This window comes from Dromiciops gliroides, chromosome 1 (assembly GCF_019393635.1).
Source record: "Dromiciops gliroides isolate mDroGli1 chromosome 1, mDroGli1.pri, whole genome shotgun sequence".
NCBI lineage: Eukaryota > Metazoa > Chordata > Mammalia > Microbiotheria > Microbiotheriidae > Dromiciops > Dromiciops gliroides.
Window position 1 is genome coordinate 241,177,323 of NC_057861.1, and position 144,179 is coordinate 241,321,501.

Here is a 144,179-nt window from a genome sequence, read left to right on the forward strand (position 1 = left end):
AGGAGGGAATAATGTACACACTCAAGGAGGGAATAATGTACACACCATGCAGGAAAATAGGAGGGGAAGGGGATAAAGAGAGAGGGGCAAAAGAAGGAAGGGCAGAGTGGGGGAGGGAAAGACAGAAGTAAATTCCTTTGGAAGAGTGATAGGATGAAAGAAGATGGATAATAGAATAAATATCATGGGGAAGGGAATAGGAAGGAAGGGAAACAGTTAACAATAGTAATCATGAAAAAGAGAAAAGAGGGAAAAATTGTACAAAAAATATTTATAGCAACTCTTGGTGGAGGCTAAGAATTGAGAATCAAGGGAATGTCCATCAATTGAGGAATGATGGAAAAAAGTAGTGGAATGGTCTTGTGCTACAGGAAATGACAAACAGGATGATCCCCCAAAAAACTGGAAAGACTAATGATCATCGATGTATAGTGAAGTGAGCAGAGCTGGGAGGACATTGTCTGTAGTGACAGCAGTATTGTTCAATGAGCAATTGTGAATGACTTAACTACTCTCAGCAGTGCAATGATCCAAGACAATCCCAAGGAACTAATGAGGAAGCTTACTATGCACCCCTATAGAAAGAACTGATAAAAAGAACACTTGTGGATTGTTATATATAACCTGATTGTGATCTTGTGGAGGGGGGAAGGAAAGGGAGAAAAATTTGGAACTCTAAACCTTATGAAAATGAATGTTGAAAACTACCCTTACATGTAAATGGAAAATAAAATAAATGTTTGTTGCTAAAACAAAACAAAAAAACCCAGAAACAACAAAAAATTACATAAATTGTTCTCTTCTGCTCTGTGTCAAGATAATGGAATGTGATAGATGAGATTTAGCAGATACTCAGGGGCCCACTTGGAGATTAATTTAACCTGATTGAATTAGATAAGGTGACTGACTGCTGAGTGGATTACTGGTTGACTTCTAGTTAACTAGATTATAAGCACATCTGGCTGGTACTTAAGGGTACTTAAGAAGGCATGGTTCTCAGAAATTGAAAAATTTTGAACTTTGAATTTGAATGACACTAGCCAATCAGCTTAAAGAACCTCCCATTTCTGGGAGGGGAAGCAGGAAGTGGACACTGGCCAGGCTCTTACTCCTCTTTGGCTTGGAGACATCAGCGTTGTGGCAGAGAACTTCACAGGAAAGTTTAGGAAGCCGAGGATTTCAGGCTATAAGAAATCTGTTCTCAATCTTTCTCTTTCTTTTACTATCTTTCAACAAACCCTTTAAAAACCTAAACTCATTTATCAGTGATTTTAGTCAGTTTACCTCCAGAACTGGGGGGACAGATTAGAACCCACATTTAGAATTTTAAATTACACAACTCACTTTATATTGCATAAGTTCACACAGGTCTTCTAAAGTTATTTTCTGAATCCATGCCTTCTGTAATTTCTTATAATGGAATAATCTTCTGTTATATTCCTAGGCTATAATTTGTTCAACCATTCCCCAGTTGATGGACATTTCCTTAGTTTCCAGTTCTTTGCTACAACAGAAAGGGCTACTATAAATAATTTTGTACATGAGTCCTTTCCATTTTTCTTTAAGCTCTTTGAAGTGTAGGCTTAGTAGGGTATCACTGGGTCAAAGGGTTTAATGATTTTAGGGAATAGTGCCATATTATTTTGGAACAATTCCTAGTTCCAACAATAGTGCCCTAGTGTACGTATAATTCTATAGCCCCTCCAACAATTGTTATTTTCCATTTTTGTCATCTTGGCCAATCTGAGAGGTGAGATGGAACCTCTACAATTGTTTTTATATTTCTTATTATTACTGATCTGAAGCATTTTTTATATGGTTGTTGATAGCTTAAATTTCTTCCCTGAGAAAAGCCTGTTCAGTCTTTTGACCATTTGTTTATTGGGGAATGGCTCTTGTTCTCATATATCTGAATCATTTATATCTATTGGATATCAAACTTTTTCTGAAAAATTTCCTGCAAAGATTTTCTCCCAAAACTGCCTCCCTTTTGCTATCTGCATGGATTTTAATTGAAAAGTTTTTAATTTCATGTAATCAAAATTTCCCAAAATTGATCCTGTGATTGTCTCTATAATTTCTTATTAAGAACTCCTCTCCTATCCATGGTTGTAAAAGGGTTCTCCTTCCTTTTATGTCCATTTGGATCTTATTGTGGTATACAGTGTGAGATGTAAGCCTAACTTTAATTTCTGCCAGACTGCTTTCCAATTTTCCCAGTAGTTCTTGTTAAAACAGCTGATGTCCTTGAGATTTATCAAATACTATGCATAATCTGTATCCTTGTCTTTTTTAAGTAATGCACCTAAAATGTTCAACTGATTGACTATATCACCACTCCACAATCTTGCTGAACACAATCTCCATGAATTTTGGTGTCTTCAAAACTTCAAAAAGTCATTGATAGAGAGGAAATATCAGGATTTCTACACTAACAATACTCTGGAGCTTCTGGCATTTTCCTAGAGAAAACTCAAGACTAGAAATAATCTCTTTGAATTGTTGTCCAACAACAATTAAATGGATGTTCCTATCAATTAAATATTGTAGCAATTTGTCCAAGATCATTTTCCATCCAAGGTGATGCTAAGCAAAGTTGGGTACTAGTCCAAAGTCCATTTAACCTCCAGCCTGGCATGCTTGCATCTAAAAAAGAAATTGGAATACAATTGTTGAGGTTGGAGCAATAGCATGTTTTACCCCAAGCAGGCTAGCAGTTTTTCCTTAAAAAGTGTCAACACACACACACACACACACACACACACAGTATCAAACATCAGGGGCAGCTAGGTGGCATAGTGGATAAAGCACCAGCCCTGGATTCAGGAGGGCCTGAGTTCAAATCTGGCCTCAGACACTTGACACTTACTAGCTATGTGACCCTGGGCAAGTCAATTAACCCTCATTGCCCCACCCCACCCCCCAAAAAGTACCAAACATCCTTGAGGCAATTAAGGCTTGAATCATTGAAGTTGCTCCTGGTGGTCTAAGTAGAAAAGCTAGAAGAGTTTAGAAGAGTCAGACCTCATTCCTCAGGTTTCTGACCCGATACCAGAATGACTGATACAGAGTCAGGGAATGAATATCCTTTCCATGCTGTGGCTAATTAAACACCCTTTTGTTAACTGTTAGAAGGTATAAGTACTTCATTTCATTCTAATCTCAAACTCAAACCAAAAAAATGGCCTAAAGTCAGGCCTAGTTTATAACAGTTATGAAAATTGATGTTTGTTTTTTTTTTTCTTCTTGAAAGGCCCTTTCATCCAAATATAGTCTCCCTAAAACATTTTTAGTATCAACTTTCCAGCGTTCACCTGGTCTTATAGATAAAAAACCTTTATGGATGTTCAGTCACTGAACTTGATGCACAATCAGCAGAGTAATCAACTAGCAAGCATTTGATAAGCACTTATGTCAAGCCAACTATAAACCTAGATTAGAACCTGTAAGGTTTAAAAAAAAAAACAACCCTTCTTTTGGTAAGAATTCACAGAGGGACAAATATTTGTAAGGCCCTGTGCTAGGTGCCATTAAGAACACAAAAAGATGGAGAAGACATAGCCCCGACCTTTGAGAAGTTTTTGAAATCTGAGGACACTTTCTACCCAAATCCTTCCCATTCCTCTTCCCTCCCCCCACAATCTAACCCTGTACTAACTAGACCTAGATGCTTAGGGTCAGAAATTTTCAGATGACCCAGAACTAAGACTGAAAGCCATCACAGAACCCTCCTGTTAAAAGTTAAGTTTAATAGTTAAAAGTAACTATTAAAAGTGTAACATTAGTATGTACAAAAGATATAGCAATAACTTGTCATCAAATCTATAAAGGCTGACCAACACTTGTCAAATAACTTCAAGTATCTGAAGGACTGTCGTGTAGAAGAGGTGCTTGACCTGTTCTACCTGGCCCAAAAGGGAGAACAGATGTAATGTTTGGAAGTAGCATGATAGGTAAATTTTCACTAAAAAGAATTAAACATTTTCTAAACAAGCTGTCCAAAAGCATGAGTTGCCTCAGGAGATACTCAGCTCCCTATTACTAGAGATCTTCAAGCAAAAGACCAAATGACCACTGCTGTAGAAAGGAGTCTCATTTAGGAACATGGAACCTGTGAGGTCCTGTTCAAATGTTCCTCTTAGCAAATTGGTGAATGATACAGCACAAAGGACACTGGAATTGAAGTCAAATGACCAAAACTTGGAGCTTAGTTATTTTATTTCACTATTAGCTGTAAGACTCAGTTTTATATTCCTCATCTGTAAAATCGAAGGTAATAATGATCTCTCACTGACAGAGCTGTTGTGAGGCTCAAATATGGCAATTATATAAAGTTTGTGACCTACATGAAACACTATGTAGATGTCAGTTACTTTTATATAGAAGTGAGTTAACATCTTATATCTGCACTCAGATAAAATTAGCCCAAATTAGTAAGTACTAGTACAATGCTTTATAATAGAAATTTAATGCTAGCCAGTTTCTTGGAGACTGGGTCAAATTAATCAACAAATATTCATTAATAAGCATATACTGTGTCCATCAGGCATAGTGCTAGACTTTGGCTATTTCAAGACAAATATGAAACTGTCCCTGCCCTCAAGGAGCTCACATTTTATTGAGGAAAACTACATATAACAAATATATCCAAAATAAAGGCAAGGTAATTGAGAAGAGGGCACTGTCAGCTGGGGAATGAAGAAATCAGTTCATGTAAGATGTAACATGACTTAAGCTTTGAAGCAAACTAGGGATCTACAAAATGGAGGTGAAGAGGTAATGCCAGGTATAATGGTCACCTTGACATATGAAGACAAGATGATATAATGCTATGTGGAATAACAAGACGACCAGTTTGGCTAGATGGAAGAGTGCATGAAGGAGAGTACAGTAACATATAATAAGCCTGGAAAGGCAGGTTGAATACAGGTTATAAAGGACTTTAAGTCCCAGACAAAAGAGTTTACATTTGATTCTAGAAAGCAATAGGGAAGGGGAAAGAGAGAACAAGCATTTATTAGGCACCTATTGTGCACAAAGCACTAAGTGCTTTATAAATATAAACTCATTGGATCCTTCCAGATCTTCTCTTATTGCTAATATTTCTAGTACAATATTGAATAATAGTGGTAATTGTTTCACCCGGATCTTATTGGGAACACTTCTAATTTATCCCCATTACATATAATGCTTGCTCATGGTTTTAAATACTGTTTATCATCTTAGGGAAAGCTCCATTTATTCTTATGCTCTCGTGTTTTATTTATAGGAATGGGTGCTGTATTGTCAAAAGCTTTCTCTGCATCTATTGAGATAATCACTATGATTTTGGTTAGTTTTGTTATTGGTGTGGTCGATTATGTTTTCTTAATGTCGAACCGGCCCTGCATTACTAGTATAAATCCCACCTGCTCATAGTGTATTATCTTGATGATAAATTGCTGTAATCTCTGCTAATATTCTATTTAGAATTTTTACATCAATATTTATTAGGGTGATTATTCTATAATTTTCTTTCTCCGTTTTTGCTCTTCCTGGTTTAGGTATCAGCACCATGTTTGTTTCATGAAAGGTATTTGGTAGGATTCCTTCTTCACCTATTTTTCCAAATAGTTTGTGTAGTATGGGAATTAATTGTTCTTTAAATGTTTGGTAGAATTCACTTGTAAACCCATCTGGCTCTGGAGATTTTTTCTTAGGGAGTTGATTGATGGCTTGTTCAAGTTCTTTCTTTTAGAGTCATCCTCACACAGATAATAATTAAACTTATGGGAACTGCTGAGGTTAACAAAGAAGAGAGCATGGACACAGAAGAAGGTCCAGGGATATATCCACAAACAAAGTGGGATATGGTTGATAATTCAGTATTCTGAGAGGGAACAGTCTGACAAGCAGGAGAACTAAGAAAGCAGTATCATAAAAACTCTAAATTCCAGGGACTTGAGAAATGTCTTGTGACAGGACATTTTTTTTTTCCAAATTTAGGAGAGATTTGGAGAGGAAATGGGGGTTGGGGTGCACCAAAACTATTTTCTCTTTGGGATTATGTAGACCTGAACATATTTCTAAGTATCAGTTCAGGAGCTAGTAAAGATAAAGTTCAAATGATGGGACAGAGACAAAGAGAAGGGATAATTGATGGGGGAAGCTCTTGACAAAGCAAGAGGAACAATCTAGAAGCCTGCCTCATCACAGAAAAGCCACCAGCTCCTTTTAAGAGAGAAAGGTTAAAGAGAATACAATTTTAAGGTATGGAAACACGCTGAAGAAGCTTTCATCAGACAGCTTTGATCTAAGGTAGATTCATCAGTAAATACCTTGGTCAGCTGCCATATGGATCTTTGTATAATGCTATATATATTTTTTAAAAAACTATTTTGCATATCCTAATTACAACCAACAACAAAAAAATATAATCTCCAGCCTTAAAGGAAATGATTGGAATTCTTATTCAATTTTTGTCCTCAAAAGAAACTGCATAAAGTTTAAAAATGAAATATAAATCCAGATTAACAAAATAAACATACAAAATTATCACCTTGAAAGGCTCATTTATTATTCCAAAGATATGAATGGTGGCTCAAAAGCATAGCATCATAAGAAAACACATGTAGATTTCAATATTCTAATAAAGGGTTAAATACCATTGATTGTCCTGCTTGAAAATCAATTCCTAAAGAAAAAAAGCATTTATAACTTATTAAAACTCAAAATGCTTTTTTGGAGGTGTGGAAAGCTAAAGTCTTTCAGAATAGCCTGAGAATCGTGAATAAAGAAAAACATTCCTATGTTTATTTAGAGAGTATAACCCCTTGGAGCCAGCGTTCCCACTAATGCATTTTACATTAGTGTGCCGCATCAGGAAATCCTGACTTTTGGTGCCAAGGGGGTAATTAATATCAGTTCATGTTTTCAAAATGGTTGTGTTTATGTGGGAATGAGGACTGAGCACTAACATGTAGAGCTTGAAGTATGAAAGCTTGCTGTGAAGCAAGATCTTGGGGAAGAGTGGAATACTGAAATTAATGAACAGGAAATAGGATTTCTATGGATAGAAGGATATTAGTACTGAGGAGGGGAAAGTCACAACACACACTTCTCTGCTCTTAAGCTACCAAGCAGTAACAGAAATGTTTCCCTGGAGTAGCTGTATTCACAGGGGAAGAAAAGATACACGCTTGAAAACTGTACACAGTATTTTGCTCCAATTGACCTCAGGAGTCCTGTGAAGTTACTAAATTTGTCCCTATTGGATATAATGGTTCATGAAGAGGGATAGCTACTATCCCAAAGCATCTTCTTTCAGTATTATGGTGCTGCTGACCATACCTGCTCAGCACCGAAATGCTCGGAGTAGGATTCTCTTCATCTGCTCAAACCTCACGGACAACTGTTTTGGCTATTTTTTTTTAAATGCTTTCAAATTTCATCACATTCTCTCTAATATTAAAGTATAAACATGAAGAAATCCAACTAATGTTAGTACTCTTCAATCTTAGGTCACAACAAAAACATACTCCTTCAAGGGCATTTTGTAATTCTTAGTCTTTTATATGATCATAGGATCATAGATTTAAACTGGAAAGGACCTTAAGAGCTATCTAGTCCAATGCCATCACTTTGCAGATAAGAAAACTAAGGCCCAGTTTCCATGTTCCAACTCACAGATGTGGCATGTGAGAGGCAGGATTAGACTCAGGTCCTCTGATTACAGATCTTTCCAGTATAGCATACTCCCTTCCCCACTTTAAAAGATTTGTTTATAAAGGCAGTTTCATATGAAATAGTTTAGACAACTGTGGTTTAAATAGTAAGAACCTGTGCACTAAAAAAATCAAGAAGCCGAGGTTAAACTCTTTGCTTTCTAATTCTTTTGACCTCAGTTAATTACCCTAAATCTGTGGCCTTAAACAAGTTTCCTTATCTCCCCAGGGTCTAGACTAGACTAGTTGAATGCTAAGGCGCCAATTCTAGGATTCTATTTCATTCTTGACTAGGACTTGACCTGGCTAACTTTGGAGCTCCCATACAAACAACACACACACACACACACACACACTTGCATTTTAAAACCAATCAGTGTTTGCCATTCTTGTGCACAGACAGTGGCCCAAGTGGTCTAGGTGTGTTGACCAATTTGCAGCCTACTGAAAACAGGCATTCTTTACTCTAACATATTTAAGTGAGGACAATGGTAGTAAGCTTAATTTTCCACAGTACAGGCTTCTCCATTGCAAATGACAAACCAAATTTCATGTTTCAAGTTTCAACAAGGATTGTGTCAGTAGCAACAAAAGGGAGAAGTTAATCACAACTTTCAAGTATTGTTAACATAAACAAAGGAAAACAGTATCAAACTGTAGTACTATAGAAAGGTATCCTAAAAACAATGATACACAACTACTCTGTAAGCAGAAAATGCTGGAATGATAACAAGATGTAAGGTAAGATAGGAAAAGATAGGAAAACTATACAATTAGAAAATAGTAACTGTTTAGAATTCACAATTGTAAATAAATTAGTAAATAAATTAAACTCAAGAAAATCTGAAGGCAAGATTTTTCCATGGAGTACTTGTCTGAATTTTCCTTCTAATGTTAGTCAATCAACAAGTTTGATTAAAAATTCCATTAAAATTTTTTTATAGCAAAAAAGCCTGGTAATGGTTTGATATCCTATATTTGTACACACACATATACCAATATACACATATTTGTATATGCACATACATTTTATATAAACATATTAAATACTTTTATATATGTACTAAATAATTTAATATGTAAAAAAATTCGACATACGCATACACACACAACTCCCCCCCCAAAGGCTTAACAGTCAAAGGATATTTACAAACAGTTCTCAAAAAAAAATTACAAACTTTAAGCAATGACCTGAATGTACCAAATCACTAATAAGAGAAATGCAAATAGAACAAACTCTGAGGTTTCACCTCACATCCAGAAAACTTGCAAAGATGGTAAGATGGGAATAATCAATGTTGAAGGAGCTGTGAAATAACAGGCACATTATTGATGGAAATATAAATTGGTAAAACATTCTGGAAAGCAATTTGGAAATATGCCAATAAAGTGACTAAAATGTCCACACCCTCTGACCCTGAGTTTCTACTGCTAAGCATATACAAGGAAGTAACTGATTAAAAGGTCCAACAAACACTTTTGTAGCAAAAATTGGAAACAAATTACATGTTCATCTTTTGCAGAGTAGCTAAACTATAATACATAAATGTAACAGTGTATTTGTGTTGTAAGAAATAACAAATATGATGAATACAGAGAAGCATGAGAAAGATTTACATAACCTAATATAAAAAGTGAAATAAGTTAAATCAAGATCATACATACAACTATAGCAATGTAAATGCAGGGGGAGGCTAAAAAAACTTGTAACTGAATGTTGAATTATACAGAACAGGCTTGGCTTCACACAAAACATGAAAAAGCAGCCCATCCTTCCACCCTACTCCCTTCTCCTTTGCAAAGGAGGGGGTCCGTGAGTGTAAAATATTGCCAATGACAGATTTCAGATTTTTTTCAATGTGCTGATTTGGTTTTACTGGGTTTTCTCTTCTTCCTCTGTCTTTTTCTTTAAGTTCTTGGTTATAAGGGATTGGCTCTAAGGAAAAGGAGGAAAGGGAAATATAGGCTATGTAAGAACAACAACCCCCCCCCCAAAAAAAAAACAACAATAAAAATCTATTTTTAAAATAGAGAAGATTACACATAATCCAATGCCCTCATTTGAAAAAGGAAGAAATTGAGGCCTGGAGAAGTTAATGTCCAAGCCATAAATAGAATCTAGATCTCCTGCTTGATTCCATGCCTCCACACCACACTGTGGATCAGGGTTGGGTTTTTTGTTTGTTCGGGTTTTTTTGGTGAGGCAATTGGGGTTAAGTGACTTGCTCTGGATTACACAGCTAGTGAATGTTAAGTGTCTGAGGCCGGATTTGAACTCAGGTACTCCTGACTCCAGGGCCTATCCACTGTGCCATCTAGCTGCCCTGGAGGGGTTTTTAATCTGGATCCATGAACTTATTTTTTAAACTCTTTAGACAACTGTATTTGGGAGAATTGTTTTAATTTTGTAATGCTGTATATTTTATTTTATGCATTTAAAAGACGTTATTCTAAGAAGGAGGACCATAGGTTTCACCAGACTGTGAAAGAGATAATATGCAAAAAAACCCACCCCCATTTCATAGGTCTTCTCAGCAAATGAGAAAGTGGTAGAGTAGATGCATTGTTTGCCATGGAGTCAGAAGACCTGCATTGAAATCCTGTTTCAGATACTTACTACCAGCTGTGTGACTCTGGGCAAGTCACTTAACTTCAATTCAGTTCCTTATCTGTAAAATGAGCATTAATAACAGCATCTACCTCATAAGGTTGTTGTGAGGAAATAACATATGTAAAGAGCTCTGCATTAAAACACTATCTAAATGCTAGCTCTTATTATTAATAAATTAATGTAGAACCAGTCAGGCAACTCTAGAGAAAAATGTATTCTTAATAAGCAGAACACAAAAAATGTTTAACATTCTCCAATAAACTCTCTATGGAAAAATTTCAACTATTTTCAAGTTGGAAAAAAAAAACTTCAAATTTTGCAGGCATTCATTAATCTTTTTTTTTTTTTTTTTGCGGGGCAATGGGGGTTAAGTGATTTGCCCAGGGTCACACAGCTAGTAAGTGTCAAGTGTCTGAGGCTGGATTTGAATCCAGGTACTCCTGAATCCAGGGCCAGTGCTTTATCCACTGAGCCACCTAGCCCCCTCCCCCACCTCCTCCGAATTCATTAATCTTAAGGAAAAGGACATCAATTACAGTAGTCACAACTTCCTCTCCCATTCAATCATTTCACTTATTATTTAAAATGGACCCAAGTAGATTTTAGAGCAGCATAAATTAAATGTATTTTAAGAATTAATTAGTACAAAAACAAATAACAATTTTATACCGATTATCACTATAGTTCTTACCTTTTATACAAGCATTAGACTCACAGTCTGAAGCTAGGGATCTCATTAAGTCCCACCCTCTTATTTTACAGATAAAGAAATCTGAATCTAATTTTCCTCAGTAAAATAGGTGTGATATGTCTCCTGATTCCTAATCTACTGTTTTCCATTATATCACTTGATTATACATGTTTATTTTCAGAAAGTTCACCATTTCCTCCAGTAGCAGATCTACATAGCAGAGTTCGTTTGCCAAAAGATTCAGTGGTTTCAATCTGCTTCCATAAATCTACATGATAAAATAAGCAACAATTTAATTCCCAGAGAATCTAGTATTTCATTTTCAAATTGGTGATCCACATTCACTTTTTATTTTTAGTAGTATGGTTTTGCCTATACTATTTATTTTACTTTGATAATCTTTATAGGATGGAAAATTCTGCCTGTTATTATCAACTTTTAAAAAATAAAACAATCATATTTTCAAAATACATAACCTAGATGGGAGTACCAAATTTGGTGGGAAGCTATAGCTTAAGTTATTCTTCTAACAAGGTATCAAAGGAATAAGGTAATTTTTGTCACCACCAATTAAAAACTTTTACGAAATAGGACCGTTATAAAACAATTAAACCTTGCAAATGCACTAGTCTCCAGGAAGGAAGTCCTAGAGGAAATTCTGCTTATTAAAATTGCAATTTTAGTTTCCATTAAAAGGAGAATAAGACAACAGAAGATGGGTTGGCAAGACAAATTATTTCTTAATGTCAGTTGAGCTTATTTCAAATGAGATAACATATCTATACCAGGTTGGGTTCAGCACATTTTTGTCTCCTCGACTCATTTATCTAATTCAGTCATCTTGATTATAGCCTCATGGACTTCATTTTCTGAGAAAGAATTTTGTAACAAACAGCCTACACAACAGGCTGATTACTGAACAGTTAATTCTAATTAACTTGGGCATGGCAAGAGAATTTTGATAAAGTCCTAGAATACAAATACAGTTTTGCTTTTACTGGACCAACTTACATAAAAAACCCACAGCAAAGTCTCTAGGCAAGACAATAGAGAGAGAGAGAGAGATCTAATTTAAAGAAACAAATGAGAAAATTAAAATCACAAATAATTTATTCTTCCGTTAGAGTTGATACAGTTTTAAATAGCAATGAAGTACACAGTGGTGGAAAATTGGCACAGAACCTACAAGCATTTCAATCACAATAATGCTGTTCATGCTTTATCTGTTCAAACCTTGATGTGCATTTCCTACTGACCAACTTAATAAAAGAAAAAAAAATTTCCTTTTCAAACAAATGAATTTGAATTCCTCCATTTCAGTACACTTTATGTTTTATCTCATTCAAATGCTATGGTATCACATACACTTAGTTCTTAGTTAGAAGTGGAAAAGACAAATTCAGTAAATAAGAATATCCCCTTCCAAGGCATAGGCAACTGACAAAAATTAAGTTTTATCTTTAGTCTAATTGTGCTTTCAAATTAGAAATGCACAATTGTTGTTGAAAACTCATGAATGCATGGATTCCTACACAATTCAATATTATCCTTGAAGTTAGCTGAAATTATTAGGGATAGGGAGTTCTCAAATTAGGTACCATGCTATTGAACAAGGTACTGTTGCTTATCTCTCACATGCAACATTTGTAGGGTTCAACGCATTTCACAACAAAACCTGATACATATATTTCACCATTAAATGTTTTCCTAAACATTTCTTGGTCTCATATTAACCAATATGAAAATGGGACAAACACAAAAATGTCCCTTTCTAAAGATATTACTCCCAATTAAGAAAGTTAGATAAGGGTAAAGTCTCCTATGCTAAATAATTATAAACCAATTATCCATCTAATGGTTAAAAAAAATTACTAAATCAAACTCTCCTTGACATCATTTATTGTATCCCCCTGCTTACTTCAAAGCAGGTAAAATTAATACTTTTGGTCTGTTTGTTTTGTTATTGCTCTTAGGAAGGGATTAACATTTAATTTACATGAAGCTATTACCAAAGATTTCTCAGATCCAACCCAAAGTAGTTCTGTTATTGCCTCACATTTTAAACTGTATTATAAATGATCTTTACAAAAAGATTTCTCTCCACAAAACAAGGCGGCTTTTAAAAAATGTATTCTTTTTACTCAAAACAGCATCACATTGCCCTTGATTATCTTACAGATAACAGGGATTCAAATTTCCTACACAAGATCTGAACAGTGGACATATGGCGTGCTTTGTCTTCTCCCTCACCTTTATCTTTATGTTACACCATTTTGAGACCAACCCAATCAAGCATTTACCATGCTCGGATCCACATTAACAGAGGGTTTCTGATCCTGCCCATAGCATAGTATACTGCCTTGCATATGAAATAAACATAATATACAAAATATTGCTGTTGTAAAAAGTGTGCATTTCCCTCTTCCCCTTACAAAGGAATCTGTGGAAAAGTATTAAATTCCCTTAACCTTCATAAACATACAAAGCTGTTCACACCTTTCAGTCTGTAACAGGCCATTTGAAACACAGTTCTAAAATCATTGCAAATTGGCTATGTTGTATTTTCTGTCCAATGTTGCCATCTAGAGTAGAGATGTGAAATCAGAAGGGTTTTTTGGATACTATAGCCTTTTTACAACTAGCCCATAAAGACTGCTTAATGAAAAACAGTCATTTATCCACAAGATTTTTTCAAAAACTAGACGGAATGAAATATTTTCTTCACAGGGAGGTGTCCACAGTGCTGAGGTGTCAATATGGCTGCTAATAGATACTGGCTACTGGAATGTAAGTACTTTTTTCACTGCTGGTAATTTCCATACTGACCCTAAAAAATAAAATTTTAAACATGATTAGATAATAGATTTTACCATTTCCTCTGTTGGAACAAAGAATGAAAAGTGACAGCTCATTTTAGAAAGATTTATCCTACTAAAAATTAACAACTGTACTTTAAAGAATCAAAAAATCTTATAATTGAAGGGGCAGAATCACCTTGGAATTTATTTTGAAAGTTCATTTAATTGCAAATTACTTTGATAACTGTGAATATGCAAGAAATTGTCAACTAAGCCAAACAGTCATTTTGAAGCTATATTGTTAATCTACGCTGTGATGTGCAGAATATATACTCATGTGTCATCTCCTAATACTACTTAGTTTAATCACTATGCATCACAATAATCCTACAAAATTTCCAATCTCTAGAAGGATAAAGAAAATACAGTAGTGATTGCCTTCTGCCTTATTGGTTTTAAAAAGTAAAATGGAAACCATATTGCAATAAGTAAACAATTTTACTATGCATTACATGAAAACATTTATGAAAATATAAGTTCTAGAATGTTTTACTCAGATAAAAATTTCTTATATTAAAGTTTATTTGCTTTAATAAATCACTAAAAAAAGCTTATTTACAGCCATGCCAGTATTTGGATATGAGTCACACAGTAAAAAGTCTACAATTTTTTTAAAAGGAAAATATTTAAAAACAATAAAAAAGTCCCTCAAAATTAACCAAAAAACCTTGTCACTCTTTCAATGCAAACATTTTTTATTTTTATTTTTTTGTGGGACAGTGAGGGTTAAGTAACTTTCCCAGGGTCACACAGCTAGTAAGTGTCAAGTGTCTGAGGCCGCATTTGAACTCAGGTCCTCCTGAATCCAGGGCTGGTGCTTTATCCATTGCAACACCTAGCTGCCCCTCGATGCAAATATTTGTAAACTCTATTTCACAACACATTCCCTAGTTAGGAGTACAAGTTAGGAATCATGAAAATGATAGAATTCCTCCCCCAAAAAAGGAAGACTAAATTTTCAAACTTTTTCATTTTTCTGGGTTAATCTACATCATCTATAAAAGATTTTAATGTTCAAATATAGCTTTTAACTGTTTTCATCTAATATGTCACTCATAACATTAATACACACAATCCTCAAGCTATAACAAGCTGTACTCCAAAAGTTTGTTTTTAATTTGGATGCTTGGAATTTGGAATAAATTTCTCCCAGAAACATTATAAATTACAGTTCAGTTATCAAATTACTGGTCCAAAATATAGGTTATATTTAATCCACAATGCAGGTAAGCATTTTGTATGCTCCTAATGAAAACAGAATTTTAGAACTGGAAGAAACACAGACTTATTATAAAACATAAATCCACAGGTTAAGTTGACTGAGAACATTTCTTAAAGAAACCGGTAAAGAATACTATGAATAATAATTTTTTTAAAAATTATCCTGCATGCTGATTCCTGACAAGGTGGTATAGAAGATAATGAGTTAGATGATAAAAGGGTCTTAATAACCAGCATGGGGAGTTATCCCAGAAGGTGGGAAGGTTTTAGGTCATAAAATTAGGGAATGAAGGACAATGGGGGACTAAAAGAGAACACAACCGGTGGGAGGCAGTGTGGATTCCTGGCCTAAAGCAAAAAACCTATGCTTAGGGTAAGCTACCAGGAAAAGCTTGGACAAAAATAAGGGCAGCACTGGCCTCAGGACAGCAAGAAAAAGTGGAAAAGCTGAAGGAAGAACATGAGAAGAAACAAGTCTGCCTGGCCCAGTGCGCCAATGCACAGACTGGCCACCCTGTTTTAATGGTAAATACAACAAAGAATAAAGAGCACAAAGGTAGAAGGGAATACAATCCAAGAAGAGGATACGGTTGGGATAATGCATGTGGCTATTGTGAGCACTGAGGGCAGAGGAGAGAAGGAAGAGTGAGAAGGAGAAATAGTTGGTTGTTGTAGGAACAGAAGAGAGGAGAATGAAGAAAAGAGGAAAGAAGTCTTTTCCCTCCACTTTGTGCAGGCTTCACCTGAGTCCCGAGGACACCATGAGCAACCAAGTTGTTCAAGAAGAGTATAACCAGCCCCGTCCTCAGAGGCTGAGACCCAAGACCCAAGAAAAGGGCCCTCTACAGTTCCTGGTCGAGGCTCGGCTTGTGGGGGCCCTCATAGAGATGAAAGGATGGAGGATTTGAGCAATGGAGACCCTTTCAGGAGCTCAGATTAAAATAGATCTATTCAATCAAGAGGAAAACGGTGAAAAAGCCCAAAAAAGCAGAGGTCCTAGTTTTTGGGAGTCATCATTGTAGAATAAGAGCAAAAGTACTGGTTGAATGTATCAGCAGCAGCCTCTCCTGATGCTGCAGAAGAAGCACAGAAAGCAGTTGCCCAGATGTCCATTCAGGAAAAGAAGTAATATGCAGCCCAGCTGGTTTTTGTTAATTTTATACAAATAAATTATGTTTCTGTTAAAAAAAAAAAAGAGGAAAGAAAATTCCTATGATCAAGGCAAAACACTTAGCACATTGCCTGGCACATAGCAGGTGCTTAATAAATGTTTATGGATTTATTAATTAAAAATAGAAGAGGGAGAAAAAAGATGAGAGAGGAGGCCTTCCCATAAACCACTGAACACTGTTTGCCATGTCAACATCTTCACATCACCCAAGTTCAAATCCTTAGTGAATGTTTGAATTTTCCCTTTCTTTCCCTGAGAGTAAATCAGTTGCCAAATCTTGTCAATTCTACATCCACAACATTTATTTACTCCTTTCCACTCTCACTGCACACGAGCTTTGGTCTTCATCTCTTCTTCTTTGGACTACTTTAAAAGCCTACTAACTAGACTTCCCAACGCCAATGAATACTACTTCTTGAATAATCTTCTGAACCTACTATTCTGGTGATGGTGTTCCTCTAAAAAACATTTAGAGCAGAGCTGTCAAACACAGGATACACTGAGGCCCACAATGCTCCTGATTGCAGCCTCGACCAGATTAAAATGTAGTTCTTACATGATTTTAATGTGTTGATGTATTTTTTAAAAAAGAAATGTAGAAACATGTGATTGTCTAACTCAATAAGTGACCAACTGGGATTCTTAAATATGGTTTGGAGGGCCCCTTTTTTTGGTTCTGATACCACTGATTAAGTCAGTTCATTCATGGTCAACTCTTCATGACCCCAAATGAGGTTTTCTTAGCAAAGATACTGGAGCAGTTTGCTATTTCTTGCTCCAGTTCATCTTATAGATGAGGAAACTGAGGTCAAAAGGGTAAGTGCCCAGGGTCACATAGCTAATAAGTGTCTGATACTGGATTTGAACTCAGGTCTTCCTGACTCCAGGCCTGGCAACTCTATCCATGGTACCACCTAAATACCATATCTATTATCTATCTCTATCTATCAATATGTACAGATAGATATCTGTCTATCTATCTTGTCCGTCTATCTATCTATCCATCTCTCTATCTAAAACATTATGATTTTGGCATTCATTGCCCTCCAAAATAACTCCAAGCTACATTTCCAAATTTCACTTACTAGTTCCTCTTCACTTATTCAACATTCCTGCTTCTTTATCCCCAAGTCTAGTTCTTTTTTCCCTTGACTTCTTATCATGCTCAAAACTTCCCCCACGACTAGAATGCACTCTCCTTCATCCTATATCCATTGTGTGAGATCTTTCCCTTTTCTTCAGAACACAACTCAAATGTCACTTTCTACCCTCCATTACTCCTTCATTCCCTCCTTAAGTTACTCTCATGTAAATATTGACCTCTTCTCTCCATACTTATCATTTCTTTCCATGAATCACAGTTGTCTGTACATGTCTCACTCACTTGCTCCTTCTTTCCTTCCTTTTCTCTGTCTCTTTCTCTGTGTCTCAAAGACTATAAGCTCCTTTAGAGTAGGGTTTATTTTTCATATACCTTCACACCCTCAATTCCTACTAGAATGCTATACCAATAATCACTAAATAAATAAGGGAGATAACATGGTAAATTAGAAGTAGTTGGCACCGGAGTTAGAAAACCTGGGTTCATATCCTGCCTCTGATGATTACTTAACTGTATGAGTAAATCATTTAACTTCCCTAAGCCTCAGTTTCCTCATCTAGTTACATTAGATGGCCTCTGAGGCCCTTCCAACTCTTATACTGGAGATACTAAGAAATTTTTTTTTCCTTATTGAAACCCATCAGATTTCCTTCTGAGGTATATAAAATCACTGAAGGTTCAAAAAAATATGTATCCTAGAATTGAAATACTAACCTGAAAACATCGATGTTCCTACAAAAAGAGATATATTCATTCTTAAAGAGTAGCATATAAAATAAAGGAATCCAAATTAATATCACTATCTAGGCATGCTACCAAAAGTTGCCTAGATGACATCCTTAATATACTGAAAAAGAGTGAGGTGAGGTAGGAGTTAAATAGCTTGGTAGTTTCAACTCCAACTCTTCTCACCTCCAAGTGAAATAGATAAGTCACTTAAACTTCTCAGTTTACTCATATATAAAATGATGGTAAAATTATATTTATTAACTTCTTCACAAGTATTTTGTAACAAAGCATAAACTTATTGTAGGATAAGTGTCAGATTTTTACTATTATTTATAATCAAGTCCTTCCTTAACAATGGGGATTCTTACTATAATTTTCTTAAGCTCATCCTTACTATCAACTCCCTTAGACAATTCCAAGAGATCAGAAAAGTTTAGGTGTTCACTTAGAATCTTTGGGGGTTTTTTCACTCAGGCTGTTAATATTACAGCAAGATGTAATATTTAAAATATAACACTTTATTCACTGACAAAAGGATTGCCTTTGTCAGTAGCAGTCTAGTGTACAAAGAGAAGGAGTTCAATTTAAATCAGTAAGTATCTATTAAGGACCTACTTTCTGCCAGGCATTGTGCTGAGGCATGAGTAATGCAAAAACAAAAATGGTTACATTTATGTCATCCAGAAGCTTACATTCATCTGCTGGCTTTTCTAAAACTAAGGGAAAGACTTTACCTCCACTTAATGCTCCTCTGTCCTCCCTCCCCCTCCATACCTTAAGGATATTTAAACTTTTAGCCCAGTATCCACAAGTACAAAGACACATTGCTTGTCCTATTTCTTTGGTATTTTGAAAGGAACACTTAGCAAAGTGTCTGGCACATAGTAGGTGCTTAATATATACTGACTGACTGAGTGTAGAGAAAGGGCAAAAGAATATTGGCACAAGAAATGCCAGACTCCAATTCTAATCAAATAATTTCTCCCTTTTACAACTTGTACGAGGGTTCAGAACTTTTGCACTTTTCAACTCCCACTCTGGGAGTTGGATTATTGTAGCTTCTCCCACTCTGAATTAAATACATTTTGAAAGGTGGGAACAATGGCTATGTGAAGGTAACACCTACTTGCAAAATCTTTCCTAAATAACCTTAGTTGTTAGTTTTTACCTCTATCTTCTATTTACTGATCTATAAAATCACTGTATCTTTTCCCAGGAGAATGTAAGCTCCCTGAGGCCAGGGTCATATCACTTGTATTTTTGGTTTTGTATCCATAATGTCTAGCTCAGTGCCTTGCATATTGCAGGCATTTAAGAAATACTTTTCAAATTAAACCAAACTTATCTAAGAATTGTCATCACTAGCTAGATCTTAAAAATCTAAACAAAAAAATTTTTTTAGGTTATGGGTTCCTTGGGAGGATGAGGTGAAATTTTTCTCCCCTTCAGCCAACCAACTTGCATGCACTCCATTCTATCTGACTTAAAATGACATCTTAGGAGCTGAAGGTGCATCTAGTTCAATCCCCTGTCCAAGCACCATTCGTTTAAATCTACTCTCACACTCTAACAGTCTCAGGTCTCAGCTTTTAGACTCTGAATTTAGCTCAAAACCACCCCATGTTTCTGGATGGTACTGGTAAGTAAAATGAGCTCAAGTTACACAGGAGGAAAATAAAAGAAGCTAGATAATCAACAGATTTAATGAGCTCCTTTATAAAGGAGAAAGAACATTGGATTGCTATTCAGAGGACCTGAGTTCAAATCATTCCTCTTCTACTTCCTATCTATGTGATTTTTAATAAGTTACCCTCTTTTGCCTTAGTTTACTCATCTGACATACATACTTTCCTGACACCAATGTTCTGCCTTTTGCAACACTAACATTTCAAGTCATTTTTACTCAGAGCTAATTTTAGGGTTAGTTATTTTTACTTATAGAGTCAGTGTAGTAAGGAAAGGTCTTGGTAATTAAGAGAATTTGATAGTCTGGAGTATCATACTGTTACAAAGATTTACTGTTAAGAAGCAATATAAAAGATAAAAGGGAAATGAATGACTGGAGAAATAGATGAATTGGTTATAGAGGCTCTTCAACAGGTATTTGTTTCATATTATGTGACTGATGATTAGAGAAAACAGGCCACAATGCTTGGTGGCCCTCCAGTAGAAGATTTAATAGAAAAACAAGGAAGAGTCTGCAAGATGAAGGCTGGATAGCAGCAATCCATTGCTTAGGAGAGAATATCCAACAGATCCAACTGCTACAGATATTACTCACCCAAACTCAATAGTTTCCATAGAAGCATAAATTTTGAGCTAGAAGAGCCAACAGAAATCATCAAGTCCTCATTTACAGATGAGTAAACTAAAGCAAAAGAGGGTAACTTATTAAAAATCACATAGGTAGGAAGTGGAAGAGGTATGATTTGAACTCAGGTCCTCTGAATGGCAATCCAATGTTCTTTCCCCTGAATAAAGGAGCTCATTATTAAATCTGTCGATTATCTAGCTTCTTGTTATTTTCCTCCTGTGTAACTTGAGCTCATTTTACTTCTTACCAGTACCATCCAGAAAGCATAAGAAAGGAAACAGAAGGATAAAATTCAAACTAATCAAGTTGTCTACTCAGAAAGCTTTGGTAGATTTGGGGGGAAACAGTTAACTACCAGTTAAAATGCTATTCTTTCTGCCTATTTCAATTATTCATGATCTCCTTGTCTCTATTAGTGTTCACAGGTGGGAGAAGGAATGAAAAATGCCAGTAACTGAACCTTGCAAAGAATGTATAATTCTGTATAGGATATACTATACAATGCATTTGTATTTAGTAAAGATAGTCATTTTAATTTAGTAAATTTAAAAGTATTAACTATGTACCAACTATGTAGTTTAAATTATTTATAGTAAGTACTATGGGGGAAAGATATGATTGATTATCTCTAAAGGGTGTACAATCTTGCTGAGAAGATAAGATTTATACATATAAAACAATTAGATAATAATGTAAGACAGAAATGCAGCTATTCAAGTTCAAAAAAGGACAAGATTAATATAATCTGCAATTATTTGGAAAGGCAACATGGAAGAAGTGGAACTTGGGTTAAGCCTCAAAACAATGAGTACATTTCAGATAAACTGGGAGAAGATGAGATAGTATTCATTCTATAGAGAAAGAAAAAAGAAGGGAGCAGGCTAAGTAGCAAAGTGGATAAAGCACCAGCCTTGGATTCAGGAGGGCCTAAGTTCAGACACTTGACACTTACGAGCTGTGTGACCCTGGGCAAAGTCACTTAACCCTCATTGCCCCTCAAAAAAAAAAAGAGCAAAGGATTAAGAATAGGGTGTGAAGGATTCAAGGGAGTGGTAGGTACTAGAAAGAAGAACTGAATTATTGTACATATGTACATAAAATAATATATAAAGAGTACTTTTTAAACCTTAAAGTTATATAATGTTTACTATTATTATTGTTGTTGTTGTTACATAGGACTTGTGATACATCGCTATGAGGAAGACATAGACAATTGAATTAGAGTTAAAATAAAGCCAGATGATGATGGAGAGTTTATACATCCCACTGAGCAGTTTGGATTATTATCCTGTAGGCCAGAGCCTTCCAACTAATTGACAGTGATCATTAATATCAAACAGGTAAACTTAGAACTAGTAGCTACCAACATGGCCCCCATTTCCATAACATAAGCATTTCCAATAGGCAGATGGTATATGTGGGAAATTGTTGGCCACTCTCCCTTTTCCCACTAAAATCAATTTGGAGGAGGAAAATACAAAGAGTGACAACTTATAAATAATATTGTGTCCTGTCAATTCTTCCCCTCTCAACAAATAACATTTCCCCAAAAAAGGCTGGGAACTCTGGTTATGCATAATTGGAAAGCCACTGCACATTCCTTACTAGGAAAGTAAGATGAAGAAAATATGTTTTAGGTAGATTAATTTTATGGCAGTGTACTAGATATACTGACTGGTTGGGAAGCTTTTTAGAAATTTTGGTGCCAGATAACAACCTTCTAAACTAGGGTAATAGCATTGGAAATTTAGACAAATGAATGCAATAGATATCATAAAGGAAGAACTGACAGGCTCTGGTGACTAAAGAGAATAGTTACATTACAGTGAGACTTTTATGTAATAGATTTTTCTTAATAAGACATTAATAAGAACATTGGACAAAAAAATGGAGTCCTCAAAACTAAAAGCCAGTATTAATAAAAAGGGAAACAAAACAAAGAACTGACATATAATCATAGCAACTTTACCTGGTCATATCCATAAGGCCTTTGTTGGGGTGGCTGTGGTGGTCCAGGCTGTGTAGGTCTGTATCCCCCATATTGCTGACCTTGTCCCTGTGGGTAGTTGGGATACTGAGGCCCTGGACCACTCTGTGAAGGTCCTGTAAGATTATTACCAAAAAATAAGGATTTATATCCCAAAACATAAAATATATCGTAGTAATAAAAGTCCCTTAGAACTAAGAAGTTTATTTAGTAATAAAGAGGTGGCAAAGCACAGTGGAAAGAACATTAGATTTGGGCTCAGGGGCTTAGGTCAAAATTCTGGTAGCTACTCATTTCCCACATGACTTTGGACAAGTTATCTAGCTGCTCCTGCCTCATGTGTAAAACGACTGACTACAAGGCCACAAATTTAGCAGTTAACTAGTAACTGACTCACTTGGACCCAGGCAACACCACGCAGGTTTGTTTCCAAACTAGTTTTTGGCTTTTCGACATCGTCTTAATTCTAAGTTATGACATAAAAGGGGGGCTGCATTTACATTTTTAAATGAAGTTTACCAATTTTGAATCTATAAGGAGGAGGAGGAGGAAGAAGAGGAGGAGGACAACAGCTTCTAACATTTATACTTACTATGTGCCAGGCACTGTACTAGGTATTTGATAATTCTCATTTGACCTTCACAATAATCCTAGGAGAGAGGCGCTCTTATTATCCCCATTTAATAAGATGAGGAAACTGAAGTAAACAGAGGTGAAATGACTTGCACAGGGTAACCATAAAGCTTACTTTGGGGATTATTAATCTTTGAAGAAATACTTTGCCTTCAGTCAATGAAATTTGAAAAGCTAAATTCTATCTCAACCAACATATACAGTTTTAAAAACTGTTAACTTGGGCAGCTAGGTGGCACAGTGGATAAAGCACTGGCCCTGGATTCAGGAGGATCTGAGTTCAAATCTGGCCTCAGACACTTGACACTTACTAGCTGTGTGACCCTGGGCAAGTCAATTAACCCTCATTGCCCCCACAAAAAACAAACCAAACCAAAACAAAACAAAACAAAAAAACCCCAACCCACCACTATTGCCTTTTCTAGTTTATTTTTTACAGGACTTCAACATATTCCTCCAGTTTTGTATAACAGGAAATAGCTCAACTCCGAAATAGCAATATTATTCATATAATTTCTAAAATACTCTGTTTCAGTGCAACTAGTATCTCTTACATCCCAAATTTTTATAATTGCCTTAACAAAATGAATAGCAGAAATAGATGGCTATAAAGTAATTAAGAACAATAATAATGGTCATACATTGTAGGAATTAAGTATTTTATCAAGAGGTGTAATAAGCAAGAAGCTGAAGATGGAAGAGGAAACATAGCACTACCAGTTTACAAAGTTGAAAATATCTCTGAACATATAAAATCATGGAACTTACAGTTATATGATTTTAGAGACATAACTGTAACACTATTAACCAAAAGAGCTAAATGACTACTTCATACTCTGTCAAATATTTTGCAATATAACATTCTAATCAAGAAAAAAAAGTCTCTAAGAGCAGTAAGCTGTGTTAGCCAGATGTGCCTTCAGAGCATTGTCGGGCATCACTATTTTAAATGTCTTATTTGACCATGAAAAAAGAATAATTTGGCATGAAAGAGATTGTAAGGGATTGATGTACTTTTTTCTGCCCAAGTCTAAATCTAGTTTTACAAACAGAAATATTAGCTCTACAAAAACTGCCACCTATCATAAATAATTCTTTATAAAGCTTAAGTTGGAAAGCTTCGACACTTGAATGTTTTCTACAACAGACTAACACAAGAAAGCTAGACATTGAAAACCTGCATTAGAAAAACAGATCTCAGAGGGAACTATCAGCAGGTAACAATAAATCAGCATTTTAGGATTAAAATGAGAAAAAAATAATTTTCTCAAGTAATCCTAACCTTAAATAACTTCCACTGGTCTGATCGTTAAAACTCTAATTTTTTCAATTAGAAGAATACTTGGATATTAAGTCCTGGGGGAAAAGACAAAATAGGAACTCTCCCTCAGGTTTTCCTGGTGTTTACATGGCAGCATTTAGCTATTTAATATAAATAGTATTTCATTTTATTTTACCTTGTCATCCCTCATGATCACAAATTTTTTCTTATTATAAATCAGTGCCGGGGCAGCTAGGTGGCGCAGTGGATAGAGCACCAGCCCTGGAGTCAGGAGTACCTGAGTTCAAATCTGGCCTCAGACACTTAACACTTACTAACTGTGTGACCCTGGGCAAGTCACTTAACCCCAATTGCCTCACTAAAAAAAAAAAAAAATCAGTGCAATTACTTCTTTCTTAAAATGTTATGGGGCTTTCAATTAATGAAGTTTTATATATTATTGCACTGTTTTTTCTCTCTTTTTTTTTTGGTGAGGCAATTGGGGTTAAGTGACTTGCCTAGGATCACACAGCTAGTAAGTGCCAAGTGTCTGAGGCCAGATTTGAACTCAGGTACTCCTGAATCCAGGGCCTGTACTCTATCTACTGCGCCACCTAGCTGCCCCTTATTGCACTATTTTCATTTGGTAGCACTGCAACTAAAAATGTGAGTGAGTGAGTGTGTGTGTGTGTGTGTGTGTGTGTGTGTGTGTGTGTGTGTGTATGTAAAAGTTTAACCTATCTGTGCCTCAGTTTTGTCATCTGTAAAATGAGAATGAAAATCACACCTACCTTGTTGTTAGGATCAAAGGAGAAAACATAGGAAAGGCACTTTGCAAACCTAAAAGCCCTATACAAATTCTATTATTAAATCTAGGGAACAAAAACTAAATAGTAATAAAATATTAAGTTTCTACTACTCAAATGGAAGAGGAAATAATGGGTTAAAAGGACCAGCCGTTCTTTGAAGGAAGAGTAAGCTCCATATAGGCAAAATATGATACAACATGAAAAATTTCTAAGGCTTTATCAAGAAATGGGAAAGGAATATTTTTTAATTTTCCCTAACAACTCTCTAGGGCTATACGGTGCAGTTCTACATTGGTAGAGGTAGCTTCCTCACCAAACATTACCTACACCAATGAAAAGAGAGGATTCAGAACCCCTACCCCGAAAAAAAATTAACATGAATTTCTTTAATGTTTCTAAAATTAATAAAGCTGATTATGATGTGTGGAGCCAAAGAACCATGTCAGAGCAAGGTAAGCTTTATTGTCTCTAGGACCCTAACTTTACAGTACACAGGGTTGCTACAGTAATACTCCAAAATACCCTGAGGCTGGTAAAACATGCCATTCACTCCTCAGCACCCAACAATTTGCATTGTACATATGTTGAGTTTGAGATGAGAGAATTTGAAATCAATGTCTGATAGTCACGATCAAAACAAAGAATAAGAAGACATACCTACACTTTGCTACAGATTCTGCAATAGATGCCCTAATACCTTTTCCCCTCCTAATAAGGAAGTAAATATGTGATTTAAGGACAGAATACTAAAGGAAAACTATTTCTATGAACGATAATTTGTTCTGTCCCAATCCTTTTCCCTTACCCATTAAAAAAAAACACCACAAAACGGTATTATTCATGGTATTTGAACACAACTTGCTATCTTGAACAACAAACTGGTACAATGGATTACCAAGGAGTATCTTTGTATTCCTTAAAAGACTGAAAGAAGATTTACAAAGCATATGGTAACTATCTCAAATATCTGAAGGCTTATCCTTTAAAACAAAGATTACTTTTCCCTTCTAGTTCCAAGACAGAATCAGCACTAATTCGATTCAACATTTATTAAGTACCTTCTATGTTCAAACCGCAGTGCTAAGCAATGGGAACACTTATTCTACCAAAAGGAGTACAGTTACAAAAGGTAGAACCTAGAAAAATAAAAGAACACATTTTATAATAACTAGCAGAGCTGTGTAACAGGGCTACTGTATGACACAGTTAGCTACCTATCACAGGACACATTTAACCAGAAACCAGATGATTAACTTGTTGGATATTATAGAGGTGAGTCTTCAGAATATTTATTAAGCATTTACTATGGATATGCAAAAAAAGGTAAAAGACAGTTCCTGCCCTTAACCTGCTCACAATCTGATGGGGAAGACAACATGCAAACATAGATATACAAAAAACAAGCTATATTCAATTTAACAGAGGGAAGGTGCTGGAATTAAAAGGGGTTGAGAAAGGCTTCCTGTAGAAGGTAAGATTTTAGTTGGGACTTATAGGAAGCCAAGGAGGACAGAGTGGAGAAGGGAATGCATTCCAGGCCTGGAGGACAACCAGAATAAGGAATATGCCCAAGTAAGAGTAAGCAGAGCCAGAGAGAATACTGGAAACCAAGAGATACTGGGACTTTTTGTATCCTCAGTGCCTAGCAGTACCTGACACACAATAGGTGCTTTATAAATGCTTGATGAATCGAATCAAAGCTAAAGGAGGAATGGATTTAGGGAAAATGGAGATGGACGGAAGGAAGCCAACTGTCCTTGACCAGCTTGGCCATTGGATTTGATAAGTGGGTCACAGGAACAGGGAGAGAAAAGCAAGATTTCAAGTGGCTAAGGAAAAATAAGATGATGATAAAGTAATCAGATGTAGGTACCTTTGAGCAGAAGTTTGGAATGAAAAAGGAAGGAAAGAAAAGGGAAGTTGGCTGAAAAGGATAAAGAAAAGGTTTTTTAAGGCTTGAAGAGTGATGAAATAATTGTTGGAGTAAAGTCCTAGAGGAGATAGTAAGGGACATGGTAAGACACAAAAGTAGATGGATTCATCAATTAAGAAAAAAAAAAAAGCAATGCCTCTTCCTCGGATTGAAGGATAGGAAAGACTGGGTGGTAATGCCAAAAATTCTAAGTACTGGAGGATTTGAGAAAGTTTTCTAGTAATAGCATTAATATTCTCAGCAAAAGAATTACTTTGGTTATTTTGGTATTTTGAGGGATCTTATGCCTTGCTTTCAGTAACTATGGTATCTCTTACAGTTTATAGTTCTTCCCCTCCCCCCCCATCTCCCTGCAGCCAGAACTTTGCACTCAGCCTCTAAGACACTTTATCTTGCCTGGAACCAGGCCTTTATACCACTCTCAGCCACCTCTATGCTACAGTGCCACAAACATTCTAACCCATACCCTTTTCCAGCTACCTTTTATGGGCTGTCTTCCTCCATTAGGAGGTCCATGAGTATGGAATGTTTAATATATTTATTTTCAGCTTTTTCAACGTATTGCTCAGTTTTGTTAATTATGTTGGGGGTTTTTTGTCTTTTTGAAAAAATATTATTTGTCATAAGACATGGGTCTCTGGGAAAATGAAAAGGAAGGACACAGGAAATTCAAATGATGCAAAAGATATCAATAAAAATGTATTTTTAAAAATTTAAGATGCTCCATTAAAAAAAACATCTAAGATTCTTGAAGACAGGAACTATCTTGCTTATATTTGTATTCCCCCATGCTTTAAACAGTAGCTGACCTTAATAAATGTATATTTTAAAACCCTAATCTTAATAAATGCTCTACTGTCTATCAATATAAGAGCAGTATTTAATAGCTTACTCAAGTAAATATTTTTTACCAAGGGGTGATTCATGGCAAAAAAAGAAATAATAACTATCTACTTCATTTCACACTATTAAGTGTGTCAGAACTGTGAGTCAAGAAGCTGACAGTATCCTCAGAGTTATGCTTCTATTTCCTAACAAAGTTCAATTCTAACAAATTTATCCGAATTTTACATTTCCAGGATGAAAAACAGGCAAAGTAATCTATTTACTCTTCAATAATCCATACCCCTCACCACCACCACCCCCACAAAATTCACAATAAGCTATGTACTTACCATAACCCTGCTGCTGTCCTGGGTAAGGCTGCTGACCTGGATACTGCTGCTGTTGTGGTGGATAACCCTGTTGTGGAGGTGGTCCTTGATACGCATCTTGCTGTTGACCATACTGTGAATTCCCTGCAGGATGATTGGAAGAGGGAAAAAAAGAGCCATTGAGAGGTTTGCTTAATTAATTTATTTTTCCTTCTAAGATGCACAGCCAACAACACAAGAACAAAAATGAAATGCAATCTTGATTTTTAAAAGTTAACAAAACAAAGAAAACTCAAACCAAACAGAAGGATTCGGCCAAACAAACTGCAGTTAAAGCCAATTTTGCAAGGTTGAACTGCAGCATTTTCAGCGTCTCTGCCATACGAGCATTACATTTACTGGAACATCACAGTCATAAGATCATGACTATGCTAAATAAAATAAAAAAGACAAAATTAAAGACAGCTACAAGAGCACACACTAGCTACACAAGATCAGCAAGCTGTTTCCTAAAGGTACTATATTTGTATATGAAATTATGTATGTATATATGTATAGATATGTAAACACACACAGGGGGGAAAAAAAAAACAACCAAACTGATGGATTTGTGTTTAAATAGAAAATTTCCACTGAATAAAAAAAAAGGTTTCTAAAGATCTTTTAGTCATTGTTAGAGAATGGCAAATTATGGTTACACATTTTAGGTGTTTGCAAGAAAATTATTTTGATTGCTGTGGGGTTTCCATAACTTTCAAGGTAGCCAGCAACTAGTACGCTACAAGAGTTTTTGTTTGGATATAGGTTGCCTTGTGCAAGATATTTCATTCCTGGGGGAGGAGATATATGTGCATATGTGTGTGAAGGTATATAGATACCTCCGTCGTAGTAATGTTGTGAGGAATCCTCATAAGGCCTATCGTAGCCTTGTTCAGGATACGACGGTTGCTGATAACCGTAATCATTATGACCTACATCAATTCGACAAGAGACAGGAAGAAACGTTAATGGCCAATGAGTGAAAACCCTAAAAAGACTTAAACTTTCAGATAAAATGAAAAAAATTTAACTGGAAATACATTTAAAAAAATTTCAATTGCATTAGCCAAATATTTACCAATATTGACTGAATTTCATATTGAGTCAACGTGCAGATTTTGTTTTTTTTAAGTAAAAAGCAGTAGTTTTAGAAACATCACAGAAAGGGACAGTCTTAACCCTCTGATAATCCTCATTGGGAGAAAAAAACTTTATCTTCCATTAAAAAAAGAGAATGAAAGCATTTAGGCCTTTCACATGTAAATAACCTGAATTAAATTAGAATGAACAAAGGAAGCAATTATCATATTTTGTCAAACACCTGTTCTGCTGATCTCCAATTCCACAGCATATGCTAAAGACAATACAAAATATAACAGAGCTTCATAAGGTTTTTTTTTCCCCTGAAAGAAACTGAGACAAAATTTTTATATTATATTTTCCTGTTTAAACCATTAGGAATTGAAAACATAAGCCTTTTCTAAAATTCTTTCAAGTATTTTTCACATACAACCTTTAGAAAACTATTATAGTTTTTACAGATTCAAAGTTACCTCTACCTTAATAACTGCAATCATACCCTACCTGTATGTTGTTTTAAGACACAATCTATTTCTCCTGCAAGATTACAAGAAACTAGTACCAATACTCCTCACTTCACAACTATGCTTAACAAGGAATGTGCAAATAAAGCAACCTCTCAGGTAGCTAAAATAAGTGCTAAAATTTTGAAGAATAACTAAATAAGAGCAGAGAGTTATGAGTATTATATTCATCACTCTGCTCTGTGTGTTCCAAAGTTCTGAGAAGCTACCTTAGAAATACCGATACTGTTTTCATAAATATTCAGAAATAATAGAACATGCCCAAAGCTGCTTAACATAATTATTGAACTTAAAAGAATAAATGGTCCATGTAAATGTCAGACACATATATAAAATGCAAATATACACTTTTAACCAACAATCCTTAATGAAGAACACTAAAATAAGTTATCTATGGTAATTTTAAAGATGTGACATTTGTACAATTAACCTTTTATCTTTTCTAAGCAAACAGATATAGAACTATATAATTTTCATATTTAAGAAAGTATGCTATTATTTTATTCATATAATATTAAAATAATAAATTGGATATATGCAAAAGCTTTTTGTACTGCTCAAATTAATAATTTGTTTTAAAATAACTTAAAAGTATATGATTAAAACTATTATTTTGGCTTAACTTTATCAAGTAGTCATGCGAATACATGTAATTTAATAAAATAGACTATATTTCTTGAAAGACCTATAGTATACTTCATAATAAAACTTTTATATTAAATTTTATAGATATATTTATATCCACACAGCAAATAAAAAGATGAGTCAATTAGCTTAATTGAAGTAAAAAAAACATCATAATGGAAAAATGGGATTTTTTTGACATGAACTATCCAATCATCAAATTAATCATTATGACTATAAGGATAATTATTAACACTAATAATAATATTTACTAAATGTCTACTATAAGATATTATATAATTCATTTGATAACTTTTGTGCACTTCCCTTTACCTATGTAGTTAGGGCCAAATTACTTATTATAGCACTAGAACAATATTAATTACTGGTGTACCTCGCTTTATGCAATAGGCTATGCTCCCAATAAATTTTTACACATTGAAACAAATGTTCCCATTTATTTACATTACAATTTCAGCAATGTTTTACCTTCAATTCTTAGAAGCTCCCAAATATTTTAGTTTTAAGTTTCTTTCCTCCTAAATCTCAAGTCAAATAATTCAGTGTAAATATAATTAAAGGAGCTTACTATTCAAAGGAACCCTATAGTAAGTAAATCCTATTAAAAGGCAATGAATCTCTTTGATTTGAATAACTATTTCTGAATTTATCTTAAACATTTGGATTGTGAATACATTGGGTATTCTTAAAGCGGGGCACACCTGTATTAACAATTGTCTCACAACCTACCTTTTTCCTTATAAAACTAAATTATAGCTAAATTCTGATTCCCACCTCTTTCTTCTTCAAAATACACAAAACTGTGCCATGAATTTCTATGAATCAGTATACTAAAACCGCAGAATGTCAGATGCCAACTATAATATCATAAAATATATCAATTTCTGAGCAATATGCAAAATTTGCTAAACTGATACAACTTGTAAATAACTTATTAAAAAACTGTATTCTCTATGTGTACATACAATGGAATACGACAAATCCATGTAACAAAATTGCTTTGGTTGAAATTAACAACTGAGAGTGTAGTAAAAGATCCTTTTTTATCTGCTGAGATTCCAATGATAAAACATGAAGTTCCATGGCACAAATGTGGAAGCACATATTACACAAAACCTAATTTAAATTAGTTGTAATAAATTATCCTTGGTGGCTTAGATTATTATAAACATTTCTGACTTTTATTTTAAAAAGGTATCTGTTACTGAAACAGATTACTAACTTTTTCACCCCATTAAAATGTTTTTTAATTGCTGTCTACGTTAATATTGGGCAGTTATAGAAAATGGGAAAGTTAACATTAGGAGAGATTACCATCAGGGTAATATTGCTGGTTCATGCCTTCTGGAGGACCTTGTCCACCATGACTGTATTGGTCCCCATAATAGTCTTCCTGGCCTGAGTACTGCTGTGGTGGGCCTGAAAAACCACAACCAGTCAAGATGTAAATAATGTGTTCTCTCTGTTACCAAAGGCTTTCTTTCTAATCTGACTTGAGATATATTTCTCAAATTTAGACTCCCCAACCCATTCTTTGGCATTTCAGACATTTTAATTGTTCTGTTATCTTATAGGTATACACAAACACATATAACACATTTTGTAGCTTTTTTCTTACACAATTAAGTTAACTGAAAGAACACATGTACAATATTAACAGTACAGAATCTTGTGGCAAGAAAAAGAAAAGGTAAAAGACAACAAAAAATAATTACAAAATGGTGGAACATAAAACTGTTTTATTTTGTTCTGGTATTTGAGGAATTTTAGAATAAAATACATTTTTAGAATTCTTTCCTATACATTAATGTGTTTGTGATGAAAATTTTTATCATGTTCCTTTTTTCTTTAAATAAAAACAAAGAAACGTAAACTACAAAGTTCAGGTCTACTTAATGACTCTTTTGTTACATTTTAGGGAAGAAAAAAATGCCCGGAGACAAGAAAGCCCAATTTTGACTTATTATGTTTTAAGTTATAAAGTTAATTAGAAATGAAAACAATTTAAACCCTTACAGTTATAACTATTTAAAATAATCAAGAAAACTTCTGTATTACCTTGCTGAGGTGGCCTGTAAGGAGGAATCTGTCTTTGACCCATCATATGATTCCCTTGGTTAACTTGACCCATCATTCCCATTGGGGGCTGCTGTCCTTGATAATGCTGACCACCTCCCTGTGGCATATTATACTGTTGTGAAGGAGGCTGCTGGTGCATCATTGGACCTGAAAAATATATATGACAATTACACATAAGATTTTAATCTTACCAAACAGAAATAAAATATCCATTTTTGTCATAAAATCTCAAAATTAGGCAATTATTCCCAATAACAATCTTAGCACTACTAATAATTCAACTACACTCAAAAGAAAGATCTGAGCAGCATGGAACCCTAAAAAAAAGATGATTATCTACAATTTCCCCTCTTTTCTAGCAGTCTTTGTTTACTTGGTTTTTTGTGTTTTGGGGGGGACGGGGCTACGGGGGTTAAGTAACTTGCTCAGGGTCACACAGCTAGTAAGCGTCAAGTGTCTGAGGTCACATTTGAACTCAGGTCCTCCTGAATTCAGGGCCAGTGCTCTATCCACTGTGCCACATAGCTGCCCCTCCCCCTTTACTCAGTTTTTTAAAGAATCAAATACATACAGTTAACATTCTCTTTCATACATCTTTCTAGTACTTTGTTATTTAATTTATCCAGATAATCTTTCTATCATCACCTCTCTCTCTCATTCTAATCTTCAATCACTCCCAATCTACTGGTTCCTTCTCTACTTGTTTTTATTCTCACTCTTCTTCATTATAAGTCTTATTCATCCTTAAAAATTCCTCCTAGATCTTATCACCATATCCACTAGCCACTATCCTTTTTTCTCCTCCCTTCTTAGCTAAACTCCTTTAAAAAGTTCTCTGTGCCTCCATTTTCTCTCCTCTCTTTCCTGGATTATCTATAATTTTGCTTCCAACTTCATCATTTAACTGAAATCAATCCAAATCTAATTACTTCTCAATCACAATCTTTCTTGACTTTTCTGAAATATGACACTGGCAACCATCCCCCTCCCTCCTTGATACTCTCTCCTATTTGGATTTTCATGACATTGCTCTCTGCTGATTTTCCAGGTACATGTCTCGACATTCCTTCTCAGTATCTTTTGCAGGATATTCAGCCCCATTGCATCAAGTAACCAAATGTATGCTCCAAAGTTCTCACCCAGACCTTTGTTTATTCCTATATTCTCACTTGGTGATCGCAATAGCTGCCATGAGTTCAAATACCAACTATATGCAGATGACTTCCAGATTTTATATACAGGCCTAGTTTTTCTCCTGAACTCCAGTCTCACATCACCAAATGTCTTCTGCACATCCTTCTGAAAAGGATGTGCCAAAGGCATCTTAACAAACCTCATAATCTTCAGTCCCAAACCCACCCCTCTACCAAGCCAAAATTCATATGCCAATTCTGCCATTTACTGTGAGTGTAACTTTGAGCAAGAAAAATTTCTCCTTTAGGCCTCAGTTTCCTTATCTACAACATGAAAAACTTCCCTATTAATTACTTTAAAGGCATAATATTCCTTCTAGTCACTCAAGTTCACAACCTCACTGTCATCCTCAATTACTCATTCTCCCTCAGTGCATAACCAATGAACAGCAAAATTTTGTCATATCTATTTCGAAAAAAAAGATTTTATATTCCCTTTCCTCTACCAACATATTCACCTTTCTAGTTTAGGTTCACCACTGACTTAAACTATTTTTTTTTAACTTTTTTTTTTCTTTTTAGGGCAATGAGGGTTAAGTGACTTGCCCAGGGTCACACAGCTAGTAAGTGTTAAGTGTCTGAGGCCGGATTTGAACTCAGGTACTCCTGAATCCAGGGCCAGTGCTTTATCCACTGCGCCACCTAGCTGCCCTAGACACTATTTATTAATAGTCTTCTAATTGGCCTTACTACCTCATCTCCCTTCACTCAAATCCATCATCCACGAAATAGCCAGTGATTTTCCTCAATTATAGGTCTTTCCTGGGGGTGACTAGATGGCACAGTGGATAGAGTACCAGGCTTGGAGGCAGGAAGACTAATTTTCCTGAGTTCAAATCTGGCCTCAGACATTCAATAGCTGTGTGACCCTGAGCAAGTCACTTGACATTGTTTGCTTCAATTTCCTCATCTCTATAATTAGGTAGAGGGAAAAAAAAAAAAAAGCAAACCACTGAAATACTTTGCCAAGAAAACCCCAAATGGGGGTCACCAAGAGCCGGACACAACTGAAAAACAACTGAAACAACATGAAAAGGTCTTTCCTTTGCCACACCACCTTTCCCTAACACTCAATCAATAAACTACTGTGGCTCCCTATTATCTCTAGGATCAAAGGGAAATTCCTGTGCTTGGCTTTCATAACTCATCAGAACCTGGTCTCAACAAATCCTGCTTTAATTATATAGCAATCCCCATTCCCTGCACTCTCTATGGTCCAGGAAAACTTACTTTCTTCCTGTATCTCATACATGGATGGCTCTCTTAACTACTATCTCCTTTGTCCCTCTACACTGAGCCCACGTCAATGAAATGCCGGTGATGGGAATAGATGGTGGCAACAAAAGCAGCAACAGCTTCAGAAGCTCCCTAAGAAAGTCTTAGTCAAATTCCTTTTATGACAAATATGGTTTTGATACCTAAACCAGGGAGAGCAAAAACAGAGAAGGAAAACTATCAATTTCCTTAATGGATATTGAAGCAAAAATTTTAAATAAAATACTAGCAAGGAGATTATGGCACTACAAAGATCATATGATACAACCAGGTGAGATCTGTACCAGGAATGCAGGACTGGTTCAATACTAGGGAAACTATCAACATAAGTGACCACACTGATAACAAAAACAAAAATCATATCAAGAGATAAAAAGTCTTTGACAAAATACAACAACCATTACTATAGGAATGTATGAAGCCTTTCCTAAAATAAGTGGCATTTATCCAAAAGAACAACTTTATCTGTAATGGGGATAAAACATGAAGCCCTCCCACTAAGATCATGAGTGAAACAAGGATATTCATTATCACCACTATTATTCAATATTGTACGAGAATTGCTAACTATAGCAATAAGAAAAAAATTGATGGAATAAAAATAGGCACTGAGGAACCAAAACTATCACTCTTTGCAGATGACGTGATGATAAACTTAGAGAACCCTAGAGAATCAACTAAAAAGCTAGATGAAACAATTAACCACTTCAGTAAATTGCAGGACATAAAGTAAATCCATATAAATCATCAGCATTTCTACATATTACCAATAAAACCCAGTAGCAAGAGATTAATTCCAATTAAAGTAATTGCAGATAATATAAAATACTTGGGAGTCCATCTGCAAAAACAAACCCAGGGATTATATGAACATCATTACAAAACATTTCTCACAAAGATAAAGACAGATCTAAATAATTGGAGAAGTATTAATAATTCATGGGTAGGCCAAACTAATATAATGAAAATGAAAATTCTATCTAAGTTAATTTACTTACTCGGTGCCATATCAAACTACCAAGAATTATTTTATAGAGCTAGAAAAAATAGTAACAAAATTCACATAGAAAAACAAAAGTTCAAGTCAAGAATATCAAGGGAATGAAGGAGGAAAAAAAAGGTTAAGGAAGGTAGTCTAGCAGTCCCAGATTTCAAACCATATTACAAAGTAATAATCATCAAAACTATCTGGTACTGGCTAAGAAATCATGGTAGATCAGAGGAAAAGATTACTATGTAAACAATACACAACAGTAAATGACCATAGTAATCTGGTGTTTGATAAACCCAAAGATCCAAGCTTTTGGGGTAAGAATTCAACATTTTACAAAAATTGCTGGAAAACTGGAAAGGAGTTTGGCAGAAACTAGGTAAAGACCAACACCTCATACTGCATACCAAGACACAATCAAAACTGATAAATGATTTAGACATAAAAGGTGGTATTATAAATAAATTAGGAGAGCATGGGAAAATGTACCTGTCATATCTATAGATAAGGGAAGACCAAACAAAAGACAGGGTTACAGAACGTAAAAGAGATAATTCTGATTACATGAAATTAAAAACCTTTTGCACAAACAAAATAAATGCAGCCAAAATCAGAAGGAAAATAGGACACTGGGGAAAAAACTTTAGAGGAATTCTCTCTGATAAAGACCTCATTTCTCAAATATATAGGGAACTGAGCCAAATTTATAATAGGGCTTTGTACTAGCTTCCACACTTGTTTCAGTTTTTTCTTCCCAAACTCCTAAGTTGTCTTGGGCTAGAACAGTGACTTTTGTTGTGTCTGCCATTCCAGAATTCAATTTGAGACATTAATTTAAAGTTGTTTGGAGAGGAATGTTGGGAGGGCACAGCTGAGCACTTTCTCTATTCTGTCATCCTGACTCTGTCTCTGGAAGTTGGCCACCAACAGTTTTGAGCATAAGGAAAGGCTTCATGTAAAAGGTAATACTTAAGGTGCTCTTACATGAAAAAGAGAAACTCTATGTGGCAGAGGTGAGGAAGGGAATGCATTCCACATGGCATAGCTTCATTCACTTGCTAACTCTATGACCCTAGGTAAGTCACTTACTATAAATGGTCAAAGGATATGAAAAGGCAGTTTTCAGAAGAAGAAATCAGAGCTATCAAGAATCACATTAAAAAATGCTCTTGGGGCAGCTAGGTGGATAGCCCTGGATTCAGGAGGACCTGAATTCAAATCTGGCATCAGACCCTTGACACTTACCAGCTGTGTGACTCTGGGCAAGTCACTTAACCCCAATTCCCTCACCAAAAAAAAAAAAAAAGCTCTAAATCAATACTTATTAGAAAAATGCAAATTAAAACAGCCCTGAGATACTACCTCACACCTATCAGATAGCTAACAAGACAGTATGACACAGAAGGAAAATTACAAATGCTAGAGAAGATTTGAAAAAATGGGGAAAGTAATTCACTGTTAGTAGAATTGTGAACTAGGTTCAACCATTCTGAAGAAAAATTTGGAATTATGCCCAATGAGACACAAAACTGTGCCTACCCTTTGAGGGCATACCCTCAAATACCACTATTAGGTCTGTATCTCAAAGAGATCAAAGAAAAGGGGAAAAGACCTATTTGTGCAAAGTTATTTATAGCTACTCTTTTTGTGGTGACAAAGAATTGGAAATTAAGGGAATGATTATCAATTGGGGAATGGCTGAACAATTTGTTGTATGTGATTGTGATGGAATATTATTGGGCTATAACAAATAACAAGCAGAACAATTTCAGAAAAACCTGATAAGACTTAAATGAACTCTTGCAAAGTAAAGTAAACAGAAGCAGGAGAACACTGTACACAGTAACATCAATATCATAAGGATGATGATCAACTGTGAAAGACTTGACTACTCTGATCAAGACAATTTCCAAAGGACCTATGATGAAAAATTCTATCCACCTTCAGAAAGAGAACTGATGAACTCTGCTGAATGCTGAGTGAAGCATACTTTTTTCCCCACTTTATTTTATTTCTTTATTTTGTGTTTTCTTTTACAACATGGCTAATAAGGAAATGATTTACATGACTTCACATATATAATCAATAACAAATTGTCCCTCTCACCTCTATACTATCTTCCTTTTCTCTTTCCTACCTTCCTTTCCCCTTAAAAATCTATTAGCATACTTTTATAATACTCTAACTACTAACTCAGATCAGCAAGCATCTGCCATAGAAATGAACCTTTGCATTCATTTAATGAAACAATTATAGGAATATTTTGTGACAAAAAGGGTCCTGATATCCAAAAAAGGAAGGCTGAAGCAAAGAAAGAGAACTATAGGGCATATAATATAATATATATAATGACAATCAATATTGATAAGAAATTTTAAGAGAGAAAATAGTAATCTTTTCAAAATTAATTCATAATGATCAACTTACACCAAATATACAAGAATGACTAAGCACAAGGAAAACAATTAGCATAAATTATCTTATGAGTGTTTTAGGTCCTGGATCTGTGACCTAACTGGGAAACTTCTTTTACAAATATAAACTATAATTATTCTACAACTTTTAATCTTATAAAGATGTATGGGGCTCTGAAAAGTTAAGGAATTTGCTCATTGTCACATGGCCGGGATATATCAAGGGCAAGATCTAACTTAAACTCAAGTCTTCCTGACTCTGAAGTCTATTCTCTAGCCAACAGGTCATACTGTCTCTCACTATAAATTATAAATTAATCAGATAACAAAAACCACATGATTTTATCAAAAGATGAAAAAGTGTTCAACAAGATACCATACTCATTTATGTTACCACAAAGAAGAGGACAGGCAAGGTGATATTATTCTTTAATGAGATGATATCTCTAAAACCATGTTGTATAGAAACTGGCACAAGTTAAAGAATGCATCTTCTCCCAAATATTATTTGACATACTAGAAATATTAGCTATAGAAATAAAGCTAGAAAGAAATTAAGTAAACATCAGCAAACAGGATGTAAAATTATTCCTTTTTTGCAAAAAGTATGATGGTTTATACCTATAAACACTATAAAAATCAGCAAAGAAACCAATAAAAATGATTGTTTCAGTAAAGTAACAGAAAAATAAATCCACAGAAATCATTAGCATTTCCGTAAAGTACTAAGAAAAACCACAAAGAAACAAGAGAAAAAGGAATTCCAGTCAAAATAACTACGATTCCCACAACTGTAGGGCTCATGTTTCAAATGGCCTCTTTACCATGTTGTCCTACAAGATTTTCAGGAGTAAGAGGCTCCTTTCAAGAAGCAGAACTAAAACTGTCTCACCCCTCAATGGAATCATATGAAAAATGGCAAAAAGATCTTGTAGGATAATTCACAGTCTGAAATGCTGGGTAAGGACAAAACTGGGCTTAAGAAAGATAGCAAGTTCTTTAGCTGCATATACCACCCATACAAAGTTCAAACAAAATGTTTTATATGGACCATCCAATGAAGCTGATGACATTATGCTCCCATTTTGAAAGCTGTCTGACAAAGACAAGACAAGAAGAAACTTACTAATGAAGAGACTATTCCCACCATTTGGTTTTTGTGCATTACATTATTTCATTAATAAATACATAATTTTTTAAACTACAAAAGCCATAGGACATTAGAGTCAATCTGTCAAGACATAGGCTAACAGATGGACGGACACACACACACACACACACACACACACACACAAGATTTAAATACAACAAAACACTTTATACAAAAATCAAGGAACATGAAATTTATCTGACATTAATACACATATATAGATATGATATTCTTTGTTCCTGTTTGGGCCATGCTAAAATAACAAAAATAATGATAGGATTATGTTATCTGAATTTAGGAGAGGGCTCTACCAAATTTATAGATTTTCTTTTCTAGCCAAATTACACACAAATCAAACTATAAAGAGGTTACTTTATATAACTAGACAAAATAACAAAATTCATTGGGTTGGGGAACTAAAGGGCAAAACTTTCAAAGAAATAACAAATAAAAAAGAATGAAGTGATAGAAGAGGATCTCCAAATCCAAGAAAAAAAAAGAAAGAAAGAACTGTGGAGTATAGATGCTGATTGAACCATATTATTTCTTTTGTTTTGGGTGCTGTTGTTTTTTTTTTCTATTTTGAGGTTTTGCATCACTGCTCTGATTCTTTCTCTTGTAACAGGATTAATGCAGAAATAGGATTAATGTTATTATGTGTATATATATGTGTGTGTGTATATATATATATATATATATGTATATGTATAGAGATATATAGATATAACCTATATCAGATTACCTGCTGTCTAGGGGAGGGGGGAGGGAGGGGAGGGAGAAAAATCTGAAATTGTAAAGCATGTATAAACAAAAGTTGAGAACTATCTTTACATGTAACGGAAAAAATAAAATACCTCATACATTAAAAAAAAAAAAAGAATGAAGAACACAGGAGTACCAGATATCAAATTATAAGATAAAGCAGTTATCAAAAATTTTAATAGCCTGGTTAAAAAACTGAAAAATAGATCCTGGATTTCATAAATACATAGGGAAAACTGCCTTTACCAATGCAGGCAGGCATTTTGTCAGCAACTCAGAGTCTTAGAGAGTTGCCCAGAGCACTGAGAAGTTCAGTGACTTGCCCACAGATCTTCCTGGGTTCCAGGTCAGTTCTCTATCCACTGTTAAGTTCCCTCTCTGGAAGAGAGCAAACTAGATAAGCAAGAATTTCCTTTCCAATAAAAACTACTGAGAATATTACAAAGGAGATTGGTGGAATACAGATTTAGACCAGCATATTACACCACATAACACATTTAGTTTCAAATGAATAAATGATTTAAAAATAAAAGATCAAATTTTTTTTCAAGTAAATAAAAAAAGATTATATATGAAAGGGGGGTGAATTCACTTCCTCTTACTCATCCATGACTGTCCAACCTTTGTGATTTTTGTCCACATCCTCCAACCAAGTTCCACACATAGAATCACACTCAACATGTTAGAAGGGAGGATGTTGTTTTCTTAAAAAAATCACAGGCATCATGAAGATACAAATAAAGCCCTCTTGTGGTCCCTGTCACCCCTCTCTTCATTACTACATAAGCACCACATCTGTTCTTTGCAGCACACATTTCCCTAAGGACTCCTTTTTTCTCTCAAGTTCTTCATTGGTTTTAAGTTATAGCCAGATCTCATCAACCATGGGACTGTCCCATTTCTGTGTATTTTATATTTCAAATCAGAAGTAAAAATAAATGTGGTATTCCAAGTTTTGCAGGTATACAGCAACACTGGCAGAATATCATCACTAAAAATATGGACTTTTGTTTTGGGGAGAAACTTGGAACTTTGCAGTTTCTTAAAGGTAGTTCAGCCACTATCATCCTCTTATTTAATTCTAGGTTCAACTTACCATCTCTTTATACTGTCTGTCCCAGATATACATTCTGAGGACAAGCGCTATAGAACCAGATTATGGAAAGCATTTGAATGGATAATAGATACTTTTCATCTACTTGGTCTTTTTTTTTTTTTTTGTATGGACATGCATGTCAAATACTTTTGATATGTTAGATCTCTTTTAGAAAGTTCTGCAATATTCCAGGACATGATGTCATGAACATTTGTTTCATTCACAAACAGGAGCATCTGAAGATCTTTACCAGACATGGGGAATATTTCCTTAACTTCAACTCTTCAATGGATTTCCCTCAACAAAAAAAATGAACACCTGTGGTGAGCATACATTTTCCTGTTTTATGCCTCACCTGATGCATATGATTAGAGGATCACTGAAAGGGATTATTTCTGTTGTTATATCTTTCAAGGAATCTTAAATTATTTTTATATACAAATAGGAAATATCTTGTTGGAAGAGAGCCAAGCCTTTAAGGTGGCAGTTTGCTCTACCTAATCAAATGCTTTTAACAAAGCACAATGGAATCTCATATACTCTACATCTTTCAGTCAACTGAGGAATAGTAAACATGTCCATTATAAACAGCTAAGGGGTATGGTGCATAGTGCAATGGATCTAGAGTCAGGAAGACCAGACTTCAAATCCAGATTCAGATACTTAGTACCTGCATCACATTTTGGGCAACTCATTTACCTTCTTTGCTTCAGATTCCTAGGCTGTAAAATGAGGATAATAATAGCACCCATTTCCCAGAATTGTTGTGATAAGAAAATATTTGTAGAATGCTTTGCATACCTTAAATTGCCATATAAATGTTATTATTATAGTCTCTTAGAAAATAACGCCTTTTTGGTTTCTTACTAATATCCTTTGTCCATACGTTCTGAATACATGAATCCCATAAAAATAAATGTAAAATGTTAACTGTATGGGAAAAAGTTCTGAAATCATTAATAAGAGAAATGTAAATTAAAACAACTCTAGGATACATCAGTTCTCATCCATCAAAAAGGCACACATGCACAAAAAAAAGAACAAATTAGGCATCATCCACTGGTTTTTATAAGAAAATGTACTACAGAAGAGAGGCTAATGAGCAGTGTTTGTGATATAAAAAACAAGATACTGTACACATCATCAAAAAAAATTTTTTAAGGTTCAGAAACAAAACAAACGAACAAAAACTTCAAAGTGATGACTCACGTAAGAAGCAAATGCTGTATCTTTGGACTTCAGTAGGCTATAATATTAGGTAACTATATATTTCCTTAAACAGGCAAAAGTATTGTCTTGTATTGCATTCCCCAAAACTAGCATAAACAATGCCTTAAAAAATCCCCTTTTAAAAAATAACTACAAAATTAATTTTTTACGAAATGTTCAAAAATAAAGTAGAAGCAAAATAAAAACATGACATATAGGACAAATATTAAAAAGGAAGGGAAAATATAATCTAAGCTTTGTTCTAAAGGAGAAAAGTAATTCTAGACTAAGTCCCTTGGTAAAAAAAAGTCCCTGCCACTTATCCTTTATCTTTTGGGACTGTCAGCAGTTCCAATCCCAATGAGCTCAATTACTACCCCTCTTTTCTTCCCTTCTGCTCTCTTTCCCTCTGGTTTCCCCCCCCCCAATATCTTTCAGGATCAAGCCAGGAACTGCAGAGAGAATGGAGGACAGCACTCATTTAAAAAAAAAAAAAAGACTTTTGATCTCTTTTCTTGAAGCCTTATCCATATTTTTAAAAAGAACTAAATTTATGACTGTTCAATTTTGATTATTTTAGACAGTGTATATACTATGGTATTTTCTGTATGATAATTAAGCATACTGCAGTAGCATTGTATAAGTACTATCCCTTGGGACACTATTAGAAAAAAACTCTGCAACTCATATTAAATAAAAATAAAATGCAAGCATTATAGAACAAAATGAAGTAAGACTGCAAAGAAAACCTATTATAACTAATTCCTAAACAAATTAAAACACCACACAGTTTAGTATACTCAAAAGCTACTGTTCATGACCTTTACACATCAAACATTTTTTAATGTCAAGACACTCAGGGTTCCTACAAGAATATGAAAGATGTCCCCACCAACTTAACTATTCAGATATTGAGCATATATTTATGCGAATGAGTATTACAAGGACAAGTACTACATATGCTGGTCATGCCTTCCATACCTCACTATTCTATAATATGGTTTCCTATAGCATAATCAAAGTGAAATATTATCAAATGATTTTAAAATATTATTGATATTCATTTTATTTCAATTAGTGTTGGATACTGAAACAAACTGAGACATCCGTGTCATCCAGCAATTAACAAAAGATTTCTTTAACCAAGGTAGGAGAGTAATATTCAACAGATAAGCATTGAGGACATATGCAGTGGATTCAATTAAGCAAACTCTCTTGCTTCTAGCACCTAGCATGATCCACTAGCCACACACCACAGATCTTTATGACAAGTACAAGGAAGTGATGTCAATAGCCTGAGTCTTTAGTCCCCTGAGCCAATTGAGTCTTGAGAATGGCCTCAATACCTTTTAAGGAGAAGTCAGTCTAACTGGCACAGTGGGTAGAAGTTTTGTGGAAGTGCTCCTTCCACAAAAAGTGAATGTATTAATTGGCAAGAGATATAATATGGCATAGTAGCAAGAATGTTGGACTTGGAGCAGAACTAGAAGAACATTGTATACAATTACAGCAATATTATATGATGATCGACTATAACAGACTTTGCTCTTCTTAACAATACAACGATCCAAGACAATTCCAAAAGACCCATGACAGACAATGCTATACACATTCAGAGAGAGAACTATGGAGTCCGATTACAGATTGAAGCATACTATTTTCATTTTGTTGTTCTTCAGTTCTCCCTTTTGTTCTGTTTCTTCTTTCACAACTAACGTGGAAATATATTTAACATGACTGCACATGACCTATATCAGACTGCTTGCCATCTTGAAGGGAGGAGTAGGAAAAAAAACTTGTAACTCAAAGTCTTATAAAAAATGAATGTTGGGGCAGCTAGGTGGCGCAGTGGATAAAGCACCAGCCCAGGATTCAGGAGGACCTCAGTTCAAATCTGGTCTCACACTTGACACTTACTAGCTGTGTGACCCTGGGCAAGTCACTTAAGCCTCATTGTCCAAGCCAAAAAAAAAAAGAAAAGAAAAGAAAAAGACTGTTGAAAATGTTATATGTAATTGGAAAAAATAAAATACTATTTACTAAAAATAAAAAGGAGACTAGTACTAAAATACCACATCAAATACTCGTAAGTGGGGCAGCTAGATGGCGCAGTGGACAGAGCACCGGCCCTGGAGTCAGGAGTACCAGAGTTCAAATCAGGCCTCAGACACTTAACACTTACTAGCTGTGTGCCCCTGGGCAAGTCACTTAATCCCAATTGCCTCACTAAAAAAACAAAACAAAAAAAAATACTCCTAAACCATATGAACATAATCAGGTTACTTAACATCTCTGAGTCAGTTTCTTCTTTATCATAGTTAGCATTTATATAGCACTTTAAGATTTGCGAAGTGCTTTACAAATATTATCTCAAATTATCTTCACAATAACCCTAAGAGGTAGGTAAGATTATTATTCTCATTTTATAGATGAGGAAACTGAGGCAGAGAGAGAGAGGTTAAGTGATTTGTCTAGGGTCACACAACTAGTTAGTGTCTGAGGTTGGATTTGAACTCCAGTCTTCTTGACTCCAGGTCCAGTGCTTTCCACATTGCATCTCTTAGCAATTTCTTTACTTGTAAAATGGGAATAATAACAATAATAACCTACTTTACAGGGTTGTTTAAAAGTTCAAATGAAATAATGAATTTAAAATATTTTGCAAAATTTATGCTGCTATATTTTTCAGCAATTTTTCAAGTGATATTGAAGTGTTAAGTAAATGAAAATTATTCTTTAAAAACTAATTATATGCTTAAGATTTAAATGCATCTGAAAATTATTAGTATGATCTTCAAAAACTGTAATACAGACTTAGGATAAATACACGTTTTTAAATATTTTAATGAAAACAAATCCTCTACATAAGACGTATATAAGATCTACACAGGAAGCTCTGTGTTGAGGTGGGACAGAAAGCCAGGCATGGAACAAGAAAACTTCAAATGCTGCCTCTGACACCTATTAGTTGCATGAACATAAGCAAGTTATTTAACTCTGCAATGACAAAACTTTTTAAGACTACAACTTACATAGGAGTTGCTGACTAATCGGTCTAAGAATTTTTCATGCCAGTTCTTCACACCCAACAAAACCACAGCTCCAAAACAAAACCAGCAACAAGAAAAACGGACCTATCAACAACCATCAAATCTGTTATAACAAAACAATCCATCAAGTCTGTTATACCAAAGAACAAATCACATCAACAGTGATGGACAGTGCACCTAGAATAACAGAATTTTAAAGCTGAAAGGGAACTTAGAAATGATCAAATTCAACCTTTTCATTCAAAAAACATTTATCAAGCATCTATTATGTGCAAAAGCACTATTCTAAGTCCCCACCATCACACATTCAACAAATAATTAACTGGCATCTACTTGAAAGAGGGACAACCCACCACCATAAGTTAAACCATTCAACTTTTGGACACCTCGAATTATACTTGTCTCTTTCTTTGCAAGTCCACCAGTGAGCTCAGAGCTTGGTCAGGTATCAAAGATATCAAGATCATCCACTGCATCCTGGGTCATCGCCAGTCATACTGACTTTTGTCCCGCAGCTGTACTTCAATAACTCAGGAAGAGCGAATGATGACTTTGTGCAACTCTGCTTTACTTTAATCCAATTCGCCCATGATGTCAGTGGTCCTTGATAGACAAATACCACCACCCTACTGTGAATGCTCTCCATCTTATCAATGTACCTCAAATCATTGAACACAATATTCCAGATGAGGTCTGATGAGGAGAGGGCAGAGTATGAGCACTGCCTCTCTATTCCTATAAGTTATGTTCCTCTGAAACATCACATTATCTTTGGCTGCTACATCATACTGCTGACTCACACTGACACTGCAATCCACTAAAATCCCCAGATCTTTGTCAGGACAAAACCTCCTCCATCTTGTATTTGCGATTTCATTTACTGTATCCAAATACTAGATACTTTCCATTTATCTCGACTGAATTTCATCTAATTAGATTCAACCCAATCTTATGACTTGTCAAAAACTTTTTGGATCCTAACCATTTACTATGTTAGTTATCCTTTTCAGCTTTATATTATTAACAAATGTCATGAACATACCATCCTTTCCTTTATCTAAATCATTGATAAAAATGTTAAAAAGTATAGGGTCAAGCATAAATCCCTGTAAGACTCCACTGGAGCTTTCCTCCTACACTGATATAGATTATAGCCATTTAACCAGGTCTGAATCCATTTGGTTGGATTATCATCAATCTATATCTCAACCTTGTCTCCATGACTATTACAAGATAGATATATTATCAAAAGCTCTGCTAAAATCTAGTTGAACTATAACCACATTTTCCTTAAATGCTAATTTAATCATCCTGTCAAAAAAAGAAAATGAAATGAAGTCATGGTAGCTTTTTATAACCCCATTTCCATGTCTAGGTGTTGGCCAACCATCCCTAATGATCTATTCCAGAATTTTCCGAGGAATCAAAGTCAAGCTCATCAACCTTTACCCTGCAGAGTCTATTCTTTTCTCCTTTTTTGAAAATTGTGACATTTATCCTTCTCCAATCTTGTGGTACCTCTCTGCATTTCCACAATCCTGCAAATATCACTAACTATGGCTCAGTAATAACAGCTGCCAATTATTTTAGGACCTGAGGATTTCATACAACTGGCCTAGGTGACTTGCATTCATCAAAGGCAGCTAGGGTATTCTTTATTATCTCCATATTTTTCTTGGGTGTCATCTTTCAGTTGGTCATTTTTGTTCTATCATTTCCAATGTAATGTCCTTCTCCTCTGCAGTGAAACAGAAACAAAGTAAAAAATGAAATGAGCAGCTCTATTTTCTCTCTGTTGTCAGGTATCATTGTACCATTTACCCCAAGCAAAGCTCCTATCCCTTATTTAATTCTCTGTGAATATAATACTATGTTAATTATACCATAAACTGTTCTACAGTTTTCTCCAAAAATGTAAAAAACGAGGTAAGAATAAAACTGAATATATTTTTTAAATCCACAGAACTAAATAAATATGTGAATATAAAAATTGTCACATTTTTAATCTGTCCCCATATGATCTCCAACCCTTCCCCTTGTTTTTAGGGTGAAGTTGCCTAGGTACATGATATAGAGCTCAGAAGTATACAGAAGAAAGCTACCCATGGTTATAAATTCTAATGCTATTACACGGTATAACTGGAAATCTACAATTAAAGGCAAGTGGGATACAAATGAGAACCCTTTCAAAATTTTTCACTGGGGTCCTTGAATTTAAGATTATAGTTATTTTAATGTACTTTAATCAAGTAATTTATTGATATTAGTTTTCCCTCCTCCCCTTCTTGGTGCAGATCGCAACACATCTACATCTTTTCAACTTCTTTTCTCATAAATCTTCCACCAAATACACACACACACACACACACACACACACACACACACACATCCAACACACTGAAGGGCTTTTTATTATTGTTGTTGTTGTTTAATATACTTCATGGACACCTCAGTGAAATATTCAGGCTTTCCTTCTGTTATGCTTTATTCTGACCACATGGCTAGCCCAATTCCTTTTCCAATTATACCTGACCTCAGTGACATTTTCACACCATTCCTTGAGTATCAGGTATAACTGGCAATGGGTGACAAACTACTTTGACCCACCCGTGAGTCTTCCCTTTGGATTACCTGCAACTGTACTTTTCCTCAGGTCATAGTAGTATTCCATGACTTGCAGCTATACAGTATGACCAGGGAAACAATGGTGTTAAAAAGATGAGCTTTTGAAGTAAGGAGCAGTTTAGGATTACCAAAAGCTCTGCAACTTCCCAAATGCAATCTTGTCCAATCTTCTCTGCCTATTCATCTCAGGAATAGGTTCATCATCCATTGGCAGCATCTATCCAAGAGATATGTATAAGTGGACTATACTAATAACTAATAGGGTGTAGCCCCTCCCCCCAAAAGGATATCATAATACGCGTTCTTTATTGATTTAACTATGTAGACCTGCTTAAGCTGATTATTTCACCAAAGAGACTCTATGGTATTACAAGGCTAGATTAATTTAACAGTGCACAATTGGGTTAAATGTGTTTATTTGGTAGATTCCTGCCAAGATACAATTCCTGAACAGGAAGCTAACTGGCTAGCTCCCACATCCATATTCCAACAAACCCATAATAATAAATAGAATGAGAAACTACACTAAATGAATTCTTTCATATTAAAATGGCACAAAAAGGGGCAGCTAGGTGGCGCAGTGGATGGAGCACCGACCCTGGAGTCAGGAGTACCTGAGTTCAAATACAGCCTCAGACACTTAACACTTACTAGCTGTGTGACCCTGGGCAAGTCACTTAAACCCAATTGCCTCACTAAAAAACAAAAAACAAAAACAAAATGGCACAAAAAGTCCAGAGATAATAGGAAAGGCATCCTCTCCAACTAAACCATGCCTAGGGTAGCATTGCAGCATGACTAGACAGAATATACGTAGCCACACAGTGTACACCTTGGAAACATTGAGGATCAGCAATGGAAGTGACCAGAACAAGGTTAAAGGGCTCAAGCCCAGGCTCAAGAATTCTGAGATCCCTGACAGTCAGAATACCAGAAAAGATCCTGAAGATACACTGATCTGAACTATAGAGACCTAGGGGGCCAGACAATGGATGTCAGTGCACAAAGCTAGGTAATGCAACAGGACTGATCATACTACCCCGACACACAACAAGGAGTACATCTCATCAATCCAGGACCTAAAGTAAAAAAGCTGAATAAACCAACAAAGACACAAATTAGTATCAAAAAGTGTATCTAAGGACTTCCAGGGCAGAGTCAAGATAGAGCAGGAAAGGCAGTGAGCTCTTAAACTCATGACACGATCGCTCCAAAAAACATCCAAATAATGCCACAGGACAATTCCTGGAGCACAAAACCACAGAAGAATGTGCAGAGATAATTTTCCAACCAAGGACAGCTTGGAAGGTCAGAGGGCGGGAGCTGCTGTGCTGAGACAGAAGTGGGGCCCAACCCCCCAGTCACCTGACACAGATCCAGTCCCAGGAACACCTTGCCAGAGAAAGAGACCCCCCAGAGCCTCTGAATCAGCTGCAGTGCCAGTGTCATCTGGAACTAAGCTCACAGTCTGGTGAGAGGGCTGAGCCCTTGGCAGGGGGAAGATTACAGGGGTCTATACTGGTGTTGAGGCAGAACTTGGGTTTTTCACCCCTGCTGTGAACCAGGAGGTAGACAGGAGTAGCAGTGGCCCAGATGGGGGAGGGGCACAGGCTCCTCAGAACTGACAACTCCAGCAAACAAAAGTTGGTTGATTAGCAAGTTGGTCTGGGGTCATCTATGGACCAAGGAACAAGCCAGGGGAGTGAAGAACCTGCACCTCTTTAAATCATACCACCTGGGACCTCCTGAAGCTTGGGATAGTGCAGCCTGGAAATAGTGCCCCACTTTAAAATGAGCAGAGAAAGGTGAAAAACATAGAAAGTTTCTTGAGTGACAAGGAAGATCAAGGTACCCCCGCAGAGGAAGATGTCAACATCAGGACCCCTATATCTAAAGCTTCCAAGAAAAATATTAATTGATTTCTGACCATAGAGGCTCTCAAAAAGGACTTTGAAAAAAGTTAGGGGGCAGCTAGGTGGCACAGTGGATAGAGCACCGGCCTGAGTTCAAATCCGGCCTCAGACACTTAACACTTACTAGCTGTGTGACCCTGGGCAAGTCACTTAACCCCAATTGCCTCACTAAAAAAAAAAAAAAAGATAAAGTTAGAGAGGTAGAGTAAAAAATGGAAAGAGAAATGAGGGTGATGCAGGAAAGACATGAGAAAAAAGTCAAACTGCTTGAAAAGACAAATGGAAAAGCTCTCTGATGAAAATAATTGCCTAAGAATTAGGACTGAACAAATGGAAGCCAGTGACTTTATGAGAAACCAAGACACAATGAAGCAAATCCAAATGAATAAAAAAGTGGAGAGCAATGTGAAATATCTTCTTGGGAAAACTGCTGACCTGGAAAATAGATCCAGGAGAGATAATCTGGAAATTATTGGTCTACTTGAAAACCATGATCAAAGAAAGAACTTAGACATCATCTTCCAAAAAACTGTCAGGGGAAACTGCCCTAATATTCTAGAAGCAGAAGATAAAATAGAAATTGAAAGAATCCACCGATCACCTCCAGAAAGAGATCCCAAAAGGAAAACTCCCAGGAATATTATAGCCAAATTCCAGAGCTCCCAGGTCAAAGAGAAAATATTGCATGTGGAGCCCCAGTCAAGATAGCACAAAATCTAGCAGCTTCTACATTAAAGGACCAGAAGGCATGGAATATGATACTCCAGAGGGCAAGGGAATTGGGATTACAACCGAGAATCATGTATCCAGCAAAACTGTGTATAATCTTTCAGAGGAAAAAAAAAATGGGACTTCAATGAAAAAGAGGACTTTTAGGTATTCATGATGAAAAGACCTGAACTGAATGGCAAATTTGACTTCCAAATACAAGACTCTAGAAAACCATAAAAAATTGGAGTTGGGGGACATACCTAGGGTCGTGCAGTGGGTCTTGTGTCTGAGGCCAGGTTTTGGCTGGGGTCCCCCTGGGTCCAGGGTGGATGCTTTGTCCACTGTGTCACATAGCTGCCCCATGATGACATCTTTAGGGTAAAATTGAGGGGTGAAAGGAATGCACGTGGGGAGGGGGAAGGGCAGAGGTAGCATGGGGTAAAATCCCACATGAAAGAAATAGGAAAGGGCTTATGGAGTGGGGGAAGAGAAGGGAGAGGAAGGAGAGGAGCAGGGCAGTAAATGAATTTTACACTCATCAGAATAGGCACTTTAATTTCCTTAGAGTTGGCTCAAGGAGGGATTAACACACACACACACACACACACACACACACCCAATTGGGTGGAATAATCTCTTTAATCCAGGCAGTAAATGAGCCTAACACTCATCAGAATTGGCTCAAAGACCTTAACCTCATCAGAACTGGCTCAAGGAGGGAATAACATACACACTCAATTGGGTGGTATAATCGTATCTAACCCTGCAGGAAAATAGGAGGTAAAGGGGATAAAGAGAGAGGGGCAAAAGAAGGGAGGGAAGATTGGGGGAGGGGACAAACAGAAGTAAATCCCTTTTGAAGAGGGATAGTGTGAAAGAAGACAGATAATAGAGTAAATATCCTGGGAAAGGGAATAGGATGGAGGGAAACAGTTAACAATAGTAATTGTGAAAAAGAGAAAAGGGGGGGAAATTGTACAAAAAATATTTATAGCAACTCTTTGTGGTGGCTAAGAACTGGGAATCAAGGGAATGTCCATCAATTGAGGAATGAATGAAGAAGCTGTGGTATATGACTGTAGTGGAATGGTATTGTGCTATAGGAAATGACAAACAGGATGATCCCAGAAAAACCTGGAAAGATTCAAATGAACTCATGTATAGTAAACAGAGCAGAACTGGGAGGACATTGTGCACAGTGACAGCAGTATTGTTCTATGAGCAACTGTGAATGACTTAACTACCCTCAGCAATACAATGATCCAAGACAATCCCAAGGGACTAATGATAAAGCATACTATCCACTCCCAGAGAAAAAACTGATAAAAAGAGCACTTGTAGATTGTACATATATAACCTATATCAGATTGGTTACTGTCTTGTGGAGTGGGGGAGGAAAGGGGGGGGGGGGAATTTGGAACTCTAAATCTTATGAAAATGAATGTTGAAAACGATCCTTACATGTAACTGACAAAAATAAAATAAATGTTTGTTGCCTTGAAAAAAATTATATCTAGAGGTTCCCCAAAAAAGAGTAGTGAAATGAGTAGAAGTAGAACAATTTATACAAAAACAACATTGTAAAGAAAAATAACTTCCAAAGTCTTAACTTATATCAAAGCAATCACAAACCATGTCTCCAGAAGATTTTTGAAAACACAGGTTACCCAACTGAATGAGAGTGATGGAGATATATTTTTTGGCATTAAGGCAGCTAGGTAGCCCACTGGATTGAGTGACAGGCTTGGAGTCAGGAAGAGCTAAATTAAAATCTGGCCTCACACTTACTAGCTGTGTGATCCTGAGCATGTCACTTAACCCTTTTTGCCTCAGTTTCTTCATCTATAAAATGAGCTGGAAAAGGAAATGGCAAAACACTACAGTATCTTTGTCAAGAAAACTTCAAATGGGGTCATGAAGATTAGGACACGAATAAAATGCCTAACCAACAATAACAACATTTTTTGGCATAACCACTGTGTGAATTCAATTTGTTTTCTTTTGGTTTTAAACTAAGGTGGTTGTTTTCCCTTTCCATCTCACCATTAATGCATGAGTAGAGAGGAGAAACTAAAGATTAGCAATAGTGATGCCAATAAAAGAAACATTTTTTTAAAATGCACAGAACAGAAGTTCAGGTAGCCCAGACAAGATAAGAGCATTTACACTGCTGAAGTAATGTATAGAATTCATTATATTACATTCATTTTTTAAAACGAAATGGAGATTGTTATACAGAATCCCCTATTTGTATTTTTTTAAAAGATGCAGTTCAATTACCACTATCAATAAAAAGCCTCTTCTAATGTTCTCAGCCACTAGTATCCTCCCCCTCCCTAAATGCCTTGTATTTCTTATACACAGTAATTCTGCAATATTTATATATGCACATCTTGCCTTCCTGCCCCCCACTCACTCCCACTCCCCACCTCTGACCTCCCCCCAAAAAAATATCAAGTTCATTTAGAGTTGGTTTTTGGTCTTTGTATCTACTATTTGTGTCTTGTTATCAGTTGATACCAAGCTTTTCCCTAAAACAAAGGCCTGGGTTTTTAAATAATAAATGATGATACCTACAATAGTTTTAAGTTATCAAACACTCCAGTAGTACAGTCTCAGAAAATCTGAAGTCAAGGAATACCCAAAAGACAACATAAAGGCATAGAGTGGTATGAGACAACTACGCATTATCACATACAAGAAATTACACAAAATTGATTTTAGGAGAGAAATGTATAACCAGAAAAAAGGTAAGCAAGTCACATGATAAAAGTGAGAAGAAGCAATGGCCTATCCCAACAGTACCATGGTATATATACCTAACAGTGAGAAAAAGCTGGAAAAGACTCCAATAAGTTGAGTGGGTCCTTGGTGGTAAATGCATACAAGGATATAGTCAAAAGTTTCACAAATGTGGTAGAGTGGTTATGCATCATCACAGAGATATTCATATTGATCATAAATTCGTAGTGTAAAGAAGCACAGCATACATAAAATGTTTATAGTAGGAACTTCAAAATCCCACATTAATTAACAAGGACAATTTAGAAATAATTTTTTTAAATTGCTAAATTTAAGGAATTCAATAATGTAGCTTATTCTTTAAAAATAACTTTTACTAACAACTTTTGTTTTATGTCATAATTCTTTCCAGATATAGCCTCTTTCTTATCTTTCTCTACCCTTTCCAACAGTAAAGCACAAATAAGGAATACTCTCAATGCATATAGCAGTATATGTAATACTGACCTCCAAAGTCCCCTGTGTCTCTACTTGGAAGAAAGAGGCATTTTTCATTTTATGTTCTCAGGAACCAAGACTGTCATTACAATTACTCAGAATTCAACTTCCTATTAATGTTCTTCTCATTTATATAATTTAGTGGAGTAATTGTGTTAATTGTTCTCCTGGTTGTGAAAGTTATTTCTTTCTGCATCGATAAATACAGGTTTTCCCATGTTTCTCTGAATTCCTCATTTCTTAAGGTACAATGATGGTACACTATATTCTTAAACCAATTTATTCAGACATTCCTCAATCAATGGGGCAAGCTACTTTGTTATTGGCTCTTTGATACCAGAAGAGTACTGCAAATGAATTTTTTTTTTACTATTATAAATGAGACATTTCCTTTTGTCTTTCACTTCAATGGGGTGTATATCCAAAGTCAAAGGGTATCAAAAGTTTAACCACTTTTCTTGGGTAGTTCCAAATTATTTTGCAGAATGGAAAATTTTGCCAAAGTTTATTTATAAGGGATGACTCTCTTGGAGAGGTTAGGGGAAGGATACAATGGGAAATGTAGGTGATGGAAAAATATACCTATAATAAAAATGTCATTTTTGAAAAATGAAAAGGTAGGCTAAAGTTTAGAGGTAGGAAGGCAAGACTGTTGACAAATTTAGCTGTCATTAACACTGAGGTGAGAGTTAACTGAAGGCACAGAATTAAATGGTCTTCTTGGGGGAGGAAGGAAAGAAGAAGAGGGAAAGGAAGAGGGAGGGGAAAGGGAAATACAGGGAAAAAGAAGAAAGAAATGAGAGAAGGAATAAAGGATAAGAGTGGTAGGAAAGTAAAGGGGATGGGAGGAAGGAAAAAGTGTTAGAGCTTAGTGATCAAAGAACAGAACCTTAAGGAATGATTGAACTAAGAAAGAAGAAAAACCAGGGGGGAAAAGAAAAGCAGTTAGAAATAAAGGATGGGGCAGCTAGGTGGCGCAGTGGATACAGCACCGGCCCTGGATTCAGGAGTACCTGAGTTCAAATCCAACCTCAGACACTTGACACTTACTAGCTGTGTGACCCTGGGCAAGTCACTTAACCCCAACTGCCTCACCCAAAAAAAAATGAGGAAAGATTTTTTAAGAAAGTCTTAGGGGCAGCTAGGTGGCGCAGTGGATAGAGCACCGGCCCTGGAGTCAGGAGGACCTGAGTTCAAATCCGGCCTCAGACACTTAACACTTACTAGCTGTGTGACCTTGGGCAAGTCACTTAACCCAATTGCCTCACTAAAATTAAAAAAAAAAAAAAAAAAAAAAGAAAGTCTTAGTCAAGTGTTTCAAATGTTACAGAGAATATTAGGACCAAGAAAGAGCCGCTATGTATTTGGGACTCTGTTTCACAAAGCTCTTTCAGTAGAGAAGTAAAAGGATTAAATGAATCAGTAAGGAAATGAAAATACCAAGCACAGACTAGCTATTTTAAAAGTTTGTCCAGGAAAGGAAGGAAATAAACAAGTAAAGATTTTTTTTAAAGAAAGGAGAAATTAGTATATGTCTGAAGAAAAAACAAGAGATGGGAAAGGGAAACTTTAAAGAGGAGTTGCAGTCAAAGATGAGAAAAAAAACAAAAATATACAGTACTGAAGCAGAAAGGAAAGAAGCTTACTAGAACTGACCTCAGTAAATCATGAGGTGAAGTCATGGAAAAGGGATGTGCAGGGAAGTAAGAAGACTTAAAGTTCTTACTCCCTAAAATGAGAAAATCCAAATTAAACATAGCATTGTAATAGTAATAACCATCCACATGTAGAGCAATCACAAATATTTCTAGCCAACTATCCATCTGCCCAGGAACACATGTAGAGTGGGTTAGAACCACTAAATAATGTATGAGTAGAGGGAGAAGCAGAAGGATTTCCTTAGAGGAAATGTGACTTAGTTACTGAAAATAAGAATGGCATGGGAAACAAATGCTACTTGGTATATAGTAGGCTGGAGGCTTTGAAATTTGAGGACCTGGTTTCAGATTCTGTCTCTCTTACTTTACTCATTGAATTTGGAAAAGCTAGCCTCAGTTTTTTCATCTGTAAAATAAGGACATTATACAATATTATGGTTTGGTTTGGTGTTTTTTTTTGCAGGGCAATGAGGGTTAAATGACTTGCCCAGGATCACACAGCTAATGTCAAGTGTCTAAGGCCAGATTTGAACTCAGGTCCTCCTGAATCCAGGGCTGGTGCTTTATCCACTGTGCCACCTAGCTGCCCCCTACTACATTATCTTAAAAGACCTTTTCGGTCCCTAAATCTTAGGAACTATGAATTCTTTAATATAGCATTCCATAAAGATCATTTCTGTTTAGTAAAATATATCTGCAACAACTAACAATCGGTGTATTTTAAAACAAATATTATAAAGGTCTTTCAGACATATATACCTTCATGGGGGGGGGGGGGGGGTGCGGTGCAGGACAATGAGGGTTAAGTGACTTGCCCAGGGTCACACAGCTGGTAGGTGGTCAAGTGTCTGAGGCCGAATTTGAACTCAGGTCCTCCTGAATCCAGGGCCGGTGCTTTATGTACTGTGCTACCGAGCTGTCTCCAATACCTCCATTTTTAAAAGGACTCTCCAAACATTTTCCTGACCATACTGAACAGCCTATCTTTTAGAAGAAGTCCAACTATAGGAAACTTCCAGACACATTTGAAAACCTTGTTTATTCCCTTTTCAATTTGTTTAGGAAACTAAAAGCAACTAGATTTTTTACTTTAAAAAACGACAATAAAAACAAACAAAAAAATAAAAGCAAAACACAAGGGAGTCCTACTAGAAACAATACCACCTACCTGAAACAAAAATCACTAATTTTTCTCTGTTCCTGTACTGGGAAAAGGAAAACCTACTACTGCCATCTGGTACAATTCTTACCATCATCTCTTGATAATCTCCTTTCTCTCATTTCACTTTTCAGGCACATCAAAGCTAAGGTATCTTCTGGTCACTAACTTTTATTCAGTAAAAAGATGTGGGTGGTTGTTTGTTTTTTAAGTCTCTGGACTTTCTAGTGTGTTCTGTAGTATCACTTTTCCTCTCCTGTCTTACCACAGAGATCAATTGTTTTGAATCCAGTCCCAACCTGGTAGTAATTCAAGTGATAATCAAAGGACCAAAATTTGATCACAATGCAAATAATTGCATAATGAAAACACAACATAATTAGCTATGTTGGGCTAATTTCCATGTTGAAAAAGCAACATTGTGCTGGGAGTTCAAAATTATCTAAAAAGAAATATCTTTTATCCCTTAAGTAGTCTCTCCTACAAATTTATGTTGCTGTGATTCTAACCTGTGCTACTCTTAACATTTCCTAAAATTCAAACCAAAAGCTTCCATAATAATACAACAATCTCAGTACGGTATGACATACCAGGTCAATACCACTGAAAGCTCAACCAATATCAGCTAAAGATGAAACAAATATAAATGTGTAAATACAAAGTGTAGTAGTTAATGGCCTGATAGAAGGCTCTATTATGATAATTATCTATGATGATTTTTCTTAAATAATTTTCATCTCCAAATACTAAATTTTTTTCCTTTAGTGGAATTTCATTTTATCACATTTATATAACACTTTAAAGGTTCACAAATTGCTGTCCTCACAATAAACCTGTGAGGTAGGTGGTGTAAGCATTACTAGGCTCAGAGAAATTAAGCAATTTTCCCAGGATCACACAGCCAGTTAAGTCTTAGAGCATATCACTGGGCCCAATGGACCTCTCCATCCAATGCTCTTTTCACTACATAATGATGCTACCCCTTCAAGAATGTCCTTTTCATTCTGTAGCTACCTGCAAGACAAGTTACTTAACTTCTTTGAGTCTGTTTCCTCATGTGTCAAATGAAAGAGGGTGCCAACAGATCAGTGCTCTTCACCTTGTTTGTGCCATAGGCCCCTCAGGCATCCTAGTGAAGCCTAGGGACCCCTGCTCAGATACATGTTTGTAAATGCACAAAACAAAACACACAAGATGACAAAGTAATGACTGAAACAAAGATTAATTCTTTTCCCACCTAAGTTCACAAATCACCTAAGGTTGAAGATTCACCACTATCAACTTGAAAAAATTTCTAATACAAATTAAAACTACTCTGAGGTAGCACCTCATACCTATCCAATTGGCTAATATAACAAAAAAGTAGAATGATAAATGTTGGAGAAGATGTGGGAAAACGGAAACACTAATGTACTGCTGGTGGAGTTGTGAATGAATCCAACCATTCTGGAGAACAATCTGGACCCATGCCCAAAAGGCTTTTTTTTTTTTGGGGGGGGGGGGGCAATGAGGGTTAAGTGACTTGCCCAAGGTCACACAGCTAGTAAGTGTCAAGTGTCTGAGGCAGGATTTGGGATTTGAACTCAGGTCCTCCTGAATGCAGAGCTGGCACTTTATCCACTGTGCCACCTAGCTGCCCCCCAAAAGGCTTTAAAACTGTGCATACCCTTTCACCCAGCAATACCACCACTAGGTCTGTATCGCAAAGAAATTGTGGAAAATGGGAAAGGATGCACATGTATAAAAATATTTATAAGCTGCTTTTTTTGGGTAGCAAATAATTGGAAATTGAGATGCCCATCAACTGAGGAATGGCTGAACAAGTTGTGGTATATGAATGTAATAGAACACTATTGCACTGTAAGAAATGATAAGCAGACGGATTTCAGAAAAACCTGGAAAGACTTAAATGAATTAAAGCTGAGTGAAATAAGCAGAACCAAAAGAACATTGTACATAGTATCAACATTTTGTGATGATCAACTGTGATGGACTTGGCTCTTCTCAGCAATGCAATGATCCAAGCCAATAATAATAATGCCGAAAGACTTATGGTGGAAAATGCTCTCCACATTCAGAAAAAGAACTATGGAGTCTGAATGCAGACCGAAGCATACTATTATCACTTTTGTTGTTGCTTTTTTGTTATTGTTCGTTTATTTTTTCTTGTGTTTTTTTTTCTTTTGTTCTGATTAATGTGGAAATACGTTTAACGTGATTGTAATATATAACCCATAACAAACTGCTTACTGGCTTCAGGAGGGGGGAAGGGAAGGGAATGTGGAAGAAAAATTTGGAACTCAAAAAATATCTTTACATGTAATTGAGAAAAATTAAAATAATTGTTTTTTAAAAAACTTTTTTAAAAAATTTTTTAAATATCTCTAGGAGCACAACAATAGGGCAGCTGGACAGTTCACTATGATCAGATGAGACAGCAGCTAAGGTTGGAAAACAGTAAGCCAGGGTAGCCCCAAGCCAGATGGTCCTTTGTTGCAGATGACAAGAAGCTGGTGCACTTGCCCTGTGGGCCGCACATGGTCCCTGAGAACTGGGTATTTGGCACCAGTTTTGGCCTCGACGAACAGCAATACGTCCCAGACAAAGAATAACCAAGATGTATGCAATGTGACATCAAGTGTGACTTCATCCACTTCGTGAAGTACTATGATAAACATTGCAGTAAGAAAATACCCTTGCCTCAGATGTGCTTTGTGGACCCCATATGACAGTGGGCAGAGTGCATGCTTATATCTTAGAAACAAACAGTTTTATGACAAGCAACTCAAAGTGTTCATGAATAAAGCTCCTTTGTATATAACACCAAGAACATGAGAAATATCTGAGTTGATGGTTTGTCACCTTTCTAATAATCAGAGGCACTTGCTTCTCAATAGAGATTGCCATCTTGAAATTAATTTCAAATGTTGAAATAGTAGCCAAGAGCTTTGCTCCTGGAGCAGGCAACACTCAAGCTACTGGTTTGCTTCTCCAGTACAAGGACCCAGGAGCTCAGGATGTGACTGGGATGAAGTTCATTGCCAGTAAAGACCCTAATTCTAACAAAAAGCAGTCAGCCACCTGCTTAGCAGCCATTCATGTGGCAGCTAAACGCCTCTATGAATCCCAGGACCAACGAACCTAGAATTATTTGAGAAGCTCCATGAAACTTCTTGTATGTTCACAGCTAATTAATTCTCTAAGTGCTGGGAAATGCAAGCAAAGTGTTTGGCAAAACCTAAGTGTTCACTGATCTAGTACAATACATATACAGTTTACATGTGACTTTATATATCTGACCTCACTGCTACTTATTATGGGCTGAAGGAGAATCTGACCCATACAACTGTTAAATTATCAGGTATTTTTAGCATAATCTATATTATATTTATATAATACATACTAGGTTTATGATAGAATACTACTTTTTGTAGGTCATTTCAATGTCCTTTGTTGCATTCTTCTACAAAACTAGAGCTTATTTATGGGAGTAAATCACTCAGGATTTTTGCTTTATAATTAGAGGTGAAATAACCTGATGTTGAACTATCCACTGCCAATAAAACCTAACTTAGATGTCTGTTCAATCCAATGTTCTTTTACAATGTCACTAATCAGACATAAACAAACTTTAGATACTTACTGAGGGGAAAGTTTGTAATTTTTATGGTCGAGGTTTCATAATTTTTACTTGATTAAAAAGATTATACAGCAATTTGTATATAAAACATGATTTAAAATTTTTATAAACTATAGTTCATTATTAATGTCATTATTTAATAGGATTGGGAAAGTTCTTTCCTTCAATTAATAAATTCTAGCCCTTTCATTCAGCATTAACTTACAAAGGCTAATCTCTTATTTCTTTTCCTTGCTTCCACTGATACAGTGATAAGCACCTGGGAACACAAAGGTATCAGAAAAAGGGAGTTTCAACGTACTGTTTTTAAACTATAAAAATAGAAGTTCTATAGTTTCTGGTTCTGCTCTCAGTTACAGTATGAACACAAAGCACAAGACCTATCTGGGCCTTAGTTTCCTCATTTGTAAACTGTGAGAGTTAGGCTAGATAATCTCTAAGGACCTTTCCAGGTCTAAATTCTATATTTAAAAAATTGAAGAAGTTTTTAAAAATTGAGAATTTTTGTCTGGTAGCAGTTTAGTATTCTTTGCCTTACCTTCAAGACAGGGAAATAATTATAATGGACTGTGTCATTTCTTGCTTCTACATTTTAACTACAGTTTTTCTAACAGTGAAATTTTAATAAGGTTAAAGCTTTGCCTTATTTACATAAAGGAAATTCCTTTAGTTGATACCTTATTGTGGAAATGAATCATTAAGGAGACACAAGACTTCAAGCTAGAATGGACCTAAGAGAACATCTTATCCACCTCTGTCATTTTAAAAATGAGGCACAAAAGTTTAGTGACTTCCCCAAGGTTACTGCACTTGCAAGTAGCAAAGCCAAAATTTGAAGAGGTCCTCTAACACAGTAGAGAAAGAGGTCCTCTAACACAGTAGAGAAAATTCCAAATACAGATAACTTTTATTATAGTATATCATTTGTTCTTCCTATCCTGCAGTACCACTAATTCAAATTATCACTTTCACATAAAGCATTTTTGTGACTACAAAAAGTAAATATCTATCTGCATTCTACAACTGAATTCTCTAAGTTATTTTTTAACTATTAAGTTTATTTGAAATATCTAGAATATGGATATAATACATAGCTAATAAATGACTGCTGAATAAACAGATGACAAGAAGATCAGTTGTCTTGCCACAGAATTCAAGGACATAAAGCACTGTTATGTTTTAATCAAAATTTCCTCAATGTTGTGCTATGTTCATTTTGAAAACCTTTTACCATCTTAACCAGACCTACATGCTGCCATTTTCCAGTACAGCATATATTTTCTAATGAGGAACTTCTGAAGTTGAAAGCATAAGGTAGTAAATGATTTAAATGCTACAGCTGAAGAAAAAAACATACATAAGCATGATATGTGACAGCAAATAGAGCAATCAGTGGTCTCTAAATATAAGAAACAAGTGGCTATAATGCCTCAACTTCTTTCTTCAAAAAGTATTGAATGTTTTCTACATGCACATTGCTACATGCATTATTTTTTTAATAAGGTCTTGTGATGAGTCATATCAAACCATGCTACAACAACCACTTGTGTGCACACGCCCTACCTTTTCTTAACTATAGGTTTTCTAAGAAGTGTGCCATCATTACTGTAGTTGTTGTCAGAATCATTATCAATTTTCTTGTTCTCACTGCGGGTAATCAAACTGTGTGCAGAAACATCTGAGCTGGCTCAACTCCCTTCTGATCTAGCACTGACTGGATCTTGCTGTTGCTTTGAACCTTTTAATGACCTAATAAGAAAAAGAAAACATTCCATCATGGGCACTAGATAAATTTGGAAAAAATGTGGAATAAATGCCAGTTTTATAAAGCTACATTTTGAATGATCTTCCTTTCTTTTCAGCATTTTTTCATAAAAAAATATCATTCCTAATAATAATTTAATGATGAGACTATATCATTTGACTGTAATGTTAAATAAACTCACAAATTTATTTGGTACATTTTCATAATTTATTTTTTAAAAATAAAAATCTGAAAACATTAAATATGAAAAATAAATTGAACTGTATAGTATGTTCTTATCTTCTATCCTTTTCCTTAATGAAGGCATCTTTATAATGGCAATATGCCAAATGTGGAAGGAGACAATTAGCAGGACAGAGCGCCACTTGCTGGTTTACAGATATTATTCACATGAATATTTTAAAAGAAATAAGGTTCAACTTCCTGAAGTTGATAGTTAATTTTAATCACTTCACACTAGTTCCTCTAAAAAGATCCAAGAGTATAGCATCTCATTACATATTTGAAATAAAATGCAAATTATTTTATTACTATAACATAGAAAGACAGCACCAGAAAACAGACAAATCATATATGCCAACCAACAATTATTTTTTAAAACTGATAAAAAAAATTTTAATGGTTCCAATGATCAAAATAGTGAAATATCAAAATGTTTTAAAGAAAATAATTATCTCAATTTCCTCTTTCTGTAAAGTAACTAAAATGCGTTCTTTTCTAGTTTTTAAAAATAATTAATTCAAAATTAGAGGGTCCTGGATGAATTGTCAACTAACATCACCTATGAGCAAAAACTAAGTGGTATATAAAAGAACAAGTACAATTTCCAAGGATAAAATAAAAGAATTCTACAAGTTGATCTCAAACTCAAATGTTTTGTGTATAATAATAGCAGTGTTGCCACTTATTTCAATCTTGTCTTCTTTTATGTATTAGATGGAAGAATAAAATAAAATTTAAGCTTTAAAATGATTAAACAATAACTCTTTTTGACCTCAACAAAATAACAACAAAATTTGTTTACCTTGGTTTGGTTGCATGTTCATATTTGGTCTAGGGCCATAATTCCCCATAGGCTGTCCTTGACTCATTGTCATCTGATTCTGTACTGGCATACTCTGTGAGGATGGCACCGAATGGTTGTAACCTCCCATGGAACCATGATTACTTGAAGGCATATTCATGGAACTGTTTGTCATATTGAGCTGATTGGGTCCAGGTCCCTGCATAGGCATATGATTTGGCCCTTTGAAGAAAAATGAACAGCTCCAGTAAATAGACGGTCCCTACAAAAAGCTCTTCAGAAGTTTTCATTATAGAGTACTATGAAACAAAATCTTACATCAAAAACCCAAATTGGAAATTAGGAACATGGACTTAATATAAAGTTCGCTCCTAAAAAACAAACAACTTTCTACCTTTTAATAGGTAGAACTTAAAAGGCAAAAGTAGGTTAACTATTCTACCAGGTTCACTAATTATCTAAGTTGACCACATGTTTGAAGGTTGCTTGTTTTTAATTTTTTCCCCCTGTGATGAAACAATGGATTAGGGTTATGCCATCTGAGTATTATTCAGGGGATGACAATAGATTTCATCAAAGACTGTATCAAAAATAACTTTGGCATATGGAGAGGAGGGAAAAGGATTATTATTTCCAAATCCAATAACCAAATATCTACTTTCAAGAGTTAGCAGAGCCTATGTCAAAATCCTGAACCAAAACCTAGACAAAAATGTAAGATACTCTAACTTGCAAGGTTGTACATTCCAATTTTTGGTTGATAAGCTTCAAAGCAAGATGAAGAGGCAAAGTGAAAGATTCATTTGTACTGTTTCCCAACTAAAAACAAATATAGAAAATAGAACTATGTTATGGAAAAAGCACTAGACCAAAAGTGAGGCAAAATGGGTCTTTCTTCAACTATATTTGTTGTGTCACCTTGAGCTAGTCACCTCCCTGAGTCTCAGTATCTTTATCGATCACATGCAAAAGCTGGACAAAATAATCTGCAAGGGCCATTTGGGTCTGTGTCAGTGAGAGGGCAAATAAACCAGAACTTAGCTGCCAAAGCAATTTGCCTCTGAAGTGCCACATGGCAGCTTATCAGGCTGTCCTGACTCTAAATGCCATTTTTAATCAAAATTTGGCTTAAATTGGTTAAAGGAACATCAGGTAGAATATAATGTGATCCCTCCTTCTGCTTTCACTTTCTCCTGTACTACTGGGACCCACTGACCTAATTAGCCACAGAAGAGACTGACACTCAAAAACTAAAAGGTTGAAGATCACTAATTTTAAAAATATACCTCAAAGCAATTTAATAGTAAGTAAATAGCATCCAATGGCCTAAGAGTTAAGACAATTTCCAAAGGGGCTGCACTTACAACAAGGGAATAAAGACACAGGAGAACCCTGGCTCATTATATAAAACTTTTTCTCATCTTATTTTTCAATGTGGTTTGATGTTTTACTTTTCAAGTATTCTTTTAATGTCATTCTTTAATAAAAATCAGAATTGATATTCATACCTTTATATATGAGCACAATGTTTCACTGAAAATTTAAACTCAAATATTGTTAATAACATCAATAAAGAATATGAAAAGTTAGTGGCAAATTTAGAATGTTTTATTTCTTTTTTCTGTTTCTTCCACTATGTTATTTTTAATAGAACATGAAAGTAAGCCATTACAAAATGCATACTTTTGTAAGATCTATTCATGAACAGACAAACCATGGGCCCATACTTTTTTTCCCCAAAAAGCTTTTAAAGCCAGATATATTGCATGGTTTCAGACAGACTAAATTTAGCCAGTTCTGTTCATCAGAGGAATGCTGTGTGTCAGCTACATCAAAGCCCAAGGGCAGCCTGATAAACACTGAATACAGGTCACGTAGCTCTGTAGCTAACAAACTCTAAGAGAGCTTGTACTCGGGGGCATTCAAAGCAGTTTTGTCATCAACAATCTAGTATCCCATGAGCCCCCATGTCGTTTCAGTTGCTAAGCAACTCTGGTGTTAATGTCTTAGAAGAGAAAAACTTACCAGGCATCTGGCCGTTCATCTGGTTCTGCATGTGTGGTGCAGGAGGACCCCCACCTACCATTCCATCTGAAGACATGTTGTGAGAACGTGGAGGTGGGGGAGGGCCACTCTGATTCATCCCTCCTGGACCCATAGGCATATTCTGTGTGGGTGGCTGAAAGAAGACAGTTTAGAGAAACAAGAGAAGCAGTTAGTCTAATATGTTACATGTACATATGTTATAACAGTTGCCTATATTGTTAAGTGATATATGAAGAAAATAATAAATTATTTCATATCAATAATAATTTAACATATCACAATATTAATTTCAGTTACATAAACATTTACTATTTCCATCGACTTTATATAATGGATAAATTAACATGCACACAGCATGAGAGCATCTTACAACCAAAAAGACCACAATTGTTCTGCTTGTTAAAATTTAACACAATGATGAAAATAACCAAAAATTTTAAAGTTCCCTAACAAGAGACTTTTCCTCATCTATGCAAAACCTCCAACAATCTGGTAAATTGGGTAAAATAAAACAAATATAAGGGTTGATACTCCTTTCTGTCATTAATCCCTATACATTATATCTATAGCCAATAAAAGACATTTCTGAAAAGGAGTAATGACAAAAAGTAAAATATGAAGAGCCTTAAAATATCAATGATGTATTTTACTATTACAAAGGATATATGGGTATGTAGTAAAGGGGATTTTTTTTTCTTTAAGCACCAAGGACCTAGATTAACCCAACACTTTTTGTGGAATACCTTGTGGACTAGAAACACATTACTGATAGCCTCCAAGGGTCCAGAGACAGCTGCCTCGAAAGGATGCCTTTGGCAAATTTCCTAATGAAATTGCGAGGAAAATAACTGACTAACCTTGAGAGTTCTAAAAGGGACATAAAGAAAAAGAACAAACGCATGAGGTGATCTGCAACACCTGGCTTCAATCTTGGAAATATTTCAGAACAGAAATCTAATGAGTGCTTTCCAATTCACTCTTTAAACTGACAGAAACATGTAATGAATCATCATACCTCTATATTCACTTCCAGTCCTCTCAGTAACCTCTAAGATCACCTTTGCTTTTGTGTATCCAGAACTGAATGTCTTTGCAGAAAGGCCCTGATTCCATCCCTATAAAATTCACAACACTGAATCCTCACTGACTGTTAACAGAAAATAATTCTTGCTTCCTAACATACTCTCAAAATCTTAATACTGTCAAACTTTCCATTAAACTTTAAATTTTACCCCAAAATTTGTATCTTCCTTAATAACCAATCTTATTTCATTTTTCAAAAAAATAACTGAAACCATAAGAATAAGCACTAAGTATTAGCATATTCCCTACTTTTAATTATTATGTATTTACCTATTTCCTTCTCTCCTATCACCATGAACTCTTATATTTCAGAATACTAACCCTGATGTACTGACCCTAACCTCTGCCACCTTATCCCAGCTTCCCCTTAAAAGTCATGATGCAAAAACTGCTTTCTTTTCTCCTTTTTATTTCCAAATGTCTAATATGCTATCTGTTTGTGCTGCTTCCAGTTTCTAACCTTTACTTCCTTTGTGAGTCATCTCCCAGCAAGATTATTTGGGCTACCTATTTTTTTCAAGATTTAGATTCCTTCCTAAAATAATCTCAATAATTATCAAAGTTTTATTTGCCCACATTGTGATAGGCTTCCCAAATTTCTCCATCTAATTCACTTTTCTCCAATTAATGTTCCACTATCAGCTACATAAGTCATACAATACACCTTACAATCCTGTTATCACACAAAAACATAAAATAACAAAAGCAGAATTCCTCACTATTCTCTTACCCATCAACTTAACTGGTAGTAATCCTTTTCTCTCTAGCCTGGCTCTTGGGATGATTTTGAATTCACTACTATCTGCTGTCCCTCATGTTTTATCTTGGAGATTCTTCATTCACATTATGGCTCAAAAATCTACATTTTTATGCCTGGGCTCAGCAACTCACAGAAAGCTATCAAGTAGAGTAAGATGGTTTATGAAGAAAAAGTAAAGACAATGGAACTAAATCAGAAGAGCATGGTACAGTTGACAGAGCACTGGATTTGGAAGTTAGAGGACCTCAGTTTGAATCCAGTTCTGCTACTTACTACCTGTGTGACCTTCGGCAAGTCATTTCCCTTCTCTGGGCCTCAGTTTCCTCATCTGTAAAATGATGGGGTTGGACTCAATGACCTCTAAGGTCCTTTCCAGCTCTAAATCTATGATCCTATGAGAATAAGACAGGAAGATAGAAAATGAGTGAGATACTAAAATTGGAGCTATAAGGGATTTCTCTGTTCCTGAGGAAAATGGTAAAAAGTTTTAACTTTTATCCTCTTTTGCTGATAACAAAACTGTTATTTTAAAATTTCCCTAATGTAACATACACTATATTCATTAGGCTCTCAATTATTACCAACCTAAAAGCCCTTATAATTGCTAGCAATATGTGGGGAGATTACAGAATTCTTACCTAAGCCAAATACTGTTATTAATAGTGAAACTGAGGATTGACTAAAGATACAGCTGCTTTCATAACATAACCACAAAGCCAAAAAGCAATTCAAAATAGCAAACAAATTTTGCATATCTTACCATATTTACTTAAAATATTTTAGATAAAAACATATACAAATTTAATTAGAGGTAATTTGTCTAATATACATTTATAAATATGAGATTTATAAAGTTGCTAGTGTAATTATAATGATTATGGAACACAAAAATAATTCTGCTTTATTAGTTAATCCAGAATAGCCTAATTTAAATAATTAGGTATAACTAAATCTTGACTTTCTAGAGTAACTTAAGAAATGTTTTTTTATAAGTCACTTTTTTGCAAAGCATTATTTTCAAAATAATATAATCCTGGACTTCTATGAATCATTTGTATTATTATCAATAATATAAATCTCCACAAGGAGGCACCAAAATAACACATTAAAGAATTTTAGTATAACAAATACAAGTTTTCTTCAAAATATGAAATAAAATTCCTATAATTTCTTCCACAAAGTATAATTCATGATGATGACCATTATTTTCCACTAATTTACACTAAAAACTATAAGCTCAGAGGCTCATTTTCTTCGGATAAGAGGATTCTTACACTGAGTTTACTCCAGGAACCCAGAGTTATCACAAATCAGCAAACATTTATTACACACCTGTTATCGGCAAGGTATTGAGCTAAAAACATCCCTTTTGTCACTGCTTCTAGAGCAAGTAGCTGTTTGAGGAAGTATACTTAAGAACAAGTACAAAAGCATCAGCAGATTTTTTTAATTCCCTAAGTACAGGTTTAACAACGTATCTAAAATTTGTTCTTTCGTTAATAAATTTTCTAACACTGAAATTCTGGAGGTTACCTTGTCATATAATGGTATACTACATGATGAAAGATCACTAAATTTGGAGCGAAAGGCCAGGGATTCAAACCCTTACTCTACTAATTTAGTATCTATGTTACCTTGGGAAAATCTTTTCACATGCTCTGTTTCTCAGTTTCTGTAAGAGAACTGGTCTAGATGATCTCCAGCCCTAAATTCTATGAGCCCATAATCAAGAAGATCTGTTTCTAAGGTCTTCCCACCATAACCCTTTACTGCCTAAGCTTAAGAGAGAATGAGAAAACTTATGCTTTCACATATTTAATTTCCCTAGCTACTGCAAAAGTGCCTCAAAGAATGTTCACATACCAAAACTATACTGGGAAAAGGGGCAAGGCTAGGAAATCAATAACTGACCTTCAAAATTTTCTCCAGTGAGTTGAGGTATGATCATTTAATCCTCCTCCAAATATCTTACATGAATTTCAATCACAGTTTTCCAGTAGCTAGTGTGGAAAGAGAACTGAACTTGTAAGGGAACTGAGTTCGAATCCCACTTAACTATGTCCTTGGGCAAATCACTCACTTTTCTTGCTCATCAATTTCTTCATCAATAAAAAGGGATTAATAGTAGTAGTAGTAGTAGTAGTAGTAGTAGTAGTAGTAGTAGTAGTACCTACACGTCTCAGGCTTGTGAGGATACAGTGAACTAACCTAAGTTCAGCACCTTATAAAGCACAGCTACCTGGCTATTATAAACTGCAGAAAAATTAACTCTGCATTAGTAAAATTCCATTATGCACATAATCAACATGCTTTCAAAACTCCTAACTAGAGAAACACAAGTTCTTCAAAGGAAAAACCACTGAAATGAAATAAAATATCCTAAGAGAAAATCAGTAATCCTCTTAATTTTGCAGGGCATTACTTACATTTCAAAAATACTGATTAGGGGGGGCAGCTAGATGGCGCAGTGGTTAAAGCACCGGCCCTGAATTCAGGAGTACCTGAGTTCAAATCCGGCCTCAGACACTTGACACTTACTAGCTGTGTGACCCTGGGCAAGTCACTTAATCCCCATTGCCTGCAAAAAACCAAAAAAAAAAAAAAAAAAATACTGATTAGGGGCAGCTAGGTGGCACAGTGGATAGAGCACCGGCCCTAGAGTCAGGAGGACCTGAGTTCAAATCCGACCTCAGACACTTAACACTTACTAGCTGTGTGACCCTGGGCAAGTCACTTAACCCCAATTGCCTCACTTAAAAAAAAAACCAAAAACAAAAATACTGATTAGTTTTTGTTTAAACTGAATCACGTAACTATCAAATTACTATATGTATATTTTACCTGAGATGAATTTAAATATACTTTATATTTGTAGATGTATTTTACCTGAGGTCTTACTGTCTTAAAATTATGATTATCACCATTTTAAAAGTGTATAGGGGCAGGGCAGCTAGGTGGCACAGTGAATAAAGCATTGGCCCTGGATTCAGGAGGACCTGAGTTCAAATCCTGCCTCTTGACACTTGACACTAGCTGTGTGACCCTAGACAAGTCACTTAACCCTCACTGCCCACCAAAAAAAAACAAAAACAAAAGTGTATGGGGCACCCATTGGTGAGTAACTGTACTATGCAAAATACTGACACCGAGTAAGTGTGTAGGAGCCTAAGGTCCAAGTTTAGATTCAATTCTTTGCTTACTACTCTGATCAGCAACTCTTAAGTCCCAAAACTAATTTGGCCTCAGTTGGGATAATTTGGTTAGACTACCCCATTCTGAGGGACCCTCTGAAGGTTTAAGAATAATAAAATGCAGTTCAAGAGCAGTTAACAGTAGGCAATCATATAATTCGTATCATATAAGGCAGGGATAATACTGTTCAATCAGCAGGGTGTGGCAACAGTTTGACATTTAAACTAACCCTCAGAATACTGGTCTTTCTATCTCATCTTTATTTTTATCTCATCGAACTATGCTATTCCCCCCCTTTTGTGGCTGCACCAAATTCACCTCTTTCATGAACTCTTACCAATTCCTCCCATCCAAAATGGTCTTTGCTGCCTCAAAGCTGGAGAGAAATCATGAAACTGTGCTAACTGGGTCCCTAACATATTTGTTACATAATCTCAAAGGGGCCCTCACTCAGGCAAAGCAATCCTTTTACACTTCACTGATTCACTATCCCACAGTGCCTTTACAATTTCCAAACTTTTCATCCCTCCTCCGACTTCCCATAGCTTCCCTTCTCTGCTAAGAAACTGCCTCATGTTTTGAGGCAGATAAATAAGAGATTACTCATCTCCTCCTCATTTCACACCATTCAGATACCCTCCCTCATCCCTATCTATATGATAAAAAGTTGGTCCCTTATATCCTTGTCAAGGCAAAACTTTCTTCATACACAAGTGAGCCAATTCCATCCTGCCTAGACTGCCATCCTTTTACTTTCACCCTAATTTTCCATTTCTCCATGTCCACTGCATGTTCCCTATTATACACAAATATGCTCATGTCTCTCCCATCCTTAAAAAAACAACTGATCAACCCATACTCATTAACTATTGCCCTATAGTTCTGCTCCCCTCTGTGGCTAAATTCTTAAAGCGAATCCACTTCCTTTCTTCTTACTCACTGTAGTATAGCTTCCAATTTCATCACTCATTTGAAACAGATTTTTCCAGAGTTACAAATGATCTCTTAATTACCCATTCTAAAAGTCTTTTTTCAATCCCTAATCCTTCTTGACCTCTCTGCATCATTTGACACAATCTCTTCTCCTTGATAGTTTCTTCTGTCTAGGTTTTCATGGCACTGCTCCCCCTTGGTTCGGCTCCCACCTGTCCCTTGATGGATTCAATTATCATCTAAGATGATTCTTAGACCTATTTATCTAATTCTTACCTCTCTTGTGACCTCCAGTCTCTCCAACTGCCTATTGGACTTCTTGAACTAGGTATTGCATAGACTTCTTAAATTCAACATGTTCAAAATTGAACTTATTATCATTTCCCCACCCTTCCCTCTATTTTTTGAGGAAGTGATCAGGAAAACAGATATTGATATTGACAGTTGAGTAATCTGCAAATAGTCTATACAAATGATAACAGCAAAGTGAAGACATTCCACAAAAACTATGAAATTTCTTATACAAAATTATCTGCAGTTTTTTTTTCTTTAGCTTACCATAAAGGGCTTTACACACACACACACACACACACACACACACACACACCACCATCAAAAGAATATAAGTAAGTAGGACTATTATTCCATGTTTTTATTCTTACTGCCATTTTCCTGAAACTTTAATTTTGAAAATTGATTAAGAAACAACTGGCTACTTACTTACTCTTCAATACATCTAAGCTGTTCTAAACTTGGAGGGAATTGGTCAACTGAAGGAAAATCTGATTTATGACCTTTTTTTAAAAAAAGTCTTCTACAGGTGCTATCAGCATGTTATTTAAGTGTGGAGTTATAACTCTTTGCATTCTATGGATAGTAAAAAATATGAACTTAAAATGCACTACTGCAAAATGAGCCATATACTTTTTTTCTGTACTGTGAATCCTCTATCAGAAAATGTTCTTCTTTTTTATTCAACCACTTATTTTTTTTTCAATTTGCTTATGGCACAATTTGCCAAATTCATTCCAAGATGTATATTTGTTCTCCAATTAAAAAATTTAAATTAAAAAAAAAAACATTGAGCCTCTGTTTTCTCATTTTTGAGAGAAGAACAATAATACGACCAGCAAATACCATAGGGTGATTTTGAAGGTGAAGGTATGTATAAAATGTTCTCTAAAGTCTTAAAGCACAAAATGTCTTTCATTCTTAATGTATATTGTAACAAAAATAAGTTGCTTTGCTTTTTACTTGTAAGTAGCCCTAAGATGAGTAAGATTTTTTTAAATGAATAAGAAGACCTAGATAAAAAACTGACCCCTCCTACACCTGTCTTTGATTTAGAACCATAATCTCTTACAAAATCTTTTAAACTTATTGGAATCAAATGATAACAAAAGAAATCATTGTAACTGAAAATCGAACCAAAAAAGAAATTCACTACCATACTACTAACAGTGGTTAAGAACTTTAAAATTCAGTGCTCAAATCAAGTAAGGCATTAGAAACTCTACTGAGCGTTGTAGGGAATAAAACAGATGAAGCACTGGGTCTGGAATTAGGAAGATGAGTTCAAATCTGACACTCACTAGCTGTGTGACCCCCAAGTCACTTAACTTCTATCTGCCTCCAAAAGTTTTCTAGTCTATAAAATGGGGATAATTACAATACCTACCTTCCAGGACTGTTGTGAGGACTAAATGGGATAATCATTGTAACAAGCTTAGTACAATGCCTGGCACATAGTAAGCACAATATAAATGTCTGCTACTATTGTCTTCCACCAATACAAAAACTAGAAATGCAGCATGGCTTACATCGTGTATAGAGAGCAATAGGGAGCCTATAAAGTCCCACCTCTGATATATAATGGCTGCATAATCCTGGGCAAGACACTTAACTTCACATGCCCTAGCCAACTCAAACTCTAAACTGCAGATAAGGTGCCTTGGATTAATAGAACGGTCTCATCTGGCAGTTTCCTATATCGATAAAAATCACGTTTCTATTTCCTAACCCCCTATTTTATAAACTTAAAATATACTTTAAATGTTGTCAATATAATTTCTTTTTTAATGCCCTCATCTTGGGGGGCAGTTTAGACATTTTCCATAATATTAAAAATAAGTACTCTTTCTTCCCCATGTTTACTAAAAAAATCGTTTAAGAAGAATCTCCTCTGTGACCCTGGGCAAGTCACTTAACCCTCACTGCAAAAAAAAAAAAAAAATCCATTGAAGAAGAATCTCCTCTACACATTATACACACTACCACAAATCTTCATCCACCACACACACACACACACACACACACACACACACCCCTATCTATATCTATATAGCTTACTTCTCTCCAAGTCCCTAAAGGGTAATTCTGAAATATTAAACTTCCTGCTCAGTAAGACACCTTAACATACCCTCTACTAGTGATGTCACAGACTCAGGGGGTGAATATTTTATCATTTATACTGAAGACTGTCCATGGGGATATAAAAATTGCCAGTTGAGGGCTTTGCAGGGCATCTAAGAGAGGCAGAAGTATAGCATCACAGAAAACTGCACATCGGGGAACCAAAAACAACGTAAGACATAAGAACAGGAAAATCCTCATTTCACAGTAGGCTTATGATCTTCTAGAATAAAACTGAAAATGTCATTAGAGGAATCTTCTAACCCTGAACTTGAACCAAAAACATATAAAATAGATTTTCTAAATTTAAAATTATTCAAATTTATAAACTATAACATTTAACACAATAACAGCTCAAGTTTTCACAATTTTCACATTTTTTTGTTTTCTTGTGTTCATTCAACATCCATTTAGTTAATACCTACTATATATATGCAGCCATATCCATAGCATCCTAGACTCGTCTGATCTTAAGAGCAAGGTAGAAATGAGCCTGGTCAGTACTGGGTAAGAAATGAGTAAGAAACTGCCTGGAATTACTTGGTGCTGTAGGTTTAAACTGACACAAAATCCTACCCTTGATACTTCATTATGTCATGGATCTCAAAGGCTATCCAGCAAAGCATAAGCTCTGGCAGGGTCTACAAAGCTGAAAACACTCAATATAGTTAGTCTTAGGAACAGATGGAGTCTGTTTTCTAAAGAACAAAGTAAAAAGAGGCATTTTCAATAGACCCACCACTTGGTGATGAACTCTGATCATGACAACCCTCGAAACAAACAAATTAAAAAAAAGTTCCTCACTCCTGGGGGATGGAAGGGAAGTGATCAGTTTATACTCTCTAAACATGAGTGGCCCCATCTTTAAACTAGTCTCTATTGGTATAAACAAGCATTCATGTCCATTTCTCTATATTTGGATATTACCTCTACCCCAGTTCTTTTGCAAGGCTAATAACCAAAGGGGGGGGGGGGAAATTGCCCTCTTCATGCCCCCAAGACCAAAAAATAATTAGAAGTTTATATTTTCTTTCTTTGAGGAAATACCCTGAGTCTTTCAAGGACAACTGTGAAAAAACTTGTAAGCTGGATTAACTGTGCTTGTTTTTTTTTTTTTTTTAACTCTTCATTTTATTCTATAGATTCTGGTAAGAAATGGCATGTGGGGGGCAGCTAGGTGGCGCAGTGGATACAGCACCGGCCCTGGAGTCAGGAGGACCTGAGTTCAAATCCGGCCTCAGACACTTAATACTTACTAGCTGTGTGACCCTGGGCAAGTCACTTAACCCCAATTGCCTCACCAAAAAAAAAAAAAAAGAAATGGCATGTGGTGAGAACCCACATAGCTTACCAAGGAAAGAAAGGATTAGAATTCTTTTAATGGCTTTTAATAACACATGAATAAATACTATATCTCATTTATACCCTAAACTTCAGGCTGTGGGTCTTTTTTTCCATGATGGGCCTATGTGGGCCATTCTGCACCAAAAGTAACAAAATGGCAGGGGAAAGGGGGCAGAGAGTAGGAAAAGTAATTTTTCAAATCATCTTTAAACTCTGACTTGGTTATTGGTAATCCAAATCTGAGATACTTCCCCAATGTTCAAGTGGGTGAGCATCCTATTAGAGAAAGTAAATCATGAAAAGAGAAAAAGTTGTCACTTTCTGCAGATGTTATGAAATTCTAAATAGGAAGTCCTAGATAATCAACAAAAATTTAACTGATACAATAACTTCAGCAGTTAACAAAAGATAAAATAATCCCACATAATTTCTTTCTAAATATTACCAAAAAATCCAAAAAGAGAAATTCCATTCAAAATAATTTTAGAATATATAAAACATTTAAGAGTCTGCCCACCAAGGGACACACAAAAATTGCATGACCACAACTGTAAAATGTTCTTTACAGAAATCAAGACAGACAAAAATACTAAGGAAGGTATCAACTGCTCATCTTTGGGATCCGCCAAAAGAATTTAAAACGGCACTACCAATTTATTTATTTACTCAGTGCCATGTCAATAAAACTATTTAAATTACTTTTAGAGCTAGAAAAAATTAACAAAATTCATCTGGAAAAACAAAAACTCAAGAATCTCAAGGAAATATTGGATGGGAAGAAGTGTCTAGCAGTACCAGATTTTCATAATACTACTACAAAAAGCAACAGTCATCAAAAGTAGTTGGTACTAGTTAAAAACTAGAAAAGTCAATCAGTGAAACAGAATAGGTATGCAATACAATACAATATAATCAAAGACCTCAACTGCTAAGATAAGTCTAGGCAACTAGGTGGTGATTTAACAACAACAAAAAGAAATGTGGTAAGTACTCACTTTTGAAAAAAACTGAAAAGAAGACTGGCAAAAATTAGGGTTAGATTACCATATAATAAGTTAAACTCCAAATGGACACAAGATTTAGAAATAAAAAGTCACATCATAGACAAATTAGAAAAGCAAAGGAAGGTAATATCTTTTGCAATTCTAGATAAGAGGAATGACCTAAGAGAAGACTGATTCAATCAAACAAGAAAAAAAAAAAAGAATTAAAGACAATTCTGGAACGCCACAGGAAAATGCCTGGAGCAGCAAAACTCACAGAAGAATGTGCTGAAATCATCTTCCAACCAAGAACAGCTTGGAAGGTCAGAAGGAGGGAGCTGCTGTGCTGATACAGGAGTTGAGTCCAACCCCACAGTCACTCTGAAACAGAGACAGTCCCAGGGAAGGCCTCACCGGAGAAGAAAACCCCCAGAGCCTCTGAATCAGCTGCAGTGCCAGTGTCGTCTGGAACTAAGCCTACAGTCTGATGAGTGGGTTGAGCCCTGGGCAGGGGGGAGACTACAGGGGTCTATGCTGGTGCTAAGGCAGAACTTGGATTTTTTAACCCCTGCTGAGAACCAGGAGGCAGGGTCAAGTAGCAGTGGCTCAGGTGGGGGAGGGACACAGGCTCCTCAGAGCTAACAACCACAACACACAAAGCTGGTTGATTAGCAAGTTGGTCTGGGGTCATGTAAGGACCAGGGAACAGGCCCGGGAAGTGAAAAACCTGATTCTCCTTAAATCATACCACCTGGGACTTCTTAAACTTGGGATACTGCAGCCTGGAAACAGTGCCCCACTTTAAGGAGCTAAAAGTCAAGTAAAAGAAAGGCAAGATGAACCGACAGAGAAAGGTGAGGACCATAGAAAGTTTCTTTAGTGACAAGGAAGATTGAGGTGCACCCTCAGAGGAAGATGTCAATGTCAGGGCTCCTATATCTAAAGCTTCCAAGAAAAATATTAATTGGTCTCAGGCCATAGAGGTGGCTCAAAAAGGACTTTGAAGATAAAGTTAGAGAGGTAAAGGAAAAAATGGAAAGAGAAATGAGGGAGATGCAGGAAAGACATGAGAAAAAAGTCAAAAGGTTGAAAAGTCAAATTGGCCAAATGGAAAAGGAGGTACAAAAGCTCTCTGATGAAAATAATTGCCTAAGAATTAGGATTGAACAAATGGAAGCCAGTGACTTTATGAGAAACCAAGACACAATAAAGCAAATATAAATGAATAAAAAAATAGAGGGCAATGTGAAATATCTTCTGGAAAAAACTGCTGACCTGGAAAATAGGTCCAGGAGAGATAATATGAAAATTATTGAAAACCATGATCAAGGAAAGAGCTTAGACACCATCTTCCAAGATATTCTCAGGGAAAATTGCCTTGAAATTCTAGAAGAAGCAGCTAAAATAGAAATTGAAAGAATACACCAATCACCTCCAGAAAGAGATCCCAAGAGGAAAACTCCTAGGAATATTATAGCCAAATTCCAGAGCTCTCAGGTCAAGGAGAAAATATTGCAAGCTGCCAAAAAGAAAGAATTCAAGTACTGTGGAGCCCCACTCAGGATAGCAAAAGATCTAGCAGCTTCTACATTAAAGGACCAGAGGGCATGGAATATGATATTCCAGAGGGCAAAGGAAATGGGATTACAACCAAGAATCACCTACCCAGCAAAACTCAACATTATCTTTCAGTGGAAAAAAATGGGACTTTAATGAAAAAGAAGACTTTCAGATATTTGTGATGAAAAGACCTGAACTCTGGCAAATTTGACTTTCAAATACAAGACCCTAGTGAACCATAAAAAATTGGAGCTGGGGGACACACCTGGGGTCATACAGTGGGTGACTGTCTTGTGTCTGAGGCCAGGTTTTAGCTGGGATCCCCCTGGGTCCAGAGGAGATGCTTTGTCCACTGTGTCACTTAGCTAGGTGATGACATCTTCAGGATTAAATTGAGGGGTGAAGAGAATTCACTGGGGGAGGGGGAAGGGCAGAAGTGAAATCCTACATGAAAGTAACAAGAAAAGGCTTATGGAGTGGGGGAAGAGATGGGAGAGGAACTGGGCAGTAAATGAATTTTACACTCATCAGAAAAGGCTCAAGGACCTTAAACTCATCAGAGCTGCCTCAAGGAGGGACTAACAGACACACCCAACTGGGTGTAGTAGTCTGTTTAATCTGGGCAATAAATGAGCCTAACACTCATCAAAATTGGCTCAAAAAAACAAAAAATCAAGAATATCCAGGGAAATAATGAAAAAAAATTCACAGGAAGGTGGGTTAGCAGTACCAAACCTGGAGCTTTACTATAAAGCGACAGTCATCAAAATATCTGGTACTGGCTAAAAAATAGAGTGGTAGATCAATGGAATAGGCTAGGCTCAAGAAATGCAGTAGTAAATGACACTAGTAATGTAGTGTTTGATAAACCCAAAGACTCCAGCTTCTGGGATAGGAACTCAGTATTTGATAAAAACTGCTGGGAAAACTGGATGATAGTATGGCAGAAATTAGGCATAGACCAACATCTTACACCTTATACTAAAATAAGGTCAAAATGGATACACAATTTAGACATAAGAGGTGATACCATAGGTAAATTAGGAGAGAAAGGAATAGTCTACCTATCAGATCTTTGGAAAGGAAAACAGTTTGTGACCAAACAAGAGATAGAGTATATTATAAAATGCAAAATGGATGATTTTGATTATATTAAATTAAAAATTTTTTGTACAAACAGAAGCAATGCATCCAAAATTAGAAGGGAGGCAGAAAGCTGGGAATTTTTGAGGCCAGTACTTCTGATAAAGGCCTCATCTCTAAAATATATAGGGAAGTAAATCAAATTTATAAGAATCCAAGTCATTCCCCAATTGAGAAATGGTCAAAGGATATGAACAAGCAGTTTTCTGATGAAGAAACCAAAGCTATCTATTCCCATATGAAAAAATGCTCTAAATCTCTAATGATTAGAGAGATGCAAATTAAAACAACCCTGAGGTACCACCTGACACCTATCAGATTGGCTAAAATGACAAAAAAGGAAAATAAATGTTGGAGAAGGTGTGGGAAAACTGGAACACTAATTCATTGTTGGTGGAGCTGTGAACTGATCCAACCATTCTGAAGAGCAATTTGGAATTATGCCCAAAGGGCGATAAAGCTGTACATACCCTTTGACCCAGCAATACCACTTTTAGGTCTTTTTCCCAAAGAGAGCATGGAAAGGGGAAAGGGAACCACATGTACAAAAATATTTATAGCTGCTCTTTACATGGTAGCAAGGAATTGGAAGTTGAGGGGGTGACCATCAATTGGGGAATGGCTGGACAAGTTGTGGTATATTAATACAATGGAATACTATTGTGCCATAAGAAACGATGAGCAGGAGTTCAGAGAAACCTGGAGGGTCTTGCATGGGCTGATGATGAGTAAGATGAGCAGAACTAGAAGAGCATTGTACACAGTAACATCAACATTGAGTGTTGATCTACTGTGATGGACTATATTCTTCTCACCAATGCAATGGCACAGAAGAGTTCCAGGGAACTCGTGACAGAAGAGGATCTCCAAATCCAGGGAAAAAAAAAAACTGCGGAGTATAGATGCTAAATGAACCATACTATTTCTTTTGTTTTTGATGCTGTTGTTTTTTTTCTATTTTGAGGTTTTCCATCATTGCTCTGATTTTTTTTCTCTTATAACATGACTAATGCAGAAATAGGAGTAATGTTATTATGTGTGTGTGTGTGTGTGTGTGTATATATATATATATATATATATATATATATATAAATAACCTATATCAGATTACCGGCTGTCATGGGGAGGGGGGAGGGAGGGGAGGGAAGGGAGAAAAATCTGAAATTGTAAAGGTTGTATAAACAAAGGTTGAGAACTATCTTTACATGTAATGGAAAAAAATAAAATACTTTATTAATTAAAAAAAAAAAAAAGAAATGATGAGCAGGAGGAGTTCAGAGAAACCTGGAGGGTCTTACGTGAGCTGATGATGAGTGAGATGAGCAGAACCAGAAGAACATTGTATACAGTATCATCAACACTGAGTGTTGATCTACTGTGATGGACTATATTCTTCTCACCAATGCAATGGTACAGAAGAGTTCCAGGGAACTCATGATAGAAGAGGATCTCCAAATCCAAGAAAAAAAAAAAAGAACTGTGGAGTATAGATGCTGAATGAATCATACTATTTCTTTTGTTTTTGGTGCTGTTGGGTTTTTTTCTATTTTGAGGTTTTTCATCATTGCTCTGATTTTTTCTCTTATAACAGGACTAATGCAGAAATAGGATTAATGTTATTATGTGTATATATATGTGTGTGTATAGATATATATATATATCTCTATATCTGTATGTATATGTATATAGATATATAGATATAACCTATATCAGATTACCTGCTGTGGGGGGGGGGGGCAGGAGGGGAGGGAGGAAGAAAAATCTGAAATTGTAAAGCTTGTATAAACAAAAGTTGAGAACTATCTTTACATGTAACGGAAAAAATAAAATACTTTATATGTTAAAAAAAAAAGACCTCAATCTCATTAGAATTGGCTCAAGGAGGGAATAATATACACACTCAATTGGGTGGAGTAATCTCTCTAACCCTGCAGGAAAATAGGAGGAGAAGGGGATAAAGAGAGAAGGGCAAAATAAGGAAGGGCACAGTGGGGGAGGGGACAGACAGAAGCAAATCCCTTTGGAAGAGTGATAGGATGAGAGAAGATGGATAATAGAATAAATATCATGGGGAAGGGAACAGGATGTAAGGGAAACAGTTAACAATAGTAATCATGAAAAAGAGAAAAGGGGGAAAAATTGTACAAAAAATATTTATAGCAACTCTTGGTGGAGGCTAAGAATTGAAAATCAAGGGAATGTCCATCAATTGAGGAATGATGGAAAAAGCTGTTGTATATGATTGTAGTGGAATGGTCATGTGCTACAGGAAATGACAAACAGAATGATCCCCCAAAAAACTGGAAAGACTAATAAACATCGATGTATGGTGAAGTAAGCAGAGCTGGGAGGATATTGTCCGTAGTGACAGCGGTATTATTCAATGAGCAATTGTGAATGACTTAACTATTCTCAGCAGTGCAATGATCCAAGACAATCCCAAGGAACTAATGAGGAAGCTTACTATGCACCCCTATAGAAAGAACTGATAAAAAGAACACTTGTGGATTGTTATATATAACCTGATTGCGATCTTGGGGAGGGGTAAGGAAAGGGAGGGAGAAAAATTTGGAACTCTCAATCTTATGAAAATGAATGTTGAAAACTACCCTTACATGTAACTGGAAAATAAAATAAATGTTTGTCGCTGAAAAATAAATATATAAATAAAAGACAATTCTGATTACATAAAATTTAAAAGGTTTTGAACAAACAAAACCAATATAGTTAAAATTAGAAGGAAAATAATTAATTGGGGGGGAAAAAACTTTGCAATAGATTTCTATGATAAAGGGCTAATTTCCAAGATACTATATATGAAGAACTCATTCAAATTTATAAGAACAAGAGCCATCCACCTAAAATTTAAATGCTCAGAGAACATGAACAGGCAGTTTCAAAAAAAAAAAAAAAGGAAACCTATGATATGACCAATTATATCAAAAAACGTTCCAAGTCACTAATATTTAGAATTAAAATACCTCCACACCCAACAGATTGGGAAGAAGACCAAAAAGGAAAATCACAATTGTTAAAGGGGCTGTAAGAAAACAGGAACACTAATATGGAGCTGTGAATTGGGGCAACTATTCTGAAAAGCAATCCTCCTGAATTACACTCAAAAAGTCACTTTACTGTATATACTACTGAACCCAGTGATAGCAAAACCAGATCTATAGCCCAAAAAAAGATCAGGGAGGAATCGGAGCCATATGTTCAAGAATATTTATAGAAGCTCTTTTTGTTATGACAAAGAACTAGAAAGTAAGGGAGTGTTCATTAATTAGGTTATGTCTGAACAAGTTGTGATATATGAATAGAATAGAATATGATTATGCCGTAACAAAAGGGACAATTTCAAAAAAAGAAATCTGGAAAGATTAGCATGAATTGATGCAGAGTGAAATAAGCAAAAAGAAGATCAATATGCAGAACAATGTACAAGAAAAAAAAATCTTTAAAACACTTAAGAATTGTGCTCAATGTAATGACAGTCACATTTCCAGCATGTTCCTACCTCTTGACAGAAAGATGAACACCACAAGATGCAGAATAAGCTGTTCAGATACAGCCAGTGTGGGAATTTGTTTTGCCTGACTGTGCATATTTGTTCAGAAGAGTTTCATTTTTCTCTTTTTTTCGGTTATGGAGTGGGTAAGAAGGAGGGAAGCATAAGGATACAGTATCAAAAAGAAAGAAAACAGGATCATTGAAGTAAATTTTCTCAATATACAAAAGAAAATGGAAGGAAGGCTAGAAAAATCATAGGCAGGGCAGCTTCAAAAGTTATGTGTGGGATTTATTATATTTGAAAAGAAAAGCAAGATATATAATAAAGATTTGCAGTTCAATCTATTTCTATTCTATGTATATGGAAAATACTCATGTGAGTTCAGAAGAAATTTAATTTTCAAAATGCATAATAGGGGGCAGCTAGGTGGCGCAATGGATAAGGCACTAGCCTTGGATTCAGGAGGACCTGAGTTCAAACCCAGCCTCAGACACTTACTAGCTGTGTGACCCTGGGCAAGTCACTTAAACCCCATTGCCCTGCAAAAAAAAAAAAAAATGCATAATAGAGAAGGAAAGTTAGAAAGAAATAAGCAAGACTGCTTCAAAAGCATGATGTTGAATTTATTCTATACTTAAAAGGTAAAAAGCAAGCTATGCATAACAGTTTTGCAGTTTCATATACAATCTTGTTTTTCTATGGACATAAATGCTCATTATCAGATGTCTAAGTTTACAGTGGAGTTTGGGTTGGTTTTTTTTTTAGTGGGTTTTTTGCAGGGCAATGAGGGTTAAGTGACTTGCCCAGGGTCACACAGCTAGTAAGTGTCAAGTGTCTGAGGCCAATTTGAACTCAGGTCCTTGTGAATCCAGAGCTGGTGATTTATCCACTGCACCACCTAGCTGCCCCCTAAGTTTACAGTTTTTAAAAACTGATTTTGAAGGAAAGTGAAGTGAATCTTACCAATCTTGAACGTCTCACTATATGAAACCAAAAGAAAAAGAAATTTGCAGTTAAATGGAAGGATGATTCAGAAGTATTCTTTAGAGTACCAAAACCAAAAAGGAAAAATAGTTTTTAAAAATTGGTTCTATTATCATACACTCAAAGTTAAAAAACTATTTCATGGGTTATTCTATCATCTCATATTACAATGCTCATTTTATGAAAACAATTGCAGCTCATTAACTGCAACCAAGATTAATTGCAGAGGATAAAAGGGTAGAAAATTCTACAAATAAATCAATAAGACTCTCCAAATGAATGAACATATATCTTAATATTTAATTACTTCAGTACAAAGGTGGGAATAAGTGAATATGGAGAAAAAAATGTAGTAGGAAACCTGGGTCAGGGAAGCTAGGTGGCACAGTGGATTGGATAGAGCACCAGCCCTGGAGTCAGGAGGACTTGAGTTCAAATCTGGCCTCAGACACTTAACACTTACTAGCTGTGTGACCTTGGGCAAGTCACTTAACCCCAATTGCCTCACTAAAAAAAAGAAAGAAAAAAAAGAAACCTGGGTCAAGAATAAGGAATGAGAGGGGCAGCTAGGTGGCACAGTAGATAGTGCACCAGCCCTGGAGTCAGGAGGACCTGAGTTCAAATCTGACCTCAGACATTTGACACTTACTAGCTGTGTGACCCTGGGCAAGTCACTTAACCCCAATTGCCTCACCAAAAAAAAAAAAAAAGAAGAAAGAATGAGAGCTAGAGAATTTTAAACTACATAAAAGCCTCTCGCTTCTGTCTCATGAACACTTTCTTCAATAAAAGAAAGCTGTAAGGAATGGACATAGCAAACATAAATAACATCATTAAAAAATGAAACACTTTATTTTAACATACAGTAAAAGATTTGTTGCTGATATAGTCATTCCTATGTCACCTATCTGCGTACAAACTGACCATCAATGTCTTCAAGCAAACATCAAAATTAGTATTAAGTTAGCTGCATGATAATAAAAAGATGTGACATTCCACTGAAACAAAAAGTAGCTGATAATGGAAAATAGGTAATAGAAAAAGATCATCACCAATTATTAGTAATTTCAAAAAGAAGCTTAAATAACATATTGATTTGCTTACCTTCTTAAGAGGGGGGAGTGGGGAAGGAGGAAGAAAGAATTTGTAACACAAAGTTTTAAAAACAGATATGAGAGGGGGTGGCTAGGTGGCGCAGTGGATAAAGCACCGGCCCTAGATTCAGGAGTACCTGAGTTCAAATCCGGCCTCAGACACCTACTAGCTGTGTGACCCTGGGCAAGTCACTTAACCCCCACTGCCCCACAAAAAAAAAAAAAAACACAAAAAAACAAAACCGATGTGAGAAATTGTTTTTACATGTAACTGGGGGAAAATTAAATTCTAAATAAATGAAAAAGAAGCTTAAATTCTGTAAATCAGTTGACACAAGGACACCAAAAGAATGTTTAAAAGTACTTTAGTGTACAAACTTTGGAATTACTTGCATAATGCTGAGACTAGTTAAGAATACAGACTAATCTAATGCCTAAGTATATGGAAGATCACAATCAATTTATTATCTCATTAAACAAAGCTGCAATGGAGGGTAAAAAAAACAACTTGAAGAAAGCTTATCCAAAGAGTCAACTAAGCAGAATCATCCCAAGGGCATTTAAGGATGAAAATCAAAGAACAAACATAAGTAAAATGGAAAAGATCTGCAAAGATTTTAAAAACCAGGCTTCTCATACTCAAGGCAGTATACTCACATCATAATCCTGTATGTGCTTATGAGAAAAATAGTACTAAAGAAATGATAGGAAAAACTGTCTAATTAGAACTAGTATATAATGAAATTCCCTCAATGAAACTATGAGCTATGCCATACAGGGTTACCAAAGACTGACAGGTCATAGTGGAAAGTTTTTACAAAAGGTGATCCACTGAAGAAGGAAATGGCAAACCACTCCAGTATCTTTGCCAATAAAACCCCACATACAGTATTAAAATGCTAAAAGATATGACACTGGAACATAAGCCTCAGGTGAAAAGGTGTCCAACAAACACAAGCTTGGAAAGACTTCCAGAGATAGTGGAAATAGGAAGAGTCTGGCATGCTATGGTCCATGGAGCCACAAAGAGTTGGACAGAACTGAACAACTAAACAACAACAATACAAAGAAGTGATCCGTGCTGGCAGTGATATAATTGTGACCAGAAGAATTATATTTATAAAGTAAAGGAATATATCATTGAAAGGCAGATGAATTTAGATTAATCATAACCAATCTTGGCTTCAGAGAAGAAATGATGAAACTTACTCAATTCCCCCTGGGGAGATAGAAAAAGGAGGAACTACTAGAGTGTAATGTTGCACAGTCTGTCAGATACAATTGCTTTATTAGCTGGTTTTCTTTACCTTCTTTTCATTGATACAGGGGAAATTTTAATGAGGGTCAAAGGGAATAACTGTGGTATAAAAAAGCATAAATAAAACATTTAGAAATTAAATTCATTGCGAAAACTACTTATAAGGCACCATTTTTTCTTCTTTTGAAACACTGTTTTCAAAAGAGACAATATTTCAAAGAAATGCCATTTTAAGTTTCTCAAAAATAAGATGGATGAGATAACATCAACTTTCCCACAATTAAGTAATATCTCACTCAGGACCACAATATAACACAAAGACCATTTATTAGATTTGGATTTAGAAAACATAGGTTTGAATCTCAGCAGCAACAGTCATTGTCTGTGTGGTTTTGGGCAAATCAATTCACCTCTCTTGGCCTCAATCCCCAATCTGTAAAAAGGACTAATACTTGTACTTCAATCTCCCAGGGAACTATAAGGAAAACACTTTGTTAACCTTAAAGAGCTACAGAAATGGGAGCTATTATTTCAATATCCTGTCTTCCTCAAACTTATAACAACCTCCATTATAAGTAAAATATATAAAAATTCACTTACTATCATACTTTGTGCTTAACACTGACAAAAGTTAGCAGTGACATAAGTTGTTTTATAATTCCTATTGTTTATGATCATCTTGAATTATGTCACTGAGAATATATAATGTGTCTTTGATTTTTTTTTTAACTGAAGCTTTTTGTTTTTTCATTACATTTATTTCCAAACATACCCTTTCCCTACCACCTAATAAGTCTTCCCCTTTAAAGACTGGTTTGTTTCCCCCAAAAGAATATATAAACTCTGGGACAGCAAAGACTTTTTGTCTCTGTATCCCCAGCACCTAGCATATGTTAACAAATGTTGACTGAGTCACAATATATACAATATTCCATACCCATAATTACCCACCTCTATAACCTTCAAAGGGAGGTACATCTTCTCTTCTCTTTCCCTGGACAAAACTTGATCATTATAATTATATAGTTTTCAGTTTCATTCTATTTTTCTTTCTTTTCAAGATTTTCCTTTTTGTAGTCGCTATACATACTACTTTTTCTGGCTCTGCCTACTTAATTCATAAAAGTAATCTTCTGCTTCTCTGAATTCTCATATTCATTTCTTAGGGCAGAGTAATTAATATGTTATTAATTTCATATGCCATGATTTGTTTAGTCATTCCACAATTGATAGACACCTTTGTTTCCAGTTCTCTGCTACCACAAAAGGGGCTATGAATATTTTGTTACATAAGGAACCTGTCCATTTCTGCCCTCCCTGGGGTCCTACAGTAAGATCTCTAGGATGACAGTTGACATTTCGGATATTTTAGCATGTTTCCAAATTGCTTTCTAAGACTTACTTGAACTGATGCTGACTAAAGTGAGAAGAACCAAGAGAACATTGAACACAGTAACAGCAACATTGTGTAATGATCAACTGTAATAGAATTAGCTCTTCTCAGTAATACAATGATGCAAGACAATTTCAAAAGACTCATGATGGAAAATGCTCTCCACGTCCAGAAAAAGAACTATGGAGTCTAAATGTGGATGGAAGCATACTATTTTCACTTTTTTTGTTGTTCTTGTTTTTTGTTTCTTCTTTCTTGTGGTTTTCCCCTTTCATTCTGATTCTTCTAACATGACTAATGTGGGAAAATGGTTAACACGATTGCAATGTATAATTTATATTAGATTGCTTGCTGCCTTCTGGAGCAGGAAGGAGAAAAATTTTTAACTCAAAATCTTACAAAAATGAATGTTGAACACTATCTTCACATGTAATTGGAAAAATATAAAATAAAACGCTATTTAAAAATTGTTTTCCACAATGAGCAGGCAGATTTCAGAGAAACCTGAAAGGACTTACATGAACTGATGTTGTGTGTGATGAGCAGAACCAAGAGAACATTGTACACAGTATCAATGATATTGTGCATTGATCAACTGTGAGAGACTTGACTCTTCTCAGCAATACAATGGTCCAAGATATTTCCAAAGGACTCATGATAGAAAATGCTCTCCAAATCCAGAAAAAAAGAACTATGGAATCTGAGTGTAGATTGAACCATACTATTTCTATTTTTTCGTTTTTCTTTTTTGAGGTTTTTCCTTTTTGCTCTGATTCTTCTTTCACAGCATGACTAATACAGAAATATGCTTAATGTGACTGTACATATATAACCTATATCAGATTGCCTGCTGTCTTAGGGAGTGGGGGGTGGGAGGGGAAATCGGGAGACTTAAAAAACAAATGTTGAAAACTATCTCTACATGTAATTGGAAAATAATAAAATACTTTTATGAAAAAATAAAAATAAAAACTGCTTTCCATATGGTTATATTTTACATAACTGCACATATATAACCTATATCTGATTGCTCAGGGAGGGGGTGGGTAGGGAGGGAGGGAATGAAAGAAGGATAGAATTTGGAACTCACAACATTTAATTAACTAATTAATTAACTGGTTAATCAATTAATTAGTTAGTTGGCTAGTTGATTAGTTAATTGGTTGATTAATTATTAGTATTGCTTTCCAGAATAGTTAGACTAATTCAGAGACCTACCATTAGTATGTTAGTGTGCCTGTCTTTCTCCAGCCCCTCCAACACTCACAATGTTCATCTTTTGCCATCTTTGCCCAGGTTTTACAGGGTATGATGAAATCTCAGTTATTTCTATTAGGGAATGGCTCTTGGACATATGTATCTAAAGTAATTCCCTATAAAGAATAGATATGTATGTTTTTGGACTTTTTTTTTTTGATAAGCTGTAATTTCATTTATGTAAAGAAGTTCCAGTAAGGAACTTCTTTCTAACAAAGCAGTTCTAGAATCTTTTTATAATTTAAAATTTGCCTGAGGCCCTAGGAGGTTTAAAGAACTTGACCAGGGTCACAAAGTCAGGAGGTGTCTGAGTCAGAACTTGAAACTAAATTTTCCTAACACCTAGGTTGGGTGCTTCTCAAAATAGTTTTAGTAATCACTGCATAATATGCCATAAAGTTATTGGTTACTCTGTGCTAGACCATGGATTTATAAATCTATAGAAGATGATCTGATGCTACTTTTACATGATAACAGATGCACACAAGCCAAATTTGATGGTCTTTAATCAGTCCTCAACCTATCTACTACATTTGACACTTCTGACTACCCTCTCCTTCTCAAAATTCTTCCCTTTCCAGAAATGTGACCCTACTCTCTCCAGGTTCTACTCCTACCTGCTTTGTCTCCATTTCCTATGATGGTTCATCATGCAGATCGCGTCCCCTCATCAGTGTTCCTCTATCCTAGACCTTCTCTTTTTTTGCCAATTTCTCCCAGATCTATAGTCATCTCAAACTCAGTAAGTCCAAAATAGAACTTATCTTTTCCCCCAAAATACTCATCTCTCAAACTTCCCTATTTATATTAAAAGCATCAATTCTTCCAGTCTCCCAGTTTAATAACCTTAGTATTATCCTCAACTCCTTATTTTCCTTTACCCCAACAGCTGCCAAATTTTGCCATTTTCATCTCTCCATCTGTTGCATACAACTGTGGAAATTTATTTTGATTTAGGGACCCTACCTTTGGGCTGAGATTAGAAAGCCTTGGGCCCTCAAGGGTTTTTCTGTGTTACGGGCTGATGCCCCTCCCCCTCCGCTTCAGCTGAGAAAAAAAAGCCCCATGGGCTGTACAAGACACCAGGTCAGACATTTGGGGGGAAAAGCCCCAGTTCCCTCCACCCTGAGAGGATCTATCCAAGAGATCCCGGGCTCATCCAGGCCAGCCTCTGGTGTAGCCAGTGCAGAGGTCCCTGGGCACACAGCAGGGGCATGGGCCCCTGAAGCCCTGGGTATGGTATGCACAAGACACTCGAGCGACCCCGTCCCCCCAGCCACAGCCCTAGCTGGCGGATTAACTTGGGGTGTGTGGGGGTGCAAGAAGCCCCGAGATTTGAGTGGAGAGAAGGAAGATATATATAGACCTGGGAGTTAAGACAGCAAGGGGGACTAACAAGATTAAGGAGGACTCCAGAGACTAGAGACCCTGAGATGAACAGAACAGAGAAGGACCCAGGAGATTAAGAGGACTGGGGAAGGAAAAAAAGCTAAGAGCAAGAAGGGATGGAGGCTGATACGGAGCAGGGGGGCTTTTCAGTAAGGAGGAGGCTAAAAAAGTTCCAGGTGCAGCAGGTGGAAAGAGACGTGCCGGAACACAGTCAGGTTGTACATTTTATTTCCCTGTATTCTTTTTTTGTTTGTTTTTTTAGTGAGGCAATTGGGGTTAAGTGACTTGCCCAGGGTCACACAGCTAGTACCTGTGAAGTTATCTGAGGCCGCATTTGAACTCAGGTACTCCTGACGCCAGGGCTGGTGCTCTATCCACTGTGCCACCTAGCTGCTCCTGTATTCTTAATTTTAAATTGTATCTCATAAATAAACTCTGCTTTATTTAGTTAAGAGGCTTCTTAATCTTTTGCTTATCAATTTTGGGAGTGGAGCAGTGTGGTGGAAATTTTTAAACGGCCCATATTAAGTTAATAGCAGTCAGATAGCCAGTTAGTCAAAAGTGCCAGATTAAGTACCTCAGTCAGATTAGGCCCCCCAAATTAGGCCAGTAAATTAATAAAATATTTTTACACTTGAATGGCCACCCAGATGGGACTTATGGCCCAATCATAATTTTTCTATACTTATCATTTTTCATAAGTCCAATTATATAATTTTTCAGATTAGATTGATTAGAATAGTTAATAATTCATTTTTTTTACACAACTCAACTCACACAGATACCACCCTACTTTAGACCCTAATCAATTCTCGTTTGGATTATTGTAAAAACCCACTAATTTGTTCCCCACCCTGCCTCAAGCTACTCCACATTGTTGTCCACCTACACAGTGCTACCAGAGTGATTTTCCTTTAAGTGCGAATCTACTTCCCCTACTCAATACAACTCTAGTGATTTACTCTTGTCTTTAGAATGGAGGTCAACAAACTCCTAAGGGGTCTATGGATAGATTCTATGGAGTCCAAAAATGACCTTATTTTTTTCATATTTTGTTAACTACTTCAATATAATGTAATATAATATAATGCAACCTTTGTGATCCTAAGAATATTATTTTCATTTTAAAATATTATACTGAGGACTCCAAAGACTTCAATAGAATGCCAAAAGGGGTCCATAACACCAAAAAAGGTCTAAAATCCCTGCTTTAGAATAAAACTTAAACTTCTCTGTTTAGCTTTTAAAGCCCTTCCCAACATAGCCTCAACCTGTCTTTCTAAAGTCACTGGACATGACTCTCCTTCCCTCAATCCATACACAGCACTGTATTTCCCATGTCTGTGCATTTGCATTGGCTGTTCCCCATGCCTGTAATGAATTCCCTCCTAATTCCTTCTTGTCCTTTGAGATACTCTTCAAACACTACTTATTACATAAAGGCTTTCCCTTCCTTGATCCCCCTCAATTTATAGTGTCCCCCCCTCAAACTACACTGCATTAAATTACTAAATATTTATTTGTATTGATTCTCTTTATATTTAACTTGCATATACTTATACCTTTGCTCTATCTCCCATTAGAATGAAGGCTCCTTGTGAGTAGAAATTATGCTTCCTTCGTTGTATTTATATATCTAAGGTCTGCAATACTTGGCACATAGCAGACAAATAAATACTTATTGAATGTTCAGCCACTACCACCTTACATATATGTATTTTCTAATGTGTACTGTTGGAGATGACATCTTTAGGCAGCCATGATCTTCTTGAAAAATTATATTATTCTAGGACTGAATAGAAACAGGACAGTGTCACCTGCACACAAGAACATCTACAGGACCATACTGATCATCACTAATCCCTTTTTATTTGCATCTTTCACAAGAATATCCTCTAGGATACTGAAGAGCACAAGCCTGCTTATCCCTAACTTGATATAGATAGCAAAGGATCAATCAATTTAATTCTGCAATTGTACCTATCAATACAATTCTACCTATTCAAGAAAATCTGTATAGGCTTAATATCTAAAAGGGAAACACCTTGTTGGAGGACAGCTTTTCTTTTTCCTTCTTTTTTTTTTTTTTTTGGTGAGGCAATTGGGGTTAAGCAACTTGCCCAGGGTCAAACAGCTAGCCCCGGAGGACAGTTTTTAAGGTGTTTTGCTTTATTAGATCAAATTCTTTAAATCCATCAATCTTTATTTTTCTACACCTTTGGATTATGATTGATGATGAAGAGGTATGAAGAAAATTATGTATAAAAGCCTGTTTCCTTCTCATATTTTCATCAAGGATGAAAAAACAGACATGTAATGTAGGTAGGTAGGGGCTAATGTTCCAGGAACACTTTTTGCTAACAGTATCAACTATGAGTATTATTTAAAATTTTATCTTTTGTTTTTATAGTATCTTCATTTTTTTAATATATCCTTCCCCTATTCAGCAAGCCATTCCTTGATACAAAATACAAAAACAGGAAGAAAAAAAAAGCAGTGACTAAATCACCATAACTGAAAGTATATGTAATATTCCATACTCATTGCTTCCTTTTCTGTGAAGAAAGGAAGGATGTATCTTTTTTTCAGCTCTTTCTCAGCTGACTTTCTCAGACAACTTTGGTCATTATAATTCCTAGCATTCCATTTCATGTTTTTTTTCTTCTTTTATTTACATTTGTTATATTCATGCATCCTGTTTTCTTTTCTTGGTTCCACTTATTATACTCTGCATTAGTTTATTTAAGTCAAACAACAAGCACTTCAGCACTGGAAATACAAATATAATGAATAAAATAATCCCTATTTGCAAAAACTCAAAAAATTCTAACACAAGAAAAGATCTAAGTATATGCAGGTAAAATGTAAAGAGAATTAATACCCACTAGAATTTATGAAAAATGCATACAGTCTGACAATGATATAAGTGGGATGAGCAGTCCCATGAATTAAGACTATCTTTGAGAGGCAGCTAGGTGGCACAATAGATAGAGCACTGGCCCTGGATTCAGGAGGACCTGAGTTCAAATGTGACCTCAGATACTTAACAATTACTAGCTGTGTGACCCTAGGCAAGTCACTTAACCCCAACTGCCTCACCAAAAAAAAAAAAAAGACTATCTTTGAAAAGTACTACAGATAGAAAGTAAGCGAGAACCAAATGAAGTACATTTGAAAAATAACAAAATTGTCTTTAAACACCAATCCTGTCCTGGTGAACTTTACAATGACTATGAGAAAAAACATAGGATAAAAGACATAGTGTTGGACTTGGAAGTCAGGAATGAGGAGTCATTCTACCTCTGACACTGACTCTCTGGGCACAAAAAAAGACACAACTCTTAATCTCCTCATTTATTAAAAAAAAAAGAAAAGAAAAGAAATGATATCTGAGGTCTCTGCCTCACAGAATCATCATAAATATGAAATAAGATAGAAATATTATCATTATGGATAGAAATAAGGAAATATAATGCTAAAGAATGAAAACTGTGGGTAACCCAAAAGTCAATGAAGAGACATATAGGAAACATAAGTTTCTGCTTTCTATGATAATGACATGTCTAGTACAAGAAGTGATGGGTGAGATCATGATAGAAAGACAGACATACAGTCAGACAGAGACAGACAGAGAAAAAGAAGTAAGTTCATTACATAGCAAGAACAAGAGGTAAGAGAGACATCCTGAGGGCTACACTGGTCCCCACAAGTGTTAAAAAACCTAAATGGAGGCCTTTACGTGCATTAAACAGATCCTCCCTGCAGGATGGTACCATATAAGACAGGAGTGATACTCAAATGAAAAATGAATGGAGGGGTTGAAATCAGATCATATTAATATTAAAATCAGACTTAATATTAATATTAAAATCAGATCACATAACTCAAATATCCATTAAAATATCACAGAATAAAAACTTTATCATCAAGGATTAAGTCATTGTGGACAGCTCAGTTTTTTGGCTAGCAAACATTTAACCCTTCCCATTAAGCAACATAATCATTGTCTTAACTATTTAGAATGAAAACATTTCTAAATTGTAGGACATACTTTGTTCTCTTGTGCAACAAAATATATGGTATAATTAAAATTTGTCTTGAGGCCTTCATTTCTGAAACACAGAGAACTGAATCAAATTTATAAGACTATAAGTCATTCCCCAATTGACAAGTGGCCATTGGATATGAACAGGTAGTTTTCAGATAAAAAAAATCAAAGGTATGATGTCATATGAAAAAATGCTCTAAATCACTATTGATTAGAAAAATGCAGATTAAAACAACTCAGATACCACCTCATAACTATCAGACTGGCTAATATGACAGAAAAGGAAAATGACAAATGTTTCAAATGACACTAACTCATATTGGCAAAATTGTGAATTAAACAAAACATTCTGGAAAACAATTTGGGACTATGCCCAAAGGGCTGTCAAACTAAGCATAACCTTTGATCCAGCAACACCACTACAAGGTCTGTATCCCAAAGACATCAAAAAAAGGAAGCAAGGGAAGATCTATTTGTACAAAAATATTTATAACAGCTTTTTTTGTGGTGGCAAAGAATTAGAAATTATGGGGAATCCATCAACTGGAGAATGACCAAACAAGTTGTCATATATGGTTGTGATGGAATACTGTTGTGCTTTAAGAAATAACAAACGGGGGCAGCTAGGTGGTGCAGAGGATAAAGCACCGGTCCTGGATTCAAGAGGACCTGAGTTCAAATCCGGCCTCAGACACTTGACACTTACTAGCTGTGTGACCCTGGGCAAGTCATTTAACCCTCCTTGCCCTGAAAAAAAAAAAATAACAGGATGATTTCAGAAAAACCTGGAAAGACTTTCAAGAACTGATGCAGAGGGAAATGAGCAGAACCAAGAGAATATCATACATAGTAACAGCAATACAGTTATGATAGTCAACTGTGAATGACTTAGCTATTCTCAACAACACAATTATCTTCCAAAAGATTCATGATGAAAAATGCTATCCCACCTCCAGAGAAAGAACTGGAGTCTGAATACAAATCAAAGCATATTATTTTTCACTTTTTAAAAAAATTTTATTGTCTGTGTTTTCTTTCACAACATGATTAATATGGAAATCTATTTTGCATGATTGCACATGTATAACATGTAACAAATTGTTTACCATCTTGGGAAGGGGGAGGGGACAGGGAGGGAGAGAATTTGGACCTCTTTTTTTTTAAATGACAAATTTTTTTTTGTAATATAATTGGGAATATGGGCTGAGCTCTCTATAGCACCATATTAAGTACAGATTTAATTCAGTGAATTATAGATAAACACATACAGGAAAGACTTATGATTTTGTCCATTTAGGGATCTGTAGGTATGAAGATTACTTCCACCAATGGACAGAGGCAGTCTGTGACTTGGTGCATGAGGCCTAGCGAATTTTCTGTGAAGTTAAGTGACTTGCTTTGGTTCACACAGCTAGTAAGTGGAAAAGATAAAATATAAACCCAGGCTTTAAAAAAATAAATAAATAAAATGTAACTGGGGAAAAATAAAATATTCAAAAGAATGTATCTCAGTACTTAAGAGTTTATAATATAGTGCCTAGTGAGGCATATTAAAGAGGTTTACGTCTTAAGATTCTGTGAACCCAGACCACTGTACTTTTTTTTGGGGGGGGGGAGAGAATGGGGGTTAAGTGACTTGCCCAAAGTCACACAGCTAGTAAGTGTCAAATGTCCGAGGCCGCATTTGAACTCAGGTACTCCTGAATCCAGGGCCAGTGCTTTATCCACTGCACCACCTAGATGCCCCAATCACTGTACTTTTTAAACTCTTATTTTTCTCTCTTATTTTGCTCATACCTGGAAGGACAATACAGCAGTCAATCATATTGGACTTCAAAGTCATGAAGACCAGAGTTTGAATCCTGTCTCAGACACTTTCAAGACTGCGAGCCTAAGCAATTACTTAACCTATCTAAAGCATCTTTCTACTTTGTAAAATGGGACTAGTATTAACACCTACTTCAGTGTTGCTATGAACAAGTGAAATAATGAACGTAAAATGATTTACACATCTGAAACCACTCTATAAATATGAAAGTTTATCCTCATTGCACAGTACCTTTCCCCTTTCTGCTTTATGACCTCAAATCTATTCACTTAGAATCCAGAAATTTATAAGAATTTTGTGTAAAATAAAAGAAATTCAATGTTAAGAACTTATGGGTCTCTCCTTAAAGTACATGAGTTTCTAGCGCCTGATATTTGTGATATCTACTTTAGCAACAAGAAGCTTATTTTGCTTAGTTCTTCTCATTCTACATTATTCCAGATAGGTTTTTAAATTTTTTTATGTAATTAAAAACATGAGAAAAAAAGTTTAAAATGTTAATCATTAACTTTTGAAATCAGTATAACTAAAATGAAACAAATATATTGAAGGGATTTTCCTTAACAAATAATTTTTAGAATGTTTTCATGAAGTTACACTAGAAAACAATCATACTGGGGCAGCTAGGTGGTACAGTGGATAGAGCACCAGCCCTGGAGTCAGGAGTACCTGAGTTCAAATCTGGCCTCAGACACTTACTAGCTGTGTGGCCCTGGGCAAGTCACTTAACCCCAATTGCCTCACTTAAAAAAAAAAAAAAAAGAAAGAAAACAATCATACCCAGTTTCTACCATACTGGGTTCCAGTTTTCCCAGATGTTTTTGTCAAATAATGAATTTTTGTTCCAAAAGCTTGGATCTTTCAGTTTATCATATACTAGATCACTATAGTCATTTACTATAGTGTAATTTCTAGGGGCAGCTAGGTGATACAGTGGATAGAGCACTGGCCCTGGAGTCAGGAGGACCTGAGTTCAAATCCAGCCTCAGACACTTGACATATGCTAGCTGTGTGACCCTGGGCAAGTCACTTCAGCTCTCAAGCCTGTACATTGGTGGTCTTTTGCTCTTTTTGTATTTTTGTTTTGTTTTTGTTTTTGCAGGGCAATGAGGGTTAAGTGACTTGCCCAGGGTCACACAGCTAGTTAAGTGTCAAGTGTCTGAGGCTAGATTTGAACTCAGGTCCTCCCGAATCCAAGGCCAGTGCTTTATCCACTGTGCCAACTAGCTGCCCCCTGGGCAAGTCACTTAACCTCAATTGCCTCACCAAAAAATAAATAAGTAATTTCTATCTATTATACTAGATTACTTATAGTCATTTACTACAGTGTAATTTCTATCCTATTCCACTGATCTACCTCTCTATTTCTTAGCCACTATCAGATTGTTTTGATAATTACCACTTTAGGGGCAGCTAGGTGGCACAGTGGATAAAGCACCGGCCCTGGAGTCAGGGGGACCTGAGTTCAAATTTGGCCTCAGACACTTGACACTTACTTACTAGCTGTGTGACCCTGGGCAAGTCACTTAACCCTCATTGTCCCACCAAAAAAAAAAAAAAAAAGATAATTACCTAAATACCGCTTTATAATAGTTTGAGATCTGGTACTGCTAGACTACTATCTTTCCTATTTTTTCATTGATTCCAACGAACTTTTGTTTGGTATAGCACTAAATAAATAATCTTAAGTAAGACTGTCATTTTTATTATATTGGCTCTGTCTACCCATGAGCAATTAATATTTTTCCAATTGTTTAGATCTGACTTTATTTCTGTGAAAAGCATTTTGTAGCTCAGGTCATATAGTTGCTGTGTTTGTCTTGGTAGGTAGATTACCAAGTATTTTATATTGGCCACAATTATTTTAAACAGAATTTCCCTTTCTAACTATTGTTGCAGAACTTTATTGAAAATATAGAGAAATGCTGATGATTTATGTGCGTTTATTTTTTATCCTGCAACTTTGCTAAAGTTGTTAATTTCAAATAGCTTTTTAGTTGATTCTCAAGGATTTTCTAAGTATAACATCATATCATCTGCAAAGAGTGATAGTTTTGTTTCCTCATTACCTATTCTAATTCCTTTAATTTCTTTTTCTTCTTTTATTACTATAGCTACAATGGTTTTAGATAAATAGTACTTACCATTATAAGGTAAGTTCCTTTTAGTCCTATGCTCTCTAGTGTTTTTAATAGGAATGGGTGCTGTATTTTGTCAAAGGCTAGAAAACAATTGTAATTCTTGATCAAGACCCAGAGTTATCATTTGTCATCATCAATCGCTGTATTTTGGGGGGGCAGAGCTAAGATGGCGAAGGAAAGGCTGTAACTTTTGGAGCTCCCCACACCATCCATCCACATACCTCCAAACAATGCCATAAGACAATTCCTGGAGCAGCAGAACCCACAAAAGAACAGTGACATCATTTTCCAGCCAAAGATGGCTTAAAAGGGCAGCAGGAAAGGTCTAGTCTACTGGGGTGATAAAGGAGCACGGCTACAACACACAGATCCAGCCCCAGGAAGGTTGTGCCTCCAGAGCCTGGGAATCATCAGCCTTAGCAACTAGTTCTGGAACTCAGTTTACGGACCAGTGAGGGGGTCCAACAGTTGGCTTGGGGGGGGGGGGGGTTCAGGGGTCTCTGCTGGAGCTGAGGCAGAGCACCCGTGTTCTGAATCAGGAAGCAGACTCAGACTCAAGCAGCAGTGGCCCAGTGGGGGAGGGGCACAGGCACACCAAGTTTACAACCACGGTGAATCAGATTTCTGCTTCCAGGTTAAAGAATAAGCAGGCTCATGGTTACTTACAGACCAGGCGAGCTGAAAACGTGCCTCTCCTTAAATCAGACCACCTGAGACTCCCTGAAGCTTGGGTCAGTGCATACTGGAAGCAGTGCCCCACTTTAAGAAGGAGTTAAAATCACTGTACTTTACCTAAAGTATACAACATGAAGTTGTCCACATACCTGACAAATTCAACTGTTCTCCCATCCTTAAATTAACTTGTTTTCCCAGTTCAGTTCCAATCCTATTGTTTCCTTTGGGGAAGCAGGGTAGCAGAGTGAATTGAGTATATAATCTGAATCCAAAGATCCAGATGCAAGCCTAAGCTTTGCCAACTACTAGCTTAAAGGGGAACAGATATTTATCTAGTGCCTATTATGTGCCAGACACTATGCTAAACACTTTACAATCTCATTTCATCCTCGCAACAATCCTGCAAGGTAGGTACTATTATTATCCCCTTTGTACATTTGAGGAAACTGAGGCAAGCAGAGGCCAAGTAACTTGCCCAGGGTCACATAGCTAGTAAGTGTCTGAGTCTAGTTCTGAACTAAGGTTTCTCCCACTCTAGGCCTATCCACTATCTATGCACTCTCTCTCCTAGCTGCCTTCAAAATTAAACTTATTGTCCTTTCCCCCAAAATCTGCTTTCTTCTCAAGTCACATTTTTCTGTCAATGGCACTACTACTTACCCAACTTCACATATTTGAAAACTTGAGATTCTCTTTAACTTTCTTCTTCTGGGTTTCAGCTTCCTCTTTGTAAACTGAGGGAGTTGGATTAGATGACCTCTTAGTTTCCTTTCAGCCCACAGAAGGAGTTTAAAAAATATTTAATGACGTGATCAACATCATAAAAATATTTACTGATTGTGGCTAAAATCTCCCCCAGTAAGTGAAATGTGGAAAGTTTATAATCCTATGGTATGTTTAGAAATAAAGCTGTATAGCTCATTCTGATATTATCTAATTTCTTCTAGAAGCTGTTGTAGCAATGACATGTAGGCATCCTATTTAACTACAATTTTGTCATATTCCACCTGGAATGATCTCCATGACTATCAAAATACTGGGCAGCTTTCCAAACTACTGATAAAACCCAACCTTTACATAAAGACATCTCTGATATCACCAGCCTGATATGGTCTTATCATTCTCTTAATTTATAATACTGCCTAAACTGTATTATTCATATAACAATTAGTCTTACACTACCTATAACATCTCCTATCACTGCCAGGAAGTGTTATTTCTTACTTGTTTTAACTTTTCACACGATTACATCTTATTCCCAACCAAATGGTAATGTCCTTAAGAGCAAGAACAAAGTCTCCTACTTCCTTATCCTTCCACAATGCCTAGTAGAATGTACTTAATTGTGTGTATCTAATAAAACAATCAAAAAATATTGCTGACTTAGAAAGAGTTCAGGCTGAAAGATGGATTACCTACCCAATGGAAAGGATCCCATCACCCTCTTTACAATGTATTTTCCAATACACAATGATATCAGTGCTGTTTAACATTTTTATCAAAGACTTGGAAAAAGGAATAGATAGGGGGCAGCTAGGTGGCGCAGTGGATAGAGCACCGGCCCTGGATTCAGGACTCCCTGAGTTCAAATCCGGCCTCAGACACTTAACACTTACTAGCTGTGTGACCCTGGGCAAGTCACTTAACCCCAATTGCCTCACTAAAAAAAAAAAAAAAAAAAAAGGAATAGATAGCACGCTCATCAAATGTGTATGTAAAACATAACTAGGAGGGATAGTTAATATACTAGATGACAGAGTGAGAATCCAAAAATAACACTAGAATGAATTTAATAAGATAAAATTAAATATGGATAAATGCAAAGTTTTATACATGGGCATAAGGAATCAACTTCAGAAGTACTAAGACAAGAAAACATGGCTAGGCAGCAGTTTGTTTGGAAGATATAGAGATTTTAGTGAACTGCAAACTCAGAAATCGGAAGTGTTTTGTGGCAACCAAAAAAGATTATGTCATCTTAGACTGCACTGAGAGAAATTTATCTTCCAGGAATAAGGAGGTGATAGTCCCAGTGTACTCTGCCATCCTTGTACTTCATTTGGGGATTTTTGTTCAGTTTGTAGTAGCACAATTAAACAGGACAGTGATAAGCTACAGTGTCTAAGGACAAGCAGGATGGTAAAAAGCCTTAAAAGCACGCCATGTGAAGTTTCAAATATGAAAGAATAAGAAATATTTAGCTTAGAGAAGAAAATACTTAAAAGGAATATGAGTTGTCTCCAAGTATCTAAAGGGCATTCTCTTGCAGAGAAGGAATTAGACTTTTTCTCTTTAGCCACAGAGGGCAAAACTAAGAGTAATGGCTGGCAGCTGCAAAAAGGCAAATTTGTTGTCTGGATGTGTCTGACTCTTCATGATCCCATCAGGGTTTTTCTTCACAAAGATAGGGGAGTGGTCTGCCATTTCCTTCTCCAGCTTATTTGATGAATGAGGAAACTGAAGCAAACAGGATTAAGTGACTTGCCCAGGGTCACACAGTTATTATGTCTAAGTCCACATTTGAATTCAAGGAGGCTTCCTGACTCCAGGCCTGAAGCACTGTGTACTATGCCACCTAGCTGACCAGAAAATTTTCCTAACAATGAGGGATAGGAGTGAACAGACATTAAGATAGCTGAGGAGAAGGAAACTATACTGAACAACCCCACACCACCAAACCATACAACTCTGAACAAAGTGATCTGGACACATGGCAGTTAAGAGTCAGATCCCTTGAGGGGCAAAAGGGAAAGTATAAGGGAAAGGCTTCCATCAAGAAAAAAGAGCCAAGGCAAACAAATCCCCTGAGGGATGAAGATCAAAGTGGAAGCCTTAGGGAAGGGAAACTCCCAAGAAAAAAGCCTCAGCAGTAAGAAATCCAAAGAGATCAAAGTGAAAAATTTCTCCCAAGAAAGAAAAAAAAATGTTAAAAGGCTCAGTGCATAGAGGAAAAAAATAGGGGTGGTGAGAGGGGCATTGAAAGACAAAAAGAACATTAACAGAAACGCAAATTTAAAAGTCCTTTCTCCCTACCCTCCCCTGCCCAAGGAAAAAACCCTACCAGGAGAGGGACAGCCTGTGATAAAAAATTATGAAAGACCTCTCCTCTTTCCTCTCTCTCTTCCCATCCCAAGGAAAGGCACTCCAACTGAAGAAGGAGGGAACCATAGTGATCACAGGTCAAAAGAAAGGGCACTAACTCAATCTGACCCCAAGAAAGGGAGAAAGCAACGAAAGAAGGACCCACAGGTCAGAGGCCTCAACACTAAAAGTAAGTAAACAAAAAATAAAGGATTGTTATAAAGCCAGAAATGACCAAGACACAAAACCAGAAGAGAATAACCCCAAAATATCAACTTACCCACAAGAACAATTAGGATTCCTAGAAGAAATAATGTAAGAATTTTTAAAGAATTTTAAAATTACATTATAATAGATATGAAAGCTATGGAAGAGAACTTCAGGGGCACTATGTCATCAAGCAAGGTGTAGTAGTAAGTGCCAACTGGCAGCTTTGTCACCCATTACCTATTTCCACATCACAGAACAGGGAGAATGGGGACAGACATGAGCCGGAGGGTGGCCTTCTGAGTTAAGGAGCTCTCAAAGACCCTTGGCAGTGTGCCTAGAAAGGAGCAGGTTGTGAAGTGAGTAGCAGCGCTGTAGCTCAGATCCCAGGAGCAGAACAGTATCTCAATTTCTAACAGAGTCTGAAGCCTACAGAGGAATAACCAGGACAGGAATCCAAAGCAGTGGGGAACCTACAGTGAGTGCTACTACTCTAAACCCACCGAGTTTTCCAGCTGGCTGAGAAGGTGTAAGTCAAGCAGCATCTACACATGCTCAGACCCAAACCCAGGTCTGAAACTTGCAGAGGTCAGACAAGGAGAGCAGCAATCAGACGTTTCCCTGGATCAGACCATTCTGGGGGCTCTGAATGCTTGCAGGTCCCAAACCTGAGCTATCCCTTAGAGGCTGGAATAATACAACACTCAAGAAAAGTTTCCCAAGAAAGCAACAAGAAGAACATCCCAGGTCTTCCCTCCGGAAATATGCAGAGCATAGCCCTAACATCAAGTCTGAAGTCAGGAAAGAAGTTGGAAAAATAAGAAAATACCAAAAAAAATCCCATCCTTAAAAAGCTATTAGGGGGGCAGCTAGGTGGCACAGTGGATAAAGCACCGGCCCTGGATTCAGGAGTACCTGAGTTCAAATCCGACCTCAGACACTTGATACTTACTAGCTGTGTGACCCTGGGCAAGTCACTTAACCCTCATTGCCCTACCAAAAACAAACAAACAAACAAAAAAAAAAACCAGAAAGAAAAAGCTATTAGGATAGGGGCAGCTAGATGGCGCAGTGGATAGAGCACCGGCCCTGGACTCGAGTACCTGATTTCAAATCCGGCCTCAGACACTTAACGCTTACTAGCTGTGTGACCCTGGGCAAGTCACTTAACCCGAACTGCCTCACTAAAAAAAAAAAAGCAATTAGGATGACAAGGGTATATTTTTTAAAAATTACTCCAAAACATTTACAAGCAAAACCTCTGAGGAAAATAGATTTAACATGAACTCGACTACAATCCCTATCAGAAATGAAGCATGATTTTTAAAAAATAATTTTAAATGTTTATTATTAATAAAATAAAAGCATTTGAGGAAAAAATTGAAAAAGAAATGAATTATGGAAGAAAAAATTGGAAAGGAAATTAACAACCTGCCACAAAAGGTACAAACCTTAGGCCAAACAACAAACTCCCAGAAAATCAGAAAGGATCTAATAGAAACCAATGACTCCATATGGCAACAAGGAATACTAAAACAAAGTCAAAAGACTGAAGAAAAGTTTAAAAAAGTAATGTATCTCAAAGCAAAAAAAAAACTAATCTGTAAACTGATGCAGGAAAAAAAAAATTAAGAATGACTGGATCAGGGACAGCTAGGTGGCACAGTGGATAAAGCACTGACCCTGGATTCAGGAGAACCTAAGTTCAAATACGACCTCAGATACTTGACACTTACTAGCTATGTGGCCCAAGGCAAGTCACTTAACCCTCATTGCCCTGCCATAAAATTTAAAATTAAAAAAAAAAAGAAATCATAAAAGAAAATTGCCCAGATCTCTCAGAACCAGGGGGCAAAGTAGAAAGAGAAAGAATCTATCTCCTGGAAAACATCCTAAACTGAAAACTCTCCAGAACATTGTAGCCAAAATTCAGAGCTTCCAGGTCAAAGAAAAAATACTGTAAGCAGCCAGAAAGGAAGAATTCAAGTACCAAAGAACCAGTCAGGATGATACACAATTTAGCAGCCACCACCATCAAGGCCAGTCATAAAGCAATAAATAACAAGAAACAGGTGGCAGATGGACAGTCCACATGCTGCTCTGGTAAGCAGGAAATGTTAAGACACCTGAAAGGTCCCTCAGAATGGACCTCCACCCCTTACCTCCACTAATAAGATTTATCAGAGGACATGGACAAGAGTCTCAAAGGATAAGAAGGCATGTATGTGTCTAATCCATACCATTAGAAAGAGTACCCCACAGTGATAAAATAAGAGGTCCATTGAAATATGAACTGTACTTTTAATAACTGTTTTACCTCAATAACATCATCATCATAGCATTCAGATAGCACTTTAAAGTCTGCAAAGTACTTTGCATATATTATCTCAACAATTCTATTATACCCATTTTACAGATGATAAAATGAAGGCTGGCTGATAGAGGTTAAGTAACTGTGCCCAGAGTCACACAGCTAGTAAGTATCTATGGCAAGATTCAGACTCAAGTCTTCCTGATTCCAAGCCCAATACTCTATCCACTTTAAACTGTAAATTTATATCAGGTTTTCTAAACCATAACAGTTAGCTCCCTAAGTAGCACACAAACATAGACCTGCACAAAGCAGTGATGCACTATTAAAGTTAAGCCAGCAGCCAAAATTGAGGAAAATTATTAAATTCTAAGCTTTTAGCTACATAACAAAGTGTTTTGAGATTCTAAATGAATTCTATTTATATATATATATATATATATGGCAGTTTGAAAAAATTGAAATTCTGGTGTCCATTTTTTGTCAATGATGGAAATACTTACTGCTGGTAAAAGAGACTGCATATTTTGATTGGAGTCTGCTATCGTAGCAAGATAAACCAAATTTGTATGCAACATCTGTTGATACCTATTAAAAATAAACCAAATACCAAAATTAAAAGCTGAAATTGTTTCCCATTTACTTAGATATATGAGTAATGTATTATAATCAAATTAGGAATTGTATATAAAGGTCATAATTCAAATATCAAAAAAGCAATGGAATCCCAAAGTCATTTTTTCAAACTTTTATGCAAAATAAGTCTGAAAAATATATTCTATCTATGCCTACTTCACTCTAATGAATGATGTCCATAGGAACTATGAAAGAATGACTGGAGTGAAAGTTAAGTTTCATTTCACCATTTCATTTTCAGATCACAAAGAAATCTGCAACCCAAGATTTTGATAGACTGCAGGAAGGTACAAGAAAAATTTCTTAATCTACTCTTCTCACAAATGAAGAAACTGCCAAAGATCTAGGCCCTTTGTAATCTGCAAATCCATTGGGCCTTAGCTAATACAATAAAGTAATTGGAATCATGGTCTGTTAGGCTATTCTCATTCCAGTAGATGCAATATTATATAGTAATAGCACAGAAAGAAGATAATAAAACTTATGCATGCTACATGGTGTTAAAAATTTTTAAGCTCACTAATTTAGGTTACTGATTGAAGCACTCCCTCTACAATTTTACTTATGTCATCAATTTGATACAATTGGCTCATCCCTCACAAAAATATAAAAGTGAACCCAGGTATAGCCCAGCTTACATTTAGTATACTTTAAGTTAAGTCAAGAAAGTTACTAAACCATAAGGACTACTGAAAAAAACTCTAAATAACCTAATAGTAATTAAAAAAAAAACTTTTTAGGGGGCAGCTAGGTGGCACAGTGGATAGAGCACCGGCCCTGGAGTCAGGAGTACCTGAGTTCAAATCCGGCCTCAGACACGTAACACTTACTAGCTGTGTTACCTTGGGCAAGTCACTTAACCCCAATTGCCTCACTAAAAAAAAAAAACTTTTTATTTAAATTAACTATACTTCCCAATATAAAGGTTGTGCTTGCTTAAAAAAAAAAAAAAGCTTTCCAAAAACAGAAGTGGAGAGGGCGCAGTGGATAAAGCACTAGCCCTGGATTCAGGAGGACCTAAATTCAAATCCGGGCTCAGACACTTGACACTTACTAGCTATGTGACCCTGAGCAAGTCACTTAACCCTCACTGCCCCACAAAAAAGAAAAAAAAAAGAAATCCACAAGACTTGCCACTAAGTAGGTGTTCCTTTTCTCAAAATATGTTATACCGTTTTTAATGCTGATAAAGGATTTTTTCCCCAAAGAAAAATCATCCAAGTTTTCATTTTCATACCTCTAAGTATTCACAGAATTATATACAGATATCAATAATTCTGTGATATCTAACCTAACCAATGCATTAAATGTTTATTAATTTGCTTTTCTACTTTACATATCCTATATGTTGGGTAAAGAAAATGTCATTACCACAACAGTGAAGTCAGAATAGTACTTCAAAAGTGGTCATAAACAGTGATAAATGTGCTTGGCAAAACACAGAGCACTGATTCTCAACCTTTGTGAAGGAGCTTAGGCTCTTATCACCTCTCCCATGGACTACTGTTAATAACTTCTTGTTGGGCTTAAGTTCCTTCCTATTCTTCCCCTTTAATCCATCCTTTACACAAATGCCAAAATTAATTTTCCTAAGGCAGCAGTGTAACCATGATAGTCCCCCGTCTAAAAAAAGAAAAGAAAAAAGAAAAAAAAGTAGCTACCTATGTATTGGGGGGGAAATTTCATAAGTGATACATAAATGTAATAGAATACTACTACTTCAATTTAAGAAAGTATCAATGTGAAGACTTTTAATATGCATTAAACCGAGACTAAAGCAGAACCAGACAAACAAAATATGGAATGATTACAGTAATATATAAAGAGAAAAACAAAAAAGCAAAACTTAACACTGAAATTAAAATGACAGAGTTTGACTCAGGAGAAGAAATGAGAAAATGCACCTTCTTTTCTCCTTTACAGAGGTAGAATACTATGGGTATGGAATTCTTATTGGTCCTTCATTCTCAAAGAGGATCATGACATCAAGGTGATATCATCACTTGCACTGAATTGGATTTAAGTGAGAAGGGTTATGCAAGGTCACCAGCCTCCCTCTCCCCCTCCAGAGCCACCTGTATACAGTGGTAAGATATAGATTAGGATGACTGCAGATGGCCCCAGATGTTTACGGCAATTGGGGTTAAATGACTTGCCCAGGGTCACACATCTAGTAAGTATCTGAGATGAGATTTGAACTCAGGTCCTCTTGACTCCACGACGAGATCTTTATCCATTGTGCCCACCAAAGGTGTAAAATAGTGCATATATCATCTGATTCAGATGATGTGCTAGTTAGTTTTGCTGAGCCATTTTTCCCTCTTTATTTTTTGTTACAAGAGATGGGATTGCAGGTTGGGATATATGTATATGTGTATATGTTTATACATACACACATCCCAACCTGCAATCCATCTCTTGTGACAAAAAATAAAAATACACACACACACACAAATACATATTCAGAAATGACAGTGGTATAAATAATTTTTAAACCATAATGTGTGCTGCTGAGATTTCCTGAAATATTAAGCCACTAATAAAGTAATAAAACAGCTTTTAATTGTGCTAAAATGCTATATGAATGTGAAAAAAATAATTCTAAACCAAGGAATTATTTGAGATTCCAAAAATCAGGAAAATTCATGATTCTTTCCCAGTCTATGATCAGATAATAAGGTAATGAATGGGTTAAAGTCCATTTACCAATATTTTAAGTTTCTCATGCTCAGTAACTGAAAATCTACCTAATTTTTTGTTTTTTAAAAATTTTACATTTATAGTTAACTTCCCAAAATGGGCCTTTCACTGCCCTATGCATGATACTCATCTATAGCTCTTCAGAGGCAATGATGTCAAACTCTGGTAAAAATGGATTTCTGCTTGGCTCACAATGACTTTAGAAAACCACAAATAATTATTATCTATGTTTTACTGTATTTTTATTTATTTTGTTAAAAAATTTCCCAAATACATTTAAATCTGCATCCCTAAGCACCCAGGCAACAAGTTTGACACTTCTGCCATAAAATTAAACAAGAGTATCACACAAAGGGGCAATGAAAAGGTGCATGGTGAGTGCATGGAGCAGGTTTCAACATAGAACCAAGAAGAACAGAAATAAGGGGCAGCTAGATAGCGCAGTGGATAGAGCATCGGCCCTGGATTCAGGAGTACCTGAGTTCAAATCCAGCCTCAGACACTTAACACTTACTAGCTATGTGATCTTGGGCAAGTCACTTAACCCCAATTGTCTCACCAAAAAAAAAAGAAACAGAAATAAAAGATGCCATCAAGGAATTATTTGGCAGGAAGATTGCTTAGCCATGTGGAAAAAGTAAGGGCCAAAGTGATCCATGAGAATCCTTGCAATGTCAGGTTAAATCAAAAAACACCGCCAACACATTGGGTACTCCCCACTCCCTACCCCAAACTACTGACATGGCAAGAACAATAATCAGAAGGGGATGGAGAGATGAGAGATAATCTTCATAATTAGAGGGAATTTCTGAGTGATGAAATCACAGATCAATTTGGGTATTTAAAATACATATACCTGGGGCAGCTAGGTGGCACAGTAGATAGAGCACCAGCCCTGGATTCAGGGGCACCTGAGTTCAAATCTAGCCTCAGACACTTGACCCTTGACTCAGACTGTGTGACCCTGGGCAAGTCACTTAACCCCAACTGCCTCACCCAAAAAAATATATATACCTCCTCTGTTAAAAATATATATCTACTGGGGCAGCTAGGTGGCGCAGTGGATAAAGCACCAGCCCTGGATTCAGGAGTATCTGAGTTCAAATCTGGCCTCAGACACTTGACACTTACCAGTTGTGTGACCCTGGGCAAGTCACTTAACCCCCACTGCCCCCCCAAATATATATATGTCTACTGAAGGGAAAAAAAACAGAACCTATAAGCTTCTTGTTTAAATAATACAATTATTAACCTGTTATTCTAGAAATAGTTCATAGCACAAAGACTTCATAAAAATCTAAAACTTTGTTTTGGAAAAAAAATTTTCACTCAGTTTTCCCAGGTAGCTACAAAAGTAATTTGAAAATACATTAAAGTACTGCTTTCATCTTAAGAATAAACCTACATAGATAAGTTGTGGAAAATATGCATTAGGTTTTATAAAGCAACATGAATGTGGTGGTATTTTTTTTAACACTTTTTGGGGGGAGGAGGCAGGGCAATGAGGGTTAAGTGACTTGCCCAGGGTCATATAGCTAGTAAGTGTCAAGTGTCTAAGGCCAGATTTGAACTCAGGTCCTCCTGAATCCAGGGCTGGTGCTTTATCTACTGCACCACCTAACTTCCCCCATAAATGTATTTTTGACACCCTTTCTATTGATTTTTTAGAAACTCTCCTACATCAAAATAAATTCTGAATTGAGAATATTTTGAATTTGACAACACACCTATGAAAAGATTTACTATGGTTTCCAAAACCTGTAGTTTTCAAAAAGAGAGTAATGCCCTGGGGAAAAGATATTAGAAGTATGAAGTAATATAATTAATTTCCAATATCAATTTCTGTACTATGAAAGCCGTAAATGTCCTAACAACCATCTGTACAGAAGTAGAATTCCACCAGGATCTTTCCTGAGTCACAAAGGTCACAGAATCACATTATATTTGACCTGGAATGGACCTCAGGGTTTACCTATCCATTTTAAAGATTAAGAAAGCTGAGGCCCAAAGAGAAGTGACCTGGCCAAAGTCACACAAGTTATGTGGCAGAACTAGGAGAATAAACTAACTCCTAGTTCAATATTCTTTCAAATACTCAGAACATCAAATATCTGTTTATTATGTACATTAGCAAAGATTTGGACTGTGCAGTGTTAGGGAAATGTATACAGACTTAACAGGTTTGCTGATGATTTTTATTTCTTGATTTTTTTCCCCCTTCTCTTCATCTTACTTCTCCCTCTCTCATTAACACTAGAGAGACAGCATGTCAATCAATCAATCAAATTTTAAGACCTACCAAGTTCCAGGCAGTGTGCTAAGCACTGGGGATACAAAAAGAGGCAAAAGACAGTCCTATGATTCTTTTTTACCTACTTTCTGAGCCATCTATTTACTCTACACCACTGTCCCTTCAAAAGTACAAATCCCTTTCGTTATCTAAAGCTTGTTTTGAAGTAACAACCACACTTGATGACCTTTTTACATCATTTTCCAAGCTTAACCATTATATGACACATAAATTCCTAAATTAGTTAAGATATTATATAGTTAAGACTTACATAGTTTATAGGTTGCAGGTACCCTACCCAATAATCAAATTACTGAGCATGGTAATTATAGAATCATAAATTTAGAACTGGAAAGGACCTTAAGAGATCACCTATTCTAACCATGTCCTTTTACAAATGAAAAAATGTGGCCTCAAAAGGGGAAGTGTCTTGTCCAAGGTCACAAAGGCAAGAACAACTAAGATTCAAAACCATTTCTTCTGGCTTCAAATTCAATACTCTTTCTACTGGACCCACAATGCTGATGAAATAGACCAAGTAGCTTTGTAAAAAAAAAAATACATTTTACTATAATAAGAAAGCAAAAGAAAATCCAGAAGAGATGAGAAAAATGAGGAGAGGATCATGAAAGGCAAAGGCCAGATATATTGTAAAAAACTGGCTTGTTATAGCACAACAGCAAGCTCTTTATAAAGCATTTATCTGTGCTGACACATTGAGGGAACAAGTGAACTACATTCCTTTTAAATATGTCAATTCTACTTATTCTTCCATTGCAGAAATTCTAAGTTATTACATGAACTTAGAGAAAATATTTAACTCATTATCTTAAAGACATCTAGATAGTTTGGTCTATATAAATATAATGTAATTAACTATATACTTATTTTATTACAAAATATCCACCTTTCTTCAGCAAAAGTTAGGGGTGTAACAATTTCCCAATACAGAGATCTAATTTTCCTATGAGTGATATAATTGTATAGGAGAGTAAGAAGTCTTAAAAGACATTTAACTCCTTCAAACAATACATTTCACTTTTCATAAAAATGGAAAAATCAATACCAAAAAAAGTTTCAGATCAATCTTACTGAGAGCATTCTGTAGTCTTTCCTTTATTCTGATAATCCATTATACACTGAATAAGATGGTTATTTTCATCCAACATCTGAAATAAAATGTGAAAAAGTGTCATAAACTTGAACATTGGATAAAAGTATCATAATCTCAAAAGCAGACAATATTAATAAGGGCTATTTTTTAAAAAGACTTTTGACTCTGAAGAGAACCCATGATAAAAATCCAAAAGCAACTATTGCATTTTATCATAAAAGCATCATATAGAAATATAAAGGAAGAAACAGCAACACCTTAAAATTCTTCTTAAGTACTCTTACTTGGACATCTCACTAATTTTTAGCTTAGTTTAATAAACAGTTTATATAACTCTTTTATAAAAAAATTAAATTATGTCTCTTTTTACATAAAATTATGTACTCAACTACTGGAGTTTCAAAATGAAAATAAGGTTTACATAAAACCTCTATGACAATGTGTTTTTAAATGTAAATAATACTTTTTTGGAATGGACTTCTAATTGTATAGACATAGAAAGCTCCTCCTGGTGAGGAACTTCCTCTTCCAATGCAGATAGGTAGATACAATTTTAAAGACTTACCCAGAACACTGAGAGGTGAAAGTGATTGTACCCCAGAGGCTAGGACTTCCTAACTCAAGTCCACCTATATCTTACTACATCACTTAACAATAACTATTATAATAGCTGGCACTTTTTAGGTGAGCACCTTTTAAGTTTTGTTTTATAACAACCCTGGTAAGAACCACTAGTGGACAGAAGACAGGAGTCACAAAGTCCTATATTCAAGCTTAGCCTCTGCCTAGGCCAGTCATTTAAGCTCTCAGTGACCCAACTCTCTAAGAATGCAAGGTGCAGGGAACAGCTGTAGATGTGCATTGATAGAGGGAGTTTCCTCACTTTCCCTACACTATTTCAATTACAGGTCCAGACCAAAAACAAACCACAAAACCACCCTGTGAAGTAGATACTACAAGTATTATCCTGTTTTCCAGGTGAGGAAAGTCAGAGAAGTTGAATACTTGACTTGGCCATGGAGTTCCCAATCCCCCAATATAACAAGTGTCAAAGGAGGGATTTGAACCAAAAACCTTCCTGACTCAAAGACCAATGCCTTTTACACTACACCTCATGCCTTGATATTATCATCTTCTGTTAACCGGTGGGTGGTTTTGTTTGAGTTTTTTTTCTTTTTTTCCTTACAGTCTTCTTTTGTTTGGGAAAGAATTGGTTAGGGTAGGTTTAAGTCATCACTGTCTCCTCTACTAGATTTCAATTATTGTCTGAAGCCTACATTGAAGGTTCCCTTCTTTTAAATTTAAACACATGGGGGGCAGCTACATGGCGCAGTGGATAGAGCACCAGCCCTGGAGTCAGGAGTACCTGAGTTCAAATTCGGCCCCAGACACTTAACACTTACTGGCTGCGTGACCCTGGGCAAGTCACTTAATCCCAACTGCCTCACACACACAAAAATAAATAAATAAATAAATAAATAATAAAATTTAAACACATCTTTCTGTAAAAGTAAATTCTGGAATGCTCAGAATGAATTATTATAGACTTGATACAATAAAACAATAAACTAATACAATAAAAACAATTGAAAACAAAATGCATTAAAAATCAATACTACCAAAAAAATCAATACTGCCTCATCTCATGCAAGTAACCACCATCCAATGCATTCCTGGTTTTAAAATATTTAACATTTTGAATTTAAAGAGTAATGTTATTTACTTTTAAATATAACAAGTCATATTCAACTTAATGATTTGGTTACTAGTGATATACTATTGTGGAAGGATCAGTGGAAAGTGACAGGGATATTAAAAAGCATTCATCAATTTTTTTAATAAATCAACATTAATATTAGGCAGCTGGTCAATGTAAATAGAATGCTAGGAAAGAGAATAAGGAAACTTGGGATGGAGCCCCACCTCTGATATTAACTAGCTGTGTGACCATGGATGGCCTTGTCTCTTATTCTTACTTTCTTTTCTTCATCAGGAGTTAGTACCTACTTCCCACAGGGAAGTACCCACAGGGATCTTGTGAGGATCAAATGAAATACTGTTCATCGGAGCACTTGGTGAACTTTAAAACACTAAATAAGTCATTAACTATGACATTTTATTCATATTTATTTCTTACTTGCTAAAAGGAAAAATATAAATTGCCATTATTACAATAAATGATAATAAGTATAGTAAATAAATAGGTGAAGTCAGGAAAACTGGGCAAATGAAGACTTGGAGCCTTGAAGTCCTGGGTTTTTAATGTCACCTCAGTAAGTCAAGTCACTCAGCAGCTAAGATTTACCTACTAAATCATAGATGGATTGCCAGAAGGTATTTGAAATAGAATCATTAGCATTTCCCCTAAAAGTCTGTTTCCCAATCTCCAGGCTCTTCATCCTACATATTAATGACATGTTAATCTTAGTGGTCAATTCAGATCCAGTCACTATTCTAATAAAAAAAAATGTCAAGTTCCCCCTTTAAATCCAAATTCCTTAGCCTGGCATTTGAAGTTCTCTACAATATGGATGTCACTTAAGGCTTTCTAGCCTTAGCTCATACTATTTCTTCAATCACTAAATACATAACAAACTTTCCCAATAACTTCATTCCACCTCCCCAAAGTACACAAACCACTACTTATATCCCAACAAACACCAACTGTGAAATCCTGCCCTATCTATCTAATAAGGTTAAAGTCAAAAACTCCCTCTTCCAGGTGGCCTGTTCTGATCATCTTAGCCAATCTATCTTCTTTGAATTCTCTTCAGACTTTCCCATACACTTATTGCACTCTAAAATTTGGGTACATCTTAAGAAATGAAAAGAATAAAACATCTAAATGCCTACTTTGTACAAAGCACTGGGAATATAAATACAAAATCAGAAACCATCCCTGCTCTAACGGAGAGCAAAGTTTCTGCTTCAAGTCCATTGGGAAACCCCAGTGGCTCTTAAGAGTGCAGCAGTAAAGTAGATGGCACTGTGATGTTTCTCCTGCATGATATTTTCTCCTACTATTGAACCAGCTGTCACAAACCAAGGACAGTGGAGTTGAGAACTTTCTTTTCTGGGTTTTCAGTAGCTGATTTTTGTGGAGATTGCTTCAGCATCTATAGAAGCAATCACCAAAGTCTCATCTCCACAAGAGTCAATTCCCACCATGATCCTGGGCCTGCCATGCACTCTTGGGCTTACCTATCCAACAGCATTCACTGATAAGTGGTTGGGGTTGGGGTTGGTAATGGAGAGAAAGATCAGTGCCTTCTCCTTAGGGATTATTCCTCCCCTCCAATGATAGCTGGTACAGTGAGCACTGGGCCTGGAGTCAGGAAGATTCATCTTCCTGAGTTCAAATCTGGCCTCAGACACTTACTAGATGTGTGACCCTGGACAAGTCATTTAACCCTTTGCCTCAGCTCTTTATCTGTAAAATGAGCTGGAGAAGGAAATGGCAAACTACTCTACTGTCTTCGTCAAGAAAACCCCAAATGGAGTCAGGAAGAGAGTAGGACACGACTGAACAATAACAAGAGCTGGGGGATTAAGCTGGTGGTCTGGGAACACTGCTAATTCCAGGGCTCTTAAATTAAGGGTCCTGGACAATCTCCACCAAAGACCGAGGAGAAGTGGTAACGTAAGGTGTTCAGTGCTATTTAGTGGTTTGACTTGCCCAGCACATGCTGCCTCTTGATACTTCAACTAAGCTTCCCTTTAGGCGGTAGGTGGCAGGTGGCAAGGATGGCTAGCCCAAATGCCACACAGTATGTGCTTCCCTCAAAGATGGTCAAGGAAACTGGCCTTGAAGCAAGACCATTAATAATAGCTATCATTTATGTAACGCTTTTAAGGTTTGCAAAGGGCCTTACAAATATTATTTCATTTGATCCTCACGACAACCCTAAGTAGATGCTATTATTATCCAAATCTTTACAGAAGAGGAAACTGAGGCAGTCAGAGGTTAAATGGCTTGCCCACGATCACACAGTTAGTATCTAAAGCTTGATTTAAACTGAGGTCTTCCTGATTGTTTTATCAATTGTACCACCTACCTACCCAATTGACTCCATTTCTAAAAGCTGATTGGTGGTGCTGGTGTCATCAAAGACAGCCCACTTCTCCACAAAATTGGCTAGGCTAGAAGCAGGACTTGTTCTGAGTTCACTGCACTCTGCCTGGCCTCAACTCTATAGGTCAAGATGTCCCATCCAGGGCTGACCTCATCACTTATCACAGTACTAACCCCATCTTGACCAACCCCACCTCTCGCTCAGCCTCCTTACTCCTCTGACTACAGGGCTGAAGGCTGAAGCACCAAATTTCTCCCAATGCCTTCCTTTATAGAGCACAGAAACTAGACTTTTTGATTCCCTCTAACTTGCATCTTTGGCTCTGCCTAGTTTCAACTCTACAGAATTAAGCTAGCTGCCCCAGCACCAGGTACCCCATGGTGTCTCCCCATCCCCACTTTCCTACCTCCTTTTGTGTTGTCTACCCCCATTAGATTTTAAACTTGAGGGCAGGACCTTTTTTCTTAATTCTATACCCAGTACTTAACAGTGTCTGGCACTTAGTAGGCACTTAATGTTTAGTGGATTAGATTGAGGGACACTGCCATCCCCTAGGAGCTTGGGCTAACCTGTCCAACCATGGTAGCTGGTCAGTGGTTAGTGTTGTGTCAACAGGGACTTATATGAAAACCAGTTCTATGAGAAATGAACATGCAAGGGAACCCAATGGGCTCGAAGTTTTTATAGAAGTTTACACTTTTATAAAAGCAGGACAAAGGGAGGAGGGGATAGAGGAAAGGATGTAACATGGGAGGGGGAACAGTACATCAAAGGTGTAGGACACCAAAATCACTCCCCATAGGGAGGAGCAGGGAAACGTCAAAAGCTGAGGTCTTTTCCCTTGGGAACTGCTAAACTATGAAGATAGGAGTATCCCCTTATCTGCAGAAGATCCCAGCTGCACAAGCAGTATCCCAGCCTGGCACAGATGGTTGGTGCCTGTCTTGCCTCCCAAGGACACACAGGGAGTCCAGCTTGGGGTGCAACAACCAAGTATGTCAGCTCAGGGGAAGCTTCATCTTTGATACATTCAGGGCCACCTGGAAAGCTGAGTCCAGAGTTTCTGAAAAATATGGCAACTCAAAAAGACAAGTTATGGGGATCCCCTTAACAGTTGCTATTGATGAGGAAGGTAGGCCTCTTTTCCACATGGAATGTTCCCTTCAATGATGACTATGGGAGGAAGGCTGGGGGACAATACTATTCCTGGAGCTCTTGGGTTCAGTGTCCTGGGTTGACTACATCATGATCTGAGGAGAGGTGGTCAAGATGGTGGCAATGGTTTAACATTTAGCTCTACTAAATTGTGTGTGACTCTAACAACAGAAGGCTGCTCAATGAAGGTTAAGTAATTTGTATTAAGATTTTTTGTATTTGTATTTGTATTAAGATTTTTTAAAACCTCAAGGAATAATCTAATACAATATCTGCCTTTAAAAAGAGCCATACCAATATAATCTCTGGAGGATGGAACTCTATGTTGTTTTTAAAGACTCCAAAGATGGAGACTGTGAACACTGGTGATCCACTCCAGAATCTAACAATCTTCATTGTATATCTTTATTTATTGAGGTGTGAGAGGGAATCTGATTTAGTATAGCTCTATTAAGTGACTTTCACAGAGGTATACAGCTATTAATTGTCAGAGTAAGGCCTTGAATCCAACCTAGTTTTTCTACGACCAAGGTCAGCTAAGAACTAAACATAGCTACCTCTTTTGTACCATAACTGTTTCACAAGGAGTTTAAGCCCACCTCCTTAAATGCTATAGTCAGTAGAAATAAAGCCTACCATCACCAACTTAAGGATCAGGTTACCTTTTCTTTAGATTTTATCAATATTCTGACCTCCATTTACATAATACAAAATCTGCATGACCTTGGGCAAGCTACTCACCTCTCACAGCTTCAGTTCCCTCTCAGCTCTGCCACTTTCTACCAGTGTGAATAGTGCCCAACATGGAGCCTGGAAGACTCATCTTCCAAAATTCAAATCTGGCCTCCCTTACTAGCTGTGACTCTGAGCAAGTCACTTAACCTTGTCTGCCTGTTTCATCATCTGTAAAATGAGCTGGAGAAGAAAATGGCAAACCAATCCAGTATCTTTGCCACAAAAACTTCAAATAGGTTCACAGAGTCAGACACAATTGAACATCAACAAAAAAAAAGTGATTAAGGCATTCACCTTTCAGGGTCTTGGTTTATTCATCTTAAAAATTAGAAAGGTTGTACTAGATAAATACTAAAGTTACTTCCAGCTCTAAGTCTATGAACATTTAAAAAAAAATTAGGTGAGATGCTAGACTAGTTCAGCTTTTAAAAATTCTAGTCTTCAACTAATATCCCACTTTCTACAGGAAGCTCTTTCCGATCCCCTTCAATTCTGGTGCCTTCCCTCTATTTACTATGTCCAATTTATTCTGTATGTAGTTTACACATAGTTGTTTGCACTGTCTCCCCCACTACACAGTGAGCTCCTTAGGAGCAAGGACATCTTTTTACCTTTCTTAGTACCTTTGTATATTTAACACATTGTCTGGTTCATACTAGGTACTTAATAAATGTTCTGAATGACTCAAAGTCCTAGGAAGCTTGAGAAGGAACAAAAGACAGAAACTAGGAGTTGGAAGAGGAACAAGAGTCCGGGACTCACAATTAGAAAAAGCTGGGTTCATACTACCTACATTTACTAACTGTGTGACCTTCATCTTAACTTCTCTAAGCCTTAGTTTACTCATCTGTTGGTAAAAATAAAGATAACAGGACCTACACTAACAGGATTTTTTGAGAACCAAGGGATAATGGCCTCTGAAAAATTAAAAGCCTATACAAAAATGTGTCCTATCATTATTAATTAGTATTTAGGTTCATAACATTTAGCTCTGGAGGGCACTTTAGAAATCTAGTTCACGTTTTGCTTTTTGTTTTTTTAACAGATGAGGAACCTGAAGTCCCAAAAGATGAAGTGACCCGACAAGTCATAAAGATAAGAAGTGGCCAAGCCAGGATTCACATCCCGGTTCTCCCACTCCAAATGCCTATTCTTTATACTTAAATCTTAAAGGCTGGAAATCCCCCCCTAATGTCTTATAAAATACAAAAATTACATCACCGAAGCACAGCCCAGACAGTCAATTCAAAAAATAAACAGCTAATCAAACCTTAAACTCGTAGGGGAACATTAATTTGATGTTCTTTTTTCAAAAGGGCAGTTAACAGCATGTCAACAATATTCATAGGAATGCCTCGAGTTGCCGTTTCTTCAACTTTAACAAAAGTAAAAACAAAGTGGGGAAAAATGTTTTGACTATCGACAAAAATCACTTGAGAATTAAGTTTTTAAAAGTTCCAAAACTCGAGTCCCGGCAAAGCGGAGGTGCTGCCGCCGCTCTGCCCCCACGGCCCTGCCTCGATAAAGGAGAAAGGATGATACGAGGGGCACCCTCGGCGTCCCAACCGCACGGGCAAAGGTCAGGGGAGGGAAGGATGGAGAAGAGAAGGGCGCCTCGAGCCCCCCCGGGGGGGGGGGCTTTCTCTCCCTCTCTCCACCCGACTCCCCACCCAGGATACTAGTTCCTCCCCCGCCTCGCTGCGCCCACCCACGCCTCCGCTTCTCTCCGTCCTCCCGGGGCCCCGGGAGGGGAAGAGTGCGGAGGGGTAGCGAGAGCCGCGCCGCCGCTCCCCGCCCCCAACCGCGCGCCCGCGCCGCACTGAGCCTGCGTGACGGGGAGGGGGCGGGGCGTCACAAAAGTAACTCCAGAAGCGACATGTGGGGGGCGCGAGGGCCACGAACTCCCGAGAGGCTTGCTCGCGTCCCTCACATACCCACACACACGCTACCCCTCCTCCTCGAGTTGTCCTCAGCCAGCCAGAGGAGCGCGTGCCCGCCACCTCCCCCCCTCCCTGCGGCTCCCTCACAAACCAGCCGCCGCCCCATCCCCAGAGAAAACAGGCGGTGCTTAGAGGGCTTTTGTACGTGTGGGAAAGTGAGCAAGAGCGCGGAGGAAAGTACTTCAGATGAAAGGGTGTAGTCTCCCCCACTCCGGCACCCACTAGGCCACAGCCCGCGGCTCCCCCTCTTGTCCGCGCGCGAACACGTACAGCCGCTTCCCAGTCAGGCCTGCCCCCGCCAGTCTCCAGGAGAGTCGCTTTACCTTCTGAATGGCTGCGGGAGTGATCTCACCCTTGCCCCGCTGCCTCGGAGCAGCGAACGCCACCGACATATCGGCCTCTCGCAGCCGTCCCCGAGATCCAGCAAGTCCCGGGCGCTCCGGGGTGAACAGAAAACTGGAGGAGAGAAGCCTGCCTCTCGGGTGGAACCACCGGAAAACACCGAGAGGGGGGGCAGCGTAGGGGCGAGCTCGCAGCCGAAAGCGCCGCCTACCAAGGGCCCTCTCTCACCCTCTTTGTAGACGATTTTACACACACACACACACACACACACACACACACACACACACACACACACACACACACATTCAGCATAGCCCTAGGTGGGGACAGGGCCACGCTTCGTCATCGAGAACAGCCCGAGCGTTCCTCCTCCCGCGCGCCCCCACAACACCTTGTCATAATGGTACAGTCCCGCTGTTGCCCTCCCTACGCTCCAGCGATTCAGGAAATGGTCGGGCCGCCCGCTTAGAGCCGGAGGTGGGGGGGGGGGGGGAGAGGCCGGAGCTGCCCCTGTCACAGGAAATGCGAGAGGCCGAAACCGACCCGCCCCTTCCACCCGGGCGCAACCCTCTTCTCCAGCCGTCTTCCTCTACAACTTGGACGCCAATTGATTACACTTTTTCACCAGATTCAGAACCCACCCACCCCTTGGGTTGGAAGTTGTGCCCTAGGCTTGCTACTCTGCAGAGCAGAGCGGGAAAAAACACCGTGGGCGGACGGGCGCGCGACGGGAGTTTCTACAAACTCTGATAGCATCTGCTGAACTGAGAGAAGGGGAAAGGTGGAGAAGAGGGAGAAGATGAGAGCGAGTTTGCTGCCTGAAAATAAACAGCGAAGCCTAGAAAATGCGTCTCCACCGCAGGTCTCGGTGGACTGTGTTGCTTGTGCGTAGACGCACACAAAGCCGGACTTGGAGGGGGCGGGGGAGTCACAGAGTCAGCCTAACCCTCGAAGGAAAGCACCACCACACAATGGCCCCGGGGGAAGCAGGAGATGGTTCTCCAAGAGCAGCGCTGAAGCTCAGCTCGATGGAGGAATCCTGGAGAGAAGCTTCTTGTGGGGAAACCTGGAACCCCTTTTAATTTAGACCTTCGTGTTTGAGGTCGGAATATTCTTTTCTTTCGCTCCAAATCACAAAATAGAAGGAAAGTTAGTTCCCTAAACTGCAGGCGAAATGACAGAACGGAGTTGATTAAACCGTTCTCTTCGGATAATCCTACTTAACCTACTGTACAAGCAAGTTACCCAAAATTATATTGTTTTTAAAGTGTATACATTTTGATGGGGTTTACTGTAAAAATCAATCACGCTAATTTAAGTGATTCAAATTGTTTCTTCAGTTGTATGCAGGGCCGGCAAAACCTTGTCTAAAAAGGGAAAATATTAGCATTTGTTGACCACTTCGGTAGATGGAATGCCCTTATATTTTAATTGCAACTCAAAACTATGTAATATTATCCCAAGAATAACCATAATCTTGCATTTTGTGTATATATCTTGTTGGCTCTCCCATTAGAATGTAAGGTCCTTACAGAATTCAAGAATTTCCCTTTTTGGTTGCGTACAAAAGTCCTTAATAAAGGCTAATCGGTTGACATAAAAGTTTGTTAACCTGTTGATTTTTAAAACATAATACATCACGTTTCTGTAGTACTTTAGGATTTATGAAGCACTTTATTTAGCCCAACTCGTGACAAAATCAATACAGATTTTATAAAAATTTTAAAGGTGGAAACTGAGGCTCAGAATCCTTGTGACTTGCCCAAGAGCACAGAACTAGTAAATGAAAGTCCCTGGTCCTCTACTTCCAAAACCAAAGGTTTTCTCCCCTGTATTACTGGCCTCCCGTGGAACCTGAACAAGAGTCGCTAGAAAAGCATCACAAAGGAAAGACGCCCTTACACACCAATTAAAAACCTAGCAAAGAAGATGACTTTCTGAGTGTAAACTTCAGGGATACCTCTCCAGCAATCCGGAATTTAAGAGTCTGAACAATGCTAAGTTCCTTGAGAGTTCCCTTGCTAAAAAGAGTTCTTGGGTAGCAGCAGGTTTGGGGTTGTCTCTAACAATCAACCAAATAGCATTTTTTAAGTGCCTGCTCTGTGCACTGTGCTAGGAACTGGGGCTAGCAAGACAAAAATGAAACAGTTCTTGTCCTAAAGAATGACATGTAGTAGACCCTGATCAAAAGTTTGGGGATTCTGACTTGTTATCTAGTGTGTTAGTTGTCTCTACCAGTTTTGTTTCATCAGTAAATATGATTAGCATGCCAAATATGAAATAATACAAGGTCAAACACAGGTGCCTGGAGGGTATACAACTGAAGACCTCCTGCCACGATGACATTGAACCATTGCCAACTATTCTTTCTTTTGGTCCAAATAGGCAACTAATTTTAAATCCATCCAATGCTATTATTGTCTAGTTCACATCTTTCCATCTCCTCCACAAAATAAGCACGAGATACTCTAAAGCTTAGTTAAAATCAAGGTAAACTCATATTTACAGCATTCCCCTCATATATCAGTTTAATAATTTGTCAAAAAAAGGAAATGAGGTTCATTTTGCATGACCCGTTCTTGGTTCTTTGCAATTACTCCTTCTTTCGTTCTAATCTAACCTGACAGCATTGTTACTTTGAAGTCTTTCATGAAAGATGGAGACATTTTTGTGCACCTCTATGGAGAGCTAGACCTAAGCAATAGTTTGAGGTTTCCCAGAGAGAACTCTGGGCACGAGTAAACTGAGCCAAAGAAACAGGATTTGCAGGGTAAACATAGCAAATCAAACATGATCCATGTATACAGAAAATCTAGGGTGCTCACATATGGATTACAGAATTCAACTACAGCCCGGGATCTTCCCTAAAAGAGATTATTACCAAGGTCCTCAGTGAACCAAGTAGGTACCAATTATAAATCAGCTATTTCCTCTACCAAAAAAAGAGAAATATTTACAATTCAAAAGTCAATAGTTGAGTCAATAAATTTATTTTATTTGGGGGGAGGGGGGCAATGAGGATTAAGTGACTTGCCCAGGGTCACAGAGCTAGTAAATGTTAACTGTTTGAGGCTGAATTTGAACTCAGGTCGTCCTGAATCTAGGGCTGGTTCTTTATCAACTGGGCCACCTAGCTGCCCCAGTGAATAAATATTTATTAAGCACCTACTACGAACCAGACATTGTGCTAAGTGTTGGACCCATAAACACACATTTACACACATTTTTAAAAATAACTCATGGGGGCAGCTAGGTGACACAGTGGATAAAGCACTGGCCCTGGATTCAGGAGGACCTGAGTTCAAATCCGACCTCAGACAGTTAACACTTACTAGCTGTGTGACCCTGGGCGAGTCACTTAACCCCCATAGCCCCGCCAAAACAAAATAAATAAATAACTCATCGTTGCCATTAAATTCTCTTGGGAGGTAAAGATAACTGTAGGACTTCTAATTAGATATTTCATATTCAGATTTATACTTCCAGGCTCTTTAGTCCTTTCAGTTGCATAATAATCCTGGTGATGATACCATTCTCCAAGAAGGTAGTGTGGAAATCATTTCCTGCTGCATAACTAGCTCCTATCAGCTCAAACTCAAAAAGTAACTGACAGGGCTGGAAACATCCCTTTCACAGGATTACTATTTGGTGACCTTGGCTCAGAAAAAGAAACACAAAACAGAAGCAGCAGCTAAGGTCTTAAGGTACTGTCTTAGCCTCTCCCAGGCAAGTTCCTACATGAAATTTCCATTATTTCCAGTGGAGAATTGAGGAATAAGGAAGTGGGTAGAGAAACTCACCACCTCACTGAAAGTCCAAAGAAATGCTAGCCATCTTTCCTCACTCCTTATAACCCAACCTGGTTCCTGGTTCAGTCACCAATCACCTTTGACACAACTTACCAGTAATGGAGAAAAATCAGGAGCTGCTTTGGTCACTTATGTAATTTCAGCAAAAAGCCAGAGCATGTATTCTACCAAAAAGGAGCCAGGGGATAGGCTTAACCCTGTGCTCCCTGTTACATGTATTTACATGAAATTAATTCTATCCAATCTAGAGGAAAGTCCCAGGATATTAGGTGAATCCTCTACAGATTTATTGAAAGGCAGGTACAAGAGTTGCCAGGATGGGAATTATGGGCTCTGGAAGGGTTACCCAAATTGACAAGATCATAGATTCATTGAAAAATTAAGTTGATTTTTCTAGAGCTAAATGTTTTTGTTTCACTGCTCATACTTTTTTTTAGAAAAAAAAGGGGGGAGGGAAACTACGGGGAAGAAGGTTTCAAGTACGTTTTAGAAAGCTTTGGCTAATCCATTCAAAGACAATGATTTCACAGAATAAGAACAAACCCATGGATTGAATTAATAATGGATTGTAATAATAATGGAGTGCATTGGGGCAGCTAGATGGTGCAGTGGATAGAGCACCGGCCCTGGAGTCAGGAGTACCAGAGTTCAGGTCCGGCCTCAGACACTTAACACTTACTAGCTGTGTGACCCTGGGCAAGTCACTTAACCCCAATTGCCTCACTAAAAAATAAAATAAAATAATGGAGTGCATTAGTGCACTCGTGAAGGAATACTGCTCATACCATAGGTCTATCACAGTTACACAGCATTCACACTTTAAAATATTTTACCCCCCTAAAGTAATATATTTGTTTAGCATAGAAAACTGCACAAAGTGGCATTGTAATTAACTGGGGGGGGAGGGTTCCGGGGTTTCTTTCTTTCTTTCTTTCTTTTTTTTGGTAATTTAAAAATTTATTTTAAACTTACATACAAAATGAGAAAAGAAAAAAAAAAACTTTGCCATGTACACAGAACTCAGTTTTATCTGGTTATGTATCTCTCTCCTTAATTCCTTTCCTACATCACTAAGTATTTATTTGACATCTCTACTTTGGTCCATCAGCATGACATTCTGAATGTCCAAAAGGAACTCATCTGCCCCTAAACTTGTTCTTCTTTCAAACTTACTTATTTCTGTTAAAGACACTACCATTCTCTCAGTCACTCAGATTCATAACCTCTGAGCATCTCTTCCATACCGCCCCCCCCCCCGACAAACCATTTATGAAATCCTTTGGAATATATCCTTGTCTACTTTCACATTACCAACACCCCCAACATTCAATCCCTTATTATTTCCCAGCTAGATTAATGTAATAGCCTGCTAAATGGTCTTCTTGCCTCCAGTTCTCTCCCTTCTCCCACCTATCTCCCACAACACAGACCAAATGATCTTCCTAAGGGCATAGATCTAAGCATGTCATTCCCCTACTCTAAAACCATGAATGGTTTCCTATTGATCTGGGATAAAATACAGACTTTTTACCCTGGCTTTTAAGATCCTCTAATATTCTTCTAGCTTTCCTTTCTTGCCTTATTCAGTCTTTGTGATCTCTGTTTTCTGACTGACTGGGACAACTAGCTATTCCCTAAACTAGATTCTTCATCTCCTGCCTCTGTATAGTCACAAAAGCTGCACTCCTTTTTATTTGTCATTTTTCATAGCTCTACCTTCAAAGGTCAGATGAGGTGCCCCCTCTTTGCTGCCTTTGTGTAATCTACATTACCTCCTTTCTCAGATTACTTTGCATTTACTTATATGAGTACATGATGTATTCTTCTGATACGAATCAAGCTTCTTACATTTATTTTTTGCCTTATACCCCCAGCACCTGGCACAGTAAATGCTTAATAAATGCATATTTAGTTGAAGGAATATGTTAAAGGCAGTTGTTATAGTGTAAAGGGCATTGGACTCACCATCAGAAAAACCTAGAAGTCTATCATGTCACATGTCAGTTAACTTTCCTAAGCCCCAGTTTCATCATATGTAAAATAAGGACTCCAATACTTGCACTACTCACCTTAAAAGACTCATGAAGAGGGGCAGCTAGGTAGCGAAGTGGATAGAGCACCAGCTCTAGAGTCAGGAGTACCTGAGTTCAAATCCGGCCTCAGACACTTAACACTTGCTAGCTGTGTGACCCTGTGCAAGTAACTTAACCCCAATTGCCTCACTAAAAAAAAAAAGACTTATGAAGGAACTGTAGTGTCAGGCAATTATCAATAGAAAATACAGTCATATATATATAAACTTTATCCCTTGACCATTTTCCTACATATATAAAGTAAATATTTACACATATAGTTTATATACCTTGAATATATGTATATGTATGTAGAGAGAGAGTTTTCAAAGGAAGAAAATCCATGAAAAATGCCCTAAATCACTAATAATTTGAGAAAAGCAACTTAAGGAAACAGTATAGCTGTGTTTCCCTTCCACAAAACTCCTCCAGACAGAGTTAGAAAATGCACCAGATCAAATCCTGATGGAGAAATGTTTTTTTTAAAAAGTCACAGTGAGTCATTTGTCCAACCCAGCTTGTCATGGGGAGACAGAGAGGTCTTCAGACATTCAGGACTGCCAGGGGCACTGCACAAGCACTCCAGGAACAGGCTGTTCATCAGGAGGAGAGGAAGATCCAGTACCGTACCAGATATCACCAGGCACATTCCAGAGCACACTGTCAGAGACAAGTGAGGACTGGCCATTCTATCACCCACTACTCAGTTCCAGATCACAGATCCAGGGCAGATTGAGAAGTCCCCTGGTGGGGAGGCCCCCAGCAGTGCACTGAGAAAGGAGGAAGCTCAAAAGGCAGCAACAGTAAGGCTCAGAGTCCCAACAAAGAGTAAAATCTCAATTCCAGCATCTAGTCCAACCTGAAGAGAAATAACAAGGGCTGGAATCCCCGACCAAAGGGTAACCTAAAGTGCTGCCACTCTGAAGCAGCAGAGCTTCCAGCTGGCTGATAAAGGCTGAGTCCTGCAGAAGTCCCCTCTTTCTCAGATCCAAACCCAGGTCAGTAATTTGCAGGGATCAGACCAGGTGGGCAGCAATCAGATTTTGCCCTGAATCAGACCACTTTAGAAGCACTGAAAGCTTGCAGGTCTCAACCTGTCCTTGAGATCCTAGAATAACACAACACTCAATACCCCCAAAAAAAATATCAATAGGATCAGCTCATACCTTCCCTCCAAAAGTATGAGGAAAAAAAATTAGGTCCTAACATCTGCATTCAGGAAGGATGATGGAAACATTAAAAAAAAAAAAAAAGAATCCCATCAAAAAGTTTTGATGTTCGCAGGGAAGCTCAAGACACAAAGCTTGAAGAAGAAAATGACTCCAAAACATCTATAAGCAAAGCCTCAAAGAAAAACACAGCTTGGGTAAAAATTCAGATGGAATTCCTAGAAGAAATAAAGCAAGAGTTAAAATAGTTTTTAAAAAAACTTTTATCAATGAAAAGAAAGCACTTGAGGGGAAAATGAGAGATGAAATGAGTTATAGAAGGAAGAATTGGAAAGGGAATTAATAATTTGGCACAAAAGGTATAAATCTTTGTCCTTACAACAAAGTCCCTGAAAATTAAAATGAGCTAAATAGAAGTTAATTATACCACAGGGCAACAAGAAATATTTAAGTCAAAAGATTGAAAATATAGGAGAAAATATAAAGTATATCAAAGCAAAAATAACTGACCAGGGGAAAAAAAAAACACCAGTTTTTTCAGGGGAAGAATCAAAGAGATTGAGGAGAAAAAAAATTAAGAATCACTGGACTATTTGAAAACCATGACCAAAAAAAGGAGCTTAGATATCACATTTCAAGGAATCTTAAAAGAAAATTGTCCAGCTCTCTTAGAACCAGAGGTCAAAATAGAAAGAGAAAGAATCTACCTGTCACCTCCTGAAAGAAACACCAAAATGAAAAATCCCAGAAACAACATAGCTAAAATCCAGAGCTTCTAGGTCAAAGAAAAAATAGTACAACCAGCCAGGACAAAAAATTCAAGTATCAAGGAGTCACAGTTAAGATCACACATTATTGAGCAGCCACTGCTATAAAGGAGCAGAGAACTTAATATACAATTTTCCCAAAGGCAAAGGATAAAAGTTTATTGGCAAGAATAACTTACCCAGAAAAACTGAATATGATCCTATAAGGGAGAAAAATAGACCTCTAAAAAAGCAGAAGACTGCCAACCATTCCCAATGAAAAGACCAAAGCTACATGGAAACTTTGAAGTTCAAACATAGGAGTGATGAGAAACACAAAAAGATAAACATGAATAAACAATTATAAAAGATTACACAAGAATGAAATGTTTTATATTCAAATATGGGAAGATTGTGTACATGTATCCTTTGAACTCTATCATCATGGTGGGGGGGGGGGTGGTGATAGAGAAAATTAGACAAGGCCTGGGAGTAATTCTGTTATATCTTTATGATATTTTTTAAAAAAGACTGGGAAGAGAGAAGAAAAGGAATATATGGGGGGAAGGGAGCAAGAGGAGCCAAAGAAAATTATATTACATAATCAAGATGCACAAGTAAACACCTATATAAATGAAGAGGAGGGACTAGGGGAAAAGGCTGACACTTGAACCTCCCTTTCATCTGAACTAGTCAAAAAAAAAGAATATACACACACAGAGTCAGATATAGAAATACAATTTCATTCAACAAGGACATCAAAGAGAAAAGAAGGAAGAAAGAAATAAAAAGGAGTTAGCTTAAAGGAGGGATGTCCTAAACAAAACAAATTCTAAGGATATACAAAAATATGTATAGCTCTTTTTAAAGTGGCAAAGAATGGGAATTGGGGCGAGTGCCCATTAACTGGAAAATGGATAAACAAATTGTGGTACATAAATACAATAGAAGACCATTGTGGTAAACTGTTATTAGGGTAATGATCAACCATGATTCCAGAAGACTAATGATAAAACACACTACCTATCTACTTCTCTATATTTATTTATTTGATTATTTATATATATATATACATATGTACATGCATTTATATAGTATTTATGTGTGTATGTATGTATATATGTGTATGTGGTTTTTAATTTTAAAATTTGAGTTCCAAATTCTATCCCTTCCTCCCTCCCTTCCCTCCCCACTCCTTGAGGCAGTAAGCAATCATATATAGGTTATAGACATGCAATTATGTGGAACATTTCCATATTAGTCATTTTGTATAAGAAGACTTAAATGAAAGAAAAAAAGAGTGAAAAAATGAAAGAAAGAAAGTAAAAACTTCTTGATATAGAAGCATGCAATTCAGAATGAAGAATGAGACAAAAAAATTTGGGACATAGTCAATGTAAAAATTTGTGTTGGTTGTATGTTTATAATGGGTTTTGGGTTTTTTGTATTCTTAATGTGGGGGGAGATGTTAGAGTGTGTGGATATGAAGGAGGATTTGGGCTGATTAAAACATTTTTTGAAGCAACTTTTACTTCATATCTATTAGATTGACAAAGATGACAAAGGAGGAAAACGTTAGAGTCAATGGGAAAATAGTGGATAGCCCTATCAGTGGAGCTGTTGGTCCAATTGTTCTGGGAAGATAATTAATTTGGAACTCTGATCAGATAGTTTCCAAATTCTGCATATCCTTTAACACAGCTATACTACTACTATGCCAATACTCCAAAGAAATAAAAGAAAGAGGATAAGGACCAACATGTACAAAGATATTTAAAGCAATTCTTTTCATGGAAACCAAACAATAGAAACTAAGGAAGTGTCCTGGTAGTGGGGAATGACATTATTATTGTTTGTCCTTCATCCAGAAGAGGACTGTGACATTGGGGTGATGTCATGACTTGCACTGAATTAGATGTGAGAAAGGGCTGCGCAAGGTCAACAACTTCCCTCTTTCCTCCAAAGCCATCTGGGTCCAATGGCAAGATAGATAACAGGACAACTTGAGATTGCCCTGGATGTTTAAGGCAAATGGGGTTAAGTGACTTGCCCAGGGTCAGTAAATGTAAATGCCCAGCTAGTAAATGTCTGAGGTGAAATTTGAACTCAGTTCCTCTTGACTCTAGGGCTAGTAATATATCCATTGTGCCACCTAGCTGCCATTGGGGAATGACTAAACAAATTGTGGTATATTGATTTAATGGAATATTCTATTGTACCATAAAAATGATGAGATGGAAACTTTCTTAGGAAATTGTGAAGACCTTTATAAATGAGAACAGTGAAGAGAAAAGAAATAGATCAATGTATACAATGATGACAAAATAGAGAAAAACAATTTTAAAAGGTTTTAGAACTCTGATCAATGCAATGATGAACCTTAAGTCCCAATAGAAGGAAGATGGAATATGCCACCTACCTTCTGAGAGAGAAGTGATGAACTTAAAATCCAGAAAGAGATATACATTTTCAGGCATAGCCAATGTGGGAATTTGTTTTGCCAGCTTATGAAGCTATGGATGGAAGGCTTTGTTTTTCAATTTTCTGAGAGAAGGGTAATGGGTAGATTTTTTTTTTTTTGCGGGGCAATGGGGGTTAAGTGACTTGCCCAGGATCACACAGCTAGTATGTGTCAAGTGTCTGAGGCTGGATTTGAGCTCAGGTACTCCTGAATCCAGGGCTGGTGCTTTATCCACTGCGCCACCTAGCTGCCCCTAGATTAATTTTTAAAACTTGTAATTGAAAAATAAAAATAAATACTTGGGGGAAAAAAAGAGATATAACTTCCAACTGGAGAAGATTTTACCTCTGTTCTCTATATCGAGCCTAAGCATATTTCTTTCTCCAAGAAGCAAAGAACTGAATCTATATCATGTTTAAGTGAAAAATAGGAAAGGTCTCTAAGCCAAAGGGCAAAGTGTGCCAGGATTCTAATGTATTTAGCACATAATTAAACAAAATCACAGAAACACACCTAGTGAGAAATAATATTAGAAAATTGCAGACTTGAGAGTGATTGAGGGCTGACAGCTAGGAAACCCAAGGGTCTACATTTTTGTAAGGGAATTTCCCTTGCTAGCTCACTATAAATAAATCAACCATCTCCACTCATAGATCCTTGGAACAGGAAAGCTGTTTTGTTTCCCTAAACTTCCCGTAGCCCCTTTACTTTTGGGGGAGGAGGGAAAGAGGAAAATTAATGATATAATTTTCAATTACTGATTTTAGGTATTTCTAAGAATGAAAAGGTTTCTGGATAAGCAATCTGTTACCATGGATTCCAAATGCATTTACCTTGATTGTAATGGAATGGTCCCATTCCCAGAGCACATGTCTCCTCACTGAGACAATGCGTGTCTAGCTTTCTTTAAGTCCCAGTTAACATCCTACCTTAAAGTCCTTCCTTCTGCATGAAGGTTTTCCTGGTGCCCTTAATGCTAGTGCCTTCCTTTTAAGATTATTACCAATTTTCTTGCTAAAAATAACCACATGCTTCCCAGGAGATCTTCCCCCATGATTGCTGTTATTTTGTATACAGTACATTTCACTCTGCTTCAGTTCATGTAGGTCTTTCCAGGTTTTTCTGATAGTATCCTGTTCATCATAACCTGTATATAGTACCTTAAGCTTGACAGAGAATTTTCTTCATAAAAGCCCAGCAAAGTAGGTACCCTACATTTTGCCATTATAATCAATCATCATAACTATTTCCCTCCATCCCACTCCCTTCCCATGACATTTACTCTATCGTCTTTTTATTACCTATTCCTCCTCAAAAGTGTTTTACTTCTGTCTATCCTCTCCCTTACTCTGCACTTCCTTTTTTCACCCTTCCTTCCTTATCCTCTTCCCCTCCTACTTTCCTGTATGTATTGTGTATACATAGTTGTTTCCAGGTTATCTCCCTCATTAGAATATGAGATCCTTAAGCAAAGAGTCTCTTTTGCCTTTCTTTGTATCCCTAATACTTAAGTATATTAAGTATTATCCCTAATACTTAAGTATATTAAGTATCCTTAATACTTAAGCACAGTGCCTGACACAGAGTTAACTAAATAATGCTTGTTGTCTTGAAAAAGAAAAAAGGGATGTAAGAAATACAAAAACAAAAGATATAAATATAATCTATTTTTTAAATAATTCAAAAATCAGTAAAGATACAACACACACATAACCACTGCCACATAAGTGAGTTATTATTTAGGTACTTATCACCTGAAGAAGCTAAAATCCCTGATATTGAGACAAAATTTGCCATATAAGATTAGAGTTACTCAGCTAGAAAGAACTGAAAGGTAATAGTCTTGTTCTCCCTAAATATACACCCACTAAGCAGTATCATAGATGCCTAAGCCAAAATTATAGAAGGGGCTTTTTTAGTTCTTGTCTTGAACATGTCTTGAAGATCATATGACCGAACAAGGCTTAGGTTTTTGTACCACTTTTCTAGCAAGAACAGTCAAGCCTGTAAGATAGTCAATAGGCATTTATTATTTTTATAATAAGTTTTCTGATAAGGGTCTCATTTCTAAGGTATATAAAGAACTGATTGAAATTGAAACAAATAAGAACCACTTTTCATATGGTAAATGGTCAAAGGATATGACTAACCAGTTTTTTAAAGAAAGAAACCCAAAGTATCAATAGCCAAAGAAAAAAAATGTTCCAAATCACTAAAAATTAGAGAAATGTGAGTTCAAGTATCAGATTGGCAAAAACTGACAAAAATGGAAAATGATAAATATTGGAATAGCTGTGGGCAAACAGGAGCATTTGTGCACTGTTGGCAGAGCTGTGAATTAGTCAAAACAATCTGGAAATCAATTTGGAACTATGCCCAAAAGTTACTAAAGTTTGCATATCCTTTCAGCCAGCAATACAAGGCCTATATCCCAAAAAAAATCAAAGAAAGAGAATAAGGACCCATATATACAAAAAATAATTATAGCAGCTCTTTTTGTAGTAGCAAAGGACTAGGAACTAATGGGATACCTATCAATTAGGGAATGGCTGAATAAATTATAGTATATTAATATAACCAAGTGTTAGTGTGCTAAAATATGAAAGGAATAATTTCAGAGAAAGTTGGAGAGACTTGTATGAACTGATACAGAGGGAAATAAGCAGAATGAGGAGAAAAACATATAATAACAAAAACATTGCAACAAGGGGCAGCTAGGTGGTGCAGTGGATAGAGCACTGGTCTTGGAGTCAGGAGTACCTGAGTTCAAATCCGGCCTTGGACACTTAACATGTACTAGCTGTGTGACCCTGGGTAAGTCACTTAACCCCAATTGCCTCACTTAAAAAAATTTTTTTAAATTAAAATAAAAAAAAAACCATTGCAACAACAAGCAACTTTGAGAGACTTAATAACTCTAACCAACATAATGAACAACCATGATTTCAAGGATGAAGATCAAGCATGTTACCTACCTTCTGACACAAAGGTAGGAGCTCATAGTGAATGAGATCTATTTTTTTGGACATGGTCAATTAGGTAAATTTGTTTTGCTTTTAACTATGCATATCTGTTAAAAGGATTTTGTTTTTCTCTTTTTTTAATGGGAATAGTAGATTGGGGGGAAAGAAAATAGATTTTTGTTAATAGGGAAAAAAATAAGTTAAATCCAAACCACTCTCAAACCATTTATTAAGTACTTACTATATGCCAGGAACTATATTAAATATTGGAGACAAAAAGAAAGACAAAAACATGGTACTGTCCCTCAAGGACCTAATTTTCTAATGGTAGAAACAAAATGAAAACTACTATTTACACACCAGACACTTGTACATTAAAAATGCAAAACAACCTCACAGGGAAAGCACTAGTAGTGGAGGATCAAAAAAGGTCTATTGCAGAAGGTGGAATTTGATCTGAGTCTTGAAAGAAATCAGGAAGGGGAAGAATCTTCCAAGCAAGGAGAACAGCCAGTGAAAAGGCACTGAGTTGAGAGATGGAGTTTCCTATTTAATGAACAGCAAATAGGGCAGTGTTGCTGGATTGTGGCATGTGTGGGAATAAAGCATGAGAATACCGTAATGATAGAAAGGGGACAAGTTATGAAGGGCTTTAAGAGACAACCAAAGCATTTTATGTTTGATCCTGGAAGTAATAGGAACCCGTGGAGTCTGTTGAGTAACGGGGTGACATGGTGAGACACCCTACAAAGATCATTTGGGCAGGTGATGAGAGGATGAACTAGATGAAGGAGATGCAACCAGCAGGCTATTACAATAATCCAGGCATACGGTGATGAGATCAGGGTAGTAATCGTGTCAGAGAATGGAAGGAGGAGAATGTAAGAGATGTGAAGATAGAATCAACAAGACTTGGCAACAGAGTCAATATGTTAGATGATTGCAAGAAAAGAGTCAAGAATGACATAAAGGGTCAAGCCTTGGTGACCAGGATGATTGTGGTTACTTCAACAGTAATATGGAAATGGAGAAGAGTGGATGGCTTGAGAAGAAAGGTAATAAGTTGTTTTTGACATTTTGAGTTTTGAAGTATCCAGTTTGAGATATCCAAAAGACAGTCAGCAATTTGAGTCTAGGACTGGGGAGAGACATTAAGGGTGGATAAATAACAGATCTGGAAATCATCTGCATATGGATGATAAATGAACCTGTGAGAGCTGATAAGATCACCAAGTGAGATGGTATAGAGAAAAAGAAAGAGGGCCCAAGGTAGAGCCTTAGGGAATACCCACTGTTAGTGGCCATAATCTGAATTAAGATTCTAAGAAAGAGCTGTCAGTACAGAAGGAGCAGATCTAAGAGGGAGTAGTGTCATGAAAACCTAGAAAGAAGTCAGCAGAGGTTTCTATCCAGTGTCAAAGGCAGTAGAGAGCTCAAGAAGGATGAGGATTGAGAAAAAGTTATAGATTTGGCAATTAAGAGATCACTGTTAACTTTGGAGAGAGAGATCAGTTTCAGTTGAATGATGAGGTTAGGAGCCAAATTGCAAAGAGTTTAGAATGGAGAAGAGAAGAAGTGAAGTCCTAGGAAATTTCTCAAGAAGTTTAGCAACCAAGGGAAGGGCAATAGTGAGAATGGTCAGCTCTAGTGGCAGGGTAGTGGGTAAGGGGGTATTAAAGATAACAGATATTTGGGTAGTATGGTGGTACGGTGCTGGGCCTGGAGTTAGGAAGACTTGAATTTAAATGCAGCCTCAGACTAGTTGTGTGATGCTTGAGAAGTCACTTAACTTTGCCTCCTTATCTGTAAAATAGGAATAATAATAGAACCTACCTCCCAGAGTCAAAGGAGATAAGAATTGTAAAGTTCTTAGCACAGTGCCTGGAACATAGTAAGTGCTATATAAATATTAGCTATTACATTTGTAGGCAAGAGGAAGCAGCCAGTAGAAAAGAGGAGATTGAAGAGTACTGACAGGAGGGATGACAGCAAGGACAATATACTAGAGAAGATGGGATGAAATGGCATAGGATGCATGTCCAGGGTTTGTGCGACATAAATTTGTTGCAGAGCCAGTCAATATCATTTAATAGTTTTCTACAGGTCTGTTCAATAACCAAGAGGATTAAAGGTGGGAGTAAAGTTGGCAGATTGAATAGAGTGAGTAATCTGAGGTTGGAGTTTGGCAAGACATAATGAAGGGGCATATAGAGAGGAACTGATTCACCATGGGTCAAGATATCAAAAGGAGGAGAGTATAGCCAGAAGAGGGGTAATGAATGGCCCTGAGAATGGGTAGAGAGATTGGAGGTCACCTGATGAAAGGGGAAGAGGGATTGAAGGTCACCATGGGGCAAAGAACAGAGAGGGAGCTTGTTCATTAATTGAAATATTTGAAAAAGACTAGGGCAAAAAGACAATGACCCTTCCTATAATAGAAGGCACTATACAGTGATTCGGAGAAATTTTTCATTGTAATACATTTCTCTGAAAAATGCCTGATATCTAAGATACATAGAGAAATCATACAAATATGTAAAAACAAGAGACATTCTGCAATAAATAAATATTCAGACAATATGAACAGGCAGTTCTCAAGGGAAGAAATACAAGAAATGCACATTTTTAAAATATCAAAGTTGCCACCTTATATCCAATGGACTGGCAAAAATGCAGAAAGAAAAGGAAAATGGCAACTATTGAATGGCTGTGGGAAGTAATTGACTCTAATTATACTGTCAATGGATCTGTGAAAGATTTTAACCATTCAGTAATTTGGAACTATAACTGTAAAATCACTAAACTGTATACACTTTGAGTGTATAGCACTATTAGACTTTAACACCAAAGAAGAAAGAAAGGAAGAAAGAAGGGAGGGAAGGAAGGAAGAAAAGGAAGGAGGGAGGAAGAAAGAAAGAAAGGAAGGAAGGAGGGAGGAAGAAAAAAGAAAGAAAGAAAGAAAGAAAGAAAGAAAGAAAGAAAGAAAGAAAGAAAGAAAGAAAGAAAGAAAGAAAGAAAAAGAAAGGAAGGAAAGGAGGGAGGAAAGAAGGAAGGAAGGAAAGAAGCAGAAGAGAGAGAGGGAGGGAAGAAGGAAGGAAGAAAGAAGGAAGGAAGCAGAAGAGAGAAGGGGAGGAAAGAAGGAAAGAAGGTAGGAAGGAAAGAAGAAAAGGAAGGAAGGAATGGAAGGATGGAGAAAGGAGGGAAGGAAGGAAGGAAAGAAGGAGGAGAGAAAGACAGGAAAGAAGGAAGGAAGGAAGAGGGACCCATAGGTACAAATTATATATGTATGTATGCATGTGTTGTATATGTATGTATATAAGCACTTTTTGGTAGCAAGGAACGAAAAACTAAGTAGATGTCCATCAACCTCGGAATGGATGAACAAATTATGATATATGAGTGTAATGGAATATTATGGTTCCATGAGAAATGATGGAATGGTTCAGAGAAAACTGGGAGGACCTATATAAACTGATACAGAATGAAGTGAGCAGAACCTAGAGAGCAATTTATATGACGACTACAACATTGGAAAGAAAAACAGTTTTACTAAACTTTGCTAAGCACTGGGGATACAAAAAGTAGCAAAAGATAGTACCTGTTCTCAAGAAATTTAAAATCCAACAGGGGAGAGAATATACAAATAAAAATATACAAATAAAGATATATACAGGATAAATAGAAAATAATTAAAAACTCTGACGAATTTAGTGCCCAATCAAGACTCTAGAAGACTGAAGATGAATTATACTTCCAACCTCATGGCAGAATAGTGATGGACTAGAGGAACAGAATGAGACACACATTTTCAGACAAGGCCAATGTGTGAACTTGTTTCACATGGCTATGCTTATTGGAAGCCTTTTTATTTTATTCTTTTGTAGAGGGTACGATCTGAAGGAAGAGGAGGGATATTAGTAGTTGTATTTAGAGAAAAGAAAAAAGTAAGTAAATAAATAAATAATCTTTAAAATAACAAGAAGCAGAAGAAAGTTCGTCAAGGGACAGTGTTGGAATTATTTTAAATTTGAAATAAACCAAAGCCCAAATGGTATATACTGGAGATTCGTGGTTTCTTTCAATTCTTTTTTGCATTGGGAAATTTTCATGCTTATTGATGTTTATCAAGTTTATAATAACATGACAATTAGAAAACACATACATAATACTTCCATTTCTTCAACATCTTTTGCATGAATCCCTTCCTCTCTTACTGCCATCGACACCACCTACCTGGACTATAGTAATAGATCTTCCCACCTCCCACCCTTTCTGATACTTCCTCCATATCCATGAATGAATCTTCCTTCTGCATAGATCTGGCCATGTCACTTCTCTGTGCAAAAGTTATCAGCAGTTCCCTTTTTCCTAGCAAACATAGTTAAAACTTTTTTTTTATCTGGTATTCAAGGCCTTTTACCCTGTTGTTGCCAACCTATCTTTCTAGCTTTATCTCATATTACTATTGTACTCTGCATATTCTGTGTTCCCACCAGATTTGACAGCCCTATTTCCTGAACATTTCTTGAGCTTGCCTACAATAAATACTCTAGGCCTTTGTTTACCCTAAGATCAAAATATCCTCCCTCTTCACATTTAATGTTTAATTCTACTCATAATTTAAAGCCCACCTCAAATGCTCCCTCTTCAGTGAAATCTTTTCATTAGACGTTATATCATAAATCTGGAGCTTGAAGGCACCTTAAAAGAGGTCATCGGGGGCAGCTAGGTGGTGCAGTGGATAAAGCACCAGCCCTGGATTCGGGAGAACCTGAGTTCAAATTTGATCTCAGACACTTGACACTTACTAGCTGTGTGACCCTGGGCAAGTCACTTAACCCTCATTGCCCCACAAAAATTTAAAAACATTTTTTTTTTAAAAAAAAGAGGTCATCTAGTCCAATCTCCTCTTTTTTTTTAAAAGATGAGTTTACCCATCTGTAAATCGAGCATTCCTACTCAAGTTCTTTCCTTCCAAATCTTATGCTCTTTCTACTAGAATACCCTGTCCCTTTCTTTCCTCCTTAAATCTTTCTATCTCTTTAATGTACTTTATTATTTTGTATTAATATTATGTTTGTATTATGATTTCTCCTTATTCAAGTCCACAAAGACAAGTATCATGTGTAATCACTTTCCCAAACTCATCCCAATGGGTGTTTAATAGATATTTCTTAAGTCTGATGGAATATATTTCATATTCTATATTTAGTCAATTTTTGATTATTCATAGTAATAGATAGGAACCTAGGTACAAATAATTCAAAATAACAGAAAATTCCCAAATGATCAATATTTTATTTTAGAAATTTGATAGCTAACCTTTCTTTTAAATTGTGAGCTCCTTGAAGGCAGGGACTGCCTTTTGCTTTTTTTGTTTCTCTAGCACTTAGCACGGTGCCTGGCCCATAGTAGGCACTTAATAAATGCATATTGACTGACTTCCATACAAATTAATAATTACATCAATATTTATTCTTTTGTGGGGGGCAGGGCAATGAGGGTTAAGTGACTTGCCCAGGGTCACACCGCTAGTAAGTGTCAAGTGTCTGAGGTCAGATTTGAACTCAGGTCCTCCTGAATGCAGGGCCAGTGATTTATCCACTGCACCACCTACCTGCCCCCAATATTTATTCTTTAAGGCAATTCTCTAACCAATCAATCAATGAGCATATATTGTTAAGCACTTACTATGTGTTAGCCACTATGCTAAATGGCAGAGATACTAAGAAAAAGCAAAAATAGTCCCTGCCCTCAGGAAGCATACATTCTAATAGATGAAACAACATGTATATGAGTAAATATGTACAAGATACATATGAAATAGATGGATGGTAGCCCCTGAAGAAAAGGATTTAGCAGCTGTGGAAGATCAGGAAAGACCTCCGAAAGAAGATGAGCTCAGCCTTAAAGGAAACTAAGGTTTCTAAGAAAAACAAGAATTCTAATCAGGTAATATAAAGTCAGTGTAAAGGAACATGCAAAACAAAGCAAATAAATCAATTCTGCTGAATTGCAGGGTGTATCAAGGGTGTGCTAGAGCCAGCTCGAATAGGCTCTAGAGATCTGATTATTAAATTTGGAGTATGAGTGTTTATGCCTCAGAAATCAGCAAGTGGCATAAATCAGGGGTTGATTTATTATCTTGTTGATTGTCTAGACTTAAGAAAATTATGATTAAAATGTGAATAATGTAGATTAGGTTTAAAAGTGTATCTTGAAGGGGCAGCTAGGTGGCGCAGTGGATAAAGCACCGGTCCTGGATTCAGGAGTACCTGAGTTCAAATCCGGCCTCAGACACTTAACACTTACTAGCTGTGTGACCCTGGGCAAGTCACTTAACCCCAATTGCCTCGCTAAAAAAAAAAAAAAAAGTGTATCTTGAGGGGCAGCTAGATGGCGCAGTGGTGAAAGCACTGGCCCTGGAATCAGGAGTGCCTGAGTTCAAATTTGACTTCAGACACTTGACACTTACTAGATGTGTGACCCTGGGCAAGTCACTTAACCCCCATTGACTACAAAAAAAAAAAATTGTATCTTGAGGGGGCAGCTAGGTGTCGAAGTGGATAAAGCACCAACCCTGGAGTCAGGAGGACCTGAGTTCAAATTTGGCCTCAGACACTTGACACTTACTAGCTGTGTGACCCTGGGCAAATCACTTAACCCTCATTGCCCTGCAAAAAAAAAAAAAGTGTATCTTGAGTAGATTTTTTTTTTCTTTTTCAGAAAGCCAATTGTTAAATGGAGGCATAATATGTTAGAAGCCTGGAATGATAAGAAGGGGCCAGGTTGTGAAAAGCTTTAAAGGACACAGATATGTTTATATTTAAACATAGAAATAAAAAGGAGCCACTGAAATTTATTGAGGAGTGTTATGCCTTAGGAAAATCACATTGGCAGGTGTATGAAAGGTAGATTGGAGTAGGAAGAACTTGGGACAGTAATCCCAGTTAGAAGACAATTAAAATAGTTCAGGTAAGAATGATCAGGGGCAGCTAGGTGTCGCAGTGGATAAAGCCTCCACCCTGGATTCAGGAGGACCTGAGTTCAAATCTGACCTCAGACACTTGACACTTGCTAGCTGTGTGACCCTGGGCAAGTCACTTAACCCTCACTGCCCAGCCAAAAAAAAAATTTTTTTAAATGATGAGGGCTTAAATTAGGTGATGATTATTTAAGTGGAAAGTATTGTGTATATGTTGTAGATGAGTTTTTTTTTTTACAAGATTTAGCAATTGATTGCATATGTAGGTTGAATAAGAGTGATAAAGAATTGGAGTTTGGGAAAGTGACTAGGGGTGGTGATACAGATCTGGGAATCATCTTCCAAGAGAATTAGACCCCTAAGGGTGGATGAGATCCCCAAGTGAGAGAATATAGACAGAAGAGAGGGCCTAAGACAGAACCTTCAGGGACACCCATAATTAGCAGGCATGATAGGAATGAACATCCAGAAAACAAGTGTGAGAAGGGATGGCAGACAGGTAGGAGGAGAATCAAGAGAGAGAGCAAAATCACAAAAACAGAAAGAGGGGAATCCCAGAGCATGACATGAGTTGATTTTAGACCTAGTGAGTACAGTTTTGTGATTTCCTCTACTTATATTTAGTTATACATAGGTAGGGGCAAAAGAGTTGAAGAGTGAGTGCCAATATCCATTGGTATAGAGAATTTCCTCACCAGGAGATTGCTATGCCAGTGAAATCATAGCTCTGGTCCCAAAAAAGTATGTCAGTGGTTTAGTTAACTATTATTTAGTTAACTATTTTTGTTTAGTTATTTATTAGTTATTTAGTTAACCATTATTACAAACTACCAAGCTTTAAGACTAGAAGAAACAAGGGACATAATCTAGTCTGCTTCCCTCATTTCACAGCTAAAGAAATGAAAGTCCAAAAAGTGATTTGCCCAAGAGAGTTTGTATAAAAAGAATTAGTGGCTGAGTCAGTATCAGGTCCTTTGACTTATAGTTAAAGGTACACTATAGCAGGAGCAAATCCAAAAATTTTAATCCTCTGAGGCCAACTTATACAATCATATAATATGTAGAAAGATCATTGGGACTTGACTAGTTTTAAAAAGGGATTTGCTTAACATGGAAGTTTCCCGATTAATTAAAATAATTGTACAGACTTTTGTCAAATGATTTAAGGAGTTTTATGTTCCTGGGGTACCATAAATTCCTCAGAGTCTAGTGGAAAGGTACATACTTGCTTGCCTGTTCTTAATTGGGCTCAGAGCAAAACCCCTCAGGTAAAATCCTTCAAAATATTTTTGCTCAGTGTCTCAATGGCATTTGACAAATCACTTTGAATTGTGTCTTCTGCAGATAACAGGGTTGTAAGAAGAGTAACACAAATCTATGTACACCTGTAATCATGTATATATTCCTTGCAAGAACAAATGACCTCACCTAGTTCTCTGAGAAAGATTGACTTTTCAAATCATCACTAGATTTTAATAGTTCTACATGACTTTCTATATATAATATAGTTTTTAATAGTTCTACATATGTCTTTAGCTAAATTTTCCCCCTCTTTTTCTTTTATTGTCTTTTAAAAATACTCTTTGTTATAAACGATGGCTCCTTCGGAGGGGGAAGGGGAAGGATGCTAGGAAAAACTATGGGAATGTGAAAAAGACATCAATAAAAATTTATTTTAAAAAATAATAATCAAGCTAAAACACTAACAGCATCTCTATTATCATCGCACTGAAAATAAGCCCTCTGAAAGAAATTCCTGATAACACCACACAACCACACACATACAAATGGAACACAGATAGATATTTAAGCCTATTTGGAGCAATTTCATGATTCTTGCTGGTAATTTCAAACTTTGTATAAATTTCATGTAAATTTACTAACCATATTATTTCATCAAATTAAAAATCATAATACTTAAGGTTACAAAACTGGATTTTTAAAAAACAAATAAGATTCAAAAGAAAACTATACATCAATCATTTTAAATTTAAACTAGGAATAAAAACAATTTTAAAGGATCATACAGTGCTTTACATATATGCATATATATTTATCTCTTTTTTTTTTGCTCGGGGCAATGAGAGTTAAGTGACTTGCTCAGGGTCACATAGCTAGTAAGTGTCAAGTGTCTGAGGCTGAATTTGAACTCAGGTCTTCCTGAATCCAGGACCAGTGCTTTATCCACTGTACCACCTAGCTGCCCCCTATTTATGTCTTTTGATGCTCATAAAAACTTATGAGATAAGGACAATTAATATTCTCTTTACTTTATAGGGGATGAAACTGATTTGCAGAAAGGTTAGTAAGTCCATAGAATAAACCTTCCTTCAAGACCAGGATGTCTACAGTTAATTCTAACAATAATGGAGGATACTTCTAGTCACATTTTGGAGGTGTTAAGTAAAACCATTATCTCCTCCCAGTTGACTTCTCGTCCATCCATATTCATGAATGTCTTATTTGATCATATCTATTTGTATATGAATTATAGTAAGAAAGGGAGAAATTATTAAGTTAAGATGATGACATGAAAGGCTAGAAAAGGCCAACAAATATCTGGAAAGAATTCCAGAATATCAAATGATAAAGAAATATGAAAAAGGAAAAATAGGAGGGAAGTGACAGGAAGAAGAAGGAAGAGGAGGAGGAGGAGGAGAAAAAGTAGAGGAGGAGGAGAAAGTAAGAGTATTAATGAAACATTTTTCAAATACACAAAAGAGAGCAGAGGAAGTTCAGAAGGGGACACAAATTGGCTACGTTGAATTTAATACATTACAAAAAGCAAGATGCTGAGTGAAGTGAGAAGAACCAGGAGAACATTGTGCACAATAACAGCATCATGGTGCAGTGATCAACTATGATGGACTGAGCTCCTGTCAGCAATGTAATGATGTTAGACTATTCCAAAAGACTCATGGAAAATGTTCTCCACATTCAGAAAAAGAACTATGGAGTCTGAATGAAGACTGAATACAGTGCAAGTATTTTATTTTCGTTTTTTCTCTTTCTTGTGGCTTTTCCCTTTTTTTCTGATTCTTCTTTCACAACATGTCTAATGTGGAAATATATTTAACATGATTGTACTATATAACCTATATCAGCTGTCTTAGGGAGGGAGAAGGGGAGGAAGGAAGGAAGAAAAATGTGGAACTCAAAATCTTACAAAAAATGAATGTTGAAAACTATATTTACATGTAATTGATGCAAAAATAAACAAACAAACAAATAAATAAGAAGGCAGCTAGGTGGCAAAGTGGATAAAGCACCGGCCCTGGATTCAGGAACACCTGAGTTCAAATCTGACCTCAGATCCTTGACACTTACTAGCTATGTGACCCTGGACAAGTCACTTAACCCTTATTGCCCTGCAAAAATAAATAAACACATAAATACATGTAGTTGGAAAAAATACTATTAAGATGTAAAAAAAAAAATCTCAAAAAAAGCAAGCTGTATGTAGTAAATTTATGGTTTTATATGCATCCTTTTTTCCAACTTCCTTTGCCTATTAAAACATTCATATTTGTTGATGCTTTTCTAGCTCATAACAAGTTTTTTAAAATCTCCATTCAAAAATCTTGAATCATTGTCCTTATTCATAATCTGCCCCCTAAATTATCTCCTCTCTGATGATGGCAACCACAATTTAACCAAATATAAAACCTCAGTCATTGGTGCTGGAAAGTTTCTAGGAAAACAGGCACATTAATAGACTTCTGGTGGCATTGTGAATTGGCCCAATCATTCTGGAAAGCAGTTTGGAACTATGCCCCAAAATTCACTACATATCCTTTGATTTATTGATACTGTTAATAAGTCTATACCCTAAAGAGAGCAAAGAAAGAAGAAAATGATCCATATGGTTAAAAATATCTATATGAGTTATTTCTGTAAATTAAAAGTATTAGAAGCTAAGGGGGTGCCCAACAATTGGAAAATTGCCAAAATTCCATCAATTGTACTTTTACTACATCTCTTCTATTCATCTCCTGTCTATCAATATTGTTGTTATTCAATCATGTCTGACAGTATGGTCCACAGAGTTTTCTTGGCAAAGCTTCTGGAGTGGTTTGCCATTTCCTTCTCCAGTGGATTAAGGCAAACAGAAGATAAGTGACTTTGTCAGGGTCACACAGCTAGTAAATGAGGTCAGATTTGAATTCAGGTCTTCCTGACTCCATGCCCAGCTCTCTATCACCAAGCCAACCAGCTGCCTCCATCAACATTATTCTGCCCTAATTCTGACACATCACCACTCAACTTGGATCACTATTGTAATAATACTCTCCTCATTAGTCTATCTACCTCCAGGCATTTCTCCTTCAAAAGTTCAGTCCTCTTTCCATGACACCACCTTGTCTTTCTTTTTTTTCTTCTGTATGTCCTTCCAATAGAATGGAAGTCCCCTAAGTTTAGAGAGGGCAGGTAGGTAGTGTACTGCATAGAATTCCAGGCCTTGAGTCAGAGAGACCTGAATTAAAATCTAGCCTCCAACACTTATTTGCAGTGTGACCCTGGGTAAGTCATTTAACCCTGTTTGCCTCAGTTTCCTCCTGTGTAAAATGAGCTGGAGAAGAAAATAGCAAACCACTCCAGTATCTTTGCCAAAAAAACCCTCATACAGGGTCATGAAGAGTCAGACATGACTAAAATGACTGAACAATAACAAATTTCAAAGGTTATCTTAGATTTTGGTTTTTAAATTTCTAGAGTACAATATAGTACATGATAAATTTAATTGAACTGCTATTGAACAGAGCTATGACTGGAGGAGGGGAAAGGCACTTGCCCTTGGGAGGGTGGGGATGTCATTTCCTGCCAAGGGCATACTGCATCCCTCTGGTGCTCAGAGATCTCTGTACTCATTCCTCACAGTCAGTGGTGTGCTAGGAAAAAAAAATGTATAGCATACTTTTACATTTAATCTGCATTAC

At 36.6% G+C, this 144,179-nt stretch overlaps 1 protein-coding gene across 5 annotated transcripts; it reads right to left on the reverse strand.

Moving 5' to 3' along the window:
• Positions 1-12,097: 12,097 nt before the first annotated feature.
• On the reverse strand, positions 12,098-119,291 carry SS18 (SS18 subunit of BAF chromatin remodeling complex). Of its 5 annotated transcripts, XM_043970254.1 has the most exons (11): positions 119,019-119,289; positions 110,771-110,847; positions 104,556-104,640; positions 65,445-65,598; positions 63,420-63,641; positions 32,524-32,691; positions 31,780-31,884; positions 29,056-29,148; positions 28,199-28,321; positions 22,370-22,503; positions 12,098-13,832 (listed from the first exon to the last, which is right to left on the reverse strand). In XM_043970254.1, the coding sequence occupies exons 1-11, from the start codon at positions 119,085-119,087 to the stop codon at positions 13,806-13,808; spliced, it is 1,257 nt and encodes a 418-aa protein (XP_043826189.1). In that variant the 5' UTR covers positions 119,088-119,289; the 3' UTR covers positions 12,098-13,805. The 5 variants fall into 5 exon arrangements, with proteins under 5 accessions (XP_043826189.1, XP_043826209.1, XP_043826200.1 ...); XM_043970274.1 differs by lacking the exon at positions 31,780-31,884 and having other exon boundaries at positions 119,019-119,291; XM_043970265.1 differs by lacking the exon at positions 29,056-29,148 and having other exon boundaries at positions 119,019-119,288.
• Positions 119,292-144,179: the final 24,888 nt, after the last annotated feature.

Coding starts and splice junctions, on each gene's coding strand:
- SS18 (XM_043970254.1), bottom strand. CDS start 119,087: ATGTCGGTGGCGTTCGCTGCTCCGAGGCAGCGGGGCAAGGGTGAGATC. Junction 31,885..32,523: donor TTACAGGCCACCTCAGCAAG/GTAATACAGAAG, acceptor GTGGTTTTTCAG/GCCCACCACAGCAGTACTCA. Junction 22,504..28,198: donor AGGACAGCAGCAGGGTTATG/GTAAGTACATAG, acceptor ATAATCTTACAG/GACCTTCACAGAGTGGTCCA.